The sequence below is a fragment of the Agelaius tricolor genome, unplaced genomic scaffold, assembly GCF_023055355.1.
Source record: "Agelaius tricolor isolate 1412-34295 unplaced genomic scaffold, bAgeTri1.0.p SCAF_3, whole genome shotgun sequence".
NCBI lineage: Eukaryota > Metazoa > Chordata > Aves > Passeriformes > Icteridae > Agelaius > Agelaius tricolor.
The window spans coordinates 25,335,386-25,441,010 of NW_027269263.1; the positions used below are offsets into that span (position 1 = coordinate 25,335,386).

The 105,625-nt window shown below is 41.4% G+C and overlaps 3 protein-coding genes and 1 long non-coding RNA gene across 6 annotated transcripts; 2 read left to right on the forward strand and 2 right to left on the reverse strand.

Annotated features, from left to right (window-relative positions):
* Nucleotides 1–22,320: 22,320 nt before the first annotated feature.
* LOC139587640 (basic proline-rich protein-like) lies at nt 22,321–31,054 on the reverse strand. The gene is made up of 2 exons (XM_071422035.1): nt 30,108–31,054; nt 22,321–22,568 (listed from the first exon to the last, which is right to left on the reverse strand). The coding sequence occupies exons 1-2, from the start codon at nt 31,052–31,054 to the stop codon at nt 22,556–22,558; spliced, it is 960 nt and encodes a 319-aa protein (XP_071278136.1). The 3' UTR covers nt 22,321–22,555.
* USP44 (ubiquitin specific peptidase 44) lies at nt 30,273–49,345 on the forward strand. Of its 3 annotated transcripts, none has more exons than XM_071423256.1 (6): nt 30,273–30,343; nt 35,839–37,347; nt 45,792–45,990; nt 46,456–46,564; nt 47,359–47,564; nt 47,952–49,345. In XM_071423256.1, exons 2-6 carry the CDS (start codon nt 35,920–35,922, stop codon nt 48,149–48,151), a joined length of 2,142 nt encoding a protein of 713 aa, XP_071279357.1. In that variant the 5' UTR covers nt 30,273–30,343; nt 35,839–35,919; the 3' UTR covers nt 48,152–49,345. The 3 variants fall into 3 exon arrangements, with proteins under 3 accessions (XP_071279357.1, XP_071279355.1, XP_071279356.1); XM_071423254.1 differs by lacking the exon at nt 30,273–30,343 and adding an exon at nt 30,530–30,601; XM_071423255.1 differs by lacking the exon at nt 30,273–30,343 and adding an exon at nt 30,556–30,682.
* Nucleotides 49,346–53,766: 4,421 nt separating this feature from the next.
* Nucleotides 53,767–70,568, reverse strand: METAP2 (methionyl aminopeptidase 2). The gene is made up of 11 exons (XM_071423257.1): nt 70,300–70,568; nt 69,384–69,485; nt 65,949–66,014; nt 65,495–65,597; nt 60,904–61,065; nt 59,038–59,219; nt 58,859–58,953; nt 58,677–58,773; nt 58,041–58,144; nt 55,692–55,807; nt 53,767–54,558 (listed from the first exon to the last, which is right to left on the reverse strand). Exons 1-11 carry the CDS (start codon nt 70,454–70,456, stop codon nt 54,306–54,308), a joined length of 1,437 nt encoding a protein of 478 aa, XP_071279358.1. The 5' UTR covers nt 70,457–70,568; the 3' UTR covers nt 53,767–54,305.
* Nucleotides 70,569–76,384: 5,816 nt separating this feature from the next.
* Nucleotides 76,385–89,021, forward strand: LOC139588691 (uncharacterized). Its single transcript, XR_011678773.1, has 3 exons — nt 76,385–76,933; nt 77,485–77,565; nt 88,802–89,021. It is a non-coding gene; the product is annotated as an uncharacterized lncRNA (long non-coding RNA).
* The last annotated feature ends 16,604 nt before the right edge of the window (nt 89,022–105,625 follow it).

Consider the following 105,625-nt stretch of genomic DNA (forward strand, 5'->3'; position numbering starts at 1 on the left):
TTCAATATCAACACAGGATAGAATAAACATCTCAAAAATATCTGTTGGCTGCTGCCTCAGCATCCACAGGAGCTCTCTCTCTGATAAGGCTGGAGGGGATCAGCTGCCTGTGGGCCTCCTGGGCTGATGTGTTGATTTTTTGATGATGGTGTTTCCAAAGCATGCTCTTACCCAGGGGTCACAGTTTCTTGCTGCTCTTTTCCCACAGTTCAGCACAGAAACTTCATGAATGCCTTGTATTGCTTCAAGGGAAGGCAGTGATGCCTCAGCAAGCCTCAAAGGCTGGGAAATACACTATATATGGGAAACTTGTAGGCATATTGAAAATGTTAGCATGGCCAAGAGGCCAAAGTGCTGCAGCAGGCATTGGGAGAGCCTCTCTCTGTGTCTAGCTCATCTCCTCACTTCTCCACCACTCTTAGAGGTCCTTTGAGCAAAAATAACGCTGGGTTGCTTGAGCATGTGATGTATCACTGGTGTGATGCACTCATGGGTACACTTAAGCCCAGCCAAGTCCAGAAAAATGTCATCATGCCCAAGCTTTGTTGCAATGCCATATGCAGTTCTAGGTATCTCCAAGTACTACCTGGACACTTTTTCAGCTGTAGAAGACATGTAAAAGAAGTTTGCCAGGCCACCAAAGGTCATGGGGGATTGTGGGCCTGGATGAAGGTGTGCATATGTGCATCCCCATGCTCACTTCTTCATTTCCCAGATGGTGTTTACTCTGCTCATGTCTCTGAGCTCCCCCTGACCAGGCAGGTTGTTCATACTGACTGCATTTCTTTCTTTGACCTCTTGTCTCAGATTTATACATGGAAATTAAATACAGTTATTTAGCACAGGACATGGCTTTTAAGCCATCTGGAAATGAGGGCTGGCGAAAGACCCTCAGATCTGTATGAAAATTGCTGAGAAGAGTAAAGTTGCTTCCTAAAGCAAACATTAGTGAAATTTCCCCAAACTGACTTGCTGAGGACATGTATATGCACTCCTTCTAGCAGGTGTAAAATGCAGCCCAGCTCCAGGCTCAGGACACATGCCTGAGGTACACAAACAGGTGAAAAAAGATCAAACAACCACTCATTCAGCTGCCATCAGCCTGGAGGAAAGGGCATTCCTCACTGCAGTTCCTGTGGCAGATTCACACATGATCTCTGCCTGGATCAGTAGGAGATATTTCTCACATTATTACCTTAAGATTTATACAATTAAAAATATGTTTGCTCTCTGTCTCTGCTATTTATCAGAGCTTTCCTTGATTTGCATCAGGTGCAACTCACATCTGGACCTCGAGCACTTGTGAAGCCTCTGTGTGGTCAAATCTGCTGCATAATCTCTGCTTGGGCTTTATCTGAGTAACACCTGTTACTCAGAGATCAGAAAACATTATTTCAGATACACAACCAAGGAGAGATTCACCTCACCTGGTGAATCTGAGGTGCTGGTGGCAGATGGTGGTCAGGACAGGATCCCCCAATCCCCCCAGGGTTGCAGAAGAGACACAGGAGCACCCTGAGTGGTCATTAGAGCTGCTCATCTGCCCCACAGGGGCAGGTGAGGGGGCAGGAAGATGCACAGGTACTTGTGCAACTTGAGGAGCATCAGCAAGATGCTCTTGGCATGGAAGCAGAGGATTAAACTAATGCTTAAGGGAAGATAAACAGAACAGAGGTGCAAGCAGGGACACTGTCACCTCTGCAGCTGTGGGCACGTACAGTGACAAGGGACCCCAGCCACAGGAGACAAGGAAGCCTCAGCATTTGCCCCTTGCTGGGCATGGCTGCCTGGACCTGATCAGTCTCTTACATTACAGTGCTACAAGAAGAAGCCATTCCTTGACCTGCAGAGCAGGTCCTCAAAAAGGCCCCCAGAGCTGCTGGTGTGACTGGAACAGGGAGGCTGATTCAAGGGAGTCTAACCTGGTCATGGCAACACATGCAGCCTGCAGTTGCCTAAGGGGGTTGAAAATGCTCATGTGGAGCTGTGTGTGCAAAATAAACGTGCCCAGTGCAGCAAACCCCCATCTCTGCCATCAAACACCTCTGACACAGACATTTTGGGAGGGTTGCTGCCCCTGGGCAGCCCCCAAGCCAGGGGTTCAGGAGAGGATGGAGTGGTGCAGAGCTGTACCAAGAGCCAAGCTGACAACTCTGGGGTACAGATTCTCACCTTGCAGTGCCCAGAGAATTTCCAGAGAACTGTGTCATTTATTCCCATGTCTGTACCTCCGCAGAGGCAGCACATCCTGCCCCGTGACTTGGCCCTGGCCGCAGCCAACATCTACAAAGGCAGGAGGAAAAAAACAACAACAAGAAAACAGAAGCCAAGTTATGCAGCAGAGGAGGAATAAAAATATTTCCCTGGTCGCGGCGGGTGACCGGCAGAAACCCCGAAAGGCGCAGTAAATACAATGCGCGGCGGCTCGCACAGAGCCCGGCCCCAGGCTCCGGGGAGCAGCCCCGGCGGCAGCGCTCCAGGGACCAGGGACAGTGGCGGTGCCCGTAGGACGGGCCAGCACTCCCGGTCCTGCTCGGGGACATAAACAGGACGCCCCACCTCTGGCAGATAGCGATCAGCTGGACAAGGCAGAAGGGGGAAGAGGCCGGGGCCCCGCGGCGCCCCGGTCACCTCTGAAATGACAAAGCATTATTGCAAATGAAAAAATCCGAGCGGTGCTGCAAGGAGCTCCCACACCGACGGCAAAGCCGGGGACCATCCGTGCGGGGTCTGTTCCATGCTGGTGACTATTTAACACACTAAAAGCAGTAACCACTGAATTCTTCTGAGCCAAAAGCACTTATAATTGGATAATGGCCACTGAGCATCAGTAGGTGCGTTGCCAAAAGCCTGAAGGAAACCATGAGATTTCTTTTTTCCACCCACAGCACTAGTATGAAGCTGACAAGGTCCTGCTCTCTGCAATTCCTATTAATTTTACTGCCTGACCTTCAAGATTTATGACAGCTTTGTCTGACATTCATGGGGCAGACAGGTATTGTTACATGCCGACGTAACCCAGGTAGCAGCCACGGGCTGTTCTCCACAAATGACTGCACTCCAGTCAGCTTTGGAAAACTCCCTGCTTTGTACAGGGAAATACTAAGTAAATGAGAATCACTTTAAATTCCAGTCTCCCTTTCCACCCTCAGGGAAACACAACACATGCCAGAGAACAGAAATCACTGCTCATCCTGTATTCAAACAACAGGCAAGCTTAAATCCTTAGAAATCCTTGAATACCCAGCAGATGATGACATACACTGAGGCCGTACTATACCTGTCATTTAAACCCTCTGTTACTTGAAAAAATCAAATACACTGCAGTTATACTAGCCAGAGGCAAAGGAGGAGTGACCAGCTGGTCATTCTTTTCCTTCCAGGACTGATTTCTCTAGCAGAGTCTTTTTTTATCCTCTATGTAACATCCAAAATAGAGAGAAATCAAAAAGAACTAAAATAGCAACGGTACAAGAAAAAACACCATCAGGAGTTCCTGTTCACAAGGCTATCCTGGCATTCATCTGGGGCTGTTGACATATTTAATGGTCATCCGGTCTCTGCCAGCTGGATGCCAGCTTCAAACTCGAACCCACAACTGCGATAACTTCTTGCTTCATGTTACAATTCATGCACTGTTATTTTCCCTGCAGTGTGTTAGCAGTGCAGCTTATTCTGAGGAACAGCTTATCTGAAGGCATCCTGAAAAATAGACCTACATGGGTAATCTCAAGTTTCCCCCACCTGGGGAAGCAAGGATTTTGCTTCCATGTTATGTTAAGGAAGGACTTTTTCTGAGTGAATTGTAGCAAAGAGAGCCTGTTGTTTTGCTGTCAAAGGAATATATGTGTTACCATCATTTTAGTACAATTTCTGTAATGTTATGGATGTTTCTTCATTAAACTGAAGAAACATTTTCATTTTAATTATCTGTAGCCCATGGAGATACATGTCTTCCCAATTCCCCCTCCCAAGCTGGTGCAGAATTGCACTCTGTTGGTGGATGCTGGTGCTGGGTTATACTAAGTGCTGTCAAAAGAAGTTTTCTCCCAAAAGACTGCAGTGTGCTCCAGGGAGACCAGAGTCTGGGGGAGAAGAGCTGTGTCCTTTGTCTTCTCTGGAGGATTTTGTTTTCCTTCCCTGGCATTACCTGGGAGCAGTGTGGAGCTGGGCCTCCATGGCTGGCAGTGCTCCCATGGTAAGACCACCACATCTCCCACTTTCCACAGTCCCAACAGAGGCTTTGCAGCCCATCCCCTCTACCAGCAGGCCACTGTCAAGCAGCAGATGCCACAGGGTGGAGGCAGAAGCCACTGCCTGGCTGCAGGAACTCCAGTGCCAGGGAACACGTGCGAGCTCACAGCCTGCTGGTGACAGCTCAGCTGCCATGGAACAAGCCTGCTGAGAAGCAGCAATATATGGCACTTCAAACACTGTTGTTTGTATCCACCCACCCTGACATCCCTGGAAGTGTTCCAGGCCAAGTTGGATGGTACTGAGAGCAATCTGGTGTAGTGGGATGTGTCCCTGCTCGTGGCAGGGGGGTTGCAACCAAATGATCCTTAAGGTCCCTCCTAACCCCAAACCATTGTGTGATTCTGTTTTCCAGCATCCATGAAAGCTGTCACAAAACATGAAGTGTGGCTTTGGAGCACACCAAAGGCCACTTCTTGTAGGCTTGGGGCAGGGGGGGATCCCTCACTGAGCATGCAGGCATCTGGGAGCCAGTAAGGGTCACCTATTGTGAGCCAGAGGTGCTACAGACCTCACCCTGGGTTTATCCTAATGGCTCACCAGCTGCTAAGCACTGCTTCCACTGCAATTTTCTCCCTGCCACTCACTGATTAAACCCTATTTTAATAATAAGCCATAAAGATTACTGACTCATCCATTCTCTTACCATGAAGGAAATGGTCAATTATATTAAGCATCACAAAACTCAAAAAAATCGAAATTCCTGTTAAGGCATCCATTTTTTTGCCCTTTATAAACAGAGAAGCAACCTTCAGGTACGAGTTCCCAGCCAACACAACATTTGCATGTGTTATAATTAGATATTGGTTTTGTTGCTGCTCAAGGTAGTTACAGTGCTTTCCACTGCAAACCTACTTGAGCTGTGGAACTTGGCCAATGATTCTGACCTTTTCTCAGCAACAAAATACAAGTTATTTTTGAGAGAGCTGGTGCCTCCACATGCTTGTTTTCCCTTGATGCTGCCATGTATCCATGATAACTTTATTAAGCAGAGAGGGAAATAATAACTGTGATTTATTGTAGCATATACTGGGAAGGAATTTTTTTTTAATGCAGATAATACACAATAAAATCCATTTTGACTCTGTATCACATCGTGTGACAAGAGAGAGAACAAACAGAGATAGCTACTCTTCTGAGCAAACAGACACAAAATAACACAGTTAATAAATTTTTTCCTTGGCTTTGCCTCCCTCGCATTCACAGCCTTGGAGCCCTCCAGTATCTTTCGGTGCTGATACTCTGCCCACTGTACTCGGTGTGACAGTGAATCCCAGATCCCTGCACCGTGCCTGTCCCTCCAGCCCTCACTGCCCTGGGAAGGTCCTCCCTGGCACTGGCTTCTGTCACATCCTACACACAGGAGCAGCACAGGGGTGCTTATGGCTGCTTTTCTCCCACATTCATGTCAGTTCAGCACACATTTCGGGGCAGCCTTGCGTGGGCAGCAGCTGTCCTGGGGGAATATCTCCGCAGGCTGCAGGGGCTGCTGGCTGCCATGGCTCTTGAGTGCAAGGGCAGTACTGGTGCTGAAGGTGAGCACAGGGAGCTTCTCCAAGCAAGAAAATGTATGAAACAGAGACAGGAGAGGAAATAAAGTGACAATAATGTCCAAATGGAACTGAGATGGCTGCTGCAGGCAGAAATGCCCCTACTATGCATGAGTACCATGCATGGGCACTGTAAGCTTCTCCAAAGAGAGCATCTAAAAATATCTTTTTCCAAAGAGAAATAGCAAACATTATTTGGTGGCAAGGAAGAATCTGTACGAAAACATCAAGCATGGCAAAAAACTGAGCAAGAAGTGGGCAAAAAAGACAACCACTCAAAACAATAACAACTACCTCTTGGTAGTCAAAAGCTTGTAAGAGCTGAATATCTTTAAGTCTTGGGTTTTTTTCCAATACAAATCATCCAGACACATTACAAAATACTGAAAGCTTGCAGTTCATGTTTAGTAAGCACTTTCATTGGCAGGTACAGGGATGCATATTGGGGAATCTCTGAGCAGCAATCTCAGCTGGTGTGCTCAAAGACTTGCCTTTTTTCTAGCTGTACCTCTTTGTTTAGTAAAAAGTGTCACTCCTTGATGAGTACCTTCTTTCATCTCTTCCCTTAGACCATCACAGACACAAGGCTGACTTGAGAAGGGCAACAAGGTTGGTGTGGGGCTTGGAACACAAACCCTATGAGGAACAACTGAGGGAGCTGGGGTTGTTTAGCCTGGAGAAAAGGAGGCTCAGAGGTGACCTTAGCACTGTCTACAACTCCCTGAAAGGTGGTAGTAGTCAGGTGGGGGTCAGTCTCTTTCACCAGGAAGCAACTGACAGAAGCAGAGGACTCAGTCTCAAGCTGCACCAAGGGAAATATAGGTTGGATAGTGGAAAAAAGTTTTATACAGAGAGGGTGATAAAGTATTGGAATGGTTTGCCTGGGGAGGTGGTGGAGTCACCATCCCTGGATGTGCTTAAAACAAGACTGGATGTGGCACTTGGTGCCATGGTCTAGTTGAGGTGTTAGGGCTAGGTTAGACTCGATGATCTCAAATGTCTCTTCCAACCTCATTATTCTGTGATTCTGTGTGCCATCCCTCCAAACCTCTGCTCCTCAAAGGCAGAGATGTTTTTGTGCCCACCAACGCCTGAGCCCACTTGGGCCAGGGGCTGGCTCCTGCCCACAGCCAGCCAGGCGCCAGCTGGGAGCAATGTCCCCGTTGGGAATGGCTCCTGGCTGGCACCTCGCCGGCCGCGCTCCGGGCAGCTGAGGGCAGAGCTCAGCTCCTCGGCTCGATTGCTGCACCCAAGGTCTGCAGGGCAAATTGCACCACACTACCTGGCACTCTGTGGGAGGCATGGATGTGCAGCCATGGGCCTGCAATTTACATTTAAAGAATTAATAAAAATTCCAGGCTACAGAGCTTCTGTGGAGTTTATAACCTTGACATTTTTTTATCACCCCCTGCCTTGTTTCTTTTCCCCTTTTTAACCAAACCAACCCATACAAATTAGTATTTGAAAGTATGCAATTAGCAAGCTGCTTCTGCAGCTATGCAGCTCTCCTGCCACCCAGTTTCCCAATGGGGGGAAATCAACAATAAAGAACAAAGAAAAGAATTTGCTGCCTCATATTAATGACTGCTGTTTGAGGACAGCATTTGTATTTTAAATGAATAGCTTGCTGAGGACAAAAAGGTCAGAACTGCATTTTATGGTAGTGATAGAATAGCAGGAGGACAGAAGAAAGGCGAAAGCTGCGAGCAGACAGGCGGAACAACACGCTCTGCTTGCTGGAGAGGTGGGATCAGCGCCCGGCCACGCTGGGGCCACGCGTTCAGGAGCCAAAATACGGGCACAGTCCTGCAAGGTGATGAGGACAGCGGTGGGAGAGGAGAACTCACAGCCCAGCCAGCTCAGTGAGGTCTGAGGGTACAGCATGGTTCAGGCATACAGCTCAGCCCAGTGATCCCCCCCAAAATCCTTCCCTTCTGCAAAGCCATACGGATTTCTCTCCTTGCAAAAGGAACTTGTTTCATGAACTCTGAGGCCCTGACTTTGTGCCTCAAGATACTGCCGATAAACACACAGCAAGACCCTGCCAACATCCAGTAAAAAACCTGTGCCTTTGTGTTGAGTGCAGCTACTTGGGAATGTGCCCCTTAACATCTTCAAATTGCCTGAAGTTAAATCTAAATTGAGAAACCCAAGTGAAACCTGATGTTGATTCAAGTATACTGCAGAACTCCAGCCCTTATCCATAGGTTTTGATCAGCACCTTCCTGAGAAATGAGCCTGCTGGCTCTCTGAGGCTTCAGGAAAAGGTGAGCCAGTATGGGACTATTTTACTAATAACATGCCATCAGAATGAAAGAGTCACACCACAACTGATGACAAAGCTTGCCAGAAAGAAACACTAAGTCACCCAGGGAACCCTGAGATGGACACTCCACTGGGGTATTACCTGAGCAGCCAACTTACAGCCAACTTCTGCAAAGTTGTTGAGAGCAGTAAGAAGCTTCTCCAAGCACAAGGGCTTGTGCCACTAACCTTTCCTGGTGTGAAGCAGCCCATGGTCCCACTGGGCCACAGGGACTGACCGGACCCCTGCAGGCTGTGTCTGGGATGTGTGGCTCCCTGCCAGACCCCTGGGTGAGAGGTGCCACACTTGGCACCCACAGGACACCTGCCTTTCCTTTGCCCAGGGACATCCCCAGCCTCCTGGGCAGCCCCCCTGCTGCTTTGAACTGTGGCACTGTGACTGTGCAGCTCTAGCAAGGACCTAACAGTGAAATCATATTGGTACACAGTGAGAGAGAGGGCAAAATCTGGTGCCTTGCCTCCACCATCCCTTATTTCAAGAGGTTTTATTCCTGGTGCTCTACAGTGCCTCTTCTCCTTGGGATCATTCCTGTGCCACCATCATCTCCTGCTCCCTGCACATCTCCTGGCTGCTTTAGCAGGAGCCCACAGCAGCCAGTCTGGTCCTGGAGTGTTTGCACCCATGTAGGGCCCTCCTCAAAGGAAAGATGGACCTCTTGCCTCAGCCTCACGGCAGCCCTGACTCCAGAACAAAGCTTTTGAGGAAAAAGTAGGGTATGTTAGAGGTGAGTGACTGCTGAGCTCTCTCATTGACTATAATAGGACAGTGAATAACTTCTCATTAACTGCATGTTTCTGGCAGTGCAACAAGCCCTTACCCGCAGTCGTGTGTGAAGCACAAATGGCCTAAAGGCATCACACCTGAAGGAAAAATTCCAGGCTTCAATAGTGTATTAACATTTTTAGCATACATTCAAAATGTTTAGTGCAGTAGGAAAAACATGTGTTGTGGTCTCTGCTGCCTTGGTAGTCCCTGAGAGACAAGAAGGAAGGCTGCAGCTTTCCAGCAGTGACTTCCCGGCACACATCCTCCTTTTAAATATTCAAGCCAGGACAGAAATCAGAAAATGAGCTAGAAAGCAATGATGGCTGCACAAAGAAATGCACTTTTTGAACCAGAGTAGTTAGGAATGTGTTCCTGGAAAGAGTGACTGTAAATCTGTGAGCCAGATAAAACTGATCCTTTGCCTCCCTGACTCCCTTACCCATGATTCTCCTACAGCAACTCAGAGATGCCTGAGAATCCCTCTTGGCCTTTCTCCAGGCACTTTGGCTGTGAAAAGAAACAGCTAAAAAAGTATATCTTTACATAGGTGTTCCCATGGTGCAGGTTAGTCCTTATGTTGATTAGAGCTCACAAAAAGCCCCACTCCAGGCAAGGAGGGGTGGGGAAAGGTGTTATTTCAGGAATCATAGGTGTTATTTCAGGAATCATCACCCAGTAGGATTGACAGGCTGTTAATTGAGTACTTTTGTCTGTTATGGAGTTGGAGAGAAAGAGGTGCTGGTGTGGGACAGGATGCAGAAGCAGCAAAGGCTTTACTGGTTTGTCCTCCCACAACGGCACCCGAGGCACTGCCCGGAGCCCTGGCTCAAGAATCCATAGCGACAGGGGCCGAGCATGGGGCACATCGCCGTGGGCTTCTGCAGGGCACCAAATGCACCTGCAAGGGCAGCTAGAAGGTTCTCACAGCTTCATCAGGATTTGCTAAAGGACCCCAGGTGCTGGGGAGGGGCTGGTGAGAGCTGCCCATGACCCTAGGGCAGGGTTTCCACAGCACTTACAGCTGCTGGAGTGCCCTGAGAATAGGTGGCACCCTGACATGCAGCACTCCTCCCTCAGTTCTGCCACAGGTTTCTGGAGACAAAGGAGCTATTTTGGCCTTGACTTCTAATTCTTCTTTTCTTAAAAACCCAGTTTGTCTCTGGCTTACAGGTATCAACAGGAGAAAGGTGCCTAGATACAAAAAAAAAAAAACCAGCTTCAGAGATGCACCTTGCAAAGATGATTTAAGTTTTTGCCATTTTTCAATGCTTGTATCAAGGTTTCACCAGCCTACAGCCCCAAAGTCTGCCTGGAAATATTCCACACAAACTGTACCAAAGTTCAGCAAAACAAATTTGCCTGGCACGAGCAAGAGACTAGGAGCAGGAATTCTTGAAAAATGCTAATAATGTCAAACTATTTTTCCCTTAGCTGGGAAATCATTCTGCTTGAAATAGACCAGGCAGGAAGATGACAGAGAATTTTTATAGCAGTCCCTGAGCCACAGAACATGAGCAAATTTTCTTCTGTTTGGATGGCTTAGAGAACACTTTCAGCCCTTTTGTGTAGATGAGTTTTCCATTTAGTGGAAGGGAAAATAGCAATATTACTGGCCTCTATTTGCACTGCCAGCCTCTGTACTTCCATAGAGATGGACACACAGAATTTGCATCCATTTTCCTTCACATTGCATTAATGTGAATGAAACACATTTGCAGTATGTAAATAGAGGACTTAGCACAGCAACCCTGCTTGCATGAATAAGTCTTTTAAGCTCCTCTGCCCTTTCTGCCCCATGGCTGCATAGATAAATAAAGAAAAGGCCTTATTATATTTGTGGTGGCTAAAATTAAGGGTCTATGCTAAACAAAGTAAACTAAGCCTTCACACTTGTCCCCTATCACTGGCTTGCTGCTCCTTAAATCCCTTTGCTTAGGTTCTGTTAACTTGGTGGGAGAACACTATTCTGGGAGAGTGTTAAAGCTGGAGCTGCACTGACAATGGTGGGGTCTTTGCCAGATATGAGGCCCAAAGGCCAACAACTGATGAGCTGCATCCCCCATGTTCACATAAATGTTTATCCACATTATTTTTATAGTTACTTTATAGTATTTTATAGTAACTGAGATGCTGTTAAAAGTGAGAGAGAACCCATGACAAATTTTCAGACTTGAAAGCCCATCTGGTTTCAACATGGTCAGTTGGGATATAATTGTCTGGGGAGTAATTTGGAAGATGATAAACCAGCCACCCCTTCCCAATTATGTATCCATCCGTTCATACAAGCATGCATCCATCCAGGTGACGGCTGACATGTTTTTTGGAAACAAAAAAAGAAAGGAGAGGGTGAGGAAAGACTACTCCACACAACACTGCATCCCACATGCTGCAAAGCACAATTTTGCCCTTCACATGCACCTTCATTCCCCTCAAGGTACCATCCCAGTCTTGTCCACAGCCAACTGGAGCATGGTACTGTGCACCTCCATTTTTCCCAGAGTCCTCCCAAGCTCCTGCAGCTACATCAGAACTTTCCTTCTCTCCAGATGTCCCCACTTCTCCTCCTTCCAGAAGATGGTCCCAGCCATCACTCACCCCTCTTCTCCAAGCCTCTTTAGCCCTCCTGGTCTCTCTCCCAGTCCTGCTCCCCAGGTGTTTGGGGAACATGGCTGTTGTCCCTTCACTCCTTTGTTCTCCCATAACACTGTTCCTGCCACAGCTGGTGAAGTACCTGGCTCATCCCTTGGTGGGCTCACAGATCCTGTGTGAGTGGGTGAAATCCCAGGCCATGGCACCATGCATCTTCCAGGCAGCTCCACAAGACCATGGTATGGAGTCAGAGTTTCTGGGGGATGCAGAAAGTCCCAAATTGCTAACACAGACATGAGAGACCTTTCCTATCACTTGCCCTGACCTCTCCACCACATTCCTTTGTGTTATGACAGTCCTCTCCTCAGGAAAGCACGGTACTTTCTCTAAAGGAGTGGGAGAAATTGCAGGGTCTGTACCTCCAACCCTGTGCCTTCAGTCACCTGTTAAAGGAGCAAAAATTAGAGGCTGAAGGTCATAACAAAAAAGGTGCTGGGAATGGGTAGGATGAACATCTTCAGCATCACTCAAAAATCCTCTGAGAAACACACAGCTTCTCTGGGATGCTTCAAACGTTACTCTTCAAAGAGAGAAACCTAACAACTAAAACAAGCTCTTGGTGTTTTCTGCAGAAGGTAGGTGCCATCCCTGGGTAGCAATCAGCATCTTTCTCTCCTTCCTCCTGGTGCCTTTCAACTTACTGCCTGCTCCCAGCAAATCCTCCCACCTGGCAAACCTGTGGGTTTGCAGACTCAGAGCAACTACCACTTACTGCTCACACCTGGCTCATATCACACTCCTCCTCACAGAAATAGCCCTGTAGCCACAAGCTTTGTGGTGTCTTCGAGGTGCTCAGGTTCCCATCAGACCAGGGTGTACAGCACAAAAGAAAATTCACTCCATTCTTTATCATTCCAGTAATTCCTCAGGGAAAGAGAGCCATCTCAATGTGTGGGCAGACAAAGAGCCAGCACTAGGACTGGCTGAAAGGACTTCATCTTTTCCACACTTGCTGTCCTTGCAGCAGAAATATTCCTGCTGTGCTAATGGGCTTAAAAAGATGGGTGCCCAGGCACTAAGAATTAAGAGAATTTGAGTTCAAAACACCATTGAGTTTTCTTTTGAAATGGCCATGTAAACTCACAAATGATTAGCATACAGAGATCAAAACTTCCACATTAGTAAACACAAAAATGGACTTGGCACTTACTCTTAAACTAAAATGTTATGAATGTAGCAGAGTTTATTTGTAGGCCAAGGCATTATGGTAACAGAACAGAAACTTTTAGGGCAGACAGTTAATCTGGCATAATAATTCTGTCTTTACTCATTAACAAAGATCAGTAAATGCGTGCTGCAGACACCAATATTGGGAAGTGTCGGGTACAGTGGCGTCTTTGTGAATGAATCGTCTTTCTCTGAGAACTAGACCGCCGATAATTAATTATCTCAATGCCTTTGATCTATTTACTTTGCACATATTTCATCTGTTTTGGTTTGTTACTTGCATTTCAATGACCTCTCACATTACGGAGCAATTCCTTCTGTTGGGAAAATTGCCTTTCCCTTTCCCATGGGAGCACAGCAGTGGACTAACTGCTCCTCAGAGATGACAGGTCCATTTTTTACTTCTGTGAGGATGACTGCACTAATTTAAGGAATCTGCCCATATACAGCTGAGGAGTTCACTTTGCTCCTATAGCCTATGTGTGCATTTATAGCAAACTGCAAACTCTCTTCGGACTGTGGAGCTATTTGCCTGTTCCCTCAGTTTTAAAGTTTAAATGTGAACAGAAATGGCAAAGGATCACTTTCATTGGAGATCTGTCTCACTCATAAAAAGCAAGATCATCTCTATTTCTAACTACTAGTTAAACAATTGTATTTAACACAGTAATTACAGTGAGATGGGGTGTGTATTGATTCACCACCGTAGATTTTCCCAGGAGCAGTTTTATCAAGTATTACATGTTGTAAACTTGAGTTTTAAAAAAAGCTTGCTTGCTTGCTTTCTTAGCACATCCATGACATCTGGGTGGGACTTTTTTTCAGATTATTGGGATTGGATCATCTTGGGGAGTTTCCAGTTCTTTCCTCCCACAGGCTGTTATTTCTGACTATCTGCTGGTTTACTTTTAACAATTTATGCCGTGCATTATATGCTATAGTAAAAGCAGACCTGAGGAGTACTAGCAAGTATTTTATATACTATTGGTTTCCATTCTTGAAAAACAACATTGAAAAATGCACAGCAAACGACTTTAACTGGAAGTTCTGAAATCAAATCGGAGTTTATTTTGCATCCAAAACCTATGGCCGAATCCAGTTGTAGTTTGCTATAATCTTGCCCATTCCCATACAAACCAATACTTCGTTTCAGACAAAATTAGTTCTTGGTTGGTCTATACTGCACAGATTGAGCTCAAGAAAAGCACAGTGTATTACCAGAGAAGTTATGTTATCTCATCACTGCAGGAGAGGGACAGCAGGGGTCTGCCAAGGACACTGGAGTGCAATTCACACCCTGTGTCTGAAGGCCAGGGATTCAATCTCCCACCCTTGAATGCTGCTGTGGTCTGAACAACCACAGCAATCTGGTTCTGTGTCCAGCATCACACTGCCACCAGCCCTCTCTGGTCTTCACTTTCCTTCATGTTTTTTCTTGCAGGAAGGGCAAATTTGATTGGTTTTGCCTTGCAGGGTGATACTAGGGCATAAACAACACTTGCTTTCTTTTTGTTTTTTTATTGACTGAACAGCTGCCCTTGAGCTGCACCATGAAGCAAATTAATTTGTCTGAGCTAACAAAGTGTAAAATGTATTGGACAAAAAGTGCAGCAAAAGGATGTTTTAGCTACCATGATGCCCAGGGAAAGGAAGGAAGAAGAGGTGGCATCCCACTGGCTCTCCCAGCTCTGGACCTGAGGTGCTTGCAGCCAGACTTGGGGTTGTCCTATCTGCCACTGCTGCACTAGTCCCTCAGCAGTGCCTTGAGAGGCAGCAGCCACTGCAGTTCTAGCCCTCTTTTCCTCCACTTTTTGTGCCAGGGAGTGGCCAACAACAGCAACCAAGGGCTGGAATGCCAGTGCTTTATATATCTGACATGGAAGAGCAGTGCTGGCAACATTTTAAGGCACCCTGCAAAAGGCAGTCTTTGAACAACACTGTGGGAAGTATCCTGCCTCCATTCATCAGGAGCTTATGCTTAGGGAACATAAGTGCCTTGCCCAAAACCACAGAAAGATAAGTTGGGGCTTAAAGAGGATGAGATTTTTGTCTTCCAGATCGCAGCAATCAGACTAGCAGCAGGCAACCTTTCGAAGTCCTGTACCATGCTGGCATTTTCAACATTAGAGATTATGTGCCCTGGGAGAAACTCAGCAGGAACTAGGAGGGTCATGGCTGCCAGTCCCCTTTTGGCAGGACCTGGCCTTTTCAACAGCAAGACCTCAGAGCCCCTTATAAACACTTCTCTAAAGATGCCATAGTGCCCCATCCCTGTCTTGCAGTTACTCTGCTCTCTCACCATGAGCATGTGCTGCCGTGTTTCACTGCCCACATTAGACCACATAGTTTTTCCACTGAAAGGAAAATTCCAAACCTGTGTTCCTAGTAGGAGAATACAGCTGTGCAAAGAGGAAATCTCATCCCCCTGACTCCTAAGTTCAACTCCTAAGTTCTGCCTCTTCCAGGAAAACAGAAATTTTTGTGTTTACTGCAAATGCTTCCTTTTACGCTCATTCTATGTCACCAGTTGCAAAAATCCCTTCTAAAGTTTAATCTAAGACTTCAGCTCGAGACAAGTCATTAATTCATTAATTCCTATCAGTCTGCCTTTTTTTTTTTTTTTAGGAAGAAAAACTCAGGTCCTTGCAAGGTAACTTGCTTATGTGGTTATGTCAGACTGCCCTCTTATGGCAAAATTTTAAACTGTAAGTTTTCTTAGGCTTTTCAAAGGTCTTGCAAGTTCAGTTACTGAAAAGGGTAGTCTTAAAAATTACTGAACAATGAGAGGGAAGAAGCTGTGCTTGCCTGATTCATTTCAGTCCTACACAGGTCCTGTCACGGAGTCATCCCACCAGCCCCAAGCATTGCCAATCCCCTGATCAGCAGCTTGGCCACACCTGGTGGTACCCTTGTGTTTGCCCATCCTTCCTCCTCTGGCAGAAGCATGTGTTCAGGAAGTTTTCTAGCACACTTGTGCTTTACACACAGCTACACACTGCTCTTCACATACATTGGGGCCAAAATGTGTCTTTCATGCAGGATGGAGGTTCTCAGTGGTCTCCAAATCCCTACAAACTGGAGGATTTTCTCAAACCCAGGGCCAGCTGTGACAAGGTTTTGCTGAAGCCAAAGGTGAGCTCTGCCATGCTGCAGACAGCTCCAGAAAACCAGGACAGCAGAATTACTGGCCACCCAAGTGACCCAAAAGGCCACCTCAGCTGGCTGGGGACAAATGTGTGAAAGTTGCAGAGCTGTTCATGGGTGGAAAGGATCGAGCAGGCAGGGTAATCCGCAGCCTCCACCGCAGCTCTCTGAGCCTGCTCCCACCATTTTGGTCCTGGCTGCTCCTCCGCAGGGAATTCATCTTGCCCCACACACGGTGGCCTCCTCTGTCAGTGAGGAAAGACACATGCAAAGGAGCTTCTCGCCATTTTAGAGCAAGGGTGGACAGGAATCGACCTAATCTGTGCAGTCATGTCATCTATTCAATGTACAAATACCTTAAAAAAACAGCAGTCACTTACTTCAAACATGCAGTCCTCACGAATGGTAGAGAGAGGGCTGCAGAGCGCACTTTCCCTGCCCCCTGAGCCCTCACGGTGCTCACTGCGGCGACTGCCTGGACACTCGGGGCCGTGCTCGGTGGCAATGACCGCTGTGATTCCCACCCGGTGTTCCCGCAGGCCCGGGGCGCTGTCATTCCCACCCGGTGCTCCGGGGGGACTGGGGCGCTGTCATTCCCACCCGGTGTTCCCGCAGGCCTGGGCGCTGTCACTCCCACCCGGTGTTCCGGCAGTCTGGGGCGCTGTCATTCCCACCCGGTGCTCCGGGGGGACTGGGGCGTTATCATTCCCACCCGGTGTTCCCGCAGTCTGGTGCGCTGTCATTCCCACCCGGTGTTCCCGCAGGCCTGGGCGCTGTCATTCCCACCCGGTGCTCTCCAGCAGCCTGGGGAGCTCCAGCGTGCCGATCTCTTCCCCATCTACCCAGCAGACGACAGCAGGAGGGTAGGAATTACTTTCAAATTTAATAACTCCCACAGCCGGCCCCCTGTCACAGCCCGCAGGCACGGCAGGGACATCCACCTCGGTGTAAACACCTCGAAGGTAGCAGAAAGTAGTCTGTACACGTGAGAGCAAGGAACTGATAGCTCAGGTGACATTTTGGTAGCAAGGTCTGGCTCAGGAAGGAAACCAAAAAAAACCGCTCTGCTCCCAAGTTTTGTCAGTTAAAGCTACTACTGCTTTCTTCTAGGACGGTGCCCTGGGTCTTTTGTAGCTCTGTGACAAGGAAAAACACCAAGGATGTCACCTTTCCAATTGCTCGAATTCCCAGGCAGAGAAAGGAAACTGTAGTGGCAGCATTGCTTGTTCTAACAGTGACCTGGAGAAAAACTATCTTTCCTTTCCAACCATGCAAAACCAAAAATTATTTAATCCACAGATCTATTTACATTCTCCATCCAGCAACAGTGTGTCTATTTACGTTATCCATCCAGCCCTCTCCTGATGGCAGCAACTTAAAGGCTGGGGAAGGCACATACATCACCTGTATGACCATACAGTGCTCTGGAAGAAGTTATTTCCTCTTACAGCTGATTTATAGATAGCGAGGTAAGTGGAATACAGGAACAGATACTTGACTCATCAACATTTTTTTTCAGTCCCACTTGGCTTCCAGCTCTTAATGGATGTTACCTTGCCTGAAGTTATGAAGCCTCGATGTGACCTCTTTCATTTAGATATTCAATCTGGAAAATTGATACCCTGTGCTTTTGATTGCAAAAGCAGGAGTCACACCTGGTTAATGCATTACAGTCCTGCATGGACTGAGAAGGGAGCCCATTTATAACCACAAAACAGCAACTTCAAAACTTTTCTATGGATTTGATGTGAGAAATAGTTATATTGTATGAATGTCAGCAAAATACCTTCCGTCAAAATTAGAAGAGTATAAACAGTTGCCAGAAGACCAAGATTCAACCCATGAAACCAGTGAGGAAGCAAAATAAATTAAGGTCTGGTTCCTTTCTAATGAGCAGGTGCCCCTGCTGTGAAAACTCTTTTCCTCCAGGAGACACTTGCTTACCTGTGAATTCAGCTTGGGAAATGGGGCTGCACTCCCTGTAGTGACTTAGAATAAGTAATTTCTCTCCCTCAGCCATCTGCTTTCCTGGGTATCAACTGGAGATGATCATCATTACGTTTACTGCCTTATCCATCTTGGATGATGGACTGCATGAGCCTGAGGATTTTACAGGCTCCATTCCACTTGTGCAGGGAATGTAACATTTGAGGCTCTACTCTCCAGGCTGCTGCCTGTGGTCCATGAAGCCCAGACTGCAGTCCCCCAAACAAGAGTAGGTTTGAACATGACACAGTCAAGGACAGCTGTGTTAGTGCCAAAAGACACTCTGCATAGTCCTGTGTAGTTCCCTTTCCAGCTGTTTCCTCCAGAGCTGCCGTGAGTGGAGTTTGTTTCCTATTTCTTGTCCTCAGGCACCCCCAGATTCAGCAAACCCTTATGTTTGCACACAGGACCCAAACACATTTTTGCCCCAGTCCCTGAGCCAGGCACCCTTCCCAGGCCATGACTGCCTCAGCGAACCTTTAAAAAACCTCTGTACTGCCCTTGGGATCTTGCAGGCTGAGGCACAGACTCTGTGTTTTAGTTTTTCCCAGCTGTTTTCCCCCACATGTTGTTGCAGATGTACAGGCAGCATGATGTGTATCTTCCCTCATCCTTGACAGAGCAGCCTCTGACAGCCCTCTGTGGAGGGCATGCAGCACCCCACACCTCCTGCTTCTTCAGGGAGGGAGAGGAAACTGTGCACAAGTTATCCTGGGTAAAGAAATTTTTAAAAGGGTCTTTAAATCATCAAAACTACTGAATATGTGACATGATTCCTTTGACTACATAATTCCTTTATCTCCATTCTCACCCAGTAATAAAGTGGGTATGGCACAAGCAGGAAAACCCCATGCAAAATTCTTAAATTGAGGACAGACCAACTCAGTGCAGTGCAATTGCCACTTGTGTGGCAATGAGGAGCTGCCTTCACTCCAGATTAACCTCTCATCTAGACCAGCTATGTCCAAACCTGTCTTTGGCCAGCCTCACCCAGCAATGCTTCGGTTTAATCAATTTTTTGACACATGCTGACATCTAAGAGATCTGAATCATGAGAGATTGTGAGAGCTCCAAATGAAAACACACCAGAAAGACAGCATCCTTTCCCCATGAGGTGGGAGTAAAGCCTCTCCTTAAGCTGTCCCAGAGGAGCCTGTACAGATCTGGCCCTGGGGCTTATGTACCAGGGAGAGCAGAGGTATCTGTGGACCTTTAGGGGTTAGTTTATAACCAAATGAAAGCAAAGCCTGGATGTCCTGAAAAATGTTGGTCAGTGTTTAACAAAATTGCAAGGAAAAAATAATTGAGATTTTTTTTTTAATTTTAAAAATAGCTCTGTTAACTGAGGACATCGGTTAAAATGGCACTTTCTGCAGCCTCAGCAACTGCCTTGTTTTCCCTACAACAGTCTGGATGTCTTTGCAAATGCTCACAGACTCCTGCTGGTTTTACCTTTTGTTTCAAATAACAATTTGAAAGCTCTTCCCTGTGGTTGCCTTCCTTCTGACCACAAACTATTACAGTGGTCACCACTGGAAAGCCCCAGTTTTTATCACCAGTGACCACACCATTTAAGGCCTGGACATTGCAATTTGCTGCACAGCAGCAGTCTGGCAAGTCCATGTGGTGTCCCTTGTGTCGTGTCCAAGTCACCACAGCATCTATAATTAGAGCAGGACATGCCTGTGGCATTGTGGTGAATGCTATCAACAACTTCCTCTGTGCTGCTACTTGCAAGAGGTTGCTTCTGACATACCCAAGGACTTACAAGCTGGGATGCAAGAGCAGTCTTATTTTCTCCATCTTTCTTCCTACTTCCCTGTCTGTACTGTAAAAATTTTTATTTCCTTTGCTTCTGATTTGCTCTAAGTGCCTCAGTGGTGGGACCGTCTCTTCATCCTGCTGTAGCAGCATCTGTGACTGTGACAGTCCAGTCCCTGCTGGACACAGTGACAGGACAACAGCTCTGTGTCAGTGACAAGCATTCTGCCTGTGACTCTGGAGAACAAGCACTCTCCAACACAAAAGAAAAACATTTGAAATGGGGTTCATGAGGTGTACAAGAGGACCCAGCTCAGTGCTGTATTCCCAGGTCAGTGTATGCTCCAAGGAGAGGCCTACCAAAAAGATTCATTGTGGTGAGAAAGCCTGGGAAGTCAGAAAGATGGCTTTGAAATCTAGTCAGTTTTAAAAATCAAAGTAGTTTCGAAAGTCATGTCTGCCAAATGCCCTTTGCAACAAGCAGTGATTTCACAATCTTGTTCTCCCATTTTATTGCATTATTTTTTCACCTTTATTTCATAAAAGGCTCACTTGTGTGGTGGGGCACAAAAAATCCCCAAAAAGTCAGAGAAAGGATACAGGCAGTAAGTCCACAAGGTTGTTCAGGGTTTGAAGTAAACAAACAGGAAAGACATTTCCTTGAATTGCTTCAGGCTCTAGTACACTGAGGAGGTAGTTTTGCCCATATTAGGTGAAATTTTTTTCAGAAGTGGGTTTTTCACTGTAATTTCTTAAAGAGACAGCTTGAATTTCTCACTGCCCACAAAGAGCACAACTAAGTCTGCAGTGAGTCCTGGTTCCTGATTAATCTGGCAGTAGAACCACAAAAATTACACCATCTCCTCCTCTACGTAAACTAGAGTGTCACATCTGTTTTGTAACTCCAGTTGCAGCTTTTATGAAACTTTGCAACAACACTGGGTGACTGTGTGGTAAACTGTGCTAAATATCAGCATTGGATAACTAGAAGTTGTCATAATCCTAGGTTAGACTCAAAAGTCAATGCTTTCTTTTGACATTTTTCCCTGCAATCAACAAAAAGTGGAGGAAAGAGAGCCTCCAAAAAGTTTACAAAAAGTGAAACATAAATGTAAATTATTCTATTGTCATTATTATTACAATAGCATCAGGCATGCTCATTTTTTTAAAAATTAGTTGTTACAGGAAGGAAGAAGTGTGCCTTCATGTACAGAACATGGGAGCAGGCATTACAGTTAGGGGCTACCCTAAGGGCTGAGGGAGCACCCCTGTTCCTGGATCTGGCTACCCTTTCCCTTCCCTTCTCTTGTTCACAGCCAAGGCTTGGGTGAGCAAAGAGGCTGATTTCAGAGCTCCTTCCATGGGGAAGCCCAGCCTTCACTCTGCTTTCCTGGCCTCTCCCCATCATCAGGGGAGGGGGCTTTCACCCTCTGAGAAAACATCAGTAATTTTCCACCATGTTTCCAGATGTTCATTGTTTTTCTTTCTTCTTTATGTAAGGGCTTTCTGAAAAACACCTCAAGGTTTGGCAAGCCAGCTGTGACCCAGAAGAACTTACTGGTACTTAACCCCATGCAGGTGAAGCAGCCTGAGAAGCGGGACAAATACAGTAAATTAATATCATACACTTCCTCCCCTATCCCCTGTGTCTATATCATCCATTTAAATGCAGTCTCTTCACTGTAGGAACTTCCTCTTGCTATGCATTCTTACCATGCCTAAAGGAGCAGGATGCTGCCATCAGTCTGTCATCTTGTGGGACACAAACATGTACATGTCCGTGGGCATGCACTGATCTTCTATCCAAAGCTGTGAAAGTTTCCAAATATACAAATACCATGGGAAAATAAATATATGAAGCATAAATCTTCCTTCAAGACCAGGTTTGTAGTTTGTGCAGATCCTCAAGCTCCCTCTGGAGTCAAGGGAAATGTTGTAAGCACAAAGAGTGCATGCTGCATTCTTTGCTCTTTGATGGGCTCATGTGAGGCAGTTGTTGGCTCTCCACCCCCAGTGTTAGGCAGTAACAGAAGGGAAATGAAACCAAATGTGGTCTGAGCCCTGGAAATGCACAAGTAGATCTAAAGAGCTGGAGTTGAAGAAGTAATTTTTTTTCTGTGCCTCTGTAAGGTTTTATGGTCTTTATTTTTCCCACAGAGGGGTTTCTAGTAAGAGTTATCTCAGCTACGACACATTTGAATTATTTGAAAGTCTGGTGACATTTCTATACAAAACTGTTTAATTGTTGTGACCAGGAAGCTGAAACTGTCAGGGGCTTTTTTTTTCTTCTTCTTTTTTTACTTTTTCTTCTTTCCTTTTTTCTTTCTTCTACTGAAACCACTTTTTCCTGCCCCAAAGCCCTCGTTTTAAACATGCATGAGGAGCAATGTCTGGCAGAGAATTGACTGATCACATTGCAAATGTGTCACCAGCTTTCCATTGGTTTATTTGGGGGACTGTAGCTGTGTCAATGGCAGACCTCTTGCTGTCTCATATGGGCAGGGTTTGTGTCGGACACTACTGTGGGCAGGGGAACCAGAGGGCTCCTATTTACATCCTAATCCACCCTGATGGCAAATTCGTTATTTCCTGGTCTCTCCTTATCTCCATCATCCTCTTCACATGCTTGCCTCACCATCTCTGAATTCTGGATAACTAAAAGCTGATTTAAACTACTGTTCTGGCAGGAAAAAGACAGGCAGGAAACAGGCAGCAAAATGACAAATTTTGGGTTTACAGGTAGTTATCAAAAAGCAAGTGCTTTTACAGCAAAACTACCCTTATTTTATGTGCTACTTTCACATTCTGGTTTTGCTTCCTCTCTGTAATTTGGTCAGCAGGGGAGAGACATATAAATTTCCTCTGCATGCTGCTAGAAGTTTTTGCCCTCGAAAGCTCAGATCAGCAGGTAGCAAGCTGGGAGCTACGCGGGATCCACACGACAGCAGCAAAATCAGCGCCGGGATCTGTAGGAAGCAATGGAAGGGTATTAACTTGGTAGAGGTGTGATTTAGGAAATCTCTCGTTGTCACATATCTGAGAAGATAACAACCATAAGACCGATAATAAAAAACGTGATAACAGCAATAGTGTTATCTTTACATTTCAAGTTTAAAAAAAAAAAATAATTAAAAGCCCAAAACAATCTTTCATTGTTTCGCAGGACTGGTCTCTCGCAAGTTGAAATAAAGTACTGGGGCAATATACTGTTCTCTAGGGGTTAACGTTACATTAATCAGAACTGACAAGCATGAAAATCATTCTTTGTTGTCTTTAAATTGCTAATTTAAGATTGAAATCTAAAACGCTTGAGCACTGATCGTTAACACTGACGCTCAAACAAAACCCAAGTAAAATCTTCTCTCCTATGGGCCACTAAACAATTGTTTTACATTTGGTTGAGAAAGCAAATGCAAAGTCTGTAACTAAATCCTAATGTATCGTTTAAGTGTTTCAATTCACATGCTTTCTTTGGCTAAACTTCAACGAATTGTACTACAGTTTAATTGAAAAGCAGCATTTGCACAGGCATTTACATCTGAAGGCAGAAATAGTGGCATTGTACCATGTGGTGCAGTGGCAGCAAGAATTCCTCCAAATCAAATTTTTTTACAGGTATTTTTTTTTTTCCAGTTGCAGAGGTATTGCAAAGAGCTGTCTCTCAATTAAGATACTGAGCAAAGTCTGAGACACTTAGTAACAAGAAGCTTATTTAATAAGCTCAATAAAGTTTTTAAAACGTATTAAAGGGTACAGTCCAACCTCAGTGCAATGGAGATGGACACCAGATAAAATCAAGGGGAATAACACACCATCAACACCGCAGCTACAAGACTAACCCAAAAAAAGTGTGTAGCAGCAAACCAAATGGACAGGCATGTCCTTCTTCTGCTTCTTTAATTGAATGGCTGTGTTTGGCCCCTAACAAGCTGTGTTATGGGCCAAATACAAGTCCAGCTCCTTTTGCCAGTTTGAATATTTGCAGGTTCAGGTCTATTTGCAGACACAGCTCTCACCAAAGTCCTTGGACATACGCGTTCGGCGCTGAAATAAGCTAAGCTGAATCTCCAGGTTGGTTGAAGCAAACTGTCCGGCCTGAAACCATTTAAGTCCAAACCTATCACTGCATCTGTTTTGACCTGTTCCCTGGTGATGAGGAGGGCGGAATAAAGACATTGTGAGAGAGTCACCCTCTGTGAGACTGTACAGATGCTCCAATGGAGGATGAGGGTAGAAGGGCTGGGGGGGAAAACAAGCTATGCCCTCAGTCTCTCTGAGTAGCCAGTGAGCTACAGTGGCTGCATAGCCAGCATCCAGAGCGAAGAATGTCACATTTATCACATCTGAGCACTTCGCCTTTCTTTGCAATTACAGTAAAGCAGGCTTGAGCTATGCAGACATACTTCCCACATCCATTGACCTCGATGGGAGATCCATAGCAAATCTTAGGGCAGAACCTGCTACACAAAAGACGCGTTAAAGACAGAAGCACTGTCATGCAGAACAAGCTCTTAGAGTAGAAGAAAAGGACTCAGCATTTGGCCAAGGAGAGGGGTCATGCACTGAGGGTGCTTTGTATTCTGGGAAGGACGTGGGACGATGACTCTCCAGGCTCATGGGGAGCAAAGGCAGAAGAATATAGGATTCAGGGAAAGCGAAAATGCAAGAGATTCTGAGCACTCTCTCATGGGTCAGCCAAATCCACAATATGAAGGTTTCTGCAGAGGAGAGCATGTATCTTTCCTTCTTATTGATAGGAGTGCAACATTGTCCTTGAATCAAGAATTAACTGGAGCAACATTCCTTTGTTAACCCATCATCACTAAGAAATCTTCTGCTGTCTAGACTCAAAGTCAGCTCAAATCTATGTATAACTAAATGAGATATCCATCATGTGCTATGCTCCTAGAGCAGGACTCAGTGGAGCAGGTGAAGAAAATATTGACAAAGGTGTGTTCACCAGTATGTTTTGGATTTATAGTCAGAAGGGATAACTCCTGAGTCTGAAAATTAAAAATGTTTCACCCTGTGCACTTGTTTTTACAAGAAGTAGTGGGAAGATTTGATTTATATAATTCTGTTCCATTAAATTCTACCTCTTGACAATTCCAGTGCATTTTAAACTGTTTTCTATGAAAGATTGGCAGAAACAGAACCTGTCTGATTACTTTTAGTAATAATACTTGTGTTAGAGTTGGGACTCAGAAGCTCACCAGCACCACAAAGAGAACAAGCCAAATAGTTATTAACGAAAAGGAACCTTAGAGTCCCAGACCTTTCAATTAAAATCAACAGCACATGCCTAAACAACTGTTTGTTAAATGTTCATTTCTATTTCAAGCTCTTTGAAAATGAGAGATACTAAGCAAAAAAAACCTTTATCATAAAAAGTCATTAAGTATCTTCTTGTACTTAACGTTGTGAATAGGCCTTCAAAGCCCTGGGTCCAAATACTTTTATACTGTTTAACCATTTTACCCATGGAGATAGGTTTGACTGCATTTGTCAGGCAAAGCCAATGTGAAGAAGTAAAGGGAAATCAAATGGGAGGAAGAAGGATTGAATAAGTATGGCATTAACCTTGGAAACGACACTTTTCACTCAAATCAGTATTAAAGTTAGTATTTTCTGTTTTCTTTATACTTATGAAGGAAAGTATAAAAAGTCTTGGAAAATTTTCTAATGATTTGTAATGTCATATGTACATCTTACAACTTTTGTTTTGCTATTAATTCTGAAGATTATTTAAAAACTCAGGAATCACCACAAACTTTCACCCCATTTTTGAAAAATGCATCTTTGCAAAATACATCTGTGTTTAGACCCAGTTGAAGTTTGATGAAATGAGTAGGGGTGGGATCCAGTACATCAGCACACACCCAAACACAAGTATGCCTACACAGGCTAGTGCAGGGCTCAATTGCCTAAGGACAAGTAAGGCACCTGCCACCCCTGAGGCATCTGGATTGGGGAGAGGTGCCCAGGCCCACAGGCAGCTCCAGGAAGTTTTCATTCTTCTCAGACTCTCCCTCATGCCAGTCAGCCTCCAAGAATGCCTTTGGTGCCCAGAGGCATCTATAGAGCCTATATTTTAGCAACTAAGCATGTCTGCATTCCTGCTACAGGCAGTGGAGATCGAAAACTTTATTCAGTTGCCTACAAGATGGCACCTAAAGCAGTGTGAGAACCCCTAAGTTCTGAGACACCTGCCCAGAGCCAGCAGATATGGCACAGGGCATATGGGAACTGATGTGTTTCCAGAATGATACTCACAGATCAGGAAGGACATCCCACAGCCTCTCAAGTGGCACTTGATGTTCACAGAATTAAATGAGCTCTTTGTGAGTGGATGCAAAGGAGATTGCATTCTAGAGATCCATTGAACCAGCCATCAGCTCCCTGCTTAGGGTCAGCCTAAGTAGAGCTGCAGTGCTCAGTTCAGCAGCAGTAAAATTTGAGAAGTCACAGGTTAGCCCCTGTTGTCTCCAGCTGCTGCTCCAGAAGGGCATTACAGTCCTGCAGGTCACATCCCAGGTGGGCCAGCCCTGGCTGAACATCTCACACTGCAGAAGTATCTCACAAGTTCTCCCACCTGCCTCCCCTAGCCCTACTGGGAATTAAAACACTTAGCTCATATGCAGACATCAACATGCAGGAGTCTTCATCTGAACTCCAGCACAAAAGCTTCACAGATGCTGGAGAAAATCCTGTTATTTTCAGGGTTACACGCAGAATTTCTCTTTGAGCCCTGAATCTGTTTATAGATAAACTGAAGGGGTTTTTTTGTATCAATAAACACGGCAATACAACAAACTCCCACTGCAGATGTTACATGAAGGTAAGCATGCAAATGTTCCCCAAAGAGGCAAATACTGGTGCATATCTGTTTTGAGCTTTGAGATATGTTTTCCAAAATTTACCTCCTTTTATGCTGTTTTAAAATGCTCCCACTGTTTTGGAAAAAAAAAGTTTTCATCAAAGGCTGAACTAGCAAGCATTAAGCTGCTCATATTAACATATGTAAATTTGTGATTTATTATAGTTTCTCTATTGTCACCTGTTTTCTGTGCCTCAGACATGCAATTAACTCCATGCAGTCAGGCCCATCTGCCAACATCTACACAGGACATGACTGTACTGTTGTAAAAGCAACAGAAGAGATTTCCCAATCACCAAGATTGCCTTGAGCTTCAGGGAAGCCGGCTGGCTCTACAGGAGGAGAAATTTCATACAGGAGCAGCTTGACCTCAAGACAGTTCCTGGTGCAAGCAGTGTAGGTGCAGGCAGAGTGGAACCAGAGCAGTGACCTCACATCGAGCACTGTGGCTGCCAGGACAGCATCGTACCCTGCAAGCACAGGGACATCCATGGGCACCACTCCTAACTGGGGAGCTGCCAACGAGTCAAAGTGCTCACACCAGCAAGAGCAAAAGATGACTCCAGTTTGTTTAAAGCTTGCTTTTCCTTCTTTAGCTTACATAAGATTTTATCTCTTTCCTTTTTCACCAGTTTTGAGTATTCAAACCCTAAAACCAGACCCAAACCCAGTGGAGAAAGAGTCACCTGGTATATATCAACTCTCTTTTCAGATAGACCCAGGAGACTTGGTTAGCCTACCACTTAGTTGTTGAGTATCAAAAGCTATTACTATTTTATAATTACGTTTGTATTCGCCAAAAATTTGACATTTTATACATTAGCAAAAGTTTAGATGCCCCACTTGGAATAATAGCTTATGATGCTTCTTTCTATCAAATGCACTAAATAAATCTTTTTTCAGTTGTATTAATGCAATAGTTGTATATAATTCTAGCAACCATTTAAAAACACATTAAAACTATTTGCTATACTGGAACATTTTGACATTAAGTCAGAGGTGGTGTTTCAGTTAGAGGTGGTTTTCCCCTCCAGAGAATGTTTTCACACATCATAGGAGGTTACTTACTGCTTATAGGAATTTATTACATTTGCTTGCCTCTTGACAATATATTCTGTAACTGTCATCCATTTTTATAAATGCCCAATGAATTTTAAATTAAACTACATTTGGGAAATCAATTTCAGTCTGTCTCAATAAATCACAACATTCTAGCTGTAATGTCTGGATGGTGGAAATTACTTGAGCCTAAGTAATGTCCCTAAGGCTCAGGAATTCTCTGATCAGCCTTGAATGTTTTTAAGGTGGATGTTACTTAGAAGAATAAATACATGACTCAGAGAAAGGTTAAAGGAAGGTGAAAAATTTTAAGCGGGATGTCACTAAAGGCACACAGGAAGCAGAGCAGATATGCTAAGAGCAGCACATGGCAATTCAGTGATTTATTTGTTATGCCAAAGCCAAATCCCAGCTCCAAATCAATGTTTTACAATGGATTAGCCAATGTGGCAGGAACAAAGATTGAAGTCTGCCTTAAACAGTAAGGATATGAAATGTGCTTAGTGAATATCAGCTGAAATGTTGTCCATTAACACAGGGAAGCCACACACAAACATGAAAAAAAAATACTAACTTTATTCTGTGTTAAATCAGATACTTGCAGAAGCAGCAGAGACATGGCAAATCTGTGTTATCACTGAAACAGGCTTTGGATGTACAGGCACTATTTGATGAAAGAGAAAGGGGTGTTAGAGAGGTGGTAAGACTACAACATTTAAAATTGTCATAAATAAAAAATATTTCTTGAGGGTCATAATCACTTTGGGAATAGCTGCTTAAAGTGGCCATTTAGGATATAAAGAGAGCTGGTGACAAGGCCTCAGGCTGTGTCTGAGTGAGCTGAGAGTGGGGGTAAGTATGTGCATAGCTGAGAGCCACCATTTTCATTTGCATTGCTGGCCTCAGCCTTCCTGCGAGCAGCCCAGATCAAAGTCTCCTCAGGATGCTTAGGAAAAGCAGGATTTGGGATTCTTTCTCAGTGCCCTGCATGGTAATATCCTGAGCCTCACCTATAATTCATTCACCCGGAAAACATGGACAAGACCTCCATGCCTCCAAGGTGTGTGGAGGCATCAGGAACTCGGACTCCCCCTCTAGAGGCTCCCGGAGCTGAGGAGCCCTGGTGACAGCAGCCTGCAAAGGCAGCTGAAGAGGTCGCAGTAGGGATGGCCAGTCTGGTCTGGACAGCAGAGCCAACATCCACTTAACCAATGCACAGGCGTGCACGCACAGCTGGATTGAGATTCTGACAAGTGAGTCGGCAAGAAAAAGCATGGAAGGGTTAGTTTGCCAACCATGACTCAAGAAGAGACTGCTGGTGTTAAAGATGAAGATAGGAACTTGAAAAAATAGTTATTTAAAAATTGTTAAAGTTATCTTAAAACACCTAATAGGGATATGCAAATGTGTGGAATTACTAAGCATGAACAATTCCAATAAATATTTTGATTAGGCAATAGTATTTTTAGCTTTAAAGTTAGAAGTTTGAAAGAGATTTGAAGCCTGGTGGCTTTATCTGTATACATTTTTTATGAGCTTCTGAAAGCACCATGATAAAGTGACCCTACAGACAAATGGCCACATCCTGCTAATACCATCTCAGCAGCCTCATCAGAAACAGAAAGAATGGGAATGCACTGCTGGAGCAGAATTGAGGCAACCAGGGCCTATAGATTTAAACATTTAAACTGAAACACATTTTCTCTGATGACACAACTAGAAACAGAAACAGATGTGCGAGATTTTGATGCTGTCATGAAAACATGCTAATGCATAACGGATCCAAACTACGTTTGGCAATGGCCAGAAGCACCGCGCACTGACTTTCTGAGCAGGTTCACATAAACCACAAGCCAGCCTGCTTCAGCATGGATGCAGAAAATGATGCTGCCCAGTCAGGGGGTGTTTTTCACCAGATTCCTCTTGCCCCAAACACAGCCTGCCTGTACACAGGGCAGAGCAGAAGGCATGCACAAGTGTAAATCAGTTCAGCGCCAGCAGAATTGGAAAGCAGCTAAAAACAGTTGGCTACACTTCAGAAACTTTAGTTCTAAAAGTATCAAAGAAGCGTCAAATTTAAAAACCAGGACATCTGCAGGATGTGAGTACACAAGTCTTTGCCAATTTAAGTTCCTGTAATGAAACCTGAGACTGAAAAAGTACTCAATACATGGGTAACAAGGACCTGATAAGAGACTGTGTTTTTTCATCACGTGAGCTGCCTTGCAGAAGTTTCCACAAACAACACGCACAGAGATATGATATGAAGGAGTTTTATGGGCTGAGTTCTCCGGTACGGTGTGTGGCTGTCACGTACAGGCAGCGCCCAGGCCAGAGATGGCTCCTGGTGGCACCTGCGAGCCGAGGAGCCACCGGGCGAGGCCTGGGGCGCAGGGCAGTGCTCAGCCCACGGAGCTCCCGCTGTGCTGTGTTCGGACAAGCACCGATACCACCGATGCCACGGAAGCCACCGATGACAAATCACGGGTGAAAATGTAGGAAGCAAATCTGGACACCCACTCCTGGGGGGCCTAAGAGCCCGCTTCTTCCCGGCTGGGTACGGACCTACCTCGGGGCGAACAGGTGCCCCGCGGCCACGGCCCGGGACAGCGGCAGCTCCTCGGCACCTCGGGAACTGACCAACGGCGTTTCCCACCGGGCTGCCCGCGTCCGGCCCCGCGGGACCGGCCCGCTCGGCCCGGCGGGCGGGGGAGGCCGGGGGAGGTGGGAGGAGACGTGGGAAGGACTTCGGTTGCCACTACAAATCTGGTGACAGACGCGCCGCCGGCACATGGCGATGGGCAGGTGGGTGCGGGGCGGCGGTAGGGCCCGGGGCAGCCGCGGGGGTGCGGGTGGTGGGCGAGTGCGGAGACGTTCGCGGCACTCCCCCCCCGCCGCCGCCGCCGCGCGTTTCCTCGCGGGCCCCCGCCGCCCGCCGCGCTCCCCGTCCGGGCGGGGGCGTGGGGCGGGCGGGGGCGGCCCCGCGCGGCACTGACGTCGTGGAGGGGCCGCTCCGAGGCGGCGGCGGCGGCTCGGGGCGCCCAAGATGGCGGCGGGTGAAGGGTGCGTGCGGGACCGGCGGGCGGGAGCGGCAGCGGCGCGGCAGCGCTGCCAGCCTGCCCGGGGCCGGCCTGCGGGGAGCAGGTGCCCGGCGGAGGGGAGCGCGGGGCGGGAAACACCGGCGCCTTTTCCTTGGGGAGGGACGGTAGCGGCGGCGCGCTGTTTGCGGAGGGACATCTGAGGAGGAGGTGCTCGTTGTCGCGGGGGCGAGCCAGGCACGGGGGAGCGGGACCCTGGGACCGGCCACCCCCGCCGGGCAGCAGGGGTGCTGCCGTCTGCCCGCCGCGCTCGCTGTGTGGCGGGGAACCCCGGCACGGGGCCCGCTGTCGTACGCGTCCCTGAGGGGCCGGGAGGGCGTCGAGGTGAGGGAGAGCGCGGGAGGAGCGGAGGGCGGCGGTGAGCAGGGCCCGCTGCTCTGGGCTCCCGCCTGTGGTGGCCGAGGCGAAGTCGCGCCATGTCGCGGAGCGCCGGACGTTCTGCGGGACCGGCCCCGCGGCACCGAGCCCTGGCCAGCCTTGCCGGGGTGTCTGTACTTGCAGGGCTGTCAGAGCTGGAGCTGTCAGAGCTGTCAGAGATGCTCGTTTTTCTAAACGAGCTCAACTGTCAAGTGTAACTTCAGATCAGTAAGAAGTGCCTGTGTGTTTTAATCAGTGTTTTTGGTGCCTGTGTGAAAGTGCTTCAATCTGTGTCGTTTGTTTATCGTCAAGTCTGCACTGCAGGAAATGCGCGGTTATTTGCAGCAGTAGACATCCAGTGTAAAGCTGTACCGCTGTCTCTGGTGTCCTGGGCTAAATGGCCACTTCTAGGCAGCACACTGGTTGTACATTCTTTAGCTGTAAAAGAAAAAAAATAGAGCAAAAAAAGTTCAATGGCACGGCTCCAAGGAAGGGAGTCCGGGGGGTTTCTTGTCAAAGGCTGTTCTGTTAGAAATCGGAAATAATTCACAAAATTTCTTTTTGAAGTGCTGCTTTGATTTCAAGTCTAAATTGTTACGCCTGCAGGACTGTACTGCAGCTGGAAGTTATGCACATAAGTGTTTTATTGAGTTGTTTTCTTAAAGAAAACTCGTTTAAAAAAGCAGTAAAGCAGTACATCTGCCTTCTAGTTACTGAATTTGTTATCTAAAACTTTTGAGTTGTTTAAGTACCCATGATTCCTGCGTTTTCAGATACTCAGCAGGTACTCTGAACCTGATGGGAATCAGTTGGTAAACAGTCATCTGATTTAAAAGCCAGAATATAAATGGGGCACAAGAGCACACACACGAGTGTGTATATAATTGTAAAACTCTGTGTACTGCATTTCTAGTCTAGTGTTGGAGACTTCTCATTTATGTGTCAGGCAATTAATTACACAAGTAGTGACTAAGGGTAAAATTCAGCCTTTCGTTTATAGTTATATTTATGAATTTAGCTGTGAAAATCACCCTTAAATTGTTAAAATCTTGATTTTTTTTTTAATGGAGAAGAAATGGAAGAAAACCATCAATTTTCATGACTTCTAAGTTGGTTTTGGCATCAAGTGCTTTTTCAGCTCATTAATTACCTAAAAATGTACATTTTGCCAGCCTTTGAGTGGAACAAAAGGAATTAATGTGTCAGTAAGGCTGAAATATGGTACAATAAAAAAATCCTTTTCTATATATCTTTGTTTCTAGCTTGTGAAACTTTGGTGCAAGAAAAAACTTCTGTGTATCTCTCTGTTTCCAGACAACTTAGTGCTTTCAATAGTACTATTCTATATGCTAGTAGTTGTTATTTTGCTTACTGCTTCAGCTCAGGTCTGTGGTAAGAACTCAGAGGGGGGCTTGATCTCTGAAGTGCTGGTCAACTAATTCAAAGTTTCTTTGTGTGTGTGCACAGAACTGAACCTCAGGAGAGAAGAATGCAGAAACTAGGGCTGAATAACTTCCTTTAGGGAATTTTAACATCAGAGCATTAGATTGTACTATTTTATTCCAGCTGCAGTTTTCAGGTGTGGGAATGAGTGTGCAGTATTTTTCCTGTTTCTTCCATCATTGTCACTTCACTCCTGTTTTTTACCCTGAGATCTTTTGCCAAGTTTTGGTTCTAAGGTACAGTTTTTAAATGTTGTGGGTTGATGCAGTCTCAGTACTTCAAACATTCACTCTGTCAGTGTGCTGCTTGACATTCATCTGAAGTTTTCTTGTCTCACTTTTGTACTCTAAGCTTTTTTGCAGTGTTTTCAGATATTGCTGCCTTTTTGACCAAACTGCATTTTGATTTCCTCACTTTTTTCCAAAGAAAGACTTCTCCCATGCTAAGATGTTTCCTCCCCCTCCCCCTTCCACCCTCTTTTCTCCACACATCGACGTAGGTGGGAAAATGTCATGCTGGCTTGCTTGCTGGTGGGGGAGCTGGGGCTTTAGGTTTTTCCCTTCGAGGTGCTGATCTTGCTCTTTCGTAGAATTGTGCTGCTTTTGCATGAGGAGCTTGAATGTGCAGTCCTGATTTACACAGTGTGGCTGTCCAGGAATCAGTGGACTGTTTTTGTCCTCAGTCCAATATCTGCTTACACTGAGGCATGTAAGCAGTTTTAGTCTTGAGAATGTTTTTAAAAGTGTGAAAAAAATAATCTGCTCATGTAGTATTAAAAGGAAGGAAAAATAAGGCACAGGGTTTACACAGTGACTTTACCAAACCCAGAAAGAGTTGGCCCCTCAGATTGCTGTGACTGACAGCATTGCTGTGTGTGACAGCCCTGTGGGAAGGCAGGGTTTAGTGTTCTTTTCTGGTCTGCTGGAAAGGACTGTTACTAATATGTTATGCAATAGAATCTATATATGTTAGTCCAAAACCAGAAAGAGAAGTCCCTTAAAATTCTCTGTACCATATTTAATTATTGCAGCACACTTTACATATGTATTACTATCCTGAATTTTACAGTGTTACAGAAGTTCCCCTTTGCTGTGGAAAAGAGGTTGTCAGACTAGAAGACATGAGATAATGCTGATGATCTTATTTATAAAGACAATATAAAAAGCAAACTTACTGTGCACAATTATTTGTAAAAGAATCTAAATAGCAGCCTGCAGATAAGACTGCCCTTTAGAAGGAATGAATGTTATGGGTGCAACAAGATGAAAGAGTTAAGCATGCCCTTACTTTTGTGATCTGCTGACCATAGCACACAGGAGATCTCGACTTCCCCTAGTATGCTGTGGCTGGTACTTGATCTTGGGGAGCTGCTGGATGGCTCCCCAGAGGTTGTGGTGCCTGAAATTCTTTGGTGCAGTCAGTAAGGACTGGAAACAACTCTTAGCCAGAATGTCAGAGAGATTAATAGTAGAGATTAAAAGTACAGTTTTTTGGTTTCTCTACAGCTGGTTCAAGCTTTTCTTCATTACAGAATAAATTCTATACAGCACATGCAATGCTGGGTGCTGATTATATGCTTAGAGACTTATTACAGCTCTTATGTTGGTATCTGTATTGTAACATTTTAAAAGGCACTAGCCATGGGCCAGTTGATCAAACAAAGCCATTTTTGGTTGAATCTTTTAATGACAGTTTTTATCAAAGTACCAGATGAAAATTAGAGCTTCTTTTCTAGCCATCTGCAACCTTTTACTTGTTTCCCTTCCTTAGTGGTGTCATGTTGTTGTACATTAGGATTCCCTCTAGCTAATGCTTATTTTACACTAAACATCTGTTCTATATTGAGAAGCCTATTCAGTTTTTCAGAACTGTAGAAATTGATAAATATTAGCATATTTAAGGCTAATAGCGGGAATAAAGTTTTTTGGTTCCATCCAGAGTTGTGTAAATCACTCAGTGTTTTTGTAGTATGGTTTATTCACCTGTAAAGCATAGAATCCTGGACCTTTATACTGTACAGTCTAAGCTGGGTCCAGAGCATGTATTTGTAATGGCAAACTCATCTCACTTGGCGTAGACTGAATATTTGACAAAGCCTTGAACTCCTCAGGTGAATAAATTGTTTCATTTGGCAAGCACTGTGCATAGTGGTACTGGTGCTGTGTGCTCTTTGGCCCTTCTGGTCAGGGATGTATATGGTGGGCACAAATGCCCCAGATCAAATGTAATCATTTCCTGATGCGTCATAGCACTGTTACCATTTTTCTCTAGATGTTCAAGATAGTCAAAGTGGTAAAAACAAGAATGAATCACTGTCTCTTTAATTTTTTGCTAATCAGAGACTGTCTGTTTTGGGTAAATGCACCTTATAGGAAGAAGCAAAAACAGCAGCTTTGAACAAATAAATGCAACCATACAAACTTAATAAAAGGTATAAGCCAGTGCTAGTCAGATTTTTAAATGAACTTTTGAAGAGCTGAATCAGAAAGTTTTTATAAAGTTTGTGGTAACTGATGTAGATACCTCCTTGTATTTCTATCTAAAGAAATCAAGTTCTGCTTTGCTAAGTTGCTCTTTCAGAGGTGTTAAAATTTAAGATACTTTATTATAGAAATACCTCCTTGTATTTCTATCTAAAGAAATCAAGTTCTGCTTTGCTAAGTTGCTCTTTCAGATGTGTTAAAATTTAAGATACTTTATTATAGAAATAGTATAATGGGCACAGAGGATCAGTGATTTAATTAAAGGTATGGATTAATTAAGGGTTTGAGTTGTATAAAGCCTCACTTGTCTGAACTGTTGGCACTGTGTAAACATAATAAATTTAAGTGAACTTTGCACTTCTGCACCTGTATGCTTAGGGGTAGCATTAATAGGAGAATTTTGGAATCTCACAATGGTTTGAGTTGCAAGGGACCATAAGGATCCTGTAGTCCAATTCCCTGCTGTGTGGAGGGACACCTCCAATTAGATCCAGTTGTTTAAAGTCCAATCCCACCTGGCTCTGAACAGTTCTAGGGATGGGAGCATCCGCAGCTTCTCTGAACAGCCTCTCCCACTCTTGAATGGGAACTCTGTAACAGCATCTTTTAACAAAATCAGTGACCCTTAATAAGAAAAACCAAACCAGGCCTAAAGTGTAGCTAGTATGCTTCAGTCCTGAGCCACAAAGCCCTTGGAATATAAACAGTGGTATGCAGGCAATTTAGTGTGAAAGTGGAACTGCTGTTGAAGGTGTTGAGTATGTGTGTGGCTCCACGTGACTGATTTCTTTCACGTGTTTGGTGGCACTCAGCTGGATCATGATAGTGATCTTCATCTTAATATGAAAGTGGTACACTGACTCCTGTAAAAGCGATACAGTTGGGTATTTATGAACTATAACTTTCTTTTTTTTTTTAGTTGCAGATTGAAATCTCACAGGCAGAAAATAGTTTGGATGATGTGTTTTGCCAGCATATTTCTGCAGTTTCAGTTTTAACGATGGATAAGTGTAAGCACGTAGGACGTCTGCGCCTGGCCCAAGATCACTCCATTCTCAATCCTCAGAAATGGCATTGCATGGACTGCAATACCACGGAGTCGGTGTGGGCGTGCCTCAGCTGCTCGCACGTGGCGTGTGGCAGGTACATCGAAGAGCATGCACTAAAGCACTTTCAGGAGAGCAGCCACCCCGTGGCGTTGGAGGTGAACGAGCTGTACGTGTTCTGCTATCTCTGCGACGATTACGTTCTCAATGACAACGCAACCGGAGACTTAAAGCTCTTGCGGAGTACGTTAAGTGCAATCAAGAGTCAAAACTATGAGTGCACTACTCGAAGTGGGAGGACTTTGCGTTCTATGGGTACCAGCGATGATTCCTACCTTGCACACGGCGGTGCCCAAGCCACGCTTCGGAATGAAGACAGGATGTTCACGGCTCTCTGGCACCGACGGCGTGCCGTCCTCGGCAAAGTGTTCAGATCGTGGCTTGAGTTGACACCTACTGGAAAGAGGATTTTGGAAGAAGAGAGACGTCAAGAAGAAGCAGAGCTAAAAAAGGACGAAGCTAGGAAGAGGAGACAAGAACGAAAGCGTGAGTTGAAAGCAGAGATGGAAAAGATGCCTCCAAGAAAGAGCAGTCGTTTACAAAATCAGATTAGAATGTCCTCAAAACCAGAACCCTGCCCTCAAAAAACATCACAGCACATGGAGTTTTTGGCAGAGTTGAAAGAAACATATACCTCAGAAGAACTGAGATTGAAAAAAATAAGTGACTCTCCCATTAAACGAAGGCCTACCGTGACTCCTGGAGTCACAGGACTGAGAAACCTGGGAAACACATGCTATATGAATTCTGTCCTGCAGGTATTAAGTCACTTACTTATTTTTCGAGAATGCTTTTTAAAGCTTGATCTCAACCAAACTCAGGAACTGCTGGCAACAGCAACCAATGGTAAAACAAGATCTTCATCCAAACACCTGTCAATAGCTGCCTCGACATTACACATGAATGAAAACCAAGAAAAAGTAAAGGGATCGTATTCTGTGAGGCGGCCTAGTTTATCCTCTGGATTAAGTGGAGGAGCATCAAAAAGTATGGAACTTATTCAGCCCAGGGAGCCCAGTTCAAAACATATTTCTCTCTGTCATGAGTTGCATACTCTATTCCAGGTTATGTGGTCTGGCAAATGGGCACTGGTGTCTCCTTTTGCCATGCTTCATTCTGTGTGGAGACTAATTCCAGCCTTCAGAGGGTATGCACAACAAGATGCTCAGGAATTTCTCTGTGAACTTTTGGATAAAGTACAGCAGGAGCTGGAGACTACAGGGACCAGATACCCAGCTCTCATCCCTGCTTCTCAAAGAAAACTTATAAAGCAGGTTTTGAATGTGGTTAACAACATTTTTCATGGACAGTTGTTAAGTCAGGTATGTTTTATGATTACTTTTTTAAAGGTGTTTAATGATTTATAGTTCTGGATTTACTCTAGTCAGTCAGGTATGGACATACTTCAAAGGTTTATACATTTATAACTGTTGAGGGGGGATGGTGAGGTTATATTACAGTTTCAGAAGAAATATTACACGGTTTGAATAAATGCCACTCTGTAGCCCTCCACTACCAAAACCTAGGCCATTCAAACCCAATACACCTGTTAATCATAAAAGTCTTACATTTTTTATTTTAAAACACACCTTTCCACCCACTGAGAAATACTTGTATTTGCTGTTAAGCACCAACTCATCTGAAGGAATGAAGAATTTACAATTTCAAGTATCTGGCTTATCACTATAGCACTACTAGATAAAAGGTGTTAAGGAAGGTTAATCTAGTGTAAGTAGAAACTGATTAGGTAAGGGATGTCAAACAGGATATTATTTCACTGAACAGCTTGAATTTGAGCTTGATTACCAGTGAGTAATTGCATGTCAAGATTTTATGTACAGAAATACTAATACTTCTTTTCTATTGCAACACAAAGATACAGAAGGCTCTGTCAACACAGGAACCAAATTTGTGGGGTGGAGGCAATGGTGGTTCTCCTTTCTGCATGACTTCTTTTTTTTTCCCTGCTTCTCAGCTCCTTGTTAAGTATTTCAGTGTCCACTGCTATTATGCATATCCCAACAGTGTGTGTAAGTGTCTGAATTCTGACTGAACAAACAAATGCTTGTTTCTGTTAAATTAATCTAAAAACTAACCACATTGCAGCAGGAACAGAAGTTGGGAAGTTCTTGGCTCCTGGAATGGATCTGTAGTATACATGAACATGTTAACTGAGGGAGTGTGGAAGCATTTGATGAATACTGTGTGTAAAAAAAAGGCTTAACACAGAAATGTCTGTTCCTGGTATTCTGACTAGTTGATTGATGGTTTAATGTTTTATTATGTAAAACTAGAAATCCAAATGCTTTTTGACTAAAGTAGGACTGCTTACTGCTACGATCCCTGTAAACTTCATAGGAGTGTAACAGGGTTGTTTGCAGCATAAGTCAGGCCTCAGTCATTTTAGGTTTTGTGAAGCTACTGGAAACTGTTAGATCTATCAATAAAACTGTATCACCAGCCACCTTCTGCCTGGCCCAGAGTACCAGCACCTCTGTGGCATGCTTCCTTTCCTTGGGCACTAGATATCTTGTATCAGTGTTGCACAACTAGAAGTGTTTAGTATATTATGTCATTAAAGAGTTTTTGGTTTGAAAATTCCATTCCTCTCCAAAATAGCAGTTTTGCCAGCAAAATAAGGTTATTTTTTTAGGAATAGTGACAAGGTTTGCTTGCGTTGCAAACCGCCTTACAGGATTCATGGTTTAGTAAGAACTTTCAAGGCTCTAAAGACACAGCATCATTTCAGTAATAACTACTTTCACATATTTTTAGCTTTATGTGGAGAGGTTTGTGACTAGAAACCCTCCCACCTTCCTGAGACCAGGAGAGGAGTAGTGAGAATTCTCTAATGAGTAAACTAAAACAAAACCATTACAAAACAAAGGAAAAATCCTCACTTCCTCAGTATTGAGTAAACCAGAAAAGGAATTAGGCAGTTTTCAGGTATCCTCTGACTTGTGTGACTACATACAGCTCTTATTGCAGCTGCTCCATGTCTGTGTGCAGAATACAGCCTTGATCAAGTCAAGATTGCCTCACTGAAGTGAGGGGAGCAGGAAAAAGAGTATTGAGGCTGTTATCTAGTAATTTCTCCCTGGCTCATTAGGCAGTTCCCACAGACTGTTCCAACACTTTACCCCTCCCAGTGTTCCCTTTGTCTTTAGCCACTCCTTTTTTTTTTTTTTAGTTTTGTCTTCACCTGTGGTTTTGAACATGATAAATATTATAAGGAAAAGGGAAGCCCTGAAGATTTAAATTCCTTCCTTGTAAAATATATTCAGGTCATCTTAATGATTTAGTCCCTGGTGTTTGCACACGGAAAGATGAACTCTAAAAACTCTGTTAGGCAATTATTTTCCTTTCCTCAGTAAGATTCCTACATCATGATTTCACTAGGCGTTTGTCAGAACTGCTTTAATGAAGTTAACAGGAAAGGCAAGAAAACACCCATGCAGGGCTGGAAAAAACCCCAAACTTCTTGCTGTGTCATTGCATCTTGGACAGTGTTTGCTCTTAAAAGCAATGAGTGTATGTTTAGTCCTTACAGGCTTAACTTTATCTACCTACAAGATAAAGTAAAACTGTGATAAACATAGTAATAAAAATAAAATATAGTAATACTGTGACAGTATTACAGCTTCTCTCTAGAAGACAGTTGGAGCTGTTCCAAGCTGCCCTTATTAAAAATAAGACAGGATTTTATTCTAGTGTGTTAAGTTATATCTTACTTTATTGAGAAAGGGGAATTGGGGAGTGTGTTTCTGTGTGCAGTTGCCTTCCATTTTAGAGCCCCTGAAATGTTACCATACTTACTCTTTGTACAGAGAATATAATTTCAAGATACTTGATTCTGTGAGATACTCAAGTGCCATGAAGTCAATCTTCCTGACCTTCAAACCTCAGGAATACTATGAGCTACTCTTGATAAAGAACACATAGGATCCCTTACGGTGCTGATAAGCTGTGTGTTTACTTAGGTTTCACATTACTTTCACATGTGCAGCTCAACTTTTCCCCCCTTCTTCTAGTTCTAATTTAACTTGAAGGGAAGTCATAATCCTGAGCTTGCCATCAGTCTGTTGCTATTGAAGTGCTGCCTGGTTCAGCACTAACTGAATTTAGGATCTAGGATTAAGGAAGCAGAGAATTAAGTGTTTGAGAATCTTGTGCTTTTTTCATAACTAGATAGATAGTTTACTAGAGAACTAGATCTTGTGCTTTTGATAACTAGAAAAAGTTTTGGGTGATGTCATATATGAAGTAGTTGTTTATGTTTTGCTATTTTCTCAGCTGATTTAAAGTAAATTTCCTTCATCTGCTGCTTGAAATGTTTTACTATTTTATGGAATACTAGACTAGGCAATGGGTAACTCCAGGAATAGTATGAGCAAATTGCCTCTGTTTTTTATTTTATGTTTATTCTAATACCTGTTTTAGGATTTCAGCCTTTTACTTTGCAGTAGTGTGAAACTGCAATAACTGGTATGTCTAAGAGAAGTAAAGATCTGCATTGTAGCTGCAAACCCCTTCCCCTCTGCTCTGTCTTCATGTGCTAGTCTTCCTGCAGTGATGGAGAAAGTGGCTCATACCTCTCAAACCCACTGGGATTCTGAGGAGATCCCAATATGTCTGTTAAAACCCTAGTTCTTTGCAATCCCTCAGTGCTTATACTCTTGTGGAAGGTACTTACTGTCTCCTGTCCTCAGTCCTTCAGTGGGAAAGGAGAAACTGCTGTGCTCTGAACTCATGTGGCAGTGGTAAACTGATCCACGCTGGCTCACAGATCTCTAAAGTACACTTCAAGGGCTCAAATATGTTAGCTGTTGTCTCAAGAGCTTCTTGGCTTGTGTTTTTTTAAATGGTACCAGCTAAATAGCACAGTATGCAACAATTTTTAAAGTACCTTTATTTCAACTTCATCCATATTAAGCAAGGAAGGGGACAGGTATGTTTCTAAAAATCCAGAAATTGAAATAACAGATTATATTGTGTGCCACATGTACTCAGAAATCATATGAGCAGAAATTCTTGGAGAAGGATGAAATCCACCTTGAACTTCCTTCTCTGGGCTGAACAGTCCCAGCTCTCTGAGTATGTCCTTATATGTCAGATATGTCCAAGGCCTTTCATCATCTTCCTGGCCCTTTGGTGAACTCAGTCCAGCATATCCATGTCTCCCTTTCTTCTGAGCACTGGGCCCAGCACTTCCGCTGTGTGGGAGCTGAGGAGAGGGCAGGGATCACCTGCCTGGACCTGCTGGTGATGCTCTGCAGAATGCAGCTCCAGAGGCTGTTGGCCTCCTTTGCCATAAGGGCACATCTCTGGCTCCTGGACAGTTTGTCCTCCAGATCCTCTCTTCCCACCTGTCACATGTTTTATGAAAAATCCTTTCCTTAGGACTTTTTCTCCTGAGAAGCTGAGAGAAATGTAAACAATGATTATCTGCTGCTGTGGAATGCAACAGGTGCATCATTGGTTGGTCTCATGTGGTTGTTTCTAACTAATGGCCAATCACAGTCCAGCTGTCCAGACTGTCTTGGTCAGTCACAAGCCTTTGTTATCATTCTTTTTCTATTCTTAGCTAGCCTTCTGATGAAATCCTTTCTTCTATTCTTTTAGTATCGTTTTAATATAATATAAAATAATAAATCAAGCTTTCTGAAAGACGGAGTTAACATTCTCATCTCTTCCCTCATCCTGGGACCCTGCAAACACCACCACACCCACCCAGCCTGTACTGGTGCCTGGGTGATTCATGCCCAGGAGCAGGACGTGGTGTTTCCTTTTGCAGAGCTGCATAAGGTCCTATTTCCTGGCCCTGTCCCATTCCTAGTGGGTGGCAGTGTCCCAGCCAGCCGTACCAGCCACTCCTCCTGCTTCGTGTCATCTGCAGACTTCTCAGAGTTCAGAAAAATTGCCTCCAGTATTTTTTATAGCAGTGCCTGGTAGGAACTAGCTTCTGATACCTCTGGGCATGCTTAAAACTTCCTTAGCAGTTTGATTACTTCCTGATCATTTTTAAGATGGAATCTGAGCAAAATGCTTCTCGCTGCTCCTGCTCAGCACAGCAGAAGAACAGTGTGCAGCGATCAGAGAAACGAATATACCAGGTCTCGAGGAGTGAAGGAGGTTCTAACCAGTGTAGTATGTAAACTATTCTTAAAGCATATTTCAGGACAGATTGTCTGAGAAAAGGGGAAATGTGATTTTTGAGTTGTTTGAAAGCCTTCTGTTTTGGGTAGTATGCTGTGAGTTGGAGTTTGGGGGAGAATGCTGAGGGTGATCCGTGTACTGCTGGGTATGAAGTCTCCCACTGAATAGACTGTTAGAAAGAACAGAACTTCAGGCAGGTAAATGGGACACTTTGCTCTTAAACCAGTTGATGTCATGTATACTGATTTCTATATTTTGGTGTTAGTCTTTGTGTTTTTATGTTTAGCCTGACTTACAAAGTGTTTGTCAAGTTGTTTTCCAACTAGATGAAAGTAACATTTTAAATTAATCTAAAAGAGGCCATTGAATCACAGACTGCAGTTACCTGTGGTTATGCTTTATGTTATTCTGCTAAATAGATAAAGATCATTTTGAGGATACTGTATGCTTATCACTACAAAGTTCAGTTGGGCTTTTTTTATGCTGACTGTCATATGAATTATGCATTTTAGCTGTATTCCAGAGATCCCCTTCAACTTAAATTACTTCCCTGTGCAAAAATTGAGTACTAATCATTATATATGTGTCTCATCTAGTGAAAGCACAAAAATGGGACTGGCTATTTTACTCTTCTTAAAAACAACAAAGGAAAAAAAAGATTTGGGGCAGAGGTGGTTAAGAGTTTTGTTTCTTCCACGCAAGTGCAGGGAACATAGGAAAAACAGTTGATGATGAAGTTGGCTTTTACTGCAGCAATATGTTAACTATTTTCTTTGGCTGCATTTACACTGAATGCCATCCAGGGCAGTGGCTGTCTGTCACGTTATTGTGGCCACAATGATGCTTGTCTGAGTAGTCTCCGTGCTTAGCTTGAATCAAGCAATTTGATCCAGCTCTTTTCAGTCTGGCCTTTGGCCCATGATTGAATACTAAGCTTTAACCAAACAATTGTGTTTAGTACCCGTGTTTCAAGGCATGAGAGGGTGGTCAGGGCAGAACATAAGGTAGAGATTTCAGACTGGTTAAAATCTGTAATTTACTTTGCTCTAGTGTGAACTTTTCATTTGCTTTGGTATAAATGACAGCATTAAAGCTTCTTGTAATAGCAATTCTGAATTACAAAGGGAAGGTGGAATCAAACTCTGAATTTATAAAGTATAATCATAAAGATAGACATCACTAACCAGATTGCTAGAGTAGACTCACTTCCCTATTACTGTTGTGCATACTTATACTATACAAAGTTACACTGGATATATGCATAAAGTTTTTGCCCTTTGAGTTCATGTTTGGGGTTTGTTTTGTGTTCTATAAAATCTCAACCAACTTTTGAACAGTTTTTACAATTTCTGCCCCTCTCATGGAGAAAGAAAATCTGGGTTGCACTGTGTGAATGATAATGGAGCTTGAGATAAAGGAGTCCCTTTTAGGACAGAAAGAAGAGTGATGGGAATGTCACCAAGCCAATGCCAGTGGACAGGCCAGTGCAGATGAATTCCACAGAAGGCTGGGAATCCTCCTGCTTTTTGAGTAAGCCACTTGGTAAGCCCAGGCCTGGCTAAGAAAAACACTTCCACCCTTGTTGCGGCCGTGCCTGGCTGTCCTTTCCCACCACATCCAGGAGCAGGGAGCGCACAGGGGCTGATGGGGCTGGGTGCTCTTGCCCGGGTGTGTCGGGTTACCGTGCTGTTGGCAGCTGCAGGAATCCCCGAGTTTAACTCTGCTGCAGCGAGGACTGGCTTGGATTGGAGGAAATAAGTGCAGCTGTGTATCAGTACAGGGTTGTGTCCCCACAAATCAGCTTTGCTCACAGTTGCATGATGAGATGAGAAGCAGATTTATTGCATCTGTTTGTGTTCTTCAGGTTTTTTGACTGGGAAAAACTGGAAGCTGGGTCTATTATTCATGTCTTTTTCTCTGGGATAGTACTCATTAGCTAGTTGGGAAAGAAGATCTTAACCTAGATTATCATGTAATACACTAAATTTAAAACCTCAAAATGTGTTAAAATTATCTGTGTTGGAGTCGCATGTGTTCTACATCCTGAGCTCCTTAATCTTAAGTGTGCATTCATGCGCAACAAATTCTTACATAACTCATCAATCAAATAAACTTTTGGCCCAGCAAAATTACCCATTTGTACAGCAGAAATTTATTGGTCATTCTGGGATTAAGCTGGAGTGTGATTGAACTGTGGCCAAACATACCATTTTGTCTCCCATGTCTAGATTTCAGCTCTGAATTACTAATAATTTGTGGCTTTGAAATGTTGCCAGATGTTAGCACTTGCAAAAGACACTCCTGACAGTGTAAATTAAAACAGAAGAATCTCCTCTTTTCTGCCATGTAAGTTTTGAAGTTTTGTTTTCTAAGAACAAGGCAGTGGCATTTTCATCTTAGAACTTCAAGCAGTTAACAGCTTTCCTAACTGCACTGCTGAATGTTCATGCTGGGACACAAATCCACATGTGCACTCGGTGGCTAATGCAGAGATGGAGTATGAGCTGCTGCAGCTACTGAGTGCAGTTACAAGAACACACACCTAGGAGGAAGACACCATGAGGTGACAGATAGGGCCTTATATAAATCATCATGAAATACCAAAGCAGGGTAAATAATTACCTAACAGCAAACCTTCAGAGGAAAACAAAGGAGCATCTGAACAAAAGTGAGTGTACTTTCACACTTGTGTAGGCTTACTAACCAAACTGAAGGGAACTACACCAAATTTGTGTAGAGCAGCAGCAGTATAAAAGGGTCCCTGTGAAATAACAATCTTTGGATGTCACATGAATTTTCATTCCTTTATTACTATGTCTTTGTCTCAGTTGTTCTGAACAACTTGTAGTAATTTCCTAAATAGGAAGCATGCAATACCTAATATGTTGTCTTTCCAGCTTAGAAGAGCTACTGCTTTTAACTTATTCTCCTAAGAATTGAATGTTATAATAAATTAATTGTCTCCTGCCTGTAGTATCTGCATTTTCCAGGTTGACTCACTTCACTTCGTTACATTTTATTTATGTTGTCTTACTGCTTGTCCATTCCCTAGTGTGACGATGGATCCACTTACTGAAAGAAGAAATAAATTATTTTTACCTGTTAATTTTTCTTTGAAGAAGTGTGCTTCCTAATCCAGACTTCCCTGGAAGACTTACAAAGTAAGAAGGATATGACTTTAAAATCCCCAGCTGTTCCTTTTTTTTTTTTCTCTTTTGCGTGTGTGTGTGTGGTTTTGATTTATTTTGATTCATTTTTAAATTAACCTACATTATAATTTCTCATGTAAATTTTCCTTTTTGAGAAAAGACTCCTGAGACTTCACCAGCTGTTTTCTTTTGGACAGTCCCAGACAGAACATTTTGACACTGTTTTTGTTTCTCAGTAAAACATAAGAACACTTACTTGTTTGTGATACCAGTTTTGGACATGCTGCTTCAGAGAAAAGAAATTAGGTGTATCATCTCTGTTGTTAAATGACTTTGTCTTGTCTTTGGTTACCCTTGGTTATCTCTAGGAAAAATAATCTCTTTTTAGAGCTATGTAATGGTACATGTTTAGCAAAGTGCATTTTTGAGTGTAAACAACTGGTGAAATATCTTTTTTACAGGTTACATGCCTTGCCTGTGACAATAAATCAAATACTATAGAACGTTTCTGGGACCTGTCCCTGGAGTTTCCTGAGAGGTATCACTGCAATGGCAAGGAGATGTCGTCTCAGTATCCATGTCTGCTGACAGAAATGCTGGCCAAGTTTACAGAAACTGAAGCTTTGGAAGGAAAGATATATGCATGTGATCAGTGCAACAGTGAGTAAAGGCAGTATGTAGTCATGCATACATTCTCTGTGTAAAATATAAACTGACAGTGCAAGTATAGGAGTCTTAAAAGTATAATGCAAACAAAGACCTTCATCTTATGTCCTGCTGTGGTCACTTGACAGCTGTTACTTGCCCCCTAGAAGATTAAATTGTTCAAAAGATGTTTTGAAGTGTGATGCTTCATTTAGATACAGTCTCATGACACACTAATGGGGTACTCCCAGCTGAAGAAGCCATCACCTTTTTAAATTAAGGTGACTAATGTAAGTGACCACAAGTATTTTTTACTTGCATCATAAAATAATCATTGCAAATCAGCTCTCAGAGCATATCCTTTTTAAGGAGGCACGTACCATAAATATTTAGGTCCACACAAATTCTGTGGGTAAATTTAGACTGAAATGTAAGGCTGTTACCAAGATTTGTATTGTGTAACTGTGTGTTTGACCTCAGCAAAACGAAGGAAGTTTTCTTCTAAACCAGTTATACTCACAGAAGCTCAGAAGCAGCTTATGGTGTGTCGACTACCTCAGGTTCTCAGATTACACCTTAAACGGTTTAGGTAAGTAGTACCACAACAAAAAGTGTTGCAAACTGACAGATTCAGTCTTGCTCTACCATTGCTTAGGATCAATGTTTTTCAGCATCAGTTTCGTTTCCCTTTACTAGTATGGTGAGAAATAGTTACTAGAAACTTCTTTTCCTTGTTCACTTGAAACAATATATCAGTAAGATATATTATAAATTTAAGCTTTAACTTTTAACTTTTTGGATTTCAGTACTTGCTACTTTAGTACCAAAATTATTTTATCCTTGTTTTCTGTCAATACCTACCAACCTTGCTCTTAACTCTATTGGTAAAAATTAATCTTATGGTAGAGTAGGATGCTCATAATCACTAATGCACAGACCTGGACTGTATTCAGTGGAAGTCTCAGATAACAATCCTGTATCCAAATACATAAATATATTTGGCCTCAGAGAAGGGAAGTGGACACTGCATCTCTGTGAACTCATAGCACAACATCAGTACTGTCTGTTCCTTGTACAAAGGAAACTGAAAATGAGATAGAATAAATGAGAAATACCAAAGAGGTATAACAGGTGGGAAATACTTCATACTCACCACTGCACAGATCTTAAGATAGATGTTTCAGAAGATGAGAACAGTAGGTACCTTAGACACATTTAAAAGGCCTTGAAATAAAGAAGTGAAAGAGGAAGCTTAGAAAACCCTAGCATTTATTTTGTGCACAGAGTAATAGTGAAAATATTATGTTATGTTCAAACATAATTCAGAATGCTGTGCTCTTTCCTTAAAAAACCCATAAGTTTTCATTTGGTTTAACTTCCCAGGTGGTCAGGACGCAATCACCGTGAGAAGATTGGTGTACATGTTAGTTTTGAGCAAATGCTAAACATGGAGCCTTATTGCTGCAGGGAATCCCTCAAGTCTCTCCTGCCTGACTGCTTCATCTACGACTTGTCCGCTGTGGTAATGCATCACGGGAAAGGATTCGGCTCAGGGCACTACACTGCCTACTGCTACAATTCTGAAGGAGGTAGGAACCAGCTGGGACATGAGCACTGAGGGAGAAAGGCGTCTTCCTAATTCTAAACTGATACAAAGAGAGTCTTTTCTCAAATTAAAAGGGAATCAATTGTAGCTGATCTGCCTCAAAGGAGAACTGCAGCTCTGTAGAGCAACAGTTCAGTTTTTGTATTGCCTTGTTAAATGTGTTCTAGCTATAAACTCTCTTGTAAATCTGAGGAAGCTGAGCTGGGTTTTTAAAACATTGAGGTAAATAAACCGGATCAACTGAAACAGTTTACTATTTGTACACAACTCATTAATAGGATCAAACACTAATTAATTATTAAATATAGTGCAATTACTTAAAATCAGTGTCCTGATGACTTTTTTTTTCTGGTATATTTCCTTATTGCAGGATTTTGGGTACACTGCAATGATTCAAAACTCAACATGTGCACTATGGAAGAAGTATGCAAGGCTCAAGCCTACATTTTGTTTTACAGCCAACGACTTACTCAGGCAAATGGACATGGTAGAGTCCCTTGTCCTAGCACAACTGAAAGTCAGCAGCACACAGAATTAGCTGGCTCTTCCATGGACAACAGTAGCAGCTAATCCAAAGCCAGTTAACTGTGTGTATGGTAAAGGTTTAAATTGTCATAACTATGTATTTTTAAAAGGAAGTACAGTATTGTACTTTTTCAATGTTTATATAGTTTTGTATTAGTTGAAGTACTCTTTACAATGGTTAGCAAAAGTTTTTATTGACAATAAGTAACTTTCAAAGTACCTAGAATTTCAATACAGCTATTTTTATAAGAAGAGATTGCTATGTGCATTTAACTTTTACCTCAGGCTATTTTTTTAAGCTGGTTTTGTATTTTGATAATATTTTTGAATTGGTTTAGAAAATTTACTTCAATGGGCAACTGGTATTTGTCTGGTTAATTTTCTGTATAGGCTTGTGTACATTTTATAGTATAGTTCTAATGATACCGTGATTCTTACTGTCTTGGAGGAATTGCTACTAGGTCTTAGAATATTGACATTCACCAGCAAGGAATGTTAAAACATGTCAGATAGTAACTGAATGTTTTGTAGACAACTTTCTATGAAATTATTTTGCAAGCTTGAATGGCTATACTAAAGATACACTGATAGAATTTCTTAAAATCTGAGCTTGAGGAAATAGAATATGAAGTATGTAAGAGGAGTGTTTAATAACACAAGAATGTATCTTTATCAAGACTTGCATGTTTTAGCCTTAACAAACCTGACATTTTAAAACTCAAGTGCCAAATTCAAAGTAATTTAACAACCAGGGGCTTTTTTATTCCAAAAGTTTAAAAAGTTTTCTTAAACAAACAAGTAAAAACCTCAGTAACCCCCCCTACAATAAAACCACGCTTACTCACCCCACTGTCACTGCTACAAGAACATTAGCATCCCTTTTCTTGAATTGGGCCAGCTTACTTCAAGCTGCAGCAAGCATTGTCTGTCTCAGTCATCCCTGAACAAACAGCTGATGAAAAGCAGCTGCAGTGTTGGCATGAAAGCATTCTCAGTCTGGTTTCATTACCCACAACTGCTGTACCTTATACTACATGGTCCTACCACTAGCATTAACAGAACTGTGCAGTGAGGAGAATTTAACAAGCAGGAATTATCAGTCCTCCACATGCAGTAGTTAATGCCAATTAAATTTTAATTGTGAAGTTATTTTGTGTAAGTAAGTCCTATGCAAATTGTTACCTCATCTTCTGCAAAGTTTATACCTCAATAAAATGCCTTGATATGGACAGAAAAGCAGGTGTGTACTGGAATCAATTCCTACATTATCATTACATTTTTAAAAATAATTTTAGATTTTGTCTAGCAGGAGTTAAGGCGTTAACTATACAACTGTTTTGGCCATGTGTCACTGATTTAACAGCTGATTTTGCTATCATTTCTGTTTCTGAAAGATGCCATATTATAGCAAGCACATAGCAGCCTCAGATCTCAAATTTCTTGGTCTTGTGCTCATCTTAATTAAGTATGCAAAACAGTTCATATGTTGGTTTGGGGAATTTTTTGGTTGGTTGGGTTTTTTGTGGTTTTGTTATTGGGTTTTTTTTGCTTCTTTCTTTTTTTTAGCCAAAAGCCATGTGCTGGAGTGATCTGACAAATGTACTTGTTATGGCTGTTCAGTCTTTCAAATACTTTCCTCTGCTGTCCTGGCTGGTGAGCAAATGCATGTAATTTTAACTCCACTTTCTACTTACAGGTAGTTAAGAAAATTTGCCTTTTAGGCTTCTGTTACTTTTTTTCTTCCTCCAAGTACATCTCTTAGGAGATCCTTAGGGATCTTCAGAGACTCGGGCATTAAGAATCTGTCTTTGGACATGTAGAGAGCAACTTGGCTGTGAGAGTTAATTGGTCTCAGTAATCACTATTAAGCACATTGAAGGAATCTTAGAAGGAATCTTACCCTGCCATCATCACTAGAAAGATTGCCGAGGCTTTGCTTCCAGCTATTCCCCTGCATTACAGGAAAGATTGCTGAGCCTCAAGGCTTTCTCTGAAAGACATCTTTAGCTCTGCAAAAGCAAATCCAGCTTTCTTCCCATTGCTCCTCTTAGATAGAACAAGAGGAGGGGAGGAGAAAGAGTCCTAGTCCTCCTAATCAAGGCAGGGGGGAGAGTAGAGATGAGTAGTGCAGTCCACCACAAGGATGAGCTAATTCAGGTGCTCTTCTCTACAGCTTCTGCTTCAATTCTCAATATTTAACTAGTTCAGATAGTAGCCCTGCACCCTTTAACCAGATTAAGGCTGTTGGCCTCTCTTATCATAAGGGCACATTACTGGTTCATGGACAGCTTCTACCCCAGGTCCTTCTCGGGGCAGCTGCTTCCCACCCAGCCTGTGGTTCCTACTCAGGAGCAGGAGTGGTCATTCCCGGTGCAGAGCTGCATGAGGTTCCTCCTGTCTCATCTCCTGGGCCTGTCCTGCTCCCCTTGTGTGGCAGTGCCCCCAGCTGGCCTACCAGCCACTCCTCTGGCTTTGTGTCATCTGCAAACTCGCTGAGAGCTCAGGGATGCAGCACACAGGCCAAAGCAGCCTCACTTTAAACTGAAAAACAGTAACAGTTCCCAGCCCCAGGTGGTAATGGATTTATGCATCCTGACAGCACACACCTTCACTTTTCTCTAGTGGTAGAGAAGGCTTCTATAGAGCCCTCTCCCATTTAAGGGATTCAGAGATTTAGCCTTACTGAAAAAAACATAAATTGTAGTTTCAAAAACTGGGGACACAGGCACTTCCAAAACAACTAGGTAAAAAATTTATTGTTCATCTGAACTGCTGAGTAGGCTACACAGCTTTTGGGTTTTTTCCTTGAGCCCCGTACCTTTGTAAAAAAGGGAGATGTAACTATCAGTAGAAATGCAAAGCAAAGCTAAAATGAGTATGACTTTAAGTTATAGAAGTTGGGTGCCTGTCATGGCAAAAACACAAGTCAAAAATGATAAAAGAGTCAGACCAGAGTTGTCTTTTTTCTTTTACTTTAAAAATACTGAAACACTCAAAATTATAAAAACAGAAAAGCCTCTTGAATCCTTGTAGAAAAAAATAACTATGCATAAGTCTGAAAAAAATATAACCTGATTCAGATCATGCCATGCTTTGGGCAAGCTACATGGTCTTTAAACACACCTTGTGAAAGTGTTTGGACTTAGGAAAATACACTGCCCACCTCCCATTCTGGACAGCTGACTGATGTTCCACAGAAAGCCGAGTACCAACAGTGCATAATCCTGGGAAATAAATAACAGTGAAAAGCCTTATTCTCTGTTTTTTTTGGAAATAGGATTTGGCAAAATTCCTCTATCTCCACAAACACCAGCTGTAAAAATCAAATTAACCAGTTATGTTTACACATCCCATCATTAAGTTTGCATACCATCTTACTGTGTTTTGGTACTGTTCTGAAAGTAGTATTTTGATACACGTGACACAACCACACAGAAAGACACAGCAGCAGTTTTCTTGCTGGACCAGGAACTCCACTTGCCTCCCCACATGGCCTATTTCAGCTCCTCTTTGAAATGCTGTTGTTATACTCACCCAGCTGTGTCTGCTGTACGCACCAGCCCTGTCTTACCCACATCTAAGAGGAGAAGCATGGTAGTTGAGTCTAAAATTAGGAAACTCTTAGGCCAAGCCTTCATCAAAAGGACACGTCACTCAAGGTCAGCTGTACATACTCTAATGTATGTACAAGAAACAAGATGACCCCATCTTCTGGTATCAGACCTCAACATCTGGCTCAAAAGTCTTTTGGTAAACTTTTGACTTGTCTTTTGGTAAACTTTTGATTTTGTCAAGTGAGGAGAGCAGGGTTCACTTACCAGACAGCATGGCCAGGACTTTTAACACTTAGAGCAGCAGGAAAAGGCAGCCTGAAGAGCATGAGAGCAGTAGGAAATTTATTTATTTGAAGGAGATAGAAATAGGGCTTGCCTTTTATATGCCAGGCAGGAGGATGGAGGAGGGCCAGCAGCACCGGATGCTTGTATGCAGATATACCCAGTTAAATTTATGGGCAAGTCATCACCCTCTGCAAGTATTCTGCTGAGTCATTTCTACTTTACCTTGTTACACATGATGATCAGCCTCTACGTGTGAACTAACGAACAGCCAGCAAATTAAGAAGGTAGGAGGCCATAGTCCAAACTAGCTCTGCTAGTCCAGGTCTATCATATTCAGGTAAAAAACCCAAAAAACAAAGGGAAGAAAACACATAATTGATTTGTAAAACCAAATGTTTTTAAAGTTACTGTCAGTGAAGTTAAGCCTTAAGCTGTAGAAACAATACCAAGTCACACTGAACTTCTACCTAAACAGGCACCTTCTAGAGAGAAAAGTCTAGAAATTGCCAATAAGCAGGCAAGAACTAAAACCATTTGTGTTGTTTCTAGTGGACTTTGTACAAAAATAAGTGAGCTGGAAGCCAGCCAGGCTACAAGAACCTGCTCTTGTCATATCAAGAAGTGCAGAAGAGTACGGTCTTGTTAGCATAAATAAAAATAGCAGCAATGTACCCAGCACAGATTCTTTCAAGTGCCAGCTTTCACTTTGCAATGCACAAGCACCCACACTAGCTACTGTTTCTTGGGAAGCTGAGACACACATAGCCATACAGCTGCCTAAATTAAAATTCATTGCTGGGATGCCAAGATTCCCAAACAGCAACAGCAGAAATAAATACACATTTCAGTATCCCATTTAATCCATTTCTGCAAGTTAAAACAGTACTGAGTTTGAACAATACTTGTAATTGGGGTAAAAATCCCACCAGTTTCTATTATTTTTAAACTGTAGGCAGTATATGACACTGCTCCCCTCTAAATTGCAGCTCACATAATCAGGTATGAACGGACAAAAATGCAGCTTTTACCCAAGAGGAGAGGAGAACATTACGGATATTTTTAAGTTAATATGAACTCTTCTATAGAGACAGGCTGACTATAAAGGAGCAGGTGAAGTATCTGTTTTCTAAGCACTTATGTTTAAGGCACTGTTAGTGACCTATTAACAGAGCTGTCATTTTTATCACCAGTAACTATTGAAATTTTTAATATGCAAGTAATGAGGTAAAGATACAGCATTGGAAGACATTGCACATAGGCCTGCAGAGCCATGGGATTTAGTTTACCTCTACAAATGAGATTCAACAGTCAGATTTCACTGCAGCAGGAGTCAGATAATGACTTTTTATGTCAGGAAAACATCAAATACCCCAGATTATTTTGCCTGCATGAAGTAACTTTTAACACTCAAAATTAAATAGTTTTCCTTGTCCCCACCACTTGCGCAATCAAATATGAACTTTAAAAAGACAGGAAATCACATGAAATTTGACTCTGTGCAAGAGGGTATGCCAATGGCAAAGATTATGTAGGCACATACACTAAAACTGAGCTGACTTCAGCCCGAAGCTGAAGGCATCTCGATGCCACCAGCAGCAGAGACCACCAGCTGCATTAATAGAGCTGGTCTAAACTAAAGACGAGCACACTCAAAACCCTTACCACACACCTTTACTGTAGTTGTCACATTTTGTCCTGTAAAGTGTTGATGACTTCTTGCCCTGTATCCCAGCACTGACAAGATTATTTAAACAAGCATGAAAGGCCAAGTTTCATATGAAGGGTAAGACAAGGTCCAATTTCAAGACAAGAAATGGCAAATCAAGTTTGTAAAATATTTAATAGAGCAGTTTCCCAGTGGACTCCTGACCAGAATCATAACCAGACTTCTAAAAATTATATATATTTTCAGATTTGAAAATTTATCTTTATTTTTTACAAAATGGATTCCAGGAAGTTTAAAAGGCAATATCATAGAGGACTGGGGCGCAGAAATCAGGTGTAGTCATTCAAAGCATTCAAGTAGGAATATGGTCATATAAATATTTGAAAAGCATCTTTTATCATAAATGTTCAGAACAAAATGTATAACTCATTCCAAACTAAAAATTGAGCTTTATAGCACGTATTTCCCTGAACAGAAAAAATAAGTAACTTTTGAAATATTTCTAAAGGCCTGAAAGCTTTTTCCATGGTTAGTTACAATTAGAAGACTTGCCTTAGATTAAATTCCTTCCTTTCCAAATACGGAAAGTATTAACATCGGTCCACTGTTAAAACAGACAATGTGTTGCAAATTAATTCTGGTAGAGTATGTTCCAAGAAAGCCTGGAGTACAAAGGTGCTGAGGTGGCTCTGAGTTAGTAGTCGTCGCCCCTGCTGACAACCTCCTTGCAGGTGGGGCGCAGCAGGATGGTGTGCTCGAACTGCGCCGTGTAGGAGCCCTTGATGTCGCACAGGGGCGGGTAGGGATCCACGATGCCCAGGTCGCACAGGTTCTTCAGAGCCATCAGGTATTTGCTCTCCCCCAGGCGATCCAGCCACCGCCGGCAGAAGGCAAGAGTACCAAAGTTTTCGTTGATAACGTTTAGCAAGTGTTTCGCTCTTGGAAGCCTTGGAGGGAAAAAACCAAACAAGAACGTGTTGGAGAAGACAGAGATATCACCAGCATGCATTCACTACAGAAATAAAGCACACCAACTAAGAATAAAGTTAGACTGCAAGGTCTTTTCAGAGTGCCTAGACTTGGGATGTCTTTCTACATCAGTCACATGTTCTCTTTAGAAAATGAAGTGCGCTCTCCTCCTGCAAATAGATATCCTTCAAAACAGACTGTGAACCTATCTGCAAGCTAAACTAAACACAGGGACAGAAATCTCTCTCTTAAAAAATAAATGGACATTTCATTTTATGTTTTAAGAAAAACAGAATTCTTCCTGATTCAGAGTGGTCAGTAATCTGAACTAATTTTGGAAGAAGCTTGGTGGTTTAAAATGCTGAGTTTTCACTTCTGAAGTAAATACTCAGTAAGCTTTTTATTCATACATCTTACAATATACAGGCATAAAAAATATATATATTTATAGATCTTTTAAAAACTAAGCTTAGTTGCAGTCAAGCAGTTCCTTTGCAACCTTTAGTCTAATTCTTCCTATCCTCTCTCACACTCCCGGTATGTGCTATGGAAAAGCATTTCTGCCTGCTACGTTTCTGACCAGAGTGGTCTTTGTTTCAGAAAATATGTTGCACTCCTACAAATGGCCAAAATGCAAACCCAGTGAAATTAAAAATGAGGAATTTCTTCATTTTACAGCCATGCACTAAAACAAAAACTCAAAACTCTCAAAATATCCATAAAATAAAACAGACAGCACAAATAGCTTAATAGATTCTGGGAACAGCAGCAAGACAAAGATTGTGACATACAACCACAGTACAGATACTGACTAAAAAAACCCACTATACATTTAATACACAGGTGAATACACAAATATAATCTATATATTACGAATCATAAAAAAAATAACGGCAGGAAGATTGTATTCCCAAAACATATTTTCTCCATTTTCAGTTTCTTGGAAATAATTCTGTGTTATTCCACACTAACAGTGAGAGTGTAACAATATTGCTAGTATTGCCCCTCAAGTCCTTGACAGCCTTATTAATTAGTGAAGAACATGCATTGTTATCAAATTTGAATCCCAAGGGGGTGGTAGCTCTATGAAAATACACCAACAAAATCCAACCTTATTGGCACATGCCCAACATCAAAGTTCTTCATGTAATGAGAACACTCCATATCATCATGAACAACGCCTTTTCCTGTGCTACCAAAGGTTTCTATGGCATACACTTCACCTTCCTAAGGAGAGAAAAAAGGAACATGCTGCAATATGAAAATGTGACATTGTGTCATTGTGATACAACATTTCAGTATTACACTTCTGAACACGAGTAATTAAATGGGAATAGATTCAATTGTCAAATCAATGTAGAAAAAATTCAGTATGAAGATTTCACACATTAGAGTTCCAACTACCATCAACTATTTACATTAGTAGCATTTTATTTCAAGCCAGAAGCATCAGCATGTTTCTAGTCCCAATTTCTCAAAGTCCTTGCAGTTAAAACATTGTCAAGGCATACATCTAACATAGCTAAGAGACTACTTTTGCTACCTGGAAGTACTTCTCCTGTGCTATTCAGGTCTAAGTCCTAGGATATGTACAGTTTAGACATAGCAAATAGATGTTGATTACAGACTCATACTGCACTGATGAACTTTCTGCCCAATTTCTGCAAGAATTTTCTGGTAACAGATGCTAGTATATACCTTTAACCTGCTCATTTTCATTCCACAAGATTAATTTCTTGAAGAAATGAAGGTGATACATATCTGCCAAGGGCATTATCAAAATTCTAGCTAAGAACATACTGAAATGCCACTATACAAACTCATTTCTGCCAAGTGCATTCACACATCCTTAACAGCAGGACTGTGACAGGGACTTAACAACCCACGGCATCAAACACTGACGGACACTATGAGTTCACTGTTTATTTTATTAAGCTACTTTTAAAGTCACCAGCCCAGAATGAGAAGCCATATGAAAAGCAGTAACAGGCTACAAATTCAAGACAAACGTTTGAAGATGTCCCTGAATATTCAACTGACTCATTTAAAAAACCAACCCTCAAAAGGCCCCATATAATGCTGCCACAAGATTCACTTAAAACCCACCTTTTCTGAATAAGGATCATCAGAGGCTCTGTTAGTCACAAAAAATTCCCTGGATTGCAGTTTGCTACTATAATTAGCACAGTACAGCAAGACCTTGGCTATGCTTCACATTCTTCATTGTCAACCTCACCGTACTTAACAATGTAGAATTGTGTCCTAAGTAACCTACAGAAGCTGAAGAAATTAGAAAAAGTCTTCTCCCCAAAACGAAGCCATTAACTAAGTCAAACTAAGAAGAACACACAAGTTTTTCTATCTTCCTTTTCCAATACTCTTAATCTCTTTGCACAGTCTTATAAATAAGATAATTTAAACTCTGCCTTTTTGTGCACATCATAGGTCAACAACTATGATACAAGTTTTGGGTGATGAGAGTGAGCCTACCTCAAAAAACAATCCTGTCCAGACCACACTTGTGCCTCTTCAGCTCTGACAAGCCTTATCTATCCTGACAGACTTACCGGTGATCATTAGTGATGAAGCTTAGAATAAGATTAAAAGCATCTTGTCTCATCACCCATCCTTTAAATCTTATCTTATGAGAACAAGAGCTTCAGTGACAATGATGGCTAAATCTCAGGTTCCATGTTTGAATACTGCCTTCCCAACCGGTACTTTGTCACATCATGTACAGCCATTGCCCTTTCCCTGCTCCAGAACAATACCCAAACAACATCTTTGAACTAGCCTCTCACATTAACTACAAATACACTTAATTACTTGGTATCTGCAGAGAAAAACTACATTGGGAACTTTTCAAGAAAAATACTGTATCTAACAGTACTCACAAAAAGTTATCCAAAACTACACTTCAGATGTATTTATCAAGAATTACCTGAGTGAGAGAAGATTTCATTACAAAAGAAACAAACAAGGAGTATGAATGACCTACAAGTCATTCAGGAAAACTCTGATTTCCTAAATTCCAGTTCACCCCTAAATATGAATTCCTTTTTATGTTTCTTTTCTTTTCATGAATGTTCCTAATGCAACATTCCAACACTCCATTAATAACATATACACACAGAGAAATAAATATGTAGGAGTTTTAGTAAGTATTACTGTGGCATTCAGATTTCAACAGTGGTGGGTTTCTTTTGGTTTGTTTTTTAAATAGCAGTGTTCCAAGGCTTCAATTTCAGGAAGTGTTAGATACCTGAACACTCCAGGGCTAAAATGAAGAAGGCACTGAGACAGAACTACTCCTGTATAGGAGCATTACACATTACAGCAGTTATTCCACTGCAATTATTCACCAGAATGACAAAAACTACAAATGAAAAGTGCACAGGAATACTATTCTTGCAAATGATACTGGGGAAAATTAACAGAAGGAATAAAGAATTCAACTGACCTCCATTCTTGTGGCTTCTCCTCCTTTCACAATGGGTACTGTTTTTCCTGCATGTATCCTATAGGGCCCAATGGAGTGTCCATTCAAATTGCGGATTGGCTTCACTTTGGAAGAGAACATGAATATTACAGGCAATTTCCTAACAAATGGTGAACCCTTTAGGGCAATTTGGTTTGTTATCCCATATTGAAAGTGTAATAGTGAGTCATCATACTGCACAGGAACCAAAGTCAGAACTATCCACGTACCTTGTACAAACACCAGCCAAAACACAGGTTAGTTTTGTAGGCTTTAGCAAGGCTTTGTTATTAAAGACCAGCAACTCCAACAGTAATAAAAGCTTATTAATAAAGCCAAACAGCAAGTATCAAATCATCTGTACAGTTCGAAACTGCTGTTTAGTATTCGTATTATCATCTTGTCTGTTAAGAGATGCAATACTTGGAAGTATAAGCCAAGAACGTTTCTCCAAAGGGAAGGCAAGCCAGCCATAAACATGTATTTATGCAAGACCCATACCATCCTTCTAGCAGAAAAGTCTTTTCAATATCTTATGTTGAAATCAAAATTTACACAAATTTATATACAGGTTCACACTTCTAAAACAACTATCCCTATATGAAGAAAATAACTTGCCTTGGTATGTTTTGCCATCAATTTCAACTTCATAAGACTCCATAACTTCTTGTATGGCCTCTCCCACATCACAGAGACGTACATCTATTCCAGCACACTGAAAATAAATGCAAATATAAATGGAAAATAATCACAACGTTTACTGAAAAAGTCTTTGTAAATTACTTACATAAGGATCATACCTTTATTCCAGTATTTGTGGCATCCTTTACAGCTTGTAATAGTCTGTCATATTTTGGATTGAATGTGACTGTAAAAGCACAGTCAATAATTCGACCTGAAATCAGCAGAAGTTAGTTAGCTTCACAGTATTTGCACCGAAGAACATTCTCAAAGTTTTAATTAATAAATGAAAACTAACCACTAATATGTGTTCCAAAATCTATTTTGCAAATATCATTGTATTGCAGGACTGTTGGATCTCCAGCATTGGGAGTGTAGTGGGCAGCACAATTATTCAGAGAACACCCCGTAGGAAATGCAAGACCTGCATTTAAACCATTTTCCTTTATCAGCTTACGTGAGCAGTCTTCTAGTTTTTCACTGAAAGGCAGAGGGGAGGGAGAAGAAAAAAAGAATAGGACAGTTGTCATTAGTATTTCTTATGACTACTTCAAATAAATCAATGCAAGAACAAAACGTCAGAAAAATATTAAAGCAAATGTTTTTATATCAAATCAAACTATTTGTATGCTAAGTGGACAGACAACCCTAGGCTGAAAAACATAGGCACAACACAACAATCTTCAGCTCTTTGTGTTGTTTCCTCTACCTTTCTTGGGCAAAAATGAGCCCTTCTCTATTGTTTTAAGTTTAAAATATTTATCCTTACAAGGTACATTTAACCCATCCTTCCTGAACAGCAGAGGTTAGACAACCAAAGTTTAGGCAAATTAAATGCATTCTTTATAATTACTGTGATTTAAAAAGTGGTGGGAAAAAGGAGGTAAAGCCTCTTATTTATTAAAAAACTGATTATAAAAGGACTTTTTAAAAAAAAACTGAGTGGTAATTATGATCAAATAAAACCTTGTGAGACTAGCCTTTGTTTTTTGGTTTTGTCTAATCTCATGATGCTAGCTACTGCAAATTCACAAATACACATCCAACGGTGCATTCTCCTTCAGTGTCAGTGAATGAGGTAAACTGCAGCTCACTGCAGTGCACCAAACTCTGATTTTAAGAAAGCCAGAGAAATATGAAAAAAGAGAGCATGTTTTAATCAGCAAGGCCCCACAGTCTAAGGTACTTTATCAAGAACAGTCATGTTTTGAGAAAATGTGTGCTTAGAACAGCCAAACTGTATAATTCACGAAGACAGATTTGTTTCACCCAGACTAGTGAGCTGCCTTTCTTCTACTTTCCCTCATGGCATATTATGTCTTTCTGTTATCCTTGCAGTTACCTTGGGGATCAGCTCTCATTAGCTTTCTTACTATCCTACTCTTGTCAGCACAGTCCTCAGTCACACCAGGCTGAAAGCACCTGATTTTGGAAGCTAAACTGTTCTGGATCAGTGCAGTACTTGGACAGTAGACATTCAATCTAGATAAACTGAAGGACAGAAAAAGTAATAGTTGGAAGAGTCACAAAAATCAGTCCAGGCTAATTCTTTCTTTAAACTTAATCAAATTCACATTCATCTGAATCCATTTGCTCAGTTATTTCTTACTAACTGAGAATAATAAAAAACCCCACTGTGTTTCCACCAGAAACACCAGTCAGTCAAAGAAGACTGAACATAGTCCAAACCTTCCTGCCCTGGACTGAATACACAGCCATGCTGGTTTTATGCCTCCTCTCCTTGCCCAGTCCCCAGCACAGACTGCACCTCACTGTCCACATGCCATTTCATGACAATTCTGGCAAGCAGCAGCAGCAGTGCTGCTATTGCTGCCTTTCCCAGCACTGCTGCAGAGTAGCAAAGGCACTGAAAACTAAATGAAGCATATAATCAAAGTACATGAACATCATGGAAAGCTTAGTTTAAAATTCAGTATAATCCCAGGCCCTGTAAAGCTGCATAAGCTAAAAATGCAAGAAGGAGCTTAAAGGAAATAATTGGCAACGGAAATAATTGGCAAGTGGTTGTGTACCTCAAACAAAAATCTCCCCAACATTCATTACACAGTGAATTAAGCACACAAAACTGAGACTAAATCTCTCCCTCTCTGGAAAATGAAGAAAAATCTAGAGCACAGGTCTTCTAGAAGATGTGTGTCCTTACCAGATTTCTATCATTGTCATTCCAGGTTTTATCCAGCTCATAACGTATTTCCTCACTTGTCTGTGTGCCTCTGCAGCCTCCCGAAAATCATTCCAGATTTCCTCACTGGCTTGGTCTAGTGCTTTCTTTTCTTCACTAGTTGTTCTCCAAGCAGCAGTTCGCCTTGAAAATAAAGGAAATGTTTCAAACAAGTTACTATAATCACAGCAGTCATTACAACTTCTGTCTAAAGCCTGCAAAGTGTTTATTAACCAGTCAGGTCTACATTCCCCCGTGTAAAAAAAGATCCCGATTTATACAATTTTCAGAATAAAGGAAGCCTATTAAAAAAAAAAAACAACTATCAGTACCACAGACTAGCAGCTGTGAAAGGCAGTAACATCCTACCAAAGGCCCAGACAAGCAGGGTGCTTGAAGGATGCCCAAGTTTTCAAAGACACAGAACAGGTGTACAAAATTCATATTAATACCTGCAATTCCAGTTTAGCAGGGCAAAAAACTGCATCAGGCTCTACTCATGCAAAAAGTTTATTTTTTTCACAATCTTATTCATTCAGACAGCGTTGTTCCTGTATAGAGATGAACCTCAGCACTGTAGTGTGGCTGCTTGGCCCAGAAACTGCTGCTGACACAGACAATAAGCATCTTCAAAATTTAAGAGCTTGCAGTTCCAGTATTATTTTCAGTCATGCTCAGAATATTTAAGTAATAACACCTAACACAGTGCATGGTAAGTATGACACATGTCAGAATGTTACTTTCTAAATGGGCTGGATGGTGAATCAACATTTGTTACGGGAGAGCACCACTCATTCTGGCTCTTTGGTAGGTTCATAGAACAAATACAGATATAGTTTTTAATACAGGATTAAGTATAAGATTAGCTTTGAATATATTTTGTATTATGCAAAAATCCAATGTGACTAAGGTTCCATGAAAGCAAACAAACAAAAACATAATTAAAGTCCTCCAATAACTGTCAAAACTTAGCTAGAAGACTACTCTGACTACAAAGTAGAGAATAACACTTCAAATGGTGAAGCTGTAGCCACATAATAGTGCAAAAAACCCTAGTGATGACTCAAAGAACTCTGTACATGCTATGCAAGACAAAAACTACTAGAACAATACACAGCTACACAGGCTAGCAGGTGGGTCTTCAAAGAAAATGGGTGGTGGACAAAATGGACCAAAGATGCTGAAATACACTGATTTTCAAATTTAGAAATTAATGCAAATGAGTTGATTCTAAGCAAACAACTGAGTACACAGAGAGTAAAGGATTAGCTTTGGAAATCCAAAGGTGCAGCTTTTTACCTGTTTCATAGACACGTATCTTAGCTCCACTCTGAGTTTTCCTTCCAAAAAATAGGTACAAGTGAACCAAGGGACTATGCCCTTGAGTTTTGCTGCATTTTGAACTAAGAATATATACTTATATATAGATTTATAAGTATATATATTTATACTGAGTATTTCAAAATAGTTGAAAAGATAAAGGAGGATAAATCTTTCTCAGGATGATCAGAGGATACAAAATATTTTGAGACCCTTTTGCTTGTTTCCATTGAACTTTCTACTTCTTTTCAGATAAAAGTGTAAAGCAGAAATCCCACATTTACCTTTTTGAGAAGTTTTCTTGCTCCAATAGCAAGCATCACACATACTACTCCTACAATTTCCCTCAATCCAGCAAATTCTACCAAAAAAAGAAAGCAACATGCTGTAAAACCTGGGCTCCTGCACTGCCACTAGAAAACTGGACTTCTTCCAGCACAGTAGTCATTGAAGATGGAAAAGGTGCACTGCAGAAAAACACTGGGGACAGAGACTCAAAGATCCTTTCAGACTGTTCTGGATTCCAGCAGTGAACACCCCTTGGTAGCAAGAATTGCTGACAGAGTCTGGGCAGCTGCTCTGCCATCTGTCACAGACTTGAGTGCAACTCCAGCAAACTGGCAGGAAGCCATCCTCACTCTGTCTTACTGTATTTCAGCATATTGTCACTTCACACAAGTCAACCGGGGGACAGAACTGCCTCTACATGTAAAAACACTGTAGCAGACCCAAAGCATTTTGCTGAAAAAGCTGCACTACTGCCACCTGGGAGCTCAGGAAGGGAGGCAACAAGAATTTCTGCTAGGGCCTAAGCACTTCAGGACACATGAAAAATCAGTTGGTCAGGTGAAGGCCTCATGCCAAACATCAAGTCCTCCCACAGGTACATGAGCTAAGAAGCTTTTTTTTTTCCCCTAATGTGCTGCCTGTCACATGTCAGCTGAAGAAATTCAACTCTTGCTCCAAAGCATTTGGTACAGCTTTTTACTCCAGTTCACAGCCTGCAGTTTTCACCAGTACAAATCTTTACAGGATCACACTGTAGTTTAGATTATAGTGATCAAAGAAATCCAGAAAAGCACTTCCTCAGATTATCTACCCCCAGATAATCCAGTCATGCTGGAGGGAAGGGATGCCATCCAGAGGCACCATTACAAGGTTGAGAGGTGGACCTGTGTGACCCTCGTGACGTTCAACAAGGCCAAGTGCAAGGTTCTGCACCCTGTCCTGGGTCAGGACAATCCCCTCACAAACACAGGCTGGGTGAAGAATGGATTGAGAGCAGCTCTGAGGAGAAGGATTTGGGGATGTTGGTGGACAAGAAGCTCCACGTGACCAAGCAATGTGCACTCACGGCCCAGGAAGCCAAATCACCCACTGGGTTGCATCAAAATCACCATGGCCAGCAGGTCAAGGAAGGTGATTCTACCCCTCTACTGCATTGAGAGACCCCACCTGGAGTATTACATTCAGCTCTGAGGCCCCCAAGATAAGAAAGATGTGGGGCTGTTTCAGTGAGTGCAGAGAAGGGCCATGAAAATGATCATGGCTGTAAGCACCACTCCTGTGAAGACAGGCTGAGAATAGGTGGGGCCCTGCAGCCTGGAGAAGAGAAGGCTCTGGGGAGACCTCATAGCACCTTCCAGAACCTGAAAGGGAGGGCTTTTTCCAAGGTCATTAGTGACAAGACAAGGGGTAATGGCTATAAACTGAAAGATGGTAGGTTTAGATTAGAAGCTAGGAAGAATTCATTTACTGTGAGGGTGTTAAGGCACTGGAACAGGTTGCCCAGAGAAATTGTGGAAGGTGTCCCTGCCTATGGCAGGGGGGTTGGAACTAGCTCATCTTCAAGGTACATTCCAAAGCAAACCAGTCAGTGACTCTGTAACAGCAAAGAGGCAGAAACAAGTAGGCAGGGTCAAGAATTCCTGAATTCTACTTTAACAGAATTGGTGTATCATGAAACACTGCTTATTTATTTTCTGCCCTCCCAGTTGTATCATTTCAAATTCCCACATCTGCAAGAAAAAAACCACAAGCTTCAAAAAAACCCAAAAACCAAATACCCCCCCCCGCCAAACAACTGGAGATATAAAAATGTTAAACCTGTTAGTCTGTTGTCTATGGAAGCATTGATTATCTGCTATTATTTTTAGGCTGAAATCTGAATGACGCCCACTTCTAGCTGAACTTCTCACACAAAATACACAATTGTGGGTTGATGAGAGGTAACTTTAGAAAGCACATGACATTAACAGTTAAGAATAGAAGTGCAACTCTTAAAAAAATCAAAGGCAAAACCCTACTGACCTCAGCATGAATAAGACATGGCACAAAAATGCTCCACCAATATATAAAATGAAGGAATTACTCAGAATATGAAATGTCCTGGCATTAATGTCAGCTACTAATTTAAGTAGTGGCTTATATTAGGAAATACTAAAGTAGCATAGCAATATTTGAATATTTAAATTAGGAAGAAAACTAAGCATATATTTGCTTAAGCACATTACATGAGGAAACTATTTCAGGTTCCTTAGAAGCATATATTCTTCCTCCATAGCAGAACATCAGGTCCAGAAAAGACACCCCACTTAAATCCTGTTATGAAAGGAGGTTTGTTTTTATGGCTTTTGTCCTTTTTCTTTTCAATAAATAGTAGTTAAACCAGAGAAAATATTTTAATCTTCAACAGCTGAATATGTGTAAAAATAGTGTGTTATTTGTTAATAAACTATGTACATGATTAAGTTGTTTATTATCTAGTTTTCTGGTTTAAATATATTCTTATGAACATGGCCCAGGTTAAATACTTAACTCTTACACATTAAAGAATCAACTCCTGGATCAGCCTGCCAGAACTATCCTGTGCAAGCACTTCATTAGCATGCTGATGAAAACGCTGCTCTTGGAAATTGTGTTCAAACTAAAATAATGAAAAAGAAGAAGCTTCCTTGAAAGCAAATTTTCATCTCATAAAAATGAAATCATTATCTGAACACAATTTATAGGGGTACTGGAAGCATTACTTCTCCTACTTATTTTACTTACATTCCATGAGAAATAGGCATTGATTTTAAATAACCAATAAAAACAACATTCCAGAGTACTTTCATTCTGAAGTAAAAGTCATTGAAATCCAGACAATGCTTTCAGACATACAAATATCTACCTACTCTCTCCCTTTGGTGTAAACTATTTTTTTCAGCACATCAAAATGAAAGCATTTCTTCCTTAAGCTTAAAACACTCACCCATCTTGTGTTGGTGGATATTCACATTCTTCTCCCTTTGGGAATACATTGCTGGGAAATAGATCACATATTGGAATAGAAGGTGGATCTGTCTGGACCTTAGCTGTTGAGTATAAGAAAGTGTTACACATGGGACTCTGGAAATACTAACCCTCTTATTTCAACCATAAAAGCTAAACAGCAGATGTTATTTAAGATCCCCTTAACTAGAATCTGGGCTTCTACCAAGACAAAATTGTATCACAATGCCCTCATATGACTTCATTTAGCCAATGCTGGAGGCCAATGAATGCCCTCAATGGCATTCAGGGATACCAGAAAAAAGATAACTTGGCCAGACTTAGCCTAAAAACACAAACTGCACCCTTAAATTTGTTTCAGCTGCAAGACCAGCACTTGCACACACTTAATAACAAATATTCACATAGTCTGTATTTTTGTGCTTGATACCTACGTCCTTTCTTCTTTTTCTTCTTCTTCTTCTTTTTCCCAGTTGCTCCATCTCCTTCACCATCTCCATCTAGAGGAAAGAAAGCGCTCAGCTGAACACAAAATAATCTTAAAAGAATCAATGTTTGAATAGAACACAACAACATCTGGACTATCTGGAAACACTTCTCTTACAGCAGAATTTAATGGATTAAAAGACAACATCCAGAAGCTGCCATCAAACCATCAGCATTTTCAGTCCCTACACCAAACACAGACCTAAGAAAATAGTTTTGAAAGTTGACAACAAACATATCAAAACAGAGGAAAAAAGAGAGCTCAGGTAAAGTGTTTTCAGAAAGTCCTACCTCATAGTCCTCTGCTCTCAATTCAGGCAAATAGATGCATGGAATTGTTAAAGGACACTGTATTAGACACAACAGCTAACAAAAAGCTAGAAACTACTGCTTTCACTCCATCTTCTGATCCTCAGCTAAAAAAACTTACTGCATCTGGAAAGGTAAAGACCCCAGAGAAGTAAAGATGACAGCACTCTAGGCCAGGGTAAATTTAATCTTGAGATAACAGGGAAGGTCACAAACAACACTCTCAGCAAAAACACTGAATGTGTGAGATACAAGGTGGTCAAACATTGGAACAGGCTTCCCAGAGAGGTGAAGATGCCCCATCCCTGCAAATAGTCAGGGTCAGGCTGAATGGAGCTTTGAGCAACGTGATCTGCCTGAAGATCATTGCAGGGCCTTGGACCAGATGACCTTTAGGTCCCTCCAACCCAAAACCTTCTCTGAATCTATACCAGTGGGAGGTTTCCAGGGAGCACAGCAGGTAAGCACCAAGAATCAGCCACACCTGGGAGGTAACAACAACCCTGCAGACTTCACATTTGGCAACATCTAATCCCTACTTACTTCATACTCAGTACTTCAGGTGCCATCAGCTACCTAAACCTTCTGGTCCTAACCACAAATTCTTTTCAAAGTAGACAAGTACTACTCATCTACATATAGAACATTTTCAACTACAGCAAGAAGTAAAATTAAAAGAACTTCTAGAATCAAGTCAAAGCATTGCATTTTGAGTCTATTTATCCAGAAGCTTGTACTTAAAAACCAAACCAAAACACTGACCAGCTGCTCCAGTCACTAGATTTCAAGCCTCTCATGATGGTCAATATAATCAGCAATTCTATGCCATGATGAGTGCTGTAATTCTGCAGATGGGGCAAATTTCAGTAGTGTCACTCCTGCCCCTCCCCAGCCAGCTCAATTTGGCATAAAGTATCTTAATTTAAGTTTCTGTAACAAATTGCAGATATAAATACTTTGTATCTATAGCATGGTCCCAACCTACCAGATTCTTCATCAATCTGTATTTCACAGGCAACCAAAAATCCTTACCAGTGCATATAAATTTCTTTAAAATGTGATAACTTTGTCACATTTGTCTTGACCTTGAGCAATGCCCAAACCATTCATAAAGAAATTAATTAGGCATACTCCAGTTCATTCACCAAGAGATTTCTGGATTATTTTTTCAAAGGCTAGGCCTAAACTGAAGAGAAAAAAACCCCCAGCATTTCTTAAATATTGCTGCTGTTGCTATCTGGGTATTGTAGCTTTTCATACATCACTGCACGTGAAACTGCCAACTGTGAGCCAAACCAGCCCAGTCTATGCTTTCATGTCCTTGAAGACTGCTGCAGACTAACTGTGCTGCCAGAAACAGAACTACTGCATCTACCAACATTGTTTGTCTTCAGCTTACTTAGCTGCTAAGGAAAAAAAAATTGTCACCAGAAAAGCAATTTCAGGTCTTTGTGAAACAGAAGTCCAACCTTATATCATTTTGGTATAGCCATTTAATAACTTAGCACAGTATCACGCAAAAATGTTACATATCAGTATATTTTAACATGGCCAGGGAAATCCAAAGAGCACTTGCTAATCTCCTTTTTGAAGCCACCCAGTTACAGGCTTATCAAGAGGAAAAAAAATAAAAGGAAAGAGGGAGTAGGTATTTTATTGATTTTAATCTAATGCAGCATGTCTTATAAAAACAATTCTGAAACTACACAAGTAAGATGGCAAATAGTGACAACCAGTACAGGCAAGAACACAGCTGTCTTCAAAACACTTCAATTAGTTATAATTTTTCTGCAAAAGTATCAGTTTTACTAAAAACACATCCACATCCAAGTCTAATATGTGGGAAAAAAGAGAGATTATTAATTCAGTCATAGCATTACTTCATTGTTTTATGCTTTCTAATACTGTAACACAATTACTAATACTGTAAAGAGGCTAGGAGAGCACAGCATTTGATCTGCAACTATCATTGTTATTTCTCCCGAGACAGAACTCTAACTATTCTAATGATTTCAAAGATTTCTTTCCATTGTATACAGTTTTCACTACCCTCCTCAATACTTCTTCTTAAAGTTGCAATGATGGCAAAGCACATATTGCATTAATTTCAACTCCATAATTTGAAAGATACCACAAAACAAGCCATAAGAACAGATTTCTATGCAAGGTACCTGCACTAAACTTGATGCTGCAGATTGGTAATGGTCAAAGATAAATTTGTTACTTAATATGTCTCAGCACTCTGATTGAATTTTTTAAAACTTCCATTCCTAATTCATTAAAATGACATTCCGGAAGGACAAATTCCAGCAAGTGAACGAAGATTTCTAAGCAGACTGCTCAAAGTGTTGAGCCAACTTTATATGCTAATTCAAAAAAATGAAACCAAATAACCACTTTAAGAAATGTGCTTTCTTAAGCATCCATTTCTGTTGAGAACCATCCATCAAACCAAAGGAAATACAGCACCTTAACTGGATCTCCCTACAGAAAAGATGGACTCGGTCTGGATTTCAATACAGATACTTTCAAGGTTCTGGCTTAGAAAATCAGCTACACAGCACAAGCAACATACAAAGTGTGTGTCTTGCTTATGTATTAATTTCCCCCCAAGTTCAATTTTATTGAAAAATTATAATTACAGATGAGCAGGTTTCAAGTCACTGCTAAAGACTGTAAAACCTATTAATTAAAATGTTACCTTGAAATTTTCTCTGTATGTTTTAAGCCAAGAATAAGAGACATAATTTGGGACATAAATGTCTACTGGCTGCGGTAATGCAAGTGAGAATGATTTATAGCTTACCTTATCTCAAACTAAACATTCCCCTTCAGCAGGTAGATCCTTGAAAACACAAACTTTAACAAAGCCTGTATTGCTGTTACTTTTATATGTACACCTGTGTGACAGCAAAATCATTGACAAAAAGTAGAAACTATATAGTTGCATCTCACCTCTCTAAAAACAAACCCAACCAAAATCAAACCAAGATATCTGTAAACAGTCTGTTAAAAGGGAGTCTTGGAAGAAGCTGAAACTGGAAATGTTAAGAGAAAATATAAGTTATACTTGCCATCATCATCATCATCTTTTTCTTTCTCCTCCAGGGCTTGCTTGTCCAATTGTTTTGCTACATCATCAAGAGCACCTTCCATTTCTTTATCAGTTTCTTGTCCTGTTTGTAAAGTTTAAGTATGACTTACTGTAAAACATTAGCTCCATGTTAGTAACCAACAACCCCCGAAGCTTTATAAAAACATTATGTTGTACTCAGCCCACGGACACCTGAGCACCTAATGCCTTTTTCTGTCTTAAAGCAGCCCCAAAGTGTAAGGCTGTAGAACAGTACAGTGACAGGTGCTGTTAATGAAACCTGCACATAAAGGTAGATTAGCCTGACACTTCTGATTACTTTTTTCTGCCAGGGTAACTAATTCTTCTTCCCATAGCAGGAGCCTGCTCTTGTGAGATAATATGGGCGTGAGGTAGATAATTATAAACGCACAGCACGATCATGGCTAACTGATGGCCTGCTAAAACAAACCCAAACCATCGCGCCTTTACACTATTTGCCCAGACTTGCTCCAGCTCTCTCCGAGAACTTGGGAGGGGTGCAGAGCCTCCATCAGGCGGGATGACTTTTACAGTGGCAGTCTTACACCTTTCTCCCCTCGGGGCATAGGAGAGGGTGAGGGAAGCGGTGCCTTCTCTTGCGCACGCCGGAGCGGGGAGGACACCCCGGCCCCGGCCGACCGACAGCAGCATCCTCCGGGCACCGCCAGCCCCCTCCGAGCCGCGGGGATCCCCCTCAGCCCACACCGCTGCCAGGGGCCGGGACAGCGGCCTCGGCGGCGCCCCGCACCCGCACGCCGGGACCCTTGAGCCCCCCACGCCCGCGCACAGCCGCGCCCGCTTCCCGGTGTGCGGCCCGAGGCCCCTCACGCCGCCCAGCCCGTCAGCGCAGGGTCGCGGCGCGGCCCGGCCCCTACCCGCAGGGCCCGCTCTGCCCTTCTTCTTCTTCTTGCGCTTCTTCTTGGCGCCATCGTCAGCGCCGAGCCCGGCCGCGCCGTCCCTGTCCTCGGGCTCGGGGGGCAGCTCGCCGTTCAGGTGCTGCTCCCGCTCCTCCGCCCGCCCCACGCCCGCCATGTCGCCGCGGCCGCGCCGCCTCGCGCGCACGGAGCCAGCCGGGGAGAGCGGCGGGGCCGGCGCCACGCTCTGTGGTGCGCGCGGGGCACGCCGGGACGGCGGAGGACTCGGCCGGGAGGGCGGCAGGGGGCGGGCTCTCCGCCGCGCACGCGCGCCGCCGCCGGGGTGCGCGCGCGGGCCCGTGAGGGGGAGGCGGCGGCGGGGGGGCTGTGGCCGCTCCCGGCTGCGCGGAGCGATAAAAAATGGAAAGGCGAAATCTTATAAAAACAGCACTTTTTGTCAGGAGGAACAGCTGCTACGTCCCCTTACAGCACGTAAGATTGTTAGGCTTTTACCATTTGAGGGCGCTGAGGAATGTGACTAACGCGAGAGATAACTGGTGTACAGAATGAAAATAATACAAGGGGAAAAAAAATCACTCGTTCCAAGTCACATAGAGCAAAAAAGAGAAGATTCGGATACATGATAAGGACACTGCCTTGTCCCGTTTCCACTACTCTGTAGAAAAACAAGGCAAAATGCCCAATTTGCCAGCATCCACTAATGAAGTATTAAATCAGCCCGGCCCTTAAAATTAATTTATTGAGTTTATACTTTTCACAGATTTTCTACTAGTATATCCGTGCTGGCTGAAAAATACTTTTCCTGCTTGGTATACTTGAACATAAGATGATGCAATATAGTGCCATTATAATTTATAACATATGAAGTTTAAAAACGGTCCTTTTGTTGCATAGCTATGTTTTAAAATGCTTCTGCAGGCAGGCCTTTGCTTGGGAAAGCTGGTAATGCCCGGTTCCTCACTAAGGTACAAATTCCGCCCCCTTGGCCCCAGCCAGGCTGGCTGGTTCCATCTGCCCCTTCCTTGGGTCATACCCATGGGCATCTCCTCACTCCTGGCCTGATACAATTCCCAGGAAGAACAGAGTTCAAAAGGACTAAACTAATGCTGTAGTACTGATCAAAGTCCATCTTGCTCCAGGCAAGTGTCATGGCAGCATGATTTCCATGCACTGCTGTCACACTGACAATGGATGACATGATAGCATGTGCACTAATGCTGCCTAGCACACTCTGGATTTATTGCTTTCTATTCTAGTCTTCTAATTAGATAGAAGCAGAATCTACAGAGCTGGTTTGGTTGGGGTTTTCTTGTGGATGGTGGCATGAGAAAGGGGGAGCATCAATGATCAAATTCCCTGAATTCTCCATTTTGAGTCATCTTACATCTTCCTGTTGTGTGTTTATTGTAGTTGGGCGCTGTAATGGTCCCAGGATATCTGACAGCAGTGATTTTGTGGTTTGCTTTAGTCCATTAGTCTCTCATACATCAGACTGCTCTACCCCTTGCTCTGACCCCTGTAGTGACTTTGAAAGCTTGAAAAAGAGTGATTGTGCTCCTGTCCATTCGATCTGGTGTGTGCCAAAACAGGTTGCCAGACCATGGCTTTTGTTGACTTTGGAAGTGAAGTGACAGGTAAAGGAGTCCATAAAGTCTACAGAAGCCCAGGGAAGACAGAAGGGGAATATTGGAGACAGATAAAATTAGAATACATCTCATGCAGAAGCTGCAAACATGAGATCTGGAAATGCATCAGAGGAAAAAAAAAATCACAAGCAGAATAAATGTTTCTGTGGTCAGCTGAACTAACCAAGGCAGTTTTCTCAGAGCATTATTTCTTTCCATTCCAGACTGGACTCTGGCACCATTCATAGTCACTGTGATACCCCAGCAGAGAGGGAGAGATGGCTTGTGCCACATGGTTCAGCAGTTTGGCCTGTCTCTGTTTAGGTGGGGACATTTCTTTGAGCTGCTATTGTTTACTCAGCTGACGATTTTTGGAAAGTGTGTCCAAGTGTCATTACGTTTGGGCATGTTATTCCACCAATTTTGTCTGAAAATGAACCTTCACATAAACCTCCTTTATTTAAAAAAGTAGGCTGAAAATAAATTGTAGAGTGGTGTCACACTTAACATAGAATGAAATAAAACCCAGCAGAGTGAAAGCAAGCTGTGAGTGAGCTAGAAAAAGCTGGATTAACCCAGTGTCTGTACAGTTTGAGATGGTGTTATTGGACCCAGGCTGTGCTCATCAGGCTCTCAGGGGAGAGGGCACACAGCAAAGTTAAGCATTTTCCAGGTTATGCTGTTTCCAGACCCAGACTTAGCACCATATATAAGAGAATATGGATAACTAAGAGGGGAATATCATGATAACCAATGTGCAAAAATAGGAATGCTCCTTAAAAAAAATTGCAAAGTGGGAGTAAGAAGCTGGCCTGACTGCACTGACAAAGCAAACATTAATGTGAACAGGCTGACAACCGGTTCCACATTCCCCATCTAGCTGTTTTTAAGAGGATCTAAGCTCATGGATGCAGAGGGTGAGACACACCTTGTTGAATGCCCTTACCAGCTCAGAGTTTTTTGTCCTTCTTCTGTTATTGCCAGTCAGCTGTTCCTAGCGTTTAATACACATTATATTAATGGATGCTACTTTTCCCAATTGCATGCTGTACTAAACAGCGTGATAAGGTGAAAGTATCAGCCAGGCCGTAGGCCAGGAGAGACCTGTGAGTACCATTTTCAGCTGGAAGTTTTTGTTTTCTCACTATTTGTTTTTCTTAATCAGCCTTCCAGACAAAGGCAGGCGGTGGCTGGGGAATTAAGGGAAGGGCTGAATGCAGTCCAAAACATTCAGCAGGATTTGAAACACTTTTCTGAAAGACAACACAAAGAGTCACCTCCTCTTATTTTTCTTCTAAGAAGACTGCTCCAATTGCACTATTTTCCAAGCAAACAAAGTTATGATCTTCAGAAAAAGACTTTTTTCTTAGGGCATGTTATGTTTTCTTTCGTGTTTTGTTTTCAGATTGTATGTAAGTGTCAAGAAATGGCATGGAATGGAGTAGGGGAGCTGTCTCTGACAGCTGTGGTTTAATCCTGGAAAGAGGGTGTGCAAGGACAACTAGGGAGTAAGTGGCCTATATCAGCCCCCAGAAGAGTTGAGCAGCGGGATGTTATATTTGTTTCTGTTGGTATTTCTGGGACTGATGCCATTATTTGTGTGTTTATGACACTTTAATACTCTTTTTCCTAGCTGAGGGCCAAAACTCAGAGTCCTTACTCAGCTGTAAAAATTCACTGAAGTCAATGGGAAATTTTTTTTGACTAGAGGTTTAATATTAGGCCTAAATTCTGGAAGTAGACAAGGAAATGTTTCCTGCATGACAGCAAATATGTCTTATGGACTCTAGAAGGAAAGATATTCCTTGTCACCCATTGCTGAAGACAAAGGATTCTTCTACTTCCTCAGCCATCTCTAAAATTTTCTTATGACCTAGATGAAGTAGCGAGATCAACATGGCAAAACCAGACGAAAAATTCACATTTAACTCTGTTCACTGTGTCTTCTTTCCACGTTCCTTAGCGATTGGGTTTTTTTTTTTTTTTCTTTTCTTCTTTTTGCTGAACATCAGCTAGATCACAGCCTGTCAGCTGCAATCCAAATGTACTGCCTTGCCTCAGCTGGTGTCCCAACATCTGTGTCCCTTGGAGGACAGGTTTCAAGGGATGTATGAGCGCTTCTGAAGAGAAGCAAATTTCTCCTCTCTGAGTGATGAAAGTCACCGTGAGAAGCACAGTCTGCTGTGTGTGTACTCAGACTGGGACAAAGCAAATGCTTCTCAGTTTGCATCAATAGATGCATGCTGTGAAATGTGAAAGTAAGTCAGCTTTAGAGCTTACTTTTCAAATTGCTTTTAAACTACAAGATTCATGTGAACAAAACAAGTCAGTGCCTCAGGAAGACTCCTGGAATTTCTGTGGCAAGGAGCTATTGCATTAGGCAGGAATGCAGAAATTAGAAATACATTAGGACGTGCTGCAGTGAGCATCTCCCTGACAGCACATCTCTGTGCCTGTGCCTGGTCTTGGTAATGGATGAAAGGCTACAGAGACCCTAGACTGCTGTTTTTAAATATTTTTTTAGGTATTTATGATGGAGTCATAAAAATTATTTTTTATAATAAAAGCATCTTTCTTGATTGACTCACTGAGCCATAACTGCAGATGGAAGCAGTCTTCTTTTTCAGATAACAAACTGAGACATTGTATAGCCTCAGAAATAATTGTAGGTCATATCTCCTGAAAACCCTAATTTAGAGCGGTATGAACCTAAATTATCAGGAAGTTATATTTTGAATTTGAGATTGTAATCAATTTTATATAATTTAATACACCAATGTATTAATGTATTCTTATTCACACAGTGAAGGTTCTTTTCTTGTCTGAAGAAAATTTTCAAGACCTCTCACAGAAAGTAATGTAGCATGAAAAACACTAACAATTTCTTTTCCACAGCCTGCTGATGTAACAGCTTTCCTCTGGGTTCTCTGCTCCACCCCTTCTGCATTCTGGGGAGTAATGGAAGTAATGTTTACAGCTGAAGTGCTGGAGGCAGTACCTGTGTATTTCTTTCACCAGATATTTTCTTTTATGTCCAGGATAATCTTCTATTTCACCTTCACACCTCCTCCAGTCTTAAATTGGAAACAATCATTCATTTTGCTGTAGATGAAAACTAGAATGAAAGAGAAAGGCAAGAAACCAGAACTGGTCTTGTATTTCACTGTAGCTCTTCCCCCTGGCTTTACTGCTAGGTAATGGTGTGACACCATTAGTGGTGGGAGCAAGGAACTTACATTTTCAAGGAAAGCACAAAACTTACCCCCGAGGTAGATGTAGCCAGGACAGAGCAGGAGAGACAGGGGCAGCACAGGGCTGGAACTGGCACTCTGCCATGCAGTGTGAGCAGAGAGAGAGAGAAGTGGGAAGGTGACAGTGTCCTACATCTAACACTACCTCCTTGAGCTGTGATACCTAATGTTCATTCCTGCTGTCAGCATTTCATGAGTTTAATATATTTAATTTAAAAACTTTGAACAGTTAGTTATATAATGCCACAGAACAGCTTTGTTCTATTGTTTTGGCTTGGACTGAACAATAGCATATAGCAGAGCTCTGTGGATTTCATGAAATTCATGTCTGCTGACTAATGTACTGGGAGACAGTGTTCACAGCATTCCTCTGGGGTGTGACTTCCCAGGATAACTGGGTTTTAAGTTCAGATCTCATCACATTTGCTTTAAACTGATATGTTTGTTCCAAGGACAAACCTTGTTTTGCTGAACTTGCTTTGGAATGTCAGAAATTTACTCTAGATTGTTTCAGTTTATGAACTTATTTGTGTGCATTCAGAGAGTGAAAGAAGCTACCATTGAAACTGGAAAGGGTAACTGTATGGTTACAGCAAAGTTTGTGTTTAGAGGCTTGAAGACTTGTATTTTAGATTTTAGAACTCAAAAAAATTATTAAGAAATTTTCCACATTGGCAGGCCTCTAATTATAATAAATATGGCCCTCTCGAAACGATAGAAAAATCACAGTTTCCAAACTGGAAAAAAAAAAAAAGCCCAACAGAAAATAGGATAGATAGAATGAGTAGCTGCTGGAGAAAATGTTTTTAGACACTCAAAGTTTTATTACATCAAAAAGTTCTTTGCATGTGACATCTAAGAAAGGAAAATTTTAGATTTATTTGGTTATCATTCTCTGGAGCAAGAGTAAATAATTTAACATAGGAGAGGAGAAATCAATAACCATGTTAAATTACATTGTATTGCACTTCAGCAGGGATCCCGGTTTGGCACTGGCTGCACCAAATCTCCTGATGCTGCTCTGCACAGGTGTTTCTAAGCTTGATCTAGGAGTGTCTTCCTTGGGAGGAAATGTAGCTCAGTCTCAGCTATGTAGGGGCACTCTGCCAGCCTGTTCAGATATGAGTGTGGCAGCAAAGATAACCAGTCTGCTTTCTGGGGTTTTTAACTGGCACTGGTCTCACTGAATAATACAGCTGTTTTTTTCTCCTCAGCCCAATTCAAGGCAGGCGTGTCATCTGTACAGAGGAGCATACCAAAAGGCATGAAGATGCTTTCTTAAGAGTGATACAACTAGAAAATAAAAATATCCAGTTTTATGATGTGTCCCTGTGTAAAACCACTATGAAGGGCTCAAACCCAAGGATCTGCCCAACATCTTTGATCCCACAGGTAGATGAGGCCTTGCCACTGAACATATCGAGTAAGTCCGTGGCTGCCAGCATATTGCAGGACAGAAATTGCAGCTCCTTGCTGGGTATGAGACTGGCAACATGCTAACCTGTTGCTGGAGAGAGCTCAGTGAGGGGATTGATTACCATAATTAGCCCCAGAAGTCACTAATGTACAAAACTGTGGAACCAGGTGAAGCCAAGTCTCAGAGGAGGTTGGAAGTGGTGCTCTTGAATCCAAATATAGAGTGTGAAATCACTGCCATTGGAAAAGAACAATGCAAGAAAAGCTGTGCTTTACCAGCCTGCACTGCAAAGGAAAGAAGAAAACCTGAGACAGCACCAAACTTGTCTCTCGGAAGTAAAGGTAAGGTCATGCTGTGCAAATGTGCTGTGTTGTAATGTTTGGCTTCCAAAGGGTAGAAAGCACTTTCTGTTAAGTCTACACTCTCAGCTGGCTGCTTAATCCAACATGCTCCACTTTACAGCTTGTTATACTGCAGTTCTCTGCATAGCAGTGTTTTAGGACATGATGAAATAACTTTGCAGCTGAAGCAAGAGGTACAAACACTTAGAAGAACAAAGCCAGTGAAACTGGGCAATGTTTCAAAGCGTTTATCAAAGCATTTTTAGTCTCCTCTTTCAAGGTGAGTGATAGAGTCATAACATATTGCGCCAGCAAAAATATTTGCATCCAGAGCATTTCATTCAGCAAGTGTAAGTAATCCTCAGTGCAGAACCACAGGTTGGGGTCAAGCCTGTTCTAGATCTCTAGGTGCTACTGTAGTCTTCCTCTTAAAAAAAAAAAGCCAAAACAAAAAAAAAAACCCAAAAGCACCTTTGGGTTTATGTTTTTGAAAGCAGACTTGCCCTTTAATATATGATCTAAGCACTGCAATCTGTTTTCTTCCTGTCTAGCTCCTGCTATGCAAATTGATGCCAGTCAGGCACCCATCACAATCAGCTTCTCACTCTCATCCAACATCTGGGAAGAAAGAGGTAAGAGTTACATGGCTCTTAGCAGAGGTGGTTAGAATTATGCAATACCTGAATAGCTGTTCTGAGTGTCTGATTTAACTGAAGTATGGATTAGCATAAGGGAGAAATTGTCAACCAATAATTCTCCTTGATTTTTGGATATAATTTTTTTTTAAAATATCCAGTCTTTCTCTGATTATCTCTGATCATCTGCCAACAAGGTTTTCTACATAGCCACTGCAGATCCACTACTCTTTGCTAGTAGAATACAGGGTGTCTAAATGCTTTCAGGTATCATATTAAGCCTTTTCCTACTGGAAATCATCTGATCACATATATTTGACATAATCCCACTTTTGCTCTGAATGAGAGAACTAATGGACCAAATAAAAAGTTCTTCACAAGGCATTATATCTTAGTTTAGTTCTGCCTAAAACATGGACAGACGATCTGAGGGAAGAACTGCTTACTCTGCACTGATCTTTTGATTTCTTTAAGGACATTGCCATGTGAAAAAAAAAAGAAAAAGCATTTGTTCATTTTCTTCCTAATGCTGGCCATGAAGTTGGTCAGGTGCCACTGGGGCTGCAGAACTGAAATTCCTTGGCTGGTGAAGGTTAAAAGTGCTGCAGAGACAACCAGCATCCTAGCATGGAGGATCAGCTCCATAACCAAATAAACAGGCACTGAATGAAATGATGCCATCTCTTCTGTTGTTTTCTGAAAATGTGGTGTCCACTTTTTTCTGGCTGTAACAAATAATTTCTGAAATGCTCTGGTGTAGAGTTGCATGCTCTTGGTGTCTCTGAGCTATTAAGTTTGCAAGAGTATTGATTCCACCCTTAGCTCTTGTGCTCATGGACAGCCTCTTACTCTTCTGTGTCAGCAATCTCAAGATTATGCACACTTCTTTTCAGCACTCTGCCAGTGCATCTGCAAGTGCACTGTATAGTCTGGCAGCTGTTGGAGTTTTCCTAATCCCAGATGAACACCTGGGTTGCGACAACCAGCTTCTACTAACCTGTCCATACCCTTTCCTGTCTCTTGGGAGCTCCCATTTGCTTGGTCTGTCATTGCAGGCTTATTTTATTGATTTGATAAAGGGAATGACCAGCAGGAGGTCATGGATTTCTGTGTCTACAACTCTTACCCATTAAGTTCTTGTTTCTGAATAACTTACTAAGTAAAATATACCTGCCATAGTGCAGCTGCAGCCACAGTTGTATTACAGGACAAGCTCTAGACTTCTTCATGCTGCTTATATTTAAGCCTTCTATCACAGTACAAGATAGCCTTAACACCCTGGAGGATCCCTGCACAGAACTGGAGAAGTGTTTAATATGTGTGGTAGCTTCCAAATACATCATCCATTCTCTGATTACCAACTAAACTGCTTAAATAGTATAAAGGAATGGGGAGGTATCAGGATAGTTAAGATTTACACTGGTCGATCAATTCTTCAAGGAAGAAACATTGAAATTTATAAAGTAGGCTCAGTTTAAATGAAAAAAATCTTTGCTGATAAGTAATTGTAAGTATTAATTACTTAGAAGTTATTAAAGTTAACCTGTATAATTTTGTATCTGCAGCACAGTTTCTGAATTTCTACTGTTGTACCTTGCTATTTAACTGACAGTTCCTGTACACTGGCAAAATTATAAGCATATTCAGATTTAATCTTATGTGGACAATCATCATTCATAATAATAGGTTTAGTAGTTAGAGGCTGTATAAAATCAGCAGTTTTCCATGTGTGAAGTGCATATGTTACAATGTATTGTATAATATAGTACACTGGCATATTATTCCTCATTAAATGGGTTATTATCACTGCTTGACTCCTTGGGGAACTGAGTGGCCCAAAGTCCAAAAGACTGGATGCTGCAGCAAAACACGGAGTTTGCATTTTTTGGCTGGCCTCTGTATGTCACCTTCCAATTGCTAAGTAATGTATTTGCAAAGCCAAGAAAAGAGCAACAAAAAAGCTTATTGTTTGGGGCTTTCCCAGGAAACATCATATTTTCTGATTATTTAAACAAGTGCTATTGTCTTCCCACCTATGAGACATACCATGTCTTAGAATTACCTGTTTTAGAGAACTCTCTGAAATGTGTCTGTCATTTACCCTCATGGATTCTGGATCCTGGCCTGCAATTGTTATAAGAAGAGCACAGAGCTCATCCAAACACTGACAATATCTCAGACTGTCTGTGGTGCAAGTGCTCTGGGGTCTTCCCTATTACCACCTTCCCCAAAGCTCTGCAGTCAGCTGCTTTGATCATCTAGATAACTTTTATGGCACAAATAGATCATGAGGTCCCCCTACAAGCAAAGTGTTACCTTCCATAAGACCTGAGCACGTTTGCAAGGATTTGCAGACCCTGTTGGCCTATCAGGTCGGAAGTAAAATGCTGTTTCTGATAGTGCTATATGCTGATGCTGTCCTGTGTTAGTGCCATAAGAGTTGGCTTAGTGTTCTTAAATACTTATGCTTAGCCTGGTCAGCAAAAAGTTTATACTGAGCAATATTTTATGGCAAAATTGGAACAGCAAGAAAGATTGGCTGAAAAAATAACATTACTTTGATTTTTATCAGCTGATGTTTTACCTAATTAGCTTACCTCAAAATTAACCAGCTTCTGTGCTCATTTTTTCCTTTAGTGGTTTTGTTCCCCTAATACTACTGTGATGACCTGCACATTTTTATAACTGCTTCATGACTAACAGATAAAAGTACTGGAGGCGTGTGCCCATATATACATGTAGAAGATAGAACATAGTGCACATAGAGTGTCTGATTGAAAAAGATGTCAGCCAAAAGCAGGACTAAATACATTCCTCCTCAGTTTGGGTTAGTTTAGCCAGCCTCAAACTCTCTCTGCCTCTTTCTCAAGATTAGTCATGGTACTGAAATAGATTTAAATTTGGCTGTTAGATAAAGAAATTTTAAAATATTTAAATTATTGTTCTTTCTCAGAAGGATAAAGGAAGCAATAGCAATGAAGAGCTGCACAACAGGTATATGGAATACAAGGTGGTGAAGGTGAAGTAAAAAAATCAGATAGACTTTCAAAGCTGACTGCTCCTCACATCAAAGAATCTCTGCTTTGTGCCGTGTGTAGGTCGGTGTGGTCATTTCTGGTGCCAGCTTAACCCCAGGCAACCCCTTGCGTGATCTTGGACATCTTACTAGATCCCTTTCTGTCTGAGACTACTGTATTGAATAATATTGACCATCAATGTTTACAAGGCTCCTCAGGATTCTCATGTGAAACATAATTTAAAAGATTGCAAAATCATATAATTCCCTGTAGAGAGGTCTTAAGGAAACATAACAGAAATCTGCCACTTAAGGCTGATACTGCTTGGGGAGGGAATTGAGGAATCAGCAAGATGTGCTTAGTCAAGTGGGTGGATTTTGTACTGAGGGCTGTGTTCATCTTCCATTTCTCCCAAACTGCTTGTTCAAGGAAGGACATGACTGGGTTAGTGGCTTCACTTATCTATATGCACCTGGACCCAATACCCAGTATACAGAGCTGATAGAGGGTGCTGGTCCCTGTGTTCTCTGCAGAGGCATGTAACAGAAGCCATAAAACTAGAGAATAATAACTCCTTGACTCTCATTTTAGCTGTCCTCTGAGCATCTTGCTGTTTGCCAAAGCTCTGTAAACTCCCAGGGAGGGTTTCTATACCAGCATATTTAGCCCTTATTCAGGTCTCATTATAGTTGGAACTAACATCTCTTTTGAACATGGCAGCATCTGCCTTCCTAGCAGGCAGGGAGGTGTGCTATGAGCAGTTCATTGAAGCTGCAAATTAGTGCAGAGAGCATGAAGCTATACAAGGACATGAACAATGTGAACAATAATGGACATGAGAGAGGTGATATGTTGTGCAACCTAACTTTTTTTCTGCAGCCTGGAGTCATATCTTAGTTGGGTGTCTAACAATGGGCTGGGTTTATTTTGGTTGATTGTTTTTCATCTACCCTCTTCACTCAAACATAAAACTGGGCTCAGTCTTTGATGGCCAGAATTTTGCTCAAACAGATGAATAGTCTTTGGAGAGTTTGGCATTGGAGAATATTGACTTGGGAAGAGGAAAAACACCACTTCTATCTTATGTGCAAGTCAGATGGAGGTGAAGGACCATGGAGAAGAAACATGGAGGTGAAGGCCCTTGTCCCCTCTACAAGTCTCTTCTAGGAGTCAAATGCAGCCCTAAAGCACAGTGTTATCTAAATTGCTAAGCTAGATAGAAATCACTTTGAAAATTGAACTTCCCCTTTGTTGTGAGGACAGGATGCACTTTGGCTTACTAGAAAATTTAAATATGCAAAGGAGACCAGCAGGCTATTGGGAGCCAGGAATACCTGACATGAGCTGCAGGTGGATATTTCATAGGGGCAAATTGCAGGCACACTTTTGTCTCCTTCACCACTTCTTAGTGCCTCACAATGCAGTGAGGCACAATGCGTCGTGTAGGTCATAAAAAGAGCTGATGAAATGCTATTTGTTCTATGCATTCTTCAATCATAATTATAATTTTTCATATTAAAAATAACTGGCATAACTTAAAGGAGAAAGCAGGGCTACTGACCTAATCCCAAAAAGTTTACGTACAACAAGGAACTGACATATTTGTAGGTGATCACCACCAAATACTTGCAGTTGTCTGGCTCCTCTAGTTAAATGCATCTGTATGTCTCTTCCAGCCCCATTTTCTAGTCTGTTTTTAATAAGGATAGAAATTAAAGCTATAATTGTATTTTTGAAATCTTAGTAGATGTCTGTTTTAAGAAAAGCCATTTAAAAAGTGTTGCTCATAATTATATATCTTCATTTTTGTTCTGTTTATTTCACTGGGTTTCATTCATTCTTCTAGGTTTGTGTTAAGCCATCTTGTTAAAACAATTGCAAGGATTTGTTTGGATGCTTATCCTTCTATACAGCTTTCTTAATTTTAAGGGTGGGTCTCCTATAAAGGGGTCTGTTGTTAAACTGCGGGATGAACGCTGGTATTTTCTATATCCTCTGTGTCAATTTCAAGTGCAGCTGTAAAAACAGATCCCTTCTTGCGGGAAAGCACACAGGTGATTTCCTCTGAAGATTCAGGCCCACTAGACCTTGTAAATTGAACATCAGCATTTTTCTTCTGGATAATATTATCCCCATCCATGTTATTCTTAATAAATATTAAATATAGAGACATAAAAATGTTCCTGAAATGGCCAAGTGAGAGCTCACACATGCATGACATCTACATGCTATTTGACCTTATTTTTTCTTTCTTTAAATGTTACAATAGATTTTGAAGTATTTTAGAACTCCTAGGAATTTACTAGTAATTGGAAATGGCATTAATATCACAGCATTTAACAACAGTTCCTTTTAAAATTTGAATTACTAAACCAAGAATTTAAGCCAACTCTAGTCTGTATCACAGGGATAAAAACTGACACCTTCCTCACAGGTCTGTACCATGAGAAAAGTCAGATGAAGGAGCAGATATGCAAAGTGGCTCTTTAATTAAGGACTCGTAGATCAAAGAGAGCTTCTTGGATTTCGTGGCTTCACTGAGATACACCAGGAAAAACAGGTTTCGTATTTCTGCTTGTTTGCAGCAGCAGCCTAACAGTGATGCTTAATCAGGAAGGAGGTCTGGTGACTAATACAAATGAATGGTCAGAGAATGGAAATAGCCTTGGGGTGGCAGGTGTGCCCAGCCAGGTATAGCACAAGTAATATTTATTGCTTTACTTTTCTCGTTGTTTTCTTTTTTTTTTCTTTTTTTTTCTTTTTTTTGTTTTCAATTTCACATCTTCTGTTCTCTCTAAGGTATCTTGATTGCAGGGAACATGATGCTTGTATTTCTTTAGCACATCATAGAATCAGAGAATTGTTTGGGTTGGAAGGAACCTTGAAGATCATCGAGTTCCTACCCTCCTGCCATGGGCAGGGACACCTTGCACTAGACCAGGTTGCTCAGGGTCCCATCGAGCCCAGTCTTGGACACTTCCAGGAACAGGACATCCACAGCCTCTCTTGTCAGCATGTTCTTTACAAAGAGCATCTCTCCCAACAGCACCTTGCATGAGTGGGTATCTTTACCTCTGTTTTACTCAAGTAGCATCTTGGCAAGAAGAAGGAAAAGCAAATTGCCTGGAACTGTTTTAATTCAGGATTTCAACAGAGGTCCATCCTCCCAGCTGAAAGTGTCTTGTAAATGTCTTTTCCGAGCTTGGGAAAATGAACAAGGAAAATGAACCGTTCCTCATTTTGCTTTTGGGCATATTCACTAGCAGGCAGTTGTTTGCCTTACTTAGGCCTCATCCATTTTCCACTGAAGTCCATGAAAAGGCTCTCACTGCTTTTTTAGTTACCAGAGCTGGTCCTAACACACTGCAAAAATTCCAGAAACAGAGGTAGAACATTTGTGACCCCAGTCAGTAAGCCTACGTTCAGGCATGGAGTTTGTAAACAAACCCATTATTTACAGGGGTTGGATCAGTGATTTTTTAAATTCCTGCTACCCACTACAGAGCTACTGGCGCCCTGCCTAGCAGTTTATACAAGGCCTACATAAGGCCCTGACAGAATGACAGGTATCCAAGCCCATACCAAATTCTTTACTTGGCTCATGCTATCAGGCTGGCAGCTGATACAGAGGAATAACTTCAAACAAATGGCAATAAAATTCTAAAGAGCTGCCATGACTGTTTCATATAGGCAAATATTCTTACTTGGACTTGTTTGTTTTCTTTTTTTTTTCTGTAAAATGACTTTTGTTTATTCTGTAAAATCTGCAGGCATATTCAAATCTTCATGATATTTCAAAATACCATGCTGCATCTATAGTTTTGGTTTTTACTAAGTGTGCAAAATTGAAGGCATATAATTATTGAAAGACTTTGTGTTATCAAATGCAGATTACAGAACGTTACAGATCACATAATTTAACAAATATATCAAATTAATTTCATGTTTTCAGAAGCCTTATGAAAATGAGTCTAGTAAAGCTGTTAGTTTTTGAACATAATATTTGAAGAGGTAGGAATGTCAGGCTGGAAAAGGCTGGTGCAAACTGACTTTTGGATTAAATAGCAACAGTTCCAAGACCCCTGCTTGGTGTCACCAGGGCATTCTTCATGGTCCATGTGCACAAACAGTGCTAAGGGCTTTAGTGACCACAATTTTAAGAAAGAACTTTCTATGCACTAAAATGTTACTTTTTTACTGGGGTCTAAACACTGTCCAAATCCTTCCCACTGTAGTTAAAGGGAAAGCAAGGACTAGAGCTTCCCAATTCTGTCCATGTGTGACTCCTCAGCCTCTGCCTCAGAAGTATACGTGGCTTGAGAGGAAGAGAGCATCTTCCTGCAATGCAGCACCACCTTCCAAAACATGCAAAGTCTCAGTACATTTACTTTAGGCAGAAGTCATCAGACAAAGGTCTGGGAGCTGTCTCTGTCCACAGTTCTTAAGCTACAAGCTAACTCTGCGGGATTTAAATGAGAATGAAAGTACTAAAACTTGTTTGTAGACTTCATCCTTGAGTAATTGATCATTTCCTCACCTATGACCAACTGTCTTGGATCACTCTTTGAGACGTCAGTATGATTCTTCCATGCAAACATAAATATGAAAGCTTGTTGGAGTTAGTAGATCTTTTTTAGCCCTTTAAAGTTAATGAATCCATCGCAGTGAGGATTACAGGGTTCTTTGCAATTAGCTTCTTCTACAAGTAGCAACATGAAGGTGTGTGCTCCTCTTTGGCACCGCTGCTGGGTGCGGCTCTTCCAGTTTGAAGGGTTGGTGTGTTGTAACTGCTACAGGACTGTATTTTGTAAAGGCCCTTTAAAAACATTATTTGCACTGCAAACTCTGGAATTGATGAGCTTTCCCATAAATACACCCCCCAGGTTTATTTCCTTTTAAATATGCTAACTGCCTTGCCACTGACTGATGAAGTTAAGAGTGTCTAGAGATTAAATATAAACTCCTGTGGATTTATGCCAATGTCCACCTAGGTCTGGCCTAAAGGGACAGTTATTTCAATGTAGTTAGGTTCCTATTCCTGCCTTTATTTTTTCAGTCTAGTTTCTTTAATTATTTAATTATTCTCTATTCACAATTTCTGATTAAGTCTCTACCACCCTACCTCCAGTGTATTTAGGTGCAGCCAGAACATAGGTGAATATTCTTTTTTCCTCTGAAAAAATATTATCTGTAGTTTATCTAGAATTCCCTGATCTGCCAGAGAAAATACTAAGTATACTGACTGTCCATTCAGAGGTAGCTATAATTTATTGAGATGTAGGAGGAGGGTACTGAATGAAGCCCCAAGAAATCCTGATTGCTATCTGTCTGATCTTGACTTTCATGCAGTGTGCTGTCTGTCCATTTAGGTTAACTATCCAGCCAAAACTCTACATCTTTATGACAAATGACAAAAGCTGTCTTGTAGTTAGATTGAAACATGTTTTGGTGAAATAGATTTTTTGAGTGATTTGCCAGTCAGGAAAAATAAATTTATGAAACAGTTGGAAAGGCAGAAGAAATCTATGAACCAAGTAAAACAAAAATAGTGTTCTGTTTGTTTAGATTTTATTTCCATCTTCCTGTTATGTATGAAACCATTTAGCCTAGAAAAAGTAAAAGCATGCATTGCATATAGGTAGCATGTATACATCTTATTAATTTGAAGAGGAATTTTGATTCAGTCCTGAACTTCTGGGAAATTCAATTTTTCAGTTATTAAATGACAACTTGTAAGATGTCCACAATGTGTAGCTTAGAACACAATCCATGAAGCTACTACTACTAATACCACTATATTTAGCAAAAATCTCCCAACTTCTCATTTGCACGGCTTTCTGCTTACATGGCAAGGAAACAGTCTAAATGAGGGAAGATAAACTAGTAAATGAACATATTCAAAATCTAACCTATCTTTTATTTGTTTGGAAACAAAAATTCTAACTATATTTCATAAGCTAAACTTTAGTTTTTTGAAAATGGATATGGAAGGTGATATTTGCTTGCATCATAATATTGTCTGTAGTTAGTGGCATTTTAAATACTTATAACTGTTATTTCATGTTTCAGCTGGAAACACCAAAAATGGTCTAAACCTTGTGATAAATCAGAATTTGTCTTTGTTCTTTGCCCTTTGTTTCTTCTTAATTATCTTCCTTCTAAATTTTAAACAGTGATTCTTATAGTAAGAAAGAATCTCTCAATTAATATTCTTCTTTTCCAAAAATCAAATAATCTTTTTTTACAGCAATAAAATAGCTCTAGTTTTTGGTTTTTTATTTGTCAGCAATCCAAATAGTTAATACACAGCAAAATTTCATAAGCCAGCAAATATCTGATTGTCTTACAATGAAATCAGTGAGTAATCATAACAGGAGTGATAAATATTCTCTTTAAATTTAAGTATAGCTGGTGATTGTCTTTCTTCAAGAGGTGGATTCTAAGACTAGTACCCTTATGTTTGGAGTCCTGTTAGTGTCTGCTTCCACATCTGTCTGTGAGGCTTCTGCACCCCAAGGACTCTCCCACACTAGACATGGTCATGGTTATGAGAAGCTGGGCAGTAGGCAACATAATTCATATCCTGCTCCGGGCTACACCTTTAAGTACCAGCTAATCCTTTCAATTCTCTGCCCTAAGTATCATAATCAGAGATCATTAAAACCAGATATATTGCCATTACCTGTCATTTAGTAGTTCTTTGCATCCATATTTTCTACTAGCAGAAAATACTTTCCTTTAAAACTGCTATTATTTGGACAAACTATTGGAAAAAAATGAAATTTAGAGGAGATTAGAGAAAATTCATTATGAGAAAATTCTTCTGATTCTTGGCTATGTAACCCTTAAGTATCTTTAGCCACAGAATCTTTGTATTAATTTCTTCTGAAAGGACTTATATAAGATGTAATTCACAGATGCAAATCTGAAAAAGATTAGTATTTGCAGCATTTAAATTATTGGTCACATTGTCACATGGTAGAACCTCTAACATTTTTAGAGAATACAGAATGTTGGCATGCAAACCAAGATTTTGTTGAAAAGAAGCAAAAAATAGTTATAATTTCTGTGTTTCTGTAATTGTGTGATTAACAGTCACTATTAGCTCTCCATTTTGTATCACAGAGTGGATGAGTTACATTTATAAGTGCAAAACCACTCTCAGTTCCCAAATCAAGGCCTCCTTTGTCACTGATTCTGGCAGTGGTGGTGTATTTTGGGAATTGGCTGCATACACCTTCAGAAAATGTCTGACCTTCCTCTGCAGCCCTTAAGGAAGGGCATAATTCAGTCTGCAAATGCTCTCTCAATTACCTCAGATATGCAGAGATCACAAGGGACGAGGAAAGAGAACAGCCAAGCTCCCAAGTAAGAAACTCCTCTCCTTATAGATCAGATGCTTCTTTTCACAGCATGTAGCAGGAACCATACTCTTATCCTGTCAGGTGAATGAGGGGGACAAGGAGAAGAGATAAAAGAACTGTTTTCCCCCTGGTCACTAGCTGGTTCTTTTCTGACTGCTTACTTATGCCACACAGTAAGAATTTACACTCTTTTTTCATGATGTGTTTTTATCAGTACTTCATAAGACATTCTAAAAGCAGCAACAATGAAGCTGCAGTTGTGAAGGTTTGGAAAAATGCTCATATTAGATCTTTAAATACTATTTTAGGAAATAGGATTTTTTGTATTATTAGCCATTATATCACATACTATTTGTGATAGTTGCCTCCAAAAAACTCTCTTTGAGAGCAATGCTTCTCTAAACCAGCATTTATGAAGATACAAGCCCTTGTGCTTGATTGATGCTTTGCCCTTTCAAGTGCCACCACCTGACAAGTGTAATATATAGAAAATCTGAGCATCAGACTTGCTTTCTCAGAGTTTGTTTAGAGCCATATTCATGCTACTTTGTTTACCTTCTCTAAAAATGTGTAAGGGCAGCCAGAAGAACAGAGAGAAATTGTTTACAGCATCTTTGCTGAGTCCTTTCCTTCACAAGTACAAGATGGTCTATATTTGATTTTAAATAATCTGCTAGTCTCAGGTGAATGCCTTTCCATTCAATCCATTAAAGCAAAGAGATTTGCAATACCCTTGGCAGTCCTCTGAAACCTGACTTCACCCAGGCATGGAACATCTTGCTAATGCAAGTTGCTCATCTGTTTCATTTTGCCATTAAACTTGCCCTTACTTACCATTGTTTTCTCATGCAGGGCTTCTGTTTTACTGAATGGTAAAATCAAATCAGAGAAGCTGCCTGTGGCTGGGCTCTGTGTAAATAAAAGAAGGAATGTGCTGTATGCCATTAATTCACAGTGAGGAATCTAAACTAAGGCTGGACAATGATGGCTCCAGTGCAAATACTGCTGGTAAGAGTTTACCAGTAGTTCACCTGTTCCTCCAAGCCATGACACCATTGCATGGGATAAATTGTGTGTGTCTAAGAACAGTAGGAGCTTTTCAAACTTAAACAATCCTCAGCTGTCCTGTGTTGTGTCTGCAGTTTATTTTAACAGGAAAAGGTGACATGATTTGTCACTGCATCTTTGGTGGTTCAAGGTTCCCTTGTGTCTTTGAGGCAAGTCTGCTTTTATTGATGCCTTTCCTATGGGTGAATAGCAACAATACTTTTTAAAAACTCCACAATGTCTAAAAATGAGCAAAATTAAAGGAACAAGAGAGGAGTGAACAAGAGCAGAGTGGCAGGTGTTTATTGATGATATGATGTCTTCATTGGAGTTGTAAAGATAAGGCTCTGGATCTTGGCATTCCTGCTGCCTGCTTTACTGGACCAAACAACCTACAGAATCCCCCCAGTTTACAAAGGACTTCTTAAACAAATTAGTCTTCACCACACTTGTAAAAGACAAATAATGCCAACACATGTAGCACATTCACATAAAGATAAAATTCGTATACCACAATCAACTGCCTGAGATAAGAGGTGCCTACAAGACCTTCAAATCATTAGGGAGTAACCTTTGAAGTCTGCTCTTGGCTGCTACCAAAGCCTGCCTGGTTAGCTCATCTAGTTAAAGCACATCCTTTTTTCTCCTGTTGGCTGGATTTCAGAGGCTGTTTTGGCAGGAGCCAGGAGATCTGCAGCACTCCTGGTTGCACCAGGCCTTAAGAAACACCTGAAATGCTGAGATGACAGCATGCCTTAAATAATTGGGGATGACTGGGCCTAGGCTTCTCATTTAAAGAGACAATTTTCTGCTGCTCTTCAATCTGTACTTGATTTATTTGTTAATCTAACTTGGTAACACTCTCCCTGATACTTCATCTTTCTCATGGCAGGGACATGCTGTGGGTGACATCCCAAGCTGCTTAACCTACTGTGCTTCACAGAATTATGGGAAAGGAAGGAAAGATGTGCAGCAGAAGTAATCATCAGATTTCTGATCTACCACACCTGGAGTACGACCACCTCATTGACAATCAAATGTCCACTAAGGAGCACATTAAAACAGTCTGTCTCATCTTCAAAAACAAACAAGGACACTTGTGAAGACAAAACAAAGCAGCTGTATGCAGGAAAAACAAAAACAGAGGTATGCCTTGTGCTCAGGTGGGTTTTACCAGATGTTAGATATTTTTCCAACACATGTTTAAAAACTTTAAAGAGGTTTGTTTTTATAAAATTCTATGTTTATCTGGTTGCTAAACTGTCTATAAAGTTGTCTCACCAGAAATTCTAACTGGCACCCATTCCAATATGTGTTCTACAGGAAATTAGGAAATTCATATTAAAAAAAAATATTTCCAGAGGAGAACAAAAGTTTAGAAATACTAGAATTTCCTACCAAATTTTTTTCTGTTTCTGAAAACTAAATATTACTCAAATCTGTATCTTTGAAGATGGAGTAAATTGCCAATTCTAGCTTAGATGAATTCCTTACATCGTTCTGTTTTCTGAAACAGCTGAGGGAGTAACCCTGAAAAATTGCTTAATGTAAAGCAGGGCCTTAAAACTTGAGAACTCTGTGGCAGAGTACCAGGAAGCTCTGTGGTATGTGTGTGAATTCTGGGGCCTTGTGGGACCCAAAGATTAGTAACCACAAGAAGCTTTTGCTTCAGTTGAGCAGAAATCTGTCATTTGTTAGCAGTGTGAAAAACTATCTTTTTGTTGCTATTGAATAATTTTGATTTCCAGGAATCAGCACTTTCTAATAAAAATGAGTGAAAAAACATTCCACACAGAAGCATGCTGCTAGAAAATTTCAAACCAGATCATTTTCCTTACAGTATAAACTTAGTGAGCAGTGATTTAATAAAAGGCACCATCATCCCTTCACACGGCCAAGTACTAAGGAAATACACAGCACAAAGTATATTTTTGTAAGTCTGTATGTAGAAAGACTGGAAGTATGAGGAAGTTAAAGTTTGGAAAGGCAGAAAAGCAAAAGATAAGTAATATGATGAACACTTTAAAACAAGGAATGGGGTTTTTTTGTTCAATGTTCCTGAATGTTGTCTGTTACCTGAAAATTTCTCAATAGAGTTAACAGTAGAAGTGGTAGTAGAGACTGAAAAGGCATTTTTATCATCTTGGCACAGAGAGCACAACAGTAAACATCAGTGACTTCTGTATTCAAAATATTCCACCTGCCACTAGGTAGGAGTGGAGCTGCACTGAAATTTAAATGTTAAGAGGATTTGAGTCTGCATACGTGCAGCTTCAGTACCAATTAAGGCATTCAAATTACTTCTTTCACTGTGTCTTATTTTCCTGGTTCTTAAGAAATCAGTCACACAGCAACTATCATTTCTGATTTGCATTTTAAAAGCTAGCATAGAGGAAGTGACCTTCTGGCCTTCATGAAGTCATTGAGGGAATTCCCATACATTTCAGCACTAACAGGATTTTTGGCCTAAGAATCAAGGGCTAAATCTGAATTAAATATCTACCTTTAAGAGGAAGAAAGTGAGGATGTTTTCAGATGTAAATTTTCATATTTTTCCTTTCTCCTGGAAAATTGACCCAAAAACCTATTTGGGAAATAAGTGGAAAAAAAGGTTTTTATAGTGCCTCCTCAACTCAACAGTGCTGGTCCAGTTGGCCCTTGTCCACTAATGGTAAAACCATAAGATTTTGAAAATCTGGGGTCAAGAGAGTTATGACAAATCTGTAAGAAAGTTGTACAGGGACTAGCTACCTCCTCTGTTTGCAACTATGAAGTCCAGCTTTATAAATCAGAGGAGCTCTTAATTCTAGGAAAAGTTAAATAGATTTGCAAAGAGAAATTGAGACATTAAGAAGCCCCTGCCATCAAATTTACAGTGTAAATAACCATTGCTATCTGATCTAAAAGAGAAATTTGAGTTTATAAGGGCTTACGTAGAAGGAATGTTACTAGCTTAATTGGTCAAGCAAAATTTACCACCTACTTAATGATATAATTGTACTTCCCTTATTGCTTCTGGGTTGTCTGGCTTCCCTTTGCCCCCTCACACATGATATCAGGTCTGCAGACACATTCACAGGGTTCCTTAAGGGTTCCTTATTAGAAAAGAGACCTACCCTAGCTTCTGGCAGGTTTTTGGGATCTTAAAACAATTGCAGTCATTATTTAACTTTCAATGCCACTTCTGTGATCTGGTTACAAGTGAGTGACTGCATTTTAAGAACATTTGAGCCATCAGGAGAGCAGAATGCTCATCTTTCCTCCTCAGGAGTACTGTCTGTTTGTCCCAGCAGCCTCAACTCTTCTATACCTATGAGCAGTACAGGAATTTCAGTGCATCAGGTCATTCTCATTCCACCTGCAAGGGGCAAGAAGCACATGCCAGTTGCCACAGTATTAGAAAAGGAATATTATATATATGATCTAGCCATCCACATGTACTTAACCCCGTTTCTGCTTCCTCTCTGGCAAAAAGTCTTGAGGTACAGCACTCAACAGCATATTTTAGTCTTTAAAAAATAAGAAAGCTTTCCATTTCAAAGCAACATTGAGAAGTACTCTTCACAAATCAGGAAAAAGTGTAAGATGGAACATGCACTGATGTTAGTTGTAAGTACATATTTAGTTTTCATACATGATCTGGAAACACTAGAATTTTTTTTATAGGAGATTAATTTATAAGTGATTTATTCCATTGAAGTTTTGCATGCAAGGTGTACATTGCATGTTGTGAGATGCATTACTGTTGTAACACTTTGAGGGAAGGATTCTCCAGATCTTGTTCACCGCTGCTGACAAGATGTTTACCTCTGTTGCAAGCTGTCATTAGGCTACTAAAATGCAATTATGTTTTGCATTGCACAGAACTGCAATGAATTGGATTCTGATAATCCCCCCACGTTTCCATAAACACCAGCACAAACACTGTTTTGCTTGGTTATTTTAATTACTTTCTCCCAGTAGGAGAGAGCACCCACTAATTGTTGTTTGGTTATTCTTTGCTCGATTCTCGCTAATGGAACGTGCACTGCTTCCTGTCTTTGCTCTGTACATTTTAGTGCCGGCCATGGCGGTAGAACAGAGGTAATTTTAAACATCCTGTCATCTTTGCTATGGCAAAATTAAGGCTGTTTTAACAAGCTATTCCTGCAGAAAGAAAAATTTCTCTACATGACACCTATCTGTGATCAACCTCTCTGTCCACTGGGTGACACCAGCAGCCTATCTGACATCTGCTAGCTGTGCACAGCGCCACAGAACACGTATCTGGAGAAGATTTAACCACAGAGCTGCTTTTTTTCCTGGTAACACTAGGAACATTGTCTCTCTGGTGGGAAAGTGAGATAAATTAATAGGAAAACCGAAATGCAGGAAAAAAACTAAAACGTCTTCCAAACCTACTACATGTAGTTTACAAGGCTGAAGGAGACAAAGTGAGAAAATACTCCATAAAATACACAGTGAACTGAGGGTCTGTTGTACAAACTCATTAAGAGGACATGCTTTAATATGAATGACCCACAGCTGAGGAAAATGATTGTGAACAGCTCTGAGTCTCAGGTAACAAATTACTGAGATGCAGTTTGATTCTGTCCCATGTTACCTTTTTTGCATTCCCATATGGAAATAATTTATCAGTTTTGAAAGAAAGATCATGATAACATGCAATTTTTTTCTGGCTGATAAACTGATTAATCCTTAGAACAGCTTACAAACTACTTTTTAAAAATAATTTAAAGACATTCTCATATATAGGCAACATTTTAGTTTGGTTTTGCTGTTGATTTTGTCACTTTTACTTTTCCTTTACCTGTAATTCACTGCAACAAAGATTAGCCACTAGTACATGCTCGATTTTAGTCCTCCTCTGAATACAGATATAAACAAAAGATGCATGAGGAGTAAAACCTAAAACCTAATTAGACTGTCATCGTGGTCTTAATTGTTTTAAAAGCTCAATGGTAAAAGCTAGGTGGCTGGTTCTTTTGCTTCAACAAGAAACTAACTGTTGTTTAAGGAAGAATGGAGTTTGTTTTTAGAAGGAATGTGTTAATAGTCCTTCTTGTCAACACTCCTAATGTCTGTCATATGGTAAATAATCAGTCCATGAGCCTATTCCACCTGGTTACCCCTCCTATGGCCTTTCAGCTGATAGAGTGAACATCCCATACAAAGGGAGCTCTTTTTGCTGTTTCCAGGGGACTATTCAACCCATCTTCAAGCAATTCCCAGACAGACTCACCCAGCTGTTCCTGTGCTCAGCTGGAACAGCTTTATGCTACCAAGAGCTGTAGCAGTTCAAAACCGTTTCCCAGGACTGCCTTGTTGTTGCGCTTGACCAAAGCTGTACTGCAGGACACCAGCATTCTCTGAGGATAGGGGGACACTGAAGAAACCTGCCTGAAGTAGCAGCTCCAGCTCTCCTGGTGTTATTGCATACAGTAGTGACTTGCAAATACCAGAAGAAAGATAAGAAGCTTCAAATGCAACTCTGCCAGAAGTCACAAGTTGGAAAGGGTCACAGACATCTCCAGAGCAGCTCAAAAGCAAAGTAATAAATAATATTCAGAAGTTCTGGATTCTAAAATAGGCTATGGTACTTTTCTGTTGGACAACAGCACGGCCTCTGCTGAAGATCTGAGACTGGCCCAATTGCAGTTTAATGGTCATAACAAATGAAGTCATTACATTTAGGGTAGACTACAATTCCCTTTTTCTGTATTTCTGAAAAATTTGTCATGTGCCAGAGATGACAAAATTGATTGATCAATTGGCCATGCTTGATTGTGTCTGGAATGTTCAAAGCTTGTTACAGACAGCTCCAGAAGCATTGTGCAATACTCACTAATTGATAATCAGCTGGTATATGAAATCAGTAGTCTGCTAGTCACTAAGTGCAGAGTAATTTACATGAGGAAAAAGATTCAGAATTATTCATAAAGATGCAAAATGGATACAATCGCTTTTAACACTGAAGTAAGAGATCTAAGACTCATTCATTGACAAATCCCTGAAAACTTTTGATCATTCTTTGTAATGCAAGCACAATGTTAGTCAAAGGGTAAACAAAACATTCTTGAGATTCTGGTACACAGCACGTGACTGTCTTCATCACATCTCAATGAGGGATATAAATATAGAATGACTGTTCATATAATGAAGGACTAAATAAGGTAGCTTACAAAAGAGGCTAAGATGAGATAAGAGAGATCTTTTTAAAGCAGAAATGTTGTGGCAAAGGAATAGGAAATAATTATTGATCGTTTCTCAACACACAGACTGATCAGACGCACCAAGGAAGAGATAAACAGCAGATTTCAAACAAAAGGATGTTCTTTTTCTTATAGCACGTCATTAAATTGTGGAACTCTTTGCCACAGGATGTTGAGGAGGCCAAAAGTGTAAGTGTGTTCAAAATGGAATTAGATACATTCCTGAGGGCTGGCTCTGTTGGCAACTGTGAATAGTCATGGCCCAGACACAACTTTTGGTTGAGGAAATCCCTCAATTGTTAATCCCCTGGTAATGGAAGTCCACTGAATTGTTAACTGCTAATGGCTGATATGGATCACAAAAAGAAGGATCTTCTTTTAAATGTTGTTCCGTTCCTCCCCCAGTTACCAGGCACTCACAGGGACAGGATGGTGGACAAGTTCAATGAGCCTTTGGTATAATCCTGCACATCTGTTTTTATACCAATATGTGCAAGGTTATTGCTTTAATTGGAGTAAAATTTTAGGATTAAGGAGGAAAATGCACAGAGTTCATGAGAAGAAGGTTCTTTACCTCTGAAGTCATCCTTGGCAAAATATATCAAACAATTTTGTATATATTTAATTTTTAAAGCCTTGATGAAGCACAACTAATGTTCCCAGGAAGGGAAGGTTTCCCTCAAACTGTGTAAAAGATTAAAAACCTACTTAATTTTACATACTTTCTTCTGGAGGCAGATAACTAATTTCCTCTGGTCCTTGGAATTTCCTCAGATGATCAGGAAAAAAAACCCTTTAAATGAAACACAATTGTGTCTATGTCTAATAATTTAAAAGGCTACCCTTAGTACACTTAGGACAGAGTCCATCCTTAATTTCCTACTAAAATTATTGTTCAGCTAAATAAATACAAATGAGTTTGAGAGAAGGAATTCATGGCCTCAAAAAAAAAATTAGGTTCAAGTTTTAATGAACATGTTAAGCAAGAAGGAAATGCTGTATGATATTAAACATTTGCCTTTAGACAGCTTTCTATATAGTCTCTTAGATGCCTCAAGGAAATGGTTTTACAGAAGCATCACAATAACGTAGTTGCTCCCAGGGGCAGTTGCTTCTCCTGATTGTGGCATGTACTTCCTGCCATATGGACAATCCCACTCTCTCCCCCTGCCCCCATCTAAAGATCTTCAGCCAGGACTTAATTCCGGTGCTTTCAAAATGTTAGGGAGCTGTGTGCTTGAGGGGTAGGAGGCAGAAGGGAACCAACATTTTATTTGCAAGAAGTGCCTTTTCAAAAGCATTGTTTGTGCTGAGTTAAAATAACTACCAAACACCAAACATTCCTTCACTTTTCTTTCCCATAGGATTTTCATTCCTCTTTTTTTTTCCAAAGTAGATGCCTTTTCTGTGTAGTTTACATTTTGATAATCATTTGCTATTTGTGAAGAAATGACAAGGATAACATATGAACCCTACAATAATAAAACATGGTGTGCTTACATACATGCAAAACACAGTGCTGTTCCAGTTTAAGAATGAACTTCAGCCAAGGTACCTCTTTGTCCCATCAGTGCCATACAGCATGGAACAGCGGTTAAATATCATGAGAGCTAGCTGAGGGGCACTGGCATTAAATAATTACATTTCTAGATGTATAATCACCTCTGGATATGACTGAGTCACCTCTAGCAGCAAAATTCTCAACAACTGCATTTTCCAGTTTCTGGAGCATGTCAAACTGACACCACGATGTGATAGGGAGGGGAAAGCAACCTGAAATCTAACCCATATCCATGGGTCTGGAAACGTGTTCCTGTGCTTGAGGAAAGCAACAAGGGCTGTGAAAGTTACTGACACTTACTTAGTGTTTACTTAGTGTAAGCACAGATGGATTTGGTCCATTAGTCCAGATTCTCCATTTATCTCAAACAATGACAGAGGCCTCTCCAACAAGCAGCAGCGTGCCTGGTTTGTGCCACTGGCAACCTGCTAAGTGTGAAAACCAGCCACAAGCTCACCAAATGTGTGAGGAAGCTGGAAGAGGAAAAATGAAAAGGAAACAAAGCAGGAAGAGGAGAAAGCTTGCCCTCGGCAACACCTGCTGCATTTACCATTAGTGGTGAAATTCCTACACACCTATAAAGAGACATCCATGGGGAAATCAGCCATCCAAGCATAGATGCAAAGCCTGGGATGAAGAGTAGACAAATCCATGGGTTTTCTTCCCCAGGATATGAATATGTACCAGACTCCCATAAAGGTCAGGTGAAACCAGTTGGACTTTAACCAATCCCAAACTTCCCCATCCTCAGCCAGTGTCCTAGCATGCAGGTTTGAGATGGGAAACCTAACAAAGATTTCATTAAATCCACTGGTAACTTTTCATTGCTGTTCCTACATGAGTCTAGGTTGAAAATATGGAGACAGCATAGTGATAAGGCACAGTACACATTTATAACTAGTTGTACCAGCCAAGCTAATTTGTCAGCATGAGGAACTTTATAGGTGAGGTTTTCATGACACTTTTCCCTTGAAAAATAGAGTACTGCCTTGAAAAAGGTGAGGGAAAATTACACCAATTCATTTCATTTCAGCTGATTCTCAGGATCCAAAACTCTTAAAAGGAAGGCTGGGTTCCATAATTGCATTTGCCTTCCAGGCTTGCCAGCTTCTTAAGTGCACTCATTGTGAGACAGGCTGAATGCTTTGAGCTGATTCAGCAGCTTATCAATGGCATGGAAGGAATTTCTGCCAGTGAATTTGGACTTCTCTGGATTGAAGGGTTGAATGGGAGTCTTCTGAGAATATAATTCAAAATAGTTTCTGCCATTTTTTGCTGCAGATAATCAAGATGACAGTGTTTTTAGTAATTTTCTTCCAGTAAAAGTAATGCTTAAGAAATAAGCCCAGGATGTGGAATCCTCTATTTATACAGTGAACCTAACAATACACACATCAACTCTTTGCACAGTTTTATGGTTCACAAAAGATATCTTGAAAAGGCCAGTCAGGAACTCAGAGGGAAGTCTATGCTGCTTCTACTCTTGGTTTCTTAGATTAAGAAAAGCATTTTGTTTATTTTGTGGTGATAGTGTTACTTGTTTGCTTATTAACCATTACATTATTCACTATCTCGTTCCAGTTATTCAGCCAAGCAGCAATTAATCAATAATGAATTTTTGTTACTGTCATCCTACTGTACAGGCAATTTGGTTTTCAGTTAGGCCTTTAGTTTAGGCAAATGGTTAGTGACAGTTCTTGACTTCCTCCATAGTCTAGAAATAATCTGAAGAGGTCATCAAGCCTTGCTGTTTTTACCAGTACAAAATCAATCTATCGGTGTCATTACAGAGACAAGAGATGGTGCAATCCTTACAAAGCTGTAGACATCTACAAAACAGAGCTTTAGACTTGAATTGATTTCCTAGAGTCTTTCACAGCCCCTGAAGAAAAACAGGCACTTTCACTGTGAAATTTGTCTCCTTCCAATGTATGGTGGGAGTGGGTCAAATGAATCACATGCTGGAAATGCCTGTTTCTCTCCTGAGGGATTCAGCCTCAGGTGAGGTGAAATCTACTTTTGCTGGTTAAGCTGTTGGTAAAAACTCAGTGATAGAGAAACCACGATATCTTCACAAAAATACATCTGAATGCTTTATTCTCTCATTGCTTGGCAGTTTTTCCTATCTAGTTTTTGTTCCTATAGTTAAAACATGTTCTTTCTTTCTCTGTTTACATAGACATGGAAAACAGGCTGTTCTCTTTCTTTCTGTAGAAGGTCATATTTTTATGTCCCTTTCTGTCTCCCATAACTGTACTCCTGCACTCAGTCTTCATGTCTGTGTGCTAAACAAGCCCAGGTTATGCAACCCTTCTTTATTAGTTGTATCTTCTGGAGCTCTGGCCACTCCCCTTGCTTTCCTGCAGATTCATGCTGGTTGATATGCATTTGGCCACTCCAGCATTGCTGAACTTACAAGTTATAGTTTGTGTTTCCCAGGTTAGATTGCTATCTGCACACCCCATGGTGATTAAAAGTTGTATGCCATCATCACCAGCACAGATAATCTTAAAATGTGAAAAGGACAGCTCAACCATCTTGTTTGTACATTGCAAGCCCAAGAAGGGTGGTACTACAAACCCAAAGAGATAACAAAGCTTTCATTACATGTATTTCAGCTATAGTGATCAAATTTAAAAAAACTTCAGCATGAGCAAATCTTTTTTAATTTTTAAATGTGCATGCACATCCACATATATATTTGTCTAGTTGCCTCTCTAAGGGGCAGTTTGAATCAACAGAATTGTTTTTATGATGAGAGCATATGAAGTTTGGTAATCCACATGAAATATTCCTCGACAGAAGGCAGAAGGAAATTAACCTCAAGAATGACCGTCTCGGTCAAAAAACGCTAGGGAAAGAGAACATGAAGACAGCCCTAATTGACTCCTTTTGTCAGCTGGAATGATGCAGAAGGGCACATAAGAGGAAAAGTATGGGGTGGGCTGAACTCACAAAACCCCTACTGTGCATTGCTTAATGTCTGCATTTAATATCTCAAAGTTCCCATTCTCCCAAAGGTTAAAAGAAATCAGGATGGAGATATATATGCTTATAAAACCAACCTACTGTTGCCAACAATAAAACACTTTTTATTTTGACTTTTTTTTAATGTTCTGACAGATTACTGCATAGAAGTTCAGAACTGCATTAGTATTAAAGTTCATCTTTGACCTTTCACCTTTTTATGTGGAAGAATTAGGGAGAAAAAAACATTCCTCTTTGCCCTGGCTTGCTTATTATGACTCTCTCAAGAATTTCAGTCTGGGGCTATATGCCAGAACTATGTTTAGCTCTGAGAGGAGAAAAAATGTCCCCCCACCCCCCCAGAATGCCACCATCCAAATTTATCTCTCAGCTTTTACTAAAGACCTGGGTTTAAAACACTCTGGATTAAATTTATCCCAGTAGGAGTAAAAGCTTTGCTATGCCAGTTTATACTTACTGAGAAAAGTTGACCTTGCTTGCTAATGAATCTTATTTTATAAGTTCTTGGTGTTTTAGAGGTGAAGGAAGCCAGAAAGGTGTCCTGTAGAAAGTAAAACTTTTACTTATGCCATAAAATGCCAGCTTGTGACAGTCATGTGTTACAGAAAGCTGTAATAAGGGTGACAGGAACTTGAAGAGCACTGGAAAACTTTGACTGGTAACATTTATGTACCATGTGAGCACAGCAAAGCTTCAAGCATACTTGAATTTTATGCTTCAAGGCACAAATTGATTGCTTGTGGTGGAAAGAATAATGAAATTCCTCAATGTCATAACATCACAGAATCAACCAGGTGAATTGTAATGGAAAGGGTTACATTCCTCTGACAGCAATGATGATTGCCAGAGGCAGCCTTCTCATTTATATTCACTTAGAAAAGTTTCAATGCAGTGTGCATTCATGCATCAGATCATTTTTGGAACAGAGGTACCTACCCCGTCCATCAGCCTCTTCACTTTGTACATTTATGGACCACATGTATCAGAGAACAGCAGTGCTGTTTGCAAAGCACTCTGTAGGAAGTCCCTCAGTGGCAGAAGTTTGCTTCCCTAGCTGCTTGTTAGCCACACCGAAATGCTGTCAGAGCTCCGAATGCAACAACACAACCAGTGTGCAGCCCACCATGTTTTGGCAGAAGGATAATGCCCATGGTTACACAAAGCCAGCATGGGAGCGGTGTTGGGGCTTCCTCATCCATGTGGCAGTGAAAGGCTCAGTTGGACTACACTACATGTGAGGACCAAGCCAAAGTACAGATCCCTGGTGTATGGAGCAGAGGCAGTAAGCTGGGCTGGAAGTGGCTGGGGGTTTCTTCTCATGTTCTTTGTGTCCCCACCATAGGCAAGGAAAGAACATGCAGAACTGAGGAAGAATGATAAGAGAGATAGAGAACCAAGAGACTGGATGATCTGTGTAATGAAAAACATGATAGGGAAGGGGAGAGAAGAGGAAGTTATGGGAAGCAGGATGAGGCATTATCAAAAAGGAAAAAAAGCAGGGAGAGAAACATAGTACAATATATGAGGAAGAGAATGAAATAAGAATAAGAAAATCAAGAAATAGTGAGGAAATAAATAAGAATTTGTCTCAAGGGAAAGAATACAGACATAAAAGGGTCCATGTAGCCAGAAAATCAGTAGCTGAAGCCAAGTGCTAGTTGTCATTTGCTGACGTATACTCAAAACTGTACCCCAAGGAGAGCTTATAGGATTCCCTCTGGTATGATGCTGACACAGCTCCCAGCAGTGAATTTAAACAAGAGGACAGAGAAACAAGGACCTTTGCTATAATGTGACATGTATTATATTGATGTAATTGTTCATCACTTCCAAATCTACGCTGCTTTGAGTGCTCGTCTCACACAGGTAAATAAAGCTCTTCATAGTAATGGGACTAATGCTACTCAGCTGAAATAAAAATGTTTCAGAGTTGAGTTAAACATTGCTATAATAATTTTTGCTATAAAACTGAAAAATCCTTTTCCCCCCCTCTCAATTACCCATAAGTAAAGGCAGTAAAAGCAGTGTTCAATATTACATTCATTACTGGTTATATCACAGATTAACACATACTGGTATGAGTGTAAGATGAAGGCAATTCAGTGGTCCTTTGGATTTCCATCTAGTGAACAATACATCCATTGTTGCTTGAATATGCATTACCCTGAAGTATTCATGGAGTCTTGCAAGCTGAGAGCTTCCCTGAAGTAAGCCAGAGGTTTCCATGTTTAACACCAGGAACATCCCACAACACAAGCAGCTTTGGATAGTACAACAGCTTAAATGACCTTACAGTTTCAAATTCAATTCAGCCAATTTTCTCTGAACCAAAGGCTCCTTTACACTGCCAGAACAGTGACATGGCCCTTCATGTCAGCATGAATCTGCCCCAACTATGTCACTGATCAAGAAAAGGCTATTGCTCTCACCTTCCTTCTTGTATCTAGTATTTCAGCAGGCTTTTCCTCAAGCCCTAAGTCTGACATCATCCATATGCTATATCTATGCATATGTTATATGTGTGGAACAGTCTTTGCCATATGTTGGAAAATTATTTGAACTTACTCTGGTAATTTTGAATCTGGGGACATAGACTAATGTGTGATACTGTGACTAAAACCCAGAGCAAATAGAAGCACCATAAAAACCCAGAAGGCTGCCTCCTTTCATTTGTTGATATCTTACTACAAAATGTATCATTATCTCAACTTCTTCAAGAATTCTAGCACAAAACAGAATTTGGCTTTTAACTCATCCGCTTTGTTGAGAATGTCATGATGTGATAGCAATCTATAAATACCACCTTCAGGAAACATTCAAATGCTTGAGACATCGTTAAATTCACTTCAGAATCAAAATCAAGTTCAAAACTGTGGAAGTAAGAGTAGGGAAATGTTTTTGGATCTTTCTGAACAGCTCTGAATTAGCTTTAGTTTTGTGGTTCACTTTTCTAGGGAGAAAAAATTACTAAAGTTTCAGATTTTGCCAACATTTTGAAAACTTATGGCTTTGAATATCACGCCTAGTTAATTCCTATAGGTTTATAATCACTTGTCAAAATAACCTTGGTCATCTTTCTTCTCTAGAAAAGTTTCCTAAGAGATACAGTATTTAAACAGGAAAGTTCACTGCTACTTACCAAAGTTTAAAAGCAGGATATCCTACTTTACCCCTTCTTGGTAAAATGACAAAACAACAACAACCACTACAACAACAACAACAAATCAAATAAAAAAAATTGTTAACATATGAAGAGAAAACCCAAACAGTTGGTATTTCCTGTGTCTAAGGTACTTCATTGTGTTCATCTTCAATATGTCATATTATGACACACCTAAACGGAAATGTTACCAAGATGGATGGTAGGTTTTGATAGTCCATGAAATAGCATGCAAAATGTTGTTTTGTACACTCCCATATGCTCTTTGGAAATCTTGGAAGGACCAGAAGAATCTGAGTTTTAAGTTTAAATTCTTAAATAAAATACTTTATACAAAAAAGTCATGAAAGGTGAAAGCTGATCCCATAATAAAGTTGTAAGTTAGGCCACCAACAACCCTCTTTGTTTTTCAATCTATCATCTTCATTTAGACTAAGAGGTTGCTCTTGCCAATTCAGCATTTTTTTTGTTCTCTTCTTTGGCAGATGTACATCCAAGGAAAGCTGCTCTTTGCCAACTCTATTATCATTGGGCACAGCCAGTCTACTAAAGAGCTTAAAAATAGCTAAGACAAAGAGTCATTATCACATGGGTTACTTCCAAGTGATTTCACGTTCAGGTATTTTACTTTCCATCAGCATTGGTTGTAATAATTTCATTCTGAGACCTTTGGCTTCTTTGTTTAATTTCTTATATATAAAGCACTGTGACTCAGAGCAGAGAGTACAGTAGTCTCAGTATCAAAGTACTTGGACATTTTTGGTGTGTTTACTAGTTCTTCTTCTTGTATATTCCTTCCTGTCCCATTCAACAGTTTGGGCTGTCTAAATCTAGCTGCTGAGTCACAGAATCTTTACTAGTAGTTACTGTCAAGGAGGAAACAAGAAAAGAGAGGAAGGTCCTGGGCTCATCCCCTGTTTCTTTGTGCATGTCTGACCAAGACTTGTTTTATGGGTTGTTATATATACATTTTAGCACTTGTCATAAAAATTTAATTGCAATTAAAGGAGCAATTACTTTTGCCAGCTGTCTTCTAGCAATTAGCTTCTTAATTTCATTAATATTTGCAGGGAAGATTTAGAAACATAACCTAGAGAAATAGCAGGAGATGGTCAAATACCTCACATCCTCATACTGAGCATACAGCTCCTGGAGGTATGAGGAGCTAAAGCATGTGCTGCAATAGTTGGCTCTCTCACAGAAGTTTTCAAAGCAGAAATAAAGATAGGCAGGACAAAGAAATAATTGCAACTTCTGCAATTTATTTACTACATGGCTTTTGGGAACCATATATTTATTTTCAATTTAAAGCTGATGCAAGACAGTAATCAAACTGAAACTTCAAGAGTGCCTGGAATGAATGCAAAGATCACTGTTTTCCATTCTTGGTTTAACCAATAGATCATGCAGGCAATGATGCTGCTGCTGCTGCTGCTGCTGCTGCTGCTGCCGATGCTGATGATCTATTAAGCTACTGTTAAGAGCTAAGAAGCAGATGATAACAGTGACAATAAAGAATAACACAGAATATAGGCCAAAATGAATTGAGCAGTCTTTTGCTGAGCTGATCTCAGCTAGCTTAGACAGGTCATGGAATGTCTCTGACTTCTTTTTAACTTAACAAAACAATGTATTTTATTTATATCAAATAATGGCACATATTATAGTTGCAGTCCATTCATCTCTGAAGGAAGCTTGTCACTTCATGAACACACAAAACAATTACTGGAGTGGTAGAGAAGTCAGGGATTAAATATACCAGATAATTAACAGTAGCATCGTAGAATATATTCATTACTGGCCTATCATGCTTTCTCTCCGAGTCAATTCTTGATTGAAGTCTGGACAGATCAGCTTTAGGCTGGGTGTTTTTGCAAACACTTCTGTGAGTGATTGAAAAGGCTACAGTGGCCTATGAATTCCCTGTGCTAGTTCTTCTCTACACTAGAATTTTCCTTAGTATTTTCCACTGTGGTATCATCCCTAAATGCAACTTTAGAAGCAAATAGCAAATGTATGCAGTTGCACAGACAGGCATTTGCCTAATCTAAACCTACATATAACCCAAGTCAAGTGTGGTCAGAACCAACATGGTTATTCTACATGTGTGTTTCTGCTTCTTGCTACCACAACACCATGACAAGAAATCCTTAAATGGACTGGGACACTCCATGGGGTTCTTTCATGCACAGGTGCAACTGTGGCACAGAAATAGTTTTAACGAAGGAGAGGGCGATGAAGCGTCTGTGTGAAAACCAAGGCTAGGTGACATAGCTATTTCCATATACTCTGCCATAATTAAAAAGTTGGTGCTAAAGATGAGATTAACTTCATCCTTAAGTTTCCAAGAGTAGAAGCTTCTGATATTTTCCCTTCTTGCCAGCTGATTTCCAAGCCCCAAAAATTTCCAGATACTCAACACACAGGTGCACATGCATGTTCTGTTCACTTCCTTTCTTCCAATACCTTGGGCCCACTGTACAGTACCTTTGAACTCTTTCCTCCTGCATACGATTCTGTGGGGAAGAGAGCCTATTGAGAGCTCCAGGTTAGGGAACATACTGCACTGCTAAAAAGGAATTAGCATCAGTGAAACACTTAAAATCTTGCTTTTCACTGGGAGGATAAGAGAGCACTATCATTTCTCTATCTGTTCATGGAGTGATTTCTTGTGAGACAGCATTTTCTTGTTTGTAAATCAGCTGTTT

Coding starts and splice junctions, on each gene's coding strand:
- LOC139587640 (XM_071422035.1), bottom strand. CDS start 31,054: ATGGCGCGACTTCGCCTCGGCCACCACAGGCGGGAGCCCAGAGCAGCG.
- USP44 (XM_071423256.1), top strand. CDS start 35,920: ATGGATAAGTGTAAGCACGTAGGACGTCTGCGCCTGGCCCAAGATCAC. Junction 45,991..46,455: donor TGCATGTGATCAGTGCAACA/GTGAGTAAAGGC, acceptor GTTTGACCTCAG/CAAAACGAAGGAAGTTTTCT. Junction 47,565..47,951: donor CTGCTACAATTCTGAAGGAG/GTAGGAACCAGC, acceptor TCCTTATTGCAG/GATTTTGGGTACACTGCAAT.
- METAP2 (XM_071423257.1), bottom strand. CDS start 70,456: ATGGCGGGCGTGGGGCGGGCGGAGGAGCGGGAGCAGCACCTGAACGGC. Junction 59,220..60,903: donor ATGACAATGATAGAAATCTG/GTAAGGACACAC, acceptor TCTGCCTTTCAG/TGAAAAACTAGAAGACTGCT. Junction 58,774..58,858: donor CCACAAATACTGGAATAAAG/GTATGATCCTTA, acceptor ATTTATTTTCAG/TGTGCTGGAATAGATGTACG.